Raw genomic sequence first — 137,781 nt, forward strand, 5'->3', positions numbered from 1 at the left:
CAAGACTTTTAGAGCACCCGCAACGATGTGCCGTTGCGGTGCCTATGCCGTTCCGGAGGAACGGTTCCGCGGCGGCACGCGTTGCAGCTGCCGTGTCGTCGCCATTCCGTGCCTATGCCGTGCCGGGTGTCGTTGCCGCGGCACGACAAGTTCCGCCACGCGCCGAGGCGACGTGGCGGGCTCTCAACGCACGCGTGACGCCCACTCGCTGCCCCGCGAGTGGGTTTCGTCACGGTTACGCAATAATTCATTTTTTTAAAAATTCGAATTTTAAAAAAAATTTGCAACGGTATTGTGACCGTTTTTTTATCCGTTTTGTATTTTTTTATTTTTTTAAATTTATTTACTCTATAAATACTCCTATTTCATATTCATTTCACTCACAAATACACATCTATTCCTCTCAAATCCTCTCTATTTCCACCCCAATTTTCATCTCAAATCAACTCTGTTTTTCTTCTCTCAAATTTAATCAAACTAATGGATCCTTTTGAACAAATGCGTCAAATATTGGAACAATCACTTCAAGAAGATCGACGACGGGAGGCGGAAGAAGTCGCGCCGCCCCAACGACGCTCCCGTACGTACATCCATCGTAACCGGGAGGAAGCCGCCGCAAGGTTAGTACGCGACTACATCCAGTGTGTGCTTTTTATTTTTTTAATTTTAAGTTGTAACTTTGTTTTAATGTTGTGTGTTTTTTAATAAAGTGTGTTTGTTTTTTATTAAAGTTTGTTTTTTAATTGAATTGAGTTGGAAATAAAAAAAAATGAAATTGAATGAATAATAATTTAAGGAACGGTTAAGGAACGGTTAATGAACGGAGGGTTGCAGGTTCCGTTCCTTAATTAAGGAATGGAGTAAAAAAGTACATTGGGGCCCGTAAATAGTAGTTTAAGGAACGATTTAGGAACGGTATAGGAACAGCGTCGTGGATGGCCTTATATCTAATATCAATCGTTCTTACATTGTACCAAATACCAATACAATCATATCAAGACAGTTTTTTTTATTGTTTTTGAGAGTAATCAACTAGTCCATTCTTCCCTGCGCAAGCAATGATAGCAAAGGGTTGGTGAACCTGACACAGGATCTCTTGAGTAAGAGCATCTCCAGTAACGGCGTCAAAATCGCGACGCCGATTTTTCGCCGACGCCGGTTCTGACGCCGAACCATTGGAACCGGCGTCGGTGAAATCGGCGTCAAAATCGGCGTGGCCATGCCGATTCGCGCGATGACGCCGGTTCCGACGCTGATCCTCACGGCGCCATTGTGGGTCCCGGATCGGCGTCAAACCGGCGTCAGATTTTATTATTTATTTTTTTTTTCTTTTGAAACCACTATATATACGCGCTTTGAACGTCATTTTCATTCGCATCACTTGTTTTAACGATTACTCTCTACCTTACTTTCTGTACAAGATCAATTTATGTAAATTTATGTAATTTTTTTAAATGTAATTTTTTTAAATGTATTTTTTTTAAATTATTGTACTTTTTGAAATTTTAATAGTATTATTCAATTTAAATGTATTTGTCTCGTAAATTAAATTCCGTATGTTGATACGAGTGTAAATTAAATTATATAATTGTTATTAGTGATGTGGATAAGTAGTGTGAAGGCTATGTGAGGGCTATTTGATGTCCAGTTGATGTGGCAAGCTGATGTGGCAGGAGAATTGTAGTGCTGATGATGTGGCAGTGTGAAGGCTATGTGAGGGCTATTTGACGTCCAGTCTTACTGGAGATGCTCTAATACTACTAGCTTTGATGAAATTTGGGATTAGTTGTGACCATAGAAGCTGCAAAAAGGTTAGCCAGTTCAGCGGCATATTCAACATTCGGAAATTGAAGAGGCAGACATGACTATTTTTTTGGCATTCGGGGCAACATCAGAGGCAAACAAATGGGGCAGACATGAAAATTTTACGTCCGGATAAGAGTAAATTAGTCGCATGGAGGGGCGGTCGATCCCTCCCTGATGGATCCGCGAATTTCTGATGTGAGTAAATGCTGGTAGAGAATAAAAACTACGACACAAAGAATTTACGTGGTTCGACTTACTGAAGTAAATCTACGTCCACGGGAAGAAGGGAGGGCAAGATTGTATTGCTTGATCTGGGATTACAGCTTACAACACAGACTTGCTATATGCTATTTTATCTCTAGAGAGCTTAACCCTTTTCTATCTGATCTAAGTTCTATTTATACATTGAACCAAGGTCGTGGTTTGCAGCCCCACTAACAAGATCGTGGGTGAGCAATAACTGCTCAATAACTGCTTCGTACCACTAAATAGATCGTGGGTATAGCGGAGGTCGTGGAGGCCTTTCATGAGTCCACTAACTCCTAGTTCGGTCGAATGCTGAGACCGAACTGCTGGACTTTACCGATCAGCTCTTGCCGATCTGAGAGGAGAGCTTGACTGGTCGGCTTTTACCGAGCTGTAGGCTGAGTCCGAACTCTTTGGTCGTGCCGAACTCTTTGGTGCCGAACAGATACTCTTTCTTGGGCTCTGGGCTGATGGGCCGTCACTGTTATTGGGCTTGCCATTAGGGTTTAGTTCGTACCCCATCACTACCCCCCCCGAAAAGCGAGGTGAATCACTTCGGCGAGGTGAGTCACTTCGGCATTCTGGATAATGGTAAGGGGGAGGCTGACGTCAGGGGACGTGCCTTGCGCGTGCCTGCATTAAATGCGGCAGTAAAATCCGGCCGTTGAATCCTGAAAAGGTGGGATTCGAAACGGCGCAACGATCTCGAAATCTTTCCCGAATCTGATAAATATGCTCTTTCTTCCTCATTTGAACACCTTTGCTGTTGCGTCTTCTATACTCTCTCTTTTTCGAGAAATTTTCTTCCGCTTTCAAGAGCTTCTTCAGACTTTCTTCATCTTCAAAAAGTAAGAAAAATGTCTTCTTCTTCTTCGGAGTCGGGTAGCGGTAGGAAAGGGGATAAGGGGTCTTCTGGCCGGAAAGAGTCCGGGGAGAAGACCGTAGAGTATTTCCATAGTATTTTGAGTAAGGATACTGTGATATCCCTACCCGAAAAATACTTTTTTCCTGGGGGGAAGGCGGTGGTACCTGACGGTGATCATAGGGCTGACTCCCCGCCGGATGGGTACGCCACCGTGTACGAGGCCTGCTTAGAATGCGGGCTTCGTTTCCCCCTCCCTTCTGCCTTTATAGATTTACTAGATTTTTTTCAGCTTCCTTTAGGCCAAGTGACTCCGAACTCTTGGAGGCACTTGTCGGCCTTCGCTGCCGAACTCCGTAGGTTAGGAAGGGATTTGTCTTTGAAGGCGATCCTTAAATTCTTTCAATTTAAGAGGAAGGGGTCTTGGTTTTACTTGATCCCTTTACAGCCCTTTAGGGCCTTTTGTAAAACGAAGTGGCCGAAGTGGCAAAATCGCTTCTTCTACTATGATAGGACCGCGGCTCCTAGTTTTCCCTGGAGAGGGCCGGAGTCCGTTATCCGTCACCCTCGGCCTGAACCGTTGGACGAGCTCGATGGCGAGCTCAACAAGATTCCCATAGTTAGGAAACAATACACGGAGTCTGAGCTCGTCAAGGGCGACGTCGTGTTCGACATCTCGTCTTCGGACGAAGAGGCCGAGGGTGAGGATTTCTCTTTATCTTTATGCTCTACTGCTTTAACGAAGAAAACCTGACTTTGCTTTCTTGCTTTTTGGCAGTGTACATGCTGAGTAAGGCTAGCCGCAAATCTTCGGAGCCCAAGGAGCCGGAGAGGCCGAAAACCACCAGCTCGGCGTCTGATGCCGAGAGGACTCCGAAAAGGCAAAAAACCTCTTCGGATCCGAAGAAGCCGGAGTCGACTTCGGCAAAGGGGAAGGGGAAGGGGAAGGCCCAGAAGCCCCCGAGAGCGCCAGAGAAAGATGTGGTCTTGGCGCCTCCTTCGGAACATATCTGTGAGCCGTTTTTATGGCCCACGGACTTCGCCGAGGTGAATTCTCTTCTTGATTTTCTGGCCTTGCTTTTTTCCTGTATTTTTTGTGGCCCCTTTGTTGACTTTTTTCTTAATCCATTTTCAGAGGAACGATATGCTCTCCAAGCTCGTCGCCGTCGAACTCTCCAAAGCGTCCAATGACTATGCTGAGATGCAGAGGAAGTTGGCGGCTGCTTGTCATCGGGCCGAACAGGCTGAGGCTAACTTTGAGAAGGCCAGAGCTGCTAGGATTTCGGCCCAGGATGAAGCTCAGTTTGCCAAAAACCAGCTCGTCATCCAGCGGGAGCAGACGAAACGGAGGGATGCTGCTGCCGTGGTTGCCCAAGGGGAGGCTCTCCGTGTTTACACGGAGAAACTCTTTTTGAGCAGCCAGTTCTCGGCCTTTGTCGGTAGTCTGGTAAGGCTAATTACCGATAAGGGCGAGCAGGGGGCCGACGTCGTGCTGCCTCTGTACAGCCGAGAGATAGCAGCTCGGCTTCAGAATCTGCCGCTCCTTGAGGAGCTCGCTTCATCCTCGGTCCTGCTTTCTGCAGACCGAGTCCGGAGTTGTCGAGCTGATCGGGACGAGAACCTGGAGGCTATCTTTGCCTCCGTGGGACCCGTTTCACCCGCTTCGACTTACAACGGAGAGGGTGAGGCCGAGCCGCCGGAGCTGGAGGCCGAAGTCGAGCGGGCCGGGCATCCGGAGAAGGAGGCCGATCAGGAGGCGAGGCCGAGGCTGAGGTAGCTCAGGAGAAAGAAGCTGAACCGGACCAAGGAGCCGGAGACGAAGCTGGTGGAGTATGATTTCGTCTCCCTTCTCTTAGTCTAGTTTCTTCCTTGTAAAATGGCCTTGAAGCCCTCCTAGTGTAAAAAATTTTCCTTGTGAATGAAAAATTCTCTACACTTGTCTTCGTATAGCTTTTCGTACTTGCCTTTATTCCTGTTGTATTTTACTATCTGCTCGGTACAGCTGCCGAACTAATATAGCTGCTTTGTACTCAAGGAGATGGAGATACTTCACTGGAAACGGCTGTACTCTTCGGCTTTAGACGAAGCTGAGAAAAGAGCTATAGCCGATCAGACGAAGAATGACGAGCTTCTGGCTCGTTTAGTGAAGCTGGAGGCCGATAATAAGGACTTAGAGTCCGATAAGAAGGATCTGGAGGCCGAGCTGAATACGACCATTGCTGAGAGGACTGCGTACGAGGATTACATCCGTGTGCGCGGGGGCTTGACCATATTAGATGTTCAGAGTCGAGTTGACGAACTGTGGGAGGAATATCATGTACTCCGGAGGAACAATGCGCTGGAGAGCTCGGCTTGCCAACAAGTTGTGAAATCATTACGGCGCTGGGCTTCTCGGTACGACATTGTTCTTTCTCGGCGCCCCTCCATAGAAAGATTCCTTCGGCATATCGTGCCAACAGATGCTCGCACTCCAGATCAAGCCTCTGGTTCCCTTGTTCAAAATCCTACTTCCAGTCGACAACGAACTCCGGAACAGCCGGAAACGTCAAGACGAGAACGGGCTCAGGAGCAACCGGAATCGTCAAGACAGGGACGGACTGAAATTCGCCGAGGAGTTGTGACTATGAGCGAGCAAGATCAGCAGATGATTATTGCAGAGACTCTTCATCGCCGAGGTGTTAGGACTTCTCGGGCTCGGGGAAGAGGCGTTGGGTCGAGGATAGCATCTCGTCGACCTGCTTATTCTTCATCTGCTCGGAACAACCGAACTCGGCTTCCAGAGGATTTTGCAGATAGGTGGCTTAACTTCAGCAACCCTGGACAGTAGAATAGTCCTTTGTAATAGCGTAACGCCATTTTGTAGGGTAGCGGAGTTGTATGCCGAACAAGATTTGAAAAATGAAATTTTGTTTTCGCTTCTAACACTGTATTTACAGCTTAGCGAAAAAATTTCATCGTACTTGTCCTCGGTCTTATGAAGTAAACTTCTTTGACCGGACTTGGTCCTTGGTCTTATGAAGTAGACTTCTTTGACCGGACTCGTCTTTGGTCTGATGAAATAAACATCTTTGACCGGACTCGTCTTTGGTCTGATGAAATAAACATCTTTGACCGGACTCGTCTTTGGTCTGATGAAATAAACATCTTTGACCGGACTCGTCTTTGGTCTGATGAAATAAACATCTTTGACCGGACTCGTCTTTGGTCTGACGAAATAAACATCTTTGACCGGACTCGTCTTTGGTCTGATGAAATAAACATCTTTGACCGGACTCGTCTTTGGTCTGATGAAATAAACATCTTTGACCGGACTCGTCTTTGGTCTGACGAAATAAACATCTTTGACCGGACTCGTCTTTGGTCTGATGAAATAAACATCTTTGACCGGACTCGTCTTTGTGTTCTAATTTGGCGATTTTTGTCGCCGGGATCGAACTTTCCCTTGTCCTAATTCGGCGAGTTTTATCGCGTGGATCGGACTTTCCCAGTTAACCGAAGTGGTCTTATGCAGTAAACCTCTTTGACTAGACGTGGTCGTCCCCGGTCTTATGAGGTAAACTTCTTTGACCGAACTTGGTCGTCCTAATTCGGCGAGGTTTATCGCGTGGATCGGACTTTCCCTTATTGCAGTTCGTTTCAGACGAAGTGCTTATTTCTTAAGCCGAATTGTGGTCTTGTATCTTCCTGAGAAGCTTGGACTCACAATCGTTGGCTTATTGCAGTTCGTTTCAGACGGACTGCTTGTTAAGCTGAATTGTGGTCTTATATCCTCCTTAGAAGCTTGGACTCACAATAGTCTTTAATAATCGATCTAAAAAGGGGATCAGTCTTTAAAGAACGATATACCTTGGTACCATTTGTAAGAGACGACAAGCACATAGAGACAAAACACAGAGAAAAAATGAAAAAGACGAAAGAAAAAACTTTAAACTTTTTATAAAACGACAAGTAAAAGGTACAAGTAAAAAACAAACAAATAAAAACATGTACCCCTATGACCGAACTAGACACAAGACAGACTGACCGGACCTTGTCTCTTACAAGTGGAACTTCTTGAGGTTGGAGACGTGCCATGTTCGGGGTACTTGTTCTCCTGACATGTGAGTCAATTTATAAGACCCTTTGCCGAGGACTTCTGACACCCGATACGGACCCTCCCATGTGGGCTCGAGTTTGCCCAGCTTTTCTGCTCGGCTTACTTCGTTGTTTCTCAAGACGAGATCTCCCACTTGAAATTGAAGCTTTTTCACCCTTTGGTTATAATACCGGGCTACTTGCTCCTTATACTTGGCTGCTTTTATGCACGCCAATTCTCTTCTTTCTTCGGCGAGATCTAGTTCTGCTCTCAGTCCGTCGTCATTCATTTCTGAGGAGAAATTTAGAGTTCGGGGACTGGGTACGCCGATCTCCACCGGAATCACGGCTTCAGTGCCGTACACCAGACTATACGGAGTTTCACCGTTGGAGGTTTTGGGCGTAGTTCGGTAGGACCATAGGACTTGAGGGAGATTTTCTACCCATTGTCCTTTGGCTTGTTCTAACCGAGCTTTTAACCCTTTCACCAGAATCCGGTTCGTTACTTCCGTTTGTCCGTTTGCTTGGGGATGGGAGACCGAAGTGAACCGCTGTTGAATGTTCAGCTCTTGGCACCAATTCTTGAACGTCTTGTCGGTGAACTGAGTCCCATTATCCGAGATGAGGATGTGGGGTATGCCAAATCGGCACACTATGTTCTTCCAGACGAAGTCCAATGCCTTTGAGCTCGTTATCGTAGCTAATGGTTCAGCCTCCACCCACTTCGTGAAGTAGTCCACGGCAACGATAAGGAATTTCATTTGCCGAGGAGCTTGAGGAAGTGGTCCCACTATGTCTATGCCCCATTGCATGAAAGGCCAAGGGCTTTGCATAGTGTATAGATCGGTCTGCGGCATCCTTGGGACATTTGCATGAATTTGGCACTTCGTACACTTCTTGACGAGCTGCACTGCCTCTTGTACCATGGTTGGCCAATAATATCCCCATCTCAGAACTTTTTTAGCTAAAGCTCTGGCTCCGATGTGGCTACCGCACGATCCTTCATGAACTTCTCTGAGGATGTAGTCCGTCTCTTCTGGTCCTACGCACCGCAATAACGGCTGGAGGTAAGACTTTCTAAAGAGGACTCCTTCATGAAGTTCGTACCGAAGTGCTCGGCATGTGATCTTCCGAGCTTCTCTCTTATCCTCGGGCAATTGTCCTTGATCCAGATACTGCAAGATCGGCGTCATCCAGTTCGGCGAGCTGGATACTGAATGTACCTCGGCTTCATCAATGCTTCGATGCATTAATTCTTCCGCCTTTGAGTTCGGATCTGAGGCCAACTTACTTAAGGTATCTGCTCGGCTATTTTCCGCTCTGGGAATGCGGATTATCCGAAAATAGGAGAAACTTCGGCTGATGCTTTGCGCTTTGTCCAAATACTTCTTCATTCTCTCGTCACGAGCTTCACTTGCACCCAACATGTGATTTACTATGACTTGTGAATCACAATGGACTTTGAGAGATTTGACGAGCAGACTTTGCGCTAACTGGAGTCCGGCCAGGAGGGCTTCGTACTCGGCTTCATTATTAGTAGTGGGGAATAGGAACCGAAGTGAGTAGGTTACCTCGTGTCCGTCGGGAGCGACAAGTAAAATACCAGCTCCACTTCCCATCTTGTTTGAAGCTCCATCTACGAATCCGCTCCAGCAGTCCGGCGGCTCTACTTCGGATTCCAAGGGCTGTGCTAGCTCGGCATTGGCAGAATTCTTCTGTTCGGCAATAACAGGAATTGCTTGATCGAACTTTGCTTCTGCAAGAAAATCTGCCAAGGCTTGTCCCTTGATGGCTTTCCGAGGTAGATATTCAATTGTGTGCTCTCCCAACTCTATAGCCCACTTGGCGATTCTGCCTGATGCTTCTGGTTTGGTCAACACTTGCCGAAGTGGCAGATCAGTTAAGACGCATACCTTGTGAGCATAGAAGTATGGCCGCAGTCTCCTTGCTGCATTTACTAATGCCAGAGCAATCTTTTCCAGAGGTTGATACCTGGTTTCTGGACCTCTTAATGCTCGGCTTGTAAAATAGATGGGAAGCTGCTTTAGGCCTTCTTCTCGTACAAGCACCGCGCTGATGGTTTGATCCGATGCCGCTAAGTATAAGAATATTACTTCGGCTTCGGTTGGAGCAGAGAGAATAGGAAGCTCGGCTAGGTAACTTTTGAGCTCGTCAAAGGCCTTTTTCTGCTCGGCTCCCCACTCGAACTTTGGTGCCTTTTTCAACACCTTGAAGAACGGCAGTTGCTTTTCGGCTGCTTGGGAAAGGAATCGATTCAGTGCGGCTAGACATCCGGTTAGCCTTTGCACGTCATGTATGGACTTCGGCATTGCCATGTTCTGAACGACTTGAACTTTTGAGGGGTTTGCCTTGAGTCCGTCCTTTGAAACCCAACAACCCAGAAACTTTCCCGAATCTACCAAAAAGGTACACTTTTGGGGATTAAGTTTGAGGTTGGCTTTCTTGAGCACGTTGAGAGTGGACTTGAGGTTGTGCTCGTACTCCGAAGTGCTTTTGCTTTTGACGACTATATCGTCAACATACACTTCGACCTCCTTTCCAATCAGGTGCCGAAAAAGCTTGTCTACCATCCTCTGATAAGTGGCTCCGGCATTCTTTAAACCGAATGGCATCTTTTTATAAGCGAAAATGCCGAAATCAGTAATGAAGGCCGTTTTTGAAGCGTCAATCTCATCCATTAAAACTTGATGGTATCCTTTGTACAGATCAAGAAAACAAAAAATTTCAAAGCCTATCAAAGCTTCTACTTTTTTATCTATGTTCGGAAGGGGATAGCAATCTTTGGGACAGTGCTTATTTAGATCGGTGAAATCTATGCACATCCGCCATCCTCCTTCCTTTTTCTTGATCATGACAGGATTGGCCACCCACGAAGGATACTTCACTTCGAATAACACATCCGCCTTCAATAATTGACAGACTTCGTCATGGATGACTTGACTTCGTTCTGCCGCAAAGAGTCTTTGCTTCTGTTTTATCGGCCGGACTGAAGGATCAATATTTAACCGATGAGTGATTACCTCGGGGGGCACTCCGGTCATGTCCAACGGAGACCATGCAAAGACGTCTTTATACTCCTTGAGGAGCTGGATGGTTTTTTCCCGAAGTAGGGGCGTTCCCGCGAAACCGATCTTAACCGTTCTGGATGGATCGTCTTCGTACAGCTGAACTGTCATCGAGTTCGGCTCCGGTATGACTTCGGTCATCGCCTCTGACTCCGGCTGCTGTGATTGCTATGCTTGGTGGTGCCGATCTGACTGCTCGGCACTTCTAAGCGCAATTTGCAGACATTCCTTTGCTCTCTTTTGGTCACCTCGGATGACCGCTATCCCTCCTTTAGTAGGGATCTTGATGGTGAGGTGATAGGTGGAGCAAACGGCCCGAACTGTGTTGAGCCAGTCTCTTCCCAGGATGACGTTGTACGGGGACCGAGCTTTCACCACGAAAAACTCAATCATCGTACTAGAGCTAGTAGGCGCTTTCCCCACCGTGATCGGAAGGCTGATAATACCTTCAGGGCGGGTGTCCTCCTGGGTGAAGCTCTTCAGGGGAAGCGGAGCCGGACTGAGCCGAGCTGGGTCCACTTCTAGTTTGTCGAAGCACTCTTTAAAAAGAATGCTAACCGACGCTCCTGTATCCACAAACACCCTGTGGATCAGTTTGTTTGCCACTCCGGCTTGGATGACAATGGCGTCTTGGTGAGGAGAGATGGCCGGGACGGGATCAGCAGCCGAGAACGTAATCACTTCGTCCTGCTTCAGCCTTTTATGCGTTGGCTCCTCTCGATTGGAGCCTCTGCGTTCTGACTTTAGGGACGACTTGGTCTTCCCGGCAGGAAGCGCATCAATAGTCTGGATTACTCCATCATATTGCGGCTCGTCATCGTCTTCGGGATCCGGCTGCCTTTTCGGATCCTGAGGAGCGCAGTTCGCACCACTCTGCTTTTTATTCTTCTTTGACTGCTTGCTTTGGTATTTTTTCAATGTCCCTGCCCTCACAAGAACATCGATACCTGCAGCCAAGTTTCTGCACTCCTCGGTATCGTGACCGTGGTCTTGATGGTAGGAGCAGTAGTTATCCTGGGGTCGGCGCGCGGCTGATTTCGTCATCCGCTTTGGCTTTTCGAACAGGTCAGAGTGCAGTTCGAAAATTTCCGCTCTCGGCTTGTTCAGCGGTACGAACTGAGCGGGCGGCTTCTCGGGATTGAGACGAGGTCCCAATCTGTCTTGCACCGGAGCCCTTTGAATTCTTTCAAATGGAGTCCGGCGAGGATGCCCCTGATCGCTATGATCGGGCTTCCTTCTGTCTCCTCGGGTCGATGAGCTGTCTAACGACCGTTTGCGACGGTCTGCCTCATCGGCCCGGGAGTACTGGTCCGCAATGTCCCACATTTCCTGAGCTGTCTGCGGACCGCACTCAACGAGCTTCCTGTAGAGAGCTCCGGGCAGGATTCCATTTTGGAATGCCGAGATGACAAGCAGATCGTTGAGATCGTCTACTTGCAGGCATTCCTTGTGGAATCTTGTCATAAAGTCGCTGATTTTTTCGTCGCGACCTTGACGAATGGAAAGCAGCTGAGCCGAAGTGATTCGGGCTTCCGCTTTCTGAAAGAACCTCCTGTGGAAGGCATCCATTAGATCTCGGTAAGATCTGATGCTGCCCTGGGGGAGGCTATCGAACCACCTTCTCGCGTTCCCGATGAGCAGCTCGGGAAACAGCTTGCACATGTGGACCTCGTTGAGACCCTGGTTCGCCATGTTATATTGATAGCGCCCCAAGAAATCGTGAGGGTCCACGAGCCCGTCGTAAGTCATCGACGGAGTTCGGTAGTTCTGTGGTAGGGGAGTTCGGGTGATGTCGTCCGAGAACGGAGTCTTCAGTGCTCCGTACACGGCGAATCCGATATCTCGTCGGTATGGAGGAGATTGAGTTCTCCTGTGATTCCGGTACCGAGGAGGAACTGGGATATGTGGGGGACGGGGATTCTTTCTCCTGGGAGATGCGACACTACTGCGGTAGTGACTTTCTTGTGCGGAGGGAGAAGGAGAATCCGCCGTTTTCGTCTCCGGCTGCTTTTGGCTTTTTCGCAGGAAGGTTAAGAATTCCTCCTGCTTCGCCTCCAAAAACTGCTTGACAGCCTCATTCAAATCGGGCTGCTGGGAAGACTCAGTGGGACGATTTTTGGAGCGGCTTGTTCCTTCGCCATGAGAACTGGTGGTGGATTTATCCCTAGGCTGTTTTCCAGACCTGTGGGATGGATTGGCTTCCTCCTGGTTCTCACGGGCAGGAATACGGGTACTCTGCGATCTGGTATGCATTTTTTGGGTGGAAAAAATGGATCAAAAATTCGCTTTATCACAAATTTTGTTCTCTGCTTCCCACAGACGGCGCCAGTGATGGATCCGCGAATTTCTGATGTGAGTAAATGCTGGTAGAGAATAAAAACTACGACACAAAGAATTTACGTGGTTCGATTTACTGAAGTAAATCTACGTCCACGGGAAGAAGGGAGGGCAAGATTGTATTGCTTGATCTGGGATTACAGCTTACAACACAGACTTGCTATATGCTATTTTATCTCTAGAGAGCTTAACCCTTTTCTATCTGATCTAAGTTCTATTTATACATTGAACCAAGGTCGTGGTTTGCAGCCCCACTAACAAGATCGTGGGTGAGCAATAACTGCTCAATAACTGCTTCGTACCACTAAATAGATCGTGGGTATAGCGGAGGTCGTGGAGGCCTTTCATGAGTCCACTAACTCCTAGTTCGGTCGAATGCTGAGACCGAACTGCTGGACTTTACCGATCAGCTCTTGCCGATCTGAGAGGAGAGCTTGACTGGTCGGCTTTTACCGAGCTGTAGGCTGAGTCCGAACTCTTTGGTCGTGCCGAACTCTTTGGTGCCGAACAGATACTCTTTCTTGGGCTCTGGGCTGATGGGCCGTCACTGTTATTGGGCTTGCCATTAGGGTTTAGTTCGTACCCCATCACTCCCAACCCCCTGGATCCGCTACTGGCCAAGTTGGTACTTAGTTTTTCTAAGGTGTTTGTTACTTCGTCCTTAACCTGATCACTTGATTAGCTTTTGAGACCATTTTGTTTTTTAATTCGTTGCCTTGTTGTGCTTAGTGGTATTTTGAGTGGGTGGTTCTACTATTTGCTTCTACTCAGTTTTTGTTATGTGGTGAGTATTTCGGCTCGAGCCTAGTAAAAGATTTTCACAAAATTAGAAAGTTTGAGTGGCCATTTTGAGAAGATGGAATCAAAAATGAACTTGACTTGTGTTTCCATTTCCTATCTCATCAATGGCTACATCGCCAATTCACCAACCATTTTGTGACAAGTGGAATTTTGAAACATGTACAAATAGGAAGAGTGCAATGATGCAATGTACCTCCATCAGAGTAATGGATGGCTTCCACTAGTTAGGAAATGAGAAACACCTGTCGTCCCCTGCGCAGAAAATGTTGTACAATGGACCACAATGTACCATATGTACCATTTAATACAAATAATACTGTATTAAAATCACATATACTATATCTTCTATATAAGGGCATTTATTGTTACGCTTCACCAGAGTGTTGCATGGTAACAAATTTCTCAATTTCAACTTCCTCCACTAATGGATCAAGCAATCATGATTCTAAAATTAATGCACAATTACTAATGGAGTATAGCAATAGTATACTCCCTCCATCCCAAGTATGCACATTTGGTTGGTAGTATAATTTTTAATGCACAATTATTAAAGCATGAGAGATAGAAAGAAAATGTGATTAAAGTTTTATTAGTGGTGAATATGTCTCGCCTCATTAAAGAATAAAGAGTTTCTAAAATTAAAAAATACATGCTCTTGTGGGACAGAGAGAGTATAATTAATGAGAATAGCTTAATTTTTGACTTCATATTTGATTTCGATCTTAAATAAATTAGTTATATAAATAAATTGTTTTTCAAAATAGTACTCCAATATAATTTAAATTTTTTTTATCATGCTAAAAAAGCAAGAAAATTAAAATATTGATAATACTTCCTCGGTCTCATTATAGTTTAGGTGTGTCTTTTAGGCACATAACATAGATTATATAATGATTAGTTAGGTGTGTCTTTTAGGCAAATAACATAGATTATATAATGATTAGAAAATAAAATAGAATAGATAATAAACAAGAAAAGATAGAATACATCAATATAAAAAGTAAAATAGCAAAGAGAATAAAAGTACTAATAAATATTAAATGTGTTAAGTTTTTGCTATAGAGGGAAGGATTACAATAAAATATCTAAAAAAAAAGAATACGACTCTACTACAGTCAGGGACGGATCTAATGTGCAAGCAGGAGGGGCAAATGCTCTCCCTCAAAATTTCATATCTATGTATAAAATCTATTGTAGAAAAAAATTAATATTAGTTTCTTCTTTAAATGCCCCTCCTCAAACACTTCAAATATCCTCACGTATATTTTTGCCCCTTCAATGATTATTTTCTGGATCCGTCCCCGACTACAGTGGATACTATGTGATAGTTAAATATCAAGCAAAAATCAATAACCTATCTTGATTTTCACTCATCACATTTTTTATCTTCTTCCTCTAATATACGTAGACAAAAACAAATACTTTCGCTTGGGTGATTTCATGCTATTACTAATCCAGCATAAGCACGTTTGTTAGCTGTACTTTTCACTAATTGTGTATTTTGCACATTTTTCTTCATGGGTTTTGCTTATTTGATTTTCTTTGGTGCTGTTGGGATCTACACACACAAGGCTTTCACACACTCAAGAAGATCACACACACACTCACTGTTGTATGAGATCACACAATGCAGAAACACACACACTCACACTTTGAGTATGAAGATGATAATCTTGGAGAGAAACTGGAAAACTCTTTATTGATTAAACTACTAACTACATACATGGTTTATGAGCTATTTAAAGCTCTACAATCAAGTAGCAACTGCTACTAACTAACTACAACAAGAATCAAGAAAACAAGAAGAATAACCGCTACATCTCAGCTAACTAACTGCTACTCCAACGGCTAGTTTCTCTAGGTTGCTTCTTCCTTCTCGGCTCAAGACCGAACTCCCTTCTCGGCTCAAAACCGAACTCCCTTCTCGGCTCAAAACCGAACTCCCTTCTCGGCTAGTTCCAGCTCAAAGCCGAGCTTCCTTCTTCTGTCTTCTTCTTCCAACTGAAATGAGCACTCCATTATTACAATTCTCCACCTGAGGGCTCATCTCAGTTCTTGCACAAACATTGATCAACTTCTTGCAATGATCAAACTTGTCTCTACCTAGAGACTTTGTTAGCATGTCAGCCGGATTGTGCAAGGTGTTAATCTTAATCACCTTCACTCTCCCCTTCTCAATCTCATCCCTAATAAAATGCAACTTTATGTCTATGTGCTTGCTCCTTTCATGAAAAACCGGATGTTTAGCCAAGCACATAGCTGAGCTGCTGTCACAATGAATCACCATTATCTTTTGGTCAAAACCAAAGTCAGAAATCACTCCCTGAATCCAAAAGCTCTCCTGTACAGCTGCAGTGAGAGCTATATACTCTGATTCTGTTGTTGAGAGAGCAACAACACTTTGCAAACCTGATTTCCAGCTGATTACAGTTCCAAACATGGTGAAAAGATAACCTGTTTGGGACTTTCTGTTGTCCAGGTTTGCAGCATAGTCTGCATCACAATAGCCCTGCACAACCTCCTCAGATTCACCTTCCCAGCCATTGAAGACAATTCCCCAGCCACTGGTTGACTTCATGTACCTCAATATCCACTTAAGAGCATTCCAATGCTCCTTCCCCGGGTCAGCCATGTATCTGCTAGTCACTGAGATAGCATGTGCCAGATCTGGTCTGGTACAGATCATAGTATACATAACACTTCCAACCACACTAGCATAAGGAATAGACTCCATCTCCTCAGCCTCTTGCTTAGATTTAGGGGCCTGCTCCTTTGAAAGCTTAAAACTCTGGGACAGAGGAGTTGATGCAGCTTTTGCATTTTCCATTTTGAATCTCTGCAAAACTTTCTCAATATAGTCAGTTTGAAACATCCACAGCTTCTTGCAGCCTCTGTCTCTCTGAATGTGTATGCCTAGGATCTTCCTTGACTCTCCTAGATCCTTCATTTCAAAGCTAGACTTCAAATCCTCCTTGACTTGCTGAATTTCTGTCATAGAAGGTCCTGCAAGTAGCATATCATCCACATAGAGCAATAGATAGGCAATAGGTGTTTTTCCCTTCCTCTTGATGTAGATGCAATCATCAAACTCTGATCTAATGAAGCCAATCTTCTTCATTTGTGCATCAAACTTCTTGTTCCACTGTCTAGGACTTTGCTTAAGACCATACAGACTCTTTTGTAGCAAGCACACCTTGCTTTCTTCACCACTCTTCACATAGCCCTCTGGCTGATCCATGAAGATAGTCTCCTCTAGGTCTCCATTTAGGAAGGCAGTCTTCACATCAAGCTGCTGCAATTCCCAATCTAGTTGATTCACCACAGCCAACAAAATCCTAATAGAAGTGTGCTTAACAACCGGAGCAAACACCTCATTGAAGTCAACTCCTTCTTGCTGTGTAAATCCCCTTGCCACCAGCCTTGCTTTGAACCTGATTCTGTCTTTATCAGTGGTCTCTACCTTCTTTTTAAACAACCACTTGCAACTGATCAGCTTCCTCTCATTTCCATCTGTATTCAGCTTGGATTTGTCCACCAAAATCCAGGTTTTGTTCTTGAGTAAAGACTCTATTTCTTCATTCATGGCCTCTATCCATCTCTCTCTGTCTTTGCTTCTCATGGCCTCTTTATAGGTGAGAGGATCAGCAATATCAATACTCTCAGCAGCACACAGTGCATAATAGACCATATCTGCAAATTTCTCAGGAGGCTTTGCATTTCTCCTTCCCCTATCTCTTGCAATCTGGTACTCTCTGGTAGGATCTGCTGTGGGCTCATCATTTCTTCTACCTTGAGCTGGAGCACCATCACCCTCTGGATCAGGTTCATTTTCTGAGTCAGTGACTCCACCTGCTCCTAGGCCAACTCCCATAGGCTCCACCTTGAAGAAATCACTCTCAACTTCACTGGAGTCACTGGAGTCCAGCTTATCTTTCAAGTAGGGCATCTGATCCTCCAAGAACACCACATCCCTACTCACCACCACCTTCTGCCTACCAGGCTCAATACACCAGAGCCTATACCCCTTAACACCCCTCTGATATCCCAGCAAGATACATTTCAGAGCCCTAGCTTCAAGCTTACTTTGCCTAGCATGAGCATAGGCTGCACACCCAAACACCTTGTATTTTGAGTAGTCACTATGAGCTCCATACCACATGTAATCAGGAGTTTCAGATTTCAGGGCAGTAGATGGGCATTTATTGATGAGATAGGCTGCTGTATACACCGCCTCTCCCCAGAACCTGCTGCTCAAACCAGAACCAAGAAGCAGGCACCTCACCCTCTCTAGGATAGTCCTATTCATCCTCTCCACAACACCATTTTGCTGGGGATTACCAGGAACAGTACGGTGCCTCTTCATACCCTTCTCTTTGCAAAATATATCAAATTCAGCAGACAAGAATTCCAAGCCATTGTCAGTTCTTAAACATTTAACACTCCTTCCTTTCTCTAGCTCCACCTCCTTACACCATATCTTGAACTTAGTGAGTGTTTCAGATTTTTCCTTAAGAATATATACCCACAACTTCCTTGTATAGTCATCAATGATAGCTAGATAATACTTTCCTCCACCAATTGAACACACCGGTGAAGGCCCCCAAAGATCACTATGTATGTAGTCTAAAGGGGCTGTAGAAGAGTGAATACCTGTAGGATAGGGTGCCTTCTTTGCTTTTCCAAGTATACACTGCTCACAGGGGTCCATCTTGTTGAAATCTCCAGAGATCAGGCCCTTCTTGATGAGTTCTTTCAAGCTTCCTTCTGCTGGATGGCCCAGCCTCTTGTGCCATAGCATTAGGGAATCATCTGACACAGCATTGCTTTCTCCATCAACAGCCTTAGCCTTCAAATAATAGAGAATATGCTCTCTGTCAGCCTCCATCATCACTGCATCTCCAGATTTCACAAACAATTTTCCTTGACTCATTAATATAGTGAACCCCCTCTGCTCCAGCATTCCCAATGAGATGAGGTTCCTCTTCACTTCTGGAATATACCTCACCCCAGTCAGGATCTTCACAGAGCCATCTTGTAGGCTTAGCTTCACCTTCCCTATCCCTTTTATCTGACAAGTATGATTATTTCCAAGAACAACCGTACCCGATGCTTCTTGAAGATCATGAAACCAGCTTCTATTGGGGCACATATGGAAGCTGCACCCCGAGTCCATTATCCACCTGTGACTGACCCCACTGTCACTAATATTCATAAGTTGAGCCGGGGGATCAGCACTCTCCACACAATCAGATTGGTTGTGTCCCTCAGAGGCCATCTTTCTCTTCCATGCATGACAATCTTTCTTCAAATGTCCAGGTTTCTTGCACCAATAGCAAGCTCTGGTTTCCTTCTGAGCATCAGAACTTGAGGGTTTAGGGCCCTCAAACTTCTTCTTGAAGTTCTGCTTCTTGAACTTCTTCACATTCAAGGCCTCTGCAGCTTGAACATTGGAGCTTGCAGAGCCTCTGTTGGCTGTCTTCTGGAGTTCTTTGGCCATCAAGGCTGAATAGACTTCTGCATAGGTGATAGGTTTATCTCTTCCATAGATAATTGCATCACTTAACTGGTCATACGAGCTAGGCAAGACATTCAATGTGAGAATGGCCTTATCCTCATCTGAAATCTTGACATCAACAGATCCCAGGTCATCAATGATCTTGTTGAACTCCTCTAGCTGCTCAATGATGGACCTATCTCCAGAAAAACTATAGGCATACAGCCTCTTCTTGAGATACAGCCGGTTAGCCAAGGATTTGGCCAAGTAAACTTCGTCCAACTTGTCCAAGATCTCCACCGCAGTCTTGGCTTCTTGAACATCCCTCAAGACCTTATCTCCAAGGCACAGAATCACTGCAGAATGTGCCTTGAGCTGCATCTCCTCCATCTTTGCCTGAGCTTTATCATCAAGCACTGGAGCCTTTCCTTTCTCCTCTGGTTTTGCAAGAACTGCGGCCAAGCCTTGTTGAATCAAAACCGCCTTCATCTTCATCTTCCACAGGCTATAATCATTCTTGCCTGTGAACTTTTCTGCATCAAGCCTTGCTGCCATCTCTGAAACCGTTTGATCCTCTGCAAATCAGCTTCAATATCCCTTCCCACAGACGGCGCCACTTGTTGTGATTTAGACACACAAGGCTTTCACACACTCAAGAAGATCACACACACACTCACTGTTGTATGAGATCACACAATGCAGAAACACACACACTCACACTTTGAGTATTGAAGATGATAATCTTGGAGAGAAACTGGAAAACTCTTTATTGATTAAACTACTAACTACATACATGGTTTATGAGCTATTTAAAGCTCTACAATCAAGTAGCAACTGCTACTAACTAACTACAACAAGAATCAAGAAAACAAGAAGAATAACCGCTACATCTCAGCTAACTAACTGCTGCTCCAACGGCTAGTTTCTCTAGGTTGCTTCTTCCTTCTCGGCTCAAGACCGAACTCCCTTCTCGGCTCAAAACCGAACTCCCTTCTCGGCTCAAAAACCGAACTCCCTTCTCGGCTAGTTCCAGCTCAAAGCCGAGCTTCCTTCTTCTGCCTTCTTCTTCCAACTGAAATGAGCACTCCATTATTACAGGTGCTTTACCTGCATTTACAGAATTGGACTAACCTCCAAACGTAGTGTTGGTTGGTTCAAATATAGTACAAGGACGCCCAACCAATTTGCGTAGTGTTGATGAAAAATGAAAAGGAGAATAATTGAATCATGTAATGGAATTTATTATATATTGGTTGATGGTCCACAAAGGGTAATGATAATTTATCTAACTCCCACCTAATTATATTTGCCTTTTAAGGATGAAGCATCCTTACTTGTGTGGTCACTCCACATATTTATGTGGGTAAACCTTACTCTTTTAAATGGAAAAGAGGCCTCCATTCTTTATCATTTGCATGAACTAAAAGGGTATAATGGTTAATCAATATCACAGACACAACTATCCCATCCATCTCCATTACACGCCTTACATGTAATACATATCTCGTGAAATCGCTCTATTTAGGTCCACCCATTTTCTCCACGCACAATAAAGGTAGGAATATTTTCCTATTTCGATCCTTGTCTCTGTTTTTTTCCAATCCTTTTCAGAATATATTTAAATATATGCATATTAGCAGCTACATTTCGATGACCAACGCATGAAAAAATGTTTGAGTTGAATTGGGAAGTATCATACTAGTTTACCAAGTGCAACGAACACGATATTTACCTTGAAACTTTCCTCATGTGGTAAATTTCTTGAAACTTTCCTCATGTGGTAGCTAGTAAGAAATCAAGATTTAAACTTACCTAATAATCCACGTAAGTTTTCCCACAGACAGCAGGAAAGATCCACAAGCATATGAGAAAATGGTCTTTGTTACATATTGTATATTTTGCTAAATTTCAGCCCCAACTAAAAACTCAGTTTCTTGAATGTGTATTCGCAAATTAGCATTACCCATACACAAGTTCTTTTACAGCTTGATAAGTCAAAATTTCCAAGTTAAAGTCGAAGTAAGAAGGGCCAAAATCTAGATTTTGTACGTAGACCTCTATAATCCAGACGAAATGTAAATGAAACTCATCCCCAAAACCTACTAAGTAAACTTTTCTTGTCTTTCTTCATCCTGTTCTCCAGTAACGGGAAGTCAATTGAGTTGTAGGCGAGATCCATGATAACTGGATTGCGCAGGACTGCTTGAAAGGCAGGCGGGAAGACTGAGATATATGGGGTTGATTTTGTGGTCGGGTCACCAACAGCTGATTCGTAATTCTCTAGGTTCTCCATAAGCAGCTTTTCAAGCTGAAGCAAACAGAGTTAAACATAAAAAAGAGTCATCTCAAGGTGGTGATAGTTTTAGAAGAAAAAAAACAACCATCCCTAAATTGTACGACAGGTCCACTCAAACATGAGAAAATCCACTTCAGTCTGGACTCGGACGCATCCCAACCCATACTAGAGACCAGCCAAAGAAATTAATCCTTAATTTTGCTCTTAGTTGGTTATTGTAGTAGAATCACAACACAAACATTTTATTAAATAAATTTAGACAAGATGAACCTAGTATATATATATATATATATATATATATATATATATATATATATATATATATATATGCGAATGGAAAGATTCTTGGTCGTGTTGGATCTATCAGGTCCTATTTCCATCCCTAGTTACTTGTGGAATTGTCACAAAATTGCAGATGAAAAACTTAAGCCAAGCTAAAGACCAAGGACCACTTTTTCAGTTTTTGTTTTGTTTATGGATGCAACACTGATCACGATCCAAATATGCAATTGAATATGGAATCTCATTAATTCAGGGTTGCAGGAGATGGTAGTGTTAGGCAAATAACTAGGTGAGCTTATTAAGGGAAGTTATCAAAGAAACCAATATATTATGCTATATTGAAAATTTCTAGTTGCTAAAAGTTTAGTATTAAACTAATTGATTTAACAAATTCGTTCAGCTAAACATAGGCCAAAAAGATAACCTACAAGTCCTCTGGCCAACAAGCTAGCGTAAAGAAGATTATACCAGAATCTCAAAATCATCAACTAGTTTCTAGATTAAAATCCAAGGAAAGTTATGCTACATACCTTCTTATAATTTCCTGTTAATGAGATACTTGAGACCTTTTCAGAGAGATTTTCTGGAGCCTTCTCCTCCTCCATAACTCCTGTTGCATGTTCTATACAAATGTTGGATCGACAATCATTGTAAAGCATCTTCAGTTCCTTGATAGCAACCTGTAATAAATTAAATTGTGCTCAAGTCAGAAATGATGTCCCAAAGTAGGGATTCAAATATGTGTGTCTTACTAGATTCAAGCAAATTGCACTGATCACATTGCAACGAAATGTTCAAACAAATTATGGACTGTAAATGGAAAACTGATATATTATCTAAGTTGGTCATCTTATGATTAAAGAACAGTGTTTCCATTTAACTGTAAGGAGTTTTGGCTACAATGGAAGCATGAGTAAAGGTAACATATTGTCAGCTAGCAGTGAAAAGGAGTATACTGAGTTAGTAGAGAATGCAAGCACCTGATCAGCATTGGCCGAACTCTGAAGCTTCTTAAGAGCATCGTCAGCTAAGGAACGAGCTCTGCAGAACAAAACATATGCTTCTACCCTCTTACCAGCCAAACTATAAGATTTTGCCAAGTAAAAGCACCTACAGGAAAGTGACGAATAGATCAATACCCAGAGGATGCCATTCACAGACAAAGTTGAGGTAAGCATATACAGCAGGTTCGTTAACCAGGGATCTCGAAGATGCTATGCAAAAAGATCTATGTATACTATTTGTACCACATAAGAAACAAGTAAATAAGAAAAGCTAAATCTGGTGAATGAGATATGACTATTATCTCATAAGCCAATAATTACTCAACTACAAATGTGAAATGGTTTCATAAACAACAAATTTCTGAACTGCTAGAGTTGAGGGTGGTATAGTATTAGCATATTACAATTAAGTGGTGTATCATTTTTACTTTATGAGGAGAGGCAGAAAATTTCTAGAATTAAAATTAATTTTCTGGCCACTGAAGTGGAACTAAAGCAGCATGAAACATAAGCCGTTGGGAATATGGACTCCAAAACATTACAAGGGCCAAACCTTTCTGCTCGGAAAACTAAACTTTTCAGTTCACATTCTTCACTGAGAGCCACTTCTTCTGGTTTTCGGTCTCTACCCGAACTAACCAGATCAGAAAGATCAGTAGCATTCTGTTTGAAGAAGCTGGTTAGCTTTATGAAACTTAATGTTAATACTAATATGAAGATAGTGTCAGTCTCTAGGTACTCTCACCTGTAGCAGGAGATCATATAGCCGGACAAGCTCTTCAGGTTTTGTAACCTTTTCATTTTTGTCATCACGAACCTTACTGAGCTTATTCTTTGCAATTTGCACAAGCAACTGATTACGCTCAATTGTTCTCTCTCCTAAGACAGCACCAATAGCTTTATCAAGGCCACTCAGGTCATCCTTAATGCTCTCAGAATTACCTGTGTTAGCCTACAGCAGAAAAATACTGTCAAACTCACCTTATATACCCTAATTTATGTTTCCTTCTCTTTCAGGAAAAAAATGCCTTCTGCCAATATTCCGCCTCCATAATTCATAAAACTGTTTCTCATAGAAAGTACATAGGGTAAACAGAAACTTCATAACTAAAGCCCAACTCACCAAGTCATTCCTTATGCAGCTCCTGGCTTCACTATAAGCAGCAAATATTTTGTCAAATATGGCTAGTTTTTTCTCTGCGGGTACTGAATCTGCTCCTGGACCATTAGTATCTTTCTCCAGTTCCTGGGCTGATCAAATAAAGTCAAGCAAGAGGGTTTGAGATATGGTATGTGCAAGTTTAAGAATTCACGAGTATAATCAAAGAAGCAGTGACAGAACCAGGTAAAATCTAACTGCCATTACTGCTGCACATTCATAACAGAGCTATACAGCAAACGCAAATACATACAAACATGCAACTATAAGCTTCACAAACACAAGGCTAAAACTTGCACTATGAGTATTCACCTTTTAAAAACTGTGACCGCCTAAGTTCAACCACAGCAGGAAATTTTTAAAAAACCTAGGCTGATAAAATGGCTACTAAAAGATGTAAAACACATTGTGAGAGCAGTACTAGGAGAATCCAGTAACTAACTGAGTTATTGAACCCCAGGAAATATGATCATCCATAATTGCACAATATATGAGGGCTCACCATACCAGTCCCCAGATGCATGACTTGATCATGTTTATATAACAGCCAAACACACAACTCACTTTAGCCTTCCTATTCCTATCATGCCATTATGTATCAGGCAGGAAAAGAAAGGATGACGCAATTTGCAATTATAGCACTGACCCAATTTCTACAATATTGCAACTACATCATCATCTTTTAAGCTTTTGCAATACAACATCTACATTTTTTTCAAAAGAAGTCGTTTTCACAGTGCATGCAGTTAAAAAAAGTAAACTGCATTGTTGTAATTAAAACATTTCCAAAGTCGCGTTGTTATAGCAATTTAGGGTAAAGGTTGTGTCATTTGCTGCATTTAACCCAGTGTTGTTAGGGTCGCGGGTCGGTCCGGGGCGATGAGGCTACACCCCGGGTCGCGGGGCGAGGGACCCACGAATCGGGGAGCAAAATTATTTATTATTTATATATTAGTAATAATAATGATTAAAGATAATTCACTATAATATAAATACTTATATTTACATAACAGGAAAAAAATATTTTAAAAGTTCAATTTTGACATGGGATAGAAAAGAATTATTGGAGGAATTATAATCAATTTAAAGTTCAATTTTGACATTGGAATGTGGGTCCTTTTTTATACTATATTAGTTTTATAATAAAATGTGAGTAGGAAAATGTTAGTGAAATGTGAGACCTATTATCATTTATGTAATATTCTAACCGGAACTCTTAAAGTGGGAGACCTAAAAATGGTAAATTGAGATGAATGGAGTATTTTTTTGCATGATTGAACTTAAAAAATTATAAATTCTTTTTCTTATTCTCAATATTTCATAAAATATAAACAAAAAAATATTTTGTTTAGCATAATTAAATTAAAAATAAACAGATTGGAAGAACTAGAAAATTGAAACTAACAATAAAAATCAACAACAAAAAAAGGTGCTACTGGAGTACTAGAAAATAAAATTAATTAGTTTTAATTTTAAATAATATTGAAACTACTCAATATAAGTATGCGTCTTAATTTCTGTCAAAGTAGAGACCGAAAAGTTTACCTACAGGCACGCTTTTAATTTATGTCAGAGTCTGGTACATTTTCCAAGAAAATAACTCAAACAAGTTAAATTAAATAATGATTATAATAAGTATTATTTTTATTGTCATGTATATCTTCTTCTTCCTCAAGACACGGGAAACCATTTCTCTGCAACTTAAGAAATTTAAGTTCCAGCCCTTTTTATCCTCTAGTTTCCCCGACCGCCCCGAAGGCGCTCCAACCGCCCAGAGCGCGCCCCGACGGCGCCCCACGTATCTCGCTCGGCTCACCCATGTTGGGGCGAAGCCGGCCTCGATCATGGCGCCCCGCGCCCCGAGCGCGCCCCAGTCGCGTTTTTGACAACACTGTTTTAACCCGAAAGGGAAATCAAAACATTAAGGTCAAAGGTAACATTTCTTGGACCATAGTAGAGCTAATGTACAGTGCAGTTCAGCTTACTAAGGCATTTGCTCGCTCAAGTCCACTAAGAATTTTACACATTAACAAATCCTAACCAAGTTGGGTGTGAACTTGGGAGGGCAGAACCACACCTAAAACACTATGAGCCAAGGCCTTATAATAAAAGGCATGTACCTTTGAGTATGGCGACCCGAATCTTTGCATTTGATACAGGAAATCTGTGACCAAGCCAATGAAATTCAGTCAACGATGCCGCCTGTTGAGATCGAGCTTCGGCCATGACCGCCTGGTGATGATGGAAAATTAAGATAAATTATCTATAACAATCCATGGAATAGGCAATGTAGTAAGGATAGAAAACTTGATAAGGACAGAACACTCTGCTTTGAGAAGATTGGGGTGTGCTTCACTAGCAGTTATCAAATATATATTGTATGCTACCTCTACTTGATGAAACAGACTCACCTCTAATTTAGCCTTAAAAAGGTCCAGAGCAGGCCCTTCCATTTCTCCTATCTGGACTAGTTCAGAAGTCTTTATATTTGACTCCCCAACTTTGTGCAGACAATATCTTATGCTAGGCTCAAGTTCCTCAACCCGCTCCCGGCATAAAACTTGGTTCTCTAGATCTCCATACTTTCCAAGTTCCTCATAAACGGCCCTGTCAAAACGAAGTACGTTAGCCATCAACAAGTACTGCCTTTTCTGGGAAAGTTCAGATTTTTTAATGAAGCAGTAGAAGATGATCAACTACCAAAAAACATGCCATTAAGTTCACTTATTAGTCAAAAGAAGAGCCATTAATTTAATTTTCTTTATCCAGAAACTCATTAGAGATAAAAATGTACCTGGCACTTTTGAAGCACTTAAGCGCAATGTCCCAGTGTTCATCTTGCTCAAATAACAGGCTCCCTTTCATATAAGAGGCATAAGCCTGGATAATAAAGACCAAATAAAAAGGTTCCCCATAAGAAAATGTCATATTTTTGTAAAACTCTAAGCATCCACTACAGACTTAACTTTGAACGCTGACCGAAAAACAAAATTATTAAGAAATATTGTGAAAGGATCTGTGGTCTACACTGCTTGGAAGAGAACATAACAAGTGATTCCTAAAACTCAGGACATTACCAACTGAAAACATTTCAAGAATTTTTCCAGCCCTTCTTTTCTTAACCCAACTTCTTTTCTAAAAAGAGAAATTTTCGGACAAGAGCTCAAACCTGATATAATAACTATTTGACCAATTTATCTTAAAATGTTCTTGAAACGGCTCGTGGAGCCACAAAAAAATATACTCTATCATATCTCCACAAGCTTTTTCATGTTTACAGAGAGTAATCAAAAGGAGAAAGAACTACTGGCTATATTTGCTACAAGACCGTTTTTCAATATCAACTAATCGAAAAGATGAAACATCTTTAAAGAAAACAGTCTAACTGAAGGCTAACAAGCCAAGAGTCACAGCAGTTGTACAGGATTCGTTAATGTATCATTATAGTAGGAAAAAACAAAAAATCTGAAATTTAGTGGGAAAATATAATAATAGCTTCTGAGTAAAAGATCTGATTCACACCTCAGCTTCCAGAGATGTTCTCGAGTCTCCCTTGATGGCACACAGCTCTTGAAACTGGGTAGCCCATTTTACGGCCTTCCTTAGCCTGCCAATGAGGTAGATCCTCTGACGAGCATTTGGGCCATCTGGTAAAGTTTTTTTTTCCATTGCATGGCTCCATGCTCTTTCAGCAGCATATAGAACCAAATGAAGAAACCTAGAACAAATTCAAAGAGCCTCATAAACTCGGAAGGGATCAGCTAAGGCATTTCTTAAGACATTTACTGTTACACCAATAATAAATTGACATGTATATACTCTTTGAAAAAATGAAAAATAAATTAAATCCTATGCGGCATCTCTTCCTCCTCTCACTCAACTACTCCGCTGAATTCAACATTCATTTCATCTTCCCCTACAACTCCCTATGCATCTTCCTCACAAACTCTTGCCGAATTGAACTTCATTTTGGCATCTTCCCCACAAATCTCTCTAAAACTCCAGCTGAGCCGGCGGCAATGTTATCAAATAGCTGATATGGCGGCGCCATGGCGCTATGGCATGGCGTTCGGTGGTGGAAACGCCATAGCACCATGTCGCTGCCATAGCACCGCCATATCCGACATTTGACAACATTGCGTGTGTACTGCATTTAGGAATAGGGAATTATGCAAGAAACTTGGTGGTTAGAGTGGTATATTATGCTTTATTAATTGTTTAAAGTGTATTAGATGCTATATTTTAAATAATTTTTAATATTTGAATTATATATAAATATATAAGTATTACTTTATTTATTTAATTTTTGACCGCTATATCCGCCATACTAATACGCCCGCCATATCCCTGTGGCGATTTTTAGGCAAACCGCCATAAGCCGCCATACGAGATTGATAACATTGGCCGGCGGTGCACCAGCGGCAAGGAGGCAAGTTGCAGTCCAAGCGTCCAACTTCTCGAGAGCAGACCGAAACTTAGGGGTTATGATATATCGAGGAGGAAGTCGTCGTTGGTGGCAGCGACGAGGGCAAGCCTCTCTGAGGACAACGGACGGACGGACGGAGGATTGCACTGGGATTCCCGGTGTGATGAAGGGTGACAGAAGAAGAATCTGAGCAACCAGTTCAGGCGGCGGTGGGGAGAGCAGCTGTTATTTGGTGGAGATTGAATCAGCGAGACGAATTGTAGGTGATTTGAGAGGTGGTGGTGGACTGGAGAAGGTTATCGGCAGGGAGAAGTAGGGGAAAACGTTAGTTTGGAAGGGGGGTGAGAGAGAGGCAGAGGTGGCGCTTTGGCTTTTTACCGGCGGTAATATGATGTTCAAAAGGTGGAGAGTTGTGGGGAAGATGAAATGAATGTTGAATTCAGCGGAGTGTGTGAGTGAGAGGAGGAAGAGATGACACATAGGATTTAATTTATTTTTCACTTTTTCAAAGAGTATACACATGTCAATTTATTATTGGTGTAGCAGCAAATGTCTTAAGAAATGCCTTAGCTGATCCCTTCCGTCATAAACTAAGAGAATATAGGGAGAAAATTAGTTTTCATTCCATGCTTGAAGATGAAGAAAATGAAGGAGCACAAACTTATCTCTTTCCATGTTTATGCTACGTCCGTCCCTTGTTAAGTGATTCAGATTCTTTTTTGGGACGATCCAAGATAAGAGGTATTTTCCTTTTTTGAGCAACAATCAACACTTTATTTCTCTCTTACTTTATTCTCTACTTCATTCTTTAACCAATTAACTAGCTAAACATTACTTTCACAAATGATGCGTCAAAAAAAGAAACACCTCACTTAACAAGGGATGGGGGGAGTAATTAAAAAACTGCAGCATCTTAGATGCCCATAGGAGGATCAGCGAAGGTTTATGCAGACCCTTAGCTTGTTTATGATCTTAACTTTATAACTATCATCAGTAATTGACTACTACTTTCATGGGCATCCTCTTACATCATGCAAGAAAAGTATCCACCTACTTCAGAATATATTTAAATCTAATGTTGAATGGAAAGCCATGAACAAACACAGCAACTGGCTGAACATCATATTTTCGAAAAGTGCTTTTCTTTTTGGCCAAAAAAAACAAAAAGTATGTATCACAATCAGCTCGTTAAAGAGGATCCACCGGTCTCAAGGGGATTGTCTCATTGAGAAAGGCAATAGGACCTTCATACGTACCTGACTTCAGTCACAGTAGATGACGATATGGCTCTCTTGGTATATTTTCCACGGCCATGGGTGAATTTCAAGGACTTGTACAATCTCCGCAAACGTGCAGTGCAGTACCGCCTGAGAATTCAAAATCAATATATATGATAACATCAATTTCAATACAAAAATGCTCAGAAACCTTCTTCCCAACCAAACAGGAAACCTCGAATAGGTACATTACACAAGTAAACTGAATTTCCAAACAAACACAACTTAGCACTACCTGTAACGAGCGTAATCACCAAATCGCAATCCGTGCTGCATTTGTGCTGATTTCAGTAGCTGCAGCACTGGGAAATTCACAGCCAAAATAAGGAAACTCATCCACACACACATAAACAAAATGAGCCATACAGAAGGAGAGGGAAGCACCATTGATAGAGAATTTAGGGTTACTAATCTGATCCAAGGCGGATGAATTCTGATCGATTTCCATCCCAGCGACGTCGTCTCCCTTCGCCATCAATTAAATTGGAGATTCGGTGGCCGACTGACACCGATTAATGGTTTATGAGAAAAGTAGGGGCAAATGGTGGAATATTCCGGCAGAAGCTGCGGTGCGCCGGTGGTGCGGTAGCAGCAGCGGATTTGGGAAAGGGTTCAGTTTTGTAACGCCGAAGCTGATGACTTGATGTCTCCCTCTACTGTTGACGGGTCGGATCGGGTCGCAATTTGCTTAGATAGAGAATTTATAAATAGGATTATTAAAAACAATTTACACCCTATATTAGCAACAATGAAAATGTGAAGAAAAAAGGGTCATCAACTCAAAATTTCATGAATTTTATTTTGAACATCACTCTTTGCTTTCATCATAACATTTCTTAACCAAATTCAACAGAAAGAGGGCAATCACATTTATTACTACAAGATTTTTCAACAACTGTGGGATTTCATTTTATTTTAAGTGAAAATTGCATTAAAGTACAAATAAATCTTCAATCGAACGTCAAATTTTTTGCTTAAACTTGTTTTTTTTTCCTTTTTTTTGAGAGATAAGTTGCTTTTTTCACCCTCAAATTTTTTTGTTGTTATCACTTATATTGACTGAATTAACTAACTGTTGATCTTGACGTCTTGATACACTGCATGAAAAAAGGCATGTTATTACACAATTTACACTTTCAGTTTAGCAACAAAAGGCCTTATTACAACACAAGAAACTTATCCATGTTTTCTCACGTCAACAACAATAGAGAGATGGAGACAAACAAAGCAACAATTATCACATCTCACCACAAAAAAAGCTGAAACTTCTCAGCCTTATGATGCATCTACATTCACTTCATTCACCTCGTGGAGTACTGGACGATATCTGGGTCCAAGTCGAGGATGAATGTCCGTACTTCCACGGGGGCGAGCTCAACTACCAACTTCACGGGATCTATAGGGGCCCCTCTGGAATCAGAGCGATGTCCTGTGTCAGAGCCTTCTACTTTCCAAGACAGTCTTTTCCTCTCCATTTCTGCTCTTTCTTGGTTGGCAGATAGACTCATTTCCTTGATTTTATTGATCTGAAGGAAAATATAGATCATATCATAAAAAAGAATATTGCAAGTGAGTCATGATGATAAGGGTTATTATCAACTTATGGCATGAACTATGGGGCGTTTTAAAATGCCGTGATCTTCAGAATATGCCAAAAAAAAGGCGTTCGAAAATGTTATTGCCTGAGACATGCGCAGTTCCTTGTTTCATTTTGTGTGTGTGATTTCAAAGGTCAGGCACATTTCAAGGCCATGACTTGATAATAAGTGGTCCAGATAATAACAGCCAATAGTATGGTTTATTTATATATATATATATATATATATATATATATATAGGGTTTTGATCTATGCAAAACCAAATTTAAATACAGAAACGCAAAACAGTGTCATGCCAAGCACATTTTTAGGTCATAGTTAGTTTATTTTTAGGTCATACTAACGAAGTATGACCTAAAATGATCTTAACATGACATTAAACTCAAATCTTATAATATGACATAAAACTGCTTAATTATGACCTTCCGTGTTTTGTGTTAATTATTGACCATTAGATCATCTAATCCTATGGCTGAGATTTGGGCTGCATTTCTGGATTTAAACACATACCTATTTTGATCATCTCCCTATATATATATATATATATATATATGTTGCTTTCACCTTCCGATGTGGAAAAACTCGCTTCAGTTCCACAGTTGCCAAGCTAGATAAGTCCTTGTCCTCTCCAACCTGATACCACACAAGAAATAAAGCAGTATATGAAGTTAGACAAAGTGATGCTATTTTTCCAGAAAACTAGCTGCATTTTGCAGGGAAAAGAATTGGATCATTAGGTGCACTAAAGTGGGAAGTAACTTAGTGCATGATTTATGAACACAGAACCTCGTATAGATGTGCCAAACGGAGGAGAACAGCGCCATCTTGAAGCTCCTGAGGTAACAAAAGAACAGTAATAAGTATTGCATAATACTACTTCATGTTTTGGTATATATAAATATCAAGAATCTTCTGTTCTTTTGATGATTTTACCTGGAGTGTTATAATAGCGACGTTATCAGGTAGGCTGTAAGAAGGATCCATGGCTGAAAAAGTTGGTGTTGGAAAATTTGTCCACTTATCGTCCTGTGTGTATACGAACGCAATATCAAGCACAAAAATGTCGAAGAATCTGTGACAGGGACAGCTTAGCCATGGCTTTTACCTGCTCACTGAAGGCCAGAAGGAAAGGTGAGTATATCTCTTGTCCAAACGATCGACGCCACTTGGATCCCTCTCCGAGTGGATCAAATCTGAGATAGTACTTTCCTTGGACCTGTGTTGAATATTATTGATAAATCTTTAGGCATGAAAAGTGAAAACCACGCACAATCCAATCATCTTCATTTCTTATTGTTCCACTTCTCTTTAGAACATGTTAGATGAATTTTGTTGCACAATGAAGCAGAATAATATTCGATGTATCTGAAGTAACAACTCCACCAACAATTTTACATAAATGGCTGCAAACATCCATCTTCACATAACAGGGGGCATCTTGAACAAGGATATGGTAATCTGTGCAGGCATTTTTTTCACTTACAGTTAAACCCGTGCATGTATCAAGAGCACAAACGGTTTCATTTAGAGCCTCGTCAACACCTCTACCATCATCCTGTAGCAGTCTCCTGCAAAATGATGCCTTATGTTACTATCATAAAATTGCATGCATTTGTTGAAAAAATCATTACTATTTCTACAGAGGAAACTAAGGAATGGTGGGGCAAAAGAAAATTGAGTAACTATAGAAATAAGTCTATATAGGGGGCAGGAGAAGCAGATTAACCTGTGCAGCATTATCTCGACTTCACCATCAATAATACTTGATCCCCCAACCGACCGATCCACCAAAACTGACATCTCTGTGCTATCGTCTTTGATGTAAATTCCAAGATTGATCTGAAAGAAAAATGAAAATATACATAAGATGGCCCAAGGTGAACCAAGATCGGTCTTTAAACTTGCTTTCTGGACTGGTTCAAACTTCTGATGCGGAAATTGTGCATTCAGATTGCTTGGCTGAAATGCAAGTTTTAGCAAGATAGATGTGAAATGAACCTTACGAAATCATGAATATTCCTACCCACATCCAACAAAACTAGGACTTTTACTAGATTGGTTCATATATCTTATATGATTCGATAAATCCTTTCTATGAGCTTAATGGATTTCATATTATCAGGCTTTAATTCATGAATCACAACATAACATGATAAGTGCTAGTTATCATTGTAAGGAAAAATGTAGTGCTGAAAAAAAACTATATAAACAAAGGGGAAAAAGGTGTAGAGTGTGATGGCTTTAATGCAAACATACAGGGTAGTAATTTCCAGCAATTGGTTGGTTGACTTGAAGGTCCCAGTCAGTTCTGTAGTCTCGAATCTGAGCAGAGCCAGAAAAACTTACAATGTCAGCATAAATTTTGACATTAGCTATTAGTAAGAATGTACTTACTTCAGAGGGAATATTACTTAAATCTTCAACAGCAGAAATACATACCCGTTCCAGAAAATCGCGTCCATTAGAGTCTGTATAGAATGCTTTGTTGTTTCCTATCATGGTTTTGAGTTTAGTCACAATCTCTTTTCCCTTTCCATCATCTATGGGTATGGGTCCAACCTAATATCGAGGAAAAGTAATAGGGTCTCTAATATGAGATTTCTATCCTTTTTTTCTATTCCCAGATTGATATATAACAAAGTTAAACAGATTGATAACATAAGAACTTACAGTAAATTCAACCTCAGCATGTTCCTTCTCTTTGTAAACTCTTGTAGTCTATGCATAACAGTCAATCAAAAACATAATTTGAGCTTTGCATAAATATTTTTGAAAGCATCATGACTCTATAATATATAGCTAAAAATTCTTACATAACATGAGGTCCCAATTCTTCATTAAAAGTTTCACGTGTGAGAGGATTGTCATTCACTCTAAAAGTATATATTAATCTGTAAACATACCTGATATACCCATGAACTAAATTTCTGATGAACTTCATCATAAAGTGGGCCTCTAAATACTGTAAGTGGAATCTACAGCATGATGTGAATAATTACAGATTGATTCTGCAAATTCAAACCAGTAAAAGCTGTAGCACTATACGAAATACCAATACCTTTTCTTCAGACTGTATTGTATATGTGCCATTTGGCCGAAAAATATATGCTCCAGAAGCCTTCAGGCAGTAAAGAATGCGACAGATTAACCTCAAGTACTCAACGCAACAACTCTATGAGGGAAGTCTTAACACCACATAAGCATTACCTGAAGTTCATCAGTACTCCCAACATAATAACTATAGGATTGCTCCAGAGACACATTGACCTTCAACAAAAATTGCACAATTTAACATTATTCACGAGAATATATCCAGTAATAGACAACAGTAATGTTTGACCTTTAGTGTATCAGACTCGATGAAAATGACAAATATAAGGCATTGTCTGAATGTCTTACCGAGTTTCTTCCATTAATGTATTTCATAAGCTTGCCATCCTTTCCAGAGTATATAAGCTTCAAATTGCCGTGTCCAACTTCAATCCCACCAGTGTCAAAGGAGTTTGGTACAAATTTTGTCGAAACGGAAGCTAGATTGCAACATGTGAGTATTAGTAATGCACTATATTTCACTGCTTTAAAAATAAGAAATAAGGCTTACATTGACCACTTGAGATCACATAAGTACTGAAACCCAAAGGTGGAACTACTGCTGTGAAAGCAAGCCAATAATTGGCAACGGACGAAGGCGATTCACCTGTATATGCACTTGCATAGAATTTTCTCATGGATAATGAAGCATTAACTATAGGAAGAAGCTGTGACAAAATCAATTTTCCAGTAGAATCTGATACGGAGAGATTCTCGTTGATGACCTGTGCGAAGTTCATCAAGAATGAAAATGAACAAGATCTTATTAAACCATACTAATAAGTTTAGTAAAAAATAAAGCAAACACAAGAGGCTTACGGGAATCCTGACAACAGATGTTCTTTTCCACCCCAGAGGGTTATAAACAAGTACTGCCTGCAGATGGATAACAGCCAGCAAGTTAAATTAGAATATCAGTGAAAAGTAGCCATGTGATTATTATTTTATTTAATCGACACATGATCAAATCAATATAAAACTTACTATTTTTTTCCCAGCAGAAAGATCAACTTCTGTTGCAGGACAATAACTTATATTCAGCAGCGGGCACTGAAAAAACAGTAAATAAATGAATAAACATTTCATGCATATAACTAGTTCCACAAGAAAAATATCATATCCAACTAGTAACAAAAAGTAAAACAGTGACAGAAACATAATAGAAGTCGAAATAAAGACAAAATTCAGTGACTCCATGTTTTTGTAAACAACAAAAGATAAGGTCTGATAGAAAGGAAAGTGCATGAGTTCTTGCCTGGTTGAAGTTTGTGACAGGACTTTTGCATTCTGAAGACAATGGTGATTGTGTTAGACAACCAAGGGAAGTTGCTACGACATCCTTGGACTGCATGGATTCAGAGACAGAAGGTAATGATTTTACTAAAAAGTAAGTGGAGGCAAGCAACTTTACTGATGAAGGATTCATAATATCAGGGGAAAGCCTTACCTCCTCATAACCTATTGAAAGCCGTTTTGCATAGTCATCAGCAACATGCTGCTTTGCAGTACCTGAAACTGCATCATGATGTTGTACTATTGCCAAAGCATCAGCTAAGGAGTCAGTTGTAGGGCCGGATTTATTTCTTCCTCGAAAAAACTCCAACTGTCTTGCTGCCTAATAAGGTATGCAAGGTTGAGATTTCATATAAATCCTTTACAATTTAATCTGACACATATATAGGAGTTTTTGGCATACCAAATAGTAGCCACTCAGCTCTCTAATAAAGCCTTTACTGGTAGGCCTACTCGTAAAATATCCAGTCCAGTAACCATCTATACGGTCAGCATACCTGATACACAGCTTAATTTTGTTACTATAAAACTGAAGTAGAACAATACATAAACCGCATATATTTAATTTTGAGCTCACGGGAAGTAGTCGTCAAGTTTAGGAGGCCATGATTCATCCAGAGCATGTTTCACATCGGTGTATATGGATGGAGACGAATATAAGGCATTGACACGGCCATCCTGCAAGAAGGCTCGGAAAATACATATTATTGAAAACAAAGAAACACAGATCAATTTTATTCATATAGTAATTGTTGGAAATAACAATTCATTAGCAACTTTATACTTCCATAGAAAACAATATCCGGTTGTTCATTAACGATAAAGAAAACTTATGCACTCCCACGTATGTACTAGGTTTTTAGTAGAATCGAAATCTTCATGTATACAAACGATTAAGAGTGCAAAAGGGAAGGTAAGTAAGAAGTTCAAATATGGAGATTTCTGCCAATACTCATCCACCATTGAGAAGCATATTATAGAACATGTTCTATAGATACTAACTTGATTCACATAGTGTATGAGCTTGTCCATATTCCTGAACCATGTATGTGCGTATTGATATTTGAAATCTGTTCCCATAGTCCACATTATATGATTCGAACGAGTAACATTAGCCTGCAAACAAAACCAATTGAAGTTATGAAGTAAACAAAGATGATTTGTGAAGGAATGCACTTATTTGAATAGTTTCAAATCACAATAACTAAAAACAGAAAGGAAACCAACATGGTGCAGATAACAACATGGAAACATGCATCAACAAAAAGGCCATGATATAGATAGTTTGGCGGCCATGAAAGTTAAACCACACCTGAAAATAGGCAGCAGCTACAAAAGCATCAACACGTTCTTGAACATTGTAATCAAATAGCTCAATGTCATCCTTCAGTCATGAAAGTTGGAAAATATCAGTATCAGCATAACCCAAAAATTCAGGCGACACATGGTCCTCAAAAAGTTACCTGTACTATAGGGGAATCGTCATTGACTTCATAATAAAAACCAGTTGGAGGCTCATAATTTCCGGCATAAAAAGCACCTGTAAATATCTGAAATCATCAAAAGAAAATTAGACAGCCAAGTCAAAAAGTTGAGAATTTTTATCGAATTGTTAAATAACATGATGCTGAAATTATTGCAACCTGAGAGGAAGAACCACGAGTTTTGGAACCCTGCCAGATAACCTCAAGCTTCTTCTCAGCACTCCTCTTGGCTCTATCTTGGTAATCAATTCGTGCAAAGTATAGAGCGTCGAATCCCACCTAGAAGCCCAAAAAAAGAAGAATTCAGCTTAGATAAGAAAATACTACTACTACTATATAATGTTATGAATACATTACTTCTGCAATTAAAAATTAAGAGCTGGAGAACATGTAAGTCAGAACTTCAGAAACACGAGTGCATATTCTAAAATATGGTACCTCTGCTCCCAAAAGATAAGCCTGTACAGAAGAATGACCAAACGGGTCAATCTGCCAACCAATTCTAGGAGTGACATTGAAGTCCCGTTTAATGTACCAGTGGCCTAGTGTTGTCTGGTCTATCATATCAATGTAATGAGCTGCAGCCTCATCGTGCATGCACATACCACCATTTCTGCAAATGCGGATTCAAGAGGACATGAGAGATAAAACTATGAACTAAAATTCTTACTCGCTAATGTGATATTTCTAACACCCGAAAACAAAACTATTCGAAAGCAAACAAACAGCGGTTCAACCGACTACCTTCATAAAATTTTATTTTGGTTATAAAATATTCATAAGAATTTATATAAATTAGTATACATGAACTCAAGTTGACCCGAGCTAACTAGCATCTTGACCGTCTCCTTCATTTCATCGCTCTGCTGTCTCCACCACCGCTGAAAAAACGCCTATCACAACATAAAAGCATCTACTATAAGCAATGCTTTCATAAAGTTGTTAACTAAATAAATCGGCTCATACTTCATGAAACTGATACCTGTTCGACATAAATGAATTTCCGGTTTTTATCAGCCAACAGCGCTGGAATCAGTGAATCCAACACATTATGCACACACGCGCCCTACACACGTACAATCTAGAATCAGTTAGTCCATTTCTTCAACTCAACAGATTCCACTAGAACTATTCAGTCGGTAACAATCTACAATGCTCTGACCAAATTAAGTCAACTGAGACCAAGACACTCAAAAACCCCAATTCGTGTATAGAAGAATCAGACTACCTGGATGGAGTTATTCGATCCAACATAGTATTGATCAACAGTCTTCAACCACCCAACATCGTCGTGCGTGTGAGGAACCAAATGCACGTTAATCTTCCCAACGCCTGCCGAGGTGTTGTAAACCATGTACTTCCCCTCCACCACAAAACACACACTCAAGACCATCATCGCTAAAACCCCAAATGCAGCCATGATCGCGGCAGCTGCAATCGGCCAAGGCAGCAGCTAAATGAGTAAATAGAGCAACCCCAGACAATCGGACAAGAAAGACTATTGTCCCATGATCATTGTAAGCCTTGGCAACAACGAAAAAAACGTGGGTTTAAATGAATTGCGGATAAGGCCTGCCGCATTGATATGCCAATGGTAAATAAATTGACTTCAAAATTAGATTTTTGGAGGTGGAGCGTTGGAGTGAAGTGGTGACTGTGAGTGACGACGACTCGTGGAATCTAATCAGCATCTTCTTTATAATAGTACTAAAAATTTAAACTTTGTTGAAATTAATGATGTTGGTCACTTATTAATTATTCCAAATTAAAACATAAAGAGTTCATTCAAAATATTAGAATGTTTAGATTAATTCGTTTTATGTCGATTTTGAAGCCACGTCGGCACATTCTATCCTTTCCCGGGATTACATTATCCCAACTGCCACTCGACCACTGCCTCAAACGACCACAACTACTGCTCAAAATTTTGCTATCAGAGTCTAAAATCCCTCAAAAATGGCGTTTTCTTCCATCCTCTACTCCCCAGTCCACTTCCCCCTCCGAGAGCCTCGCTCCCACCTCCCCCGCAGCCGCCAGCTCTCAGTGAGCGCCGCCCTTCCGCCCGCCGCCGACGTCGCCGCGGTGGCCGACGCCATCGACGGCACCACCATTGCCGTAATCGGGGGCGGGTCCGTCGCGGCTCTGGCAGCTGTGCTCTCCCTGTCCGACCCCGAGAAGCGGCGGCAGATGCAGGCGGAGGAGGTGGGCGGCGGCGACAAGGAGGTGGTGAGGGAGTATTTCAACAACGACGGGTTCCAGCGGTGGCGGAGGATTTACGGAGACGGCGAAGACGTGAACAAGGTGCAGAGGGATATCAGGCTCGGCCACTCCATGACTGTGGAGAATGTGATGAAGATGTTGCTGGATGAAGGGCCGTTGGCTGGCGTTACGGTTTGCGACGCCGGCTGCGGGACGGGCTGCTTGTCCATTCCGCTCGCCAAAGAAGGGGCGGTCGTGGCCGCTAGTGATATCTCGGCCGCTATGGTTGCTGAGGCTGAGAAACAGGTTAGTGGCAGCTGCATTCTTGATTTTAGTCATAACAAATTTTACAATGTTTTAGTTATAGTATCTGTTTCGTGTTCGCTTTTGGTTTATATGAACGAACTGATTCGTGGGAGGGGAATTTTGCATTTTGGTTGATGTTTTGGAGTGTATGGCATTCTTGATATTACATTTTGGTTATATGTTGGATAACTCTCTCTTTATAAGGTCTATGATATGATGGGCTCAATTCTAATATGGTCATATGGTATCAGAACTGGCTTAAGTCGATCAGGGGTTGTTTGGTCCACGAGTAGTAGTTGATGGCCATTACCGGCCTACACGTGATGATTTTCAAGGATTTGGAGCCATGGCCAATTAGTGCTATTTTACAGTGAATACTGAATAGAGTGTGTTTTCATGATTGTATTAAGACCAGATGATGCATATGGTCCCGTTTTAGTTAAATTATCTGCTATCCTAACTCAGCAATCAAGAAATCATGTTGTTACTAGGCCTTTGCAATATTTTCTTGACGGCATAGTGAGAAGTAGATATGTTTGGCTGCATCTCACCTTGATAATCTGCACTTGAATTGCTTATTCATGGACTTTGATGCAGGCCCGAAACGAGCTTTTGGGAGGCAAAGAAGAGCTGCCCACCGGACTGGTCTTGCCAAGATTTGAAGTGAGCGACTTGGAGAGCTTGAATGGGAAGTATGACACTGTTGTCTGTTTAGATGTCTTGATACACTACCCACAAAACAAGGCGGATGCTATGATTGCACATCTTGCCTCTTTGGCTGAGAAGCGGTTGATTCTAAGTTTTGCCCCAAAAACATTCTACTATGATCTGTTGAAGAGGGTGGGGGAGTTGTTTCCCGGACCTTCAAAGGCTACGAGAGCATATCTTCACGCTGAGGCTGATGTCGAGAGTGCGCTGCAAAAAGCTGGGTGGAGGATACGAAAGAGGGGGCTAACCACTACGCAGTTCTACTTTTCCAGAATTGTTGAGGCCATCCCTGCATAGCGCAGAAAGTTCAGGTTAGAGACGCCCTCGACCTATTCTATTATCTCTGGCATCCAAATCGTGTGTAGAGATAGATTGTGCATCTCAATCTTGTAATGTGGTGGGAAAATTTTGCTTGCTAACTTCGAGTTGTGCTTTATGTGTAAAGGGTTGCCGTTTATAACTAACTTGAGTGATGCATATTGTCTGCACTAAGTTCTTGCCTTGTGCATCATTTCAAATGTGTATTTACAGTTTTACTCTATTTGTGCTAATGCTAAATGTTTTCTTCTTCGACTTCTGCTCTCATACTGCATTATCAGATCCATCTAAATTGGTAAGTAGTTTACAGTTTATTTGCAATTTTCTCTAGAGCAGTATTGATCTTGGTAAGTGCTTCGGCTGTTCGTTCATGCTGCTCCTTATTCTGTTCTCTGGCTAACTGGAAACTTGACTTCTGATCTTCGAGTGTGCACTCAGCAGTTCATTGTTTCTCTCTAGAGCTTTGATCAGTATGCCATCGACATCAGTTTTTACACAGTCACTCGATGACCGCTTTCTCTTCTTCGCGCCTTCTTGAAACTCCTCCTCTCTCCTGAAATCCTTGTTCTTGTTTCCTGTACCTTGATTTGTATATGATGGCTTATATCTCGTCTCTGTTGTTAACAATAGGAAAATGTGAGTTCTGTGAAAATTTTGAGTAAATTTCTTGATTAATGCAGCATTGATTTATGGAATGTTTTAGTTTACCTGATATAGGCACTGGGGATGGGATTGTGTATGTTTTGTCATTTGCTTGAACGTTTTCCTTTCCCGGGCTTGTGACGAGCACCTCCTCCTCGACCTCCTCACTGTCCACCATACCATCCTCGTCGTCTAAGCCATCACCATTGACATTGTTCTCATGGGGACTCACTGCGACCAACGCAAGCTGATATGCAGCTCCTACGAAATCCTTCCCGTCCAGCACCTCATACACTTCTCGGACGAAGAAACCAGGAAGCTTCCTCTCCCTCCTAAAATCACTCCTCATATCCCAGAAAGACTCGTCTTCTTCTTGTGGCACACGGGAATCCCATGTCCGTATCTTCTTGAAATCACTGAGGAGATTGCTCCATCTTTTCTGGCATTGGATCGGCCCTCTGCTCACTCCATTTCGTCTGCAGTGACACGCGACGTAGTCCCATTTGGCCTCAACCTGGTCTGATCCGAAAACCGAACCAGATCTTCTGCCATTCTACCCTCTCTCCTCTGCCAGCCTCTTACCTTCTATGAGCACCAGCGTCTCCTGTCGGCTCCACCTAGGATGTCGCGGTGTTTTGTTGCTGTCAGCGGGCGATTGGTGTCCTTGCGCCGCCATTCGAGGGAGTTGGATCTCTTGTGTGCTTAACCAGACAGATCAAATGTGTTTGGGTGTTGTTTTGAAAGTTTCAAGCGTGTCTTTATTCTGTGATGCACTTGTGATTTGAGTGTCCTAAAAAGGGCAACAGTCTTTATTACAGGATCGAATGCACATGCTAACCAAATCGCTCTCTTTCAATTTATAATAAGGGTAATTTATTTATGTGGTGAATACTGTTATCTTTTAAGGCATATTGATCATTTTTGCTTGCAATTATGTCACATTCTTTAAATCTTTTGTTCTGTTGATTGACTATTTTAACGTCACTTTCTCGATTAATATTGATTCTGTCACCTTCCTAATTAATCGCCACATTCATTGACCGGATTTGTTGATTGTGTGAATGTCTCCAATCTTTGGTAATCTTTAGATCACATATCCAACGGTTGACCTAGTTGGTGCATGATACTAACTAAAATCATGCGATAATAAGACACAGTTTCGATTCACTAAACGTTTGTTTGATAAGAATGCGACACGATTTCACAATTATCGATATAGTAATAATAATAACAATAATAATAATAATAATGCTAACTATGTATGTGTAATAAAAATGCACAAATATTATTGCGTGATATAGTAATTAATATACAACGATTATTTAGATGAAAACACTCCGCACACGACAATAAGACTCAATGCTCTCTCGCCGATTTTGTGATTGTTCGCAATACATCAAAAATTGCTTGCTCTGGTATTTCGATACTTAATCTATTTTAAGTAAAAACTTTTAAAATAACACTGGTTTTAATATACAAAATTAGTAAGATAATAGAGATATATGTTAACTTCCTTGGAATTCGAATGTTGAAACTTGAAGATGAATTTTAAGAGAAAGAAATCTTAAATTGAGCTGAATGGAATTGAATTACAAACTGCTACCTGACTATCACTATTTAAAAGAACGAAGAAGACAAAAAACTGCCCAACTAACTTGATCAACTTACTTTGATCTAACGGCTTACATTCAACCTAATCTAACGAACTACAAAACAACGGCCCATATTTAACTAGTCGTTAAATCTTCTTCTTCATCACAAATTTCTTCAAGTACGGAATCTGCATGGAATGACTTGATCAAGCCGCGGGAGTGACTTGATCAGTTTTGCTTGGGTTGACTTGATCAAGTTGCTTGAGTGACTTGATCAAGCTGCTTGAGTGACTTGATCAAGCTGCTGCTCACCATGACTTAATCAATCTACAAATCTCCACCTTCACTCAATCAGCTACACAAGTTTGCAGCATGATCAACCATTTCTGGATCACCCCTAGTTCTGCTGCAAGACCTTTCAACCAGAAACTCTCCTTGATAGCTACTGCAAGCGCCAAATATTCAGCCTCAGTTGTGGACAATGCTACCACATTTTGCTGACTTGATTTCCAACTTATTGTAAAGCCATACATTGTAAACACATAGCCTGACTGTGAACTTCGATTGTCTACATCTCCAGCATAATCTGAGTCACAGAAGCCAAGTAAGGCATCACCATTCGAAGTCTGATTTTCTCCATACAGAATTCCGAACTTTACAGCACCTTTCATGTATTTCAGCAGCCATTTCAGAGTCAACCAATGTTCTCTTCTATGATCAGCCATGAATATGCTTGTAGTGCTAACAGCATATGCAATGTCTGGCCTTGTGCAAACCTTTGCATACATCACACTGCCAATTATATTAGCATAGGGAATTAGTTTCATTTCCCTTCTTTCTTCTTCACTTTGAGGTCTCTGATCTGCTGACAGTCTGAAATGTTGAGTTAGAGGAGTTGCTTGCTCTTTCATGTTATCAATCTTGAATCTCTTCAACATCTTCGGTATATAATCAGATTGACCAAGCCATATAGTTCTCTGCTTTCTGCTTCTCACTATATTCATTCCCATAATCTTTCTGGTAGGTCCAAGATCTTTCATATCAAATCCGGACCTCAGATCCTCCTTCACTTGCTCTACTTCCTTCATGCTTGACCCAGCAATAAGCATATCATTTACATACAATAGTAGATAGGCCACTGGCACTCCACATTTCTTCTTGAAATAAACACAAGAATCAAATTTGGATCTTATAAATCCACAGGCCAGCATGTGAGAGTTGAACTTCTTGTGCCACTGTCTGCTTGTTTGCTTAAGACCATAGATGCTCTTGATCAATTTACACACTTTTCCTTCTGGAGCAGCTAAGCCCTCAGGTTGCACCATATATATGGTCTCTTCTAAATCCCCATTGAGAAAAGTTGTCTTCACATCCATTTGCTCAAGCTCCCAATCATTCTTTGCAACAACTGACAGTAGCATTCTGATGGAGCTATGCTTTACAACATGGGAAAACACCTCGTTGTAATTAGTGCCATATTCTTGGGTAAACCCCCTTGCCACTAGTCTTGCTTAAACCTGATTGAACCATCAGCTTCAATTTTCCTTTTGAAAATCCATTTGCAAGTGACTAGCTTTCTGTCTGCAATTTTATCCACAAGGACCCAAGTCTTGTTCCTTGTGAGAGAGTCCATCTCCTCTTTCATTGTCTGCAGCCACTTCTCTTTATCCTTGCTTTTCATGGCCTCCTTATATGTGAGAGGCTCCTCAAGCTCCAATAAGAGCATAGAACACTGTTTCATATTAAGAAAATCGGCTTGGTAGCTTGCCAACTCTTCTTGTTCTATCTCTGGCCAACTGATAGCCACTGAGATCCTCACTCTCATCATGAGTAATATCAGGATCAACACCAGAAGCTCCAGTTGCTCCAGAAGCTGATTCCCCAGCCTCTGCATCAGAATCACCATCATCTTGAATCTGACCTTGCTTCTCTGCAGGCTCCATCTCAAACTAAGCACCATCACTAGCCATTATCTTTACTCCATCAGCATTAGCATCTCCCTTATTCAGGAAAGGCATGTCCCTCTCCAGAAATATCACATCTCTGCTAATGATCACTTTGTGATTGCCTGGCTCTTTGCACCACATCCTGTACCCCTTGACTCCCTTTTGATATCCCAGCATTACACACATTAATGCCCTGAAATCCAATTTTCCTTGCTTCACATGAGCAAACACTTTACAGCCAAAAATCTTCAGGTTGTCATAACTTGCATTCCTGCCATACCACCTATAATCTGGAGTATCACCATTGATGCTGCTAGATGGGCATTTGTTCATGAGATACACTGCAGTAGAAGCTGCTTCACCCCAGAATTTCTTCCCCAATCCAGAAGAAAACAACATACACCTTACTCTCTCAACAATAGTTATGTTAACTCTCTCAGCCACTCCATTTTGTTGAGGATTCATAGGAACTGTCCAATGCCTTTTGATGCCCCATTGCTTGCAGAATTCATCAAAGGCCTTGGACACATATTCCAGTCCATTATCCGTTCTGAGACATCTTACTTTACACCCCTTTTCAAGCTATACTTCATCACACCATTTCTTGAATTTTGCAAGTGCTTCTGACTTCTCTTTCAAAATGTAAATACACGTTTTTCTTGAGAAATCATCAATCAAGATCATGTAATATCTTCCTCTCCCAATGGTATTCACAGAAGCATGTCTCCATAGGTCACTATGCACATAGTCCAATGGAGATGAAGAAGTATGTTTACTAGTGGGATAGGGCAATTTCTTGGCCTTGCCTCTGATGCAGTCTTGACAAGGATGGACTTCCTCTGACTCATCAGCTGAGATCACCTGCTTCTTGACAAGCTCTTTGATGCGTCCTATTGCAGGATGGCCAAGCCTTTCATCCCACACTTTCAAGTTGGGGAGCTTCACAAGATTCAGCTGATCACCACCTCTCTGAACCTTGATTATTGAAGCATAGAGATAGTATAAGCTTCCTCTCATCTCAACTGTCATAATCACATCATTCCCTTTCTTGACTTGCATTTTTCCTTCCCTGGACAAGAATGAGTAGCCCTTTTGCTCCAATGATCCCAAAGATACCATGTTCCTTTTGACCTCTGGTGTGAACCTAACATCACTGAGAATCTTGATTGACTGATCTTGCATCTTGAGTCTTATTGACCCTATGCCCTTCACACTGCACACTTGATTGTTACCAAGGGTGACAGTGCCAGTTGAATCCAGTAGGCTTTCGAACCAATCATGGTTGGGGCAGATATAGAAGCTGCAACCACTGTCCATTATCCAAGAAGCACCATCAATTGTCTCCATTACATTCATGACCTCCACTGCATCATTTGACTCAACACAGTCAGAGGTGCTTGCACCTTGATTGCCTTGTGTAGCTTGCTTCTTCTTCCAGCCAAAACATTCTTTCATGAGGTGGCCAGGCTTATTACACCAATAGCACACCTTACTCTCTTTTTTATCATTCCAAGACTGCTTAGTTGGTTCAAACTTCTTCTTGAACGGTTTCTTGCCCTTTGATCCTCTGATGTTCAGGCTCTGAGATGCAGAATCCACATGCTTCACTCCAGAGGATTGCAGCTCTTTAGCTCTGAAAGCAGATTGAACTTCCAAGAGTGTGATTGACCCCTCCCTTCGATACATGATGGCATCTCTTAGTTGATCATAGGATTTAGGGAGAGCATTGAGTAGAAGTATTGCCTTATCTTCATCGCCAATTGTTACATCGATGTTTTCAAGATCATCAATCGCTTTGTTGAAGTCTTCAAGCTTCTTCATTACTGCCTTCTCTTCCAAGAACTTATAAGAATAGAGCATCTGCTTCATATATAATCGATTGGCTAGAGACTTTGTAAGATATAAGTTCTCCAATTCCGGCCCCCCGTCTTCTCCTTCGCGACCTCTCTGAGCACTTTATCGCTCAAGCACAGAACCACCACGCTGTGAGCTCTGGCCAGAATATCAGCTCGCTTGATAACCGCCTTCTCATCAAGATCGGTCTCATCTTCCTCTTTCTCTTCACCAAGCGCCGCCGATAGCCCTTGTTGAATGAGCATCGCGCGCATCTTCATCCGCCATAGACCGAAGTCGTTTTTGCCGGTGAACTTCTCTGCTTCCAACCTCGCCGCCATCTTTACCGCGGATTCGATTCCAAAGATCAAGCCGCAATTCGATCCGATTGCTTGCGCTTCCCACAGACGACGCCAATTGTTAACTTCTTTGGAATTCGAATGTTGAAACTTGAAGATGAGTTTTGAGAGAAATAAATCTTGAATTGAGCTGAATTGAATTACAAACTGCTACTTGACTACCACTATTTAAAAGAACGAAGAAGACAAAAAACTGCCCAACTAACTTGATCAACTTACTTTGATGTAACGGCTTACATTCAACCTAATCTAACGGACTACAAAACAACGGCCCAGATTTAACTAGCCGTTAAATCTTCTTCTTCATCACAAATTTCTTCAAGTACGAAATCTGCATGGAATGACTTGATCAAGATGCGGGAGTGACTTGATCAGTTTTGCTTGGGTTGACTTGATCAAGTTGCTTGAGTGACTTGATCAAGCCGCTGCTCACCATGACTTGATCAATCTACAATATAGAAAGAAAAAGTGTGTTAGTGGAAATGAATTACAAAATGAAATATCTTTAATTTGCTAGAAAACAAAATGGTATTTTATAGACTAAAGGCCCATTTTGATCCTTAACATATTGCGATTTTATGATTTTGGTCCAAAATATTATCTTTTGAATTATTCGGTCCCTCACAAATAAAAACGGTCACATTTGGTCTGAATTTGACGGAACTGTTAAAATTTAATGGTCAACGAATCTTAATTCAATTTTGACCGGATTAAGTTAATAATTATGTTCATGGAGCAGGATTCCAGCGCGCAGACGGGCGCGACGCTATTCCTGGCGGCGGCGTTTGAAGGATCGAGGAGTCCTGACCCCGTGAGCTTGAGGAGGCTGCTACCGAGGATCGAGAAGCTGGCGATGAGTGACTGTTTCAAGGCGAAGCCGGCGCTTCTGGCGCTGGTGGGGAGTGTTGTTGCGGTGGAGGGAGTGCTGCGTGTCGGCGTTTGCTCAATTTGTTGGTGGATTTCCTTAGCAGTGATGACTTGGCCGCGAGAAGGACTCGCTCTCTGAGTATAAGGCATCGTGCTTGAAGACTTTTGAGGCCAAGAGATTTGATAAGGTCTCTGATTTTAAGCTGATTAAATTGATTGATTTCAATGACCTAAAATTTGGGTTAATTTGCTGAATCAATTGATTTTTAATAATGACCCAGAATTCAGTTTCTTAGCAATTAGATTTGTGATTGTGTGTGTTGATGAGTATGGATTGATCTGATCAGGTGAAGGCAGCAAGGGAGACGATGAATCAGATGACCTTCTCCACGGCGGCGATCTTCGCCAACGCCTCTGCAGTCGTGAACATAATTATTAACGAGATTATTAACTTAATTATTAAGTTAATCTGATCAAAATTGAATTAAGATTCGTTGACTGTTAAATTTTAACAGTTTCGTCAAATTAATGTGACCCGTTTTTATTTGTGAGAGATCAAATAATTCAAAAGATAATGTTTTGAACCAAAATCATAAAATCGCAATATGTTGACCAAAATAAGCCTGTAGTCTATTTTATATTTCTAGATAGTTAACTATTGCTACTATAAAATAGTATGAATGTTGAGAACGACAAAATGCAATTACATTGGTAAAATTATTTTCCTTTAAATAATAAATTGCGGTACGAATAATTTCTCGTGTAGCCGTGTATCTAAAATATTATCAATGTTGAGATTTTGTAAGTATCACAATTAGAATTATATAACTTCATTTTCCATTGAATCAAACCCGTGATACCTCCAATTATTGTAGTTGGATTTCCATTATAATCATATACTCTTTTACAATTTAAAATATTTGATCACGACTATCCATTGGTTAATGAATTCATGGAATACACATACTCCACATAATAGTACTCCTGTTTTTAGTTATTATATTCCACATAATAGTATTATTGTACATATCGCAATAAAAAACATTAATTTGAAATTTCATGATATTTATAAAATAATGATTTTTTTATTGAAAAAGACGAATATTAATATGTAAACTCGTGAACCAATCGGAGACGAAATTCTGATGGCCTCGTTTGCTAACAGATAATTCATTCTGATTGAGAAGTATGGGGTTTTAGGGTTGTCTACCACTACCAGTAACAGATTTACAAATAACACGAAACAGTGAGAGAGAATGGACCAAGAAGAGATCGATAAAGTGGTTCTCGCCTACCTGGACAAGAGGGGTTTCAAGCAAGCCGGCCTCGTTCTTCAGCAAGAGAAGCAGCAAAGCAGCAGCAATGCATCCTCCACTGCACAGATTGTTCCTGATATTGCTAAACAATTCCTCTCTTTCTCTGAGTACGAACTAAAATCCGCTCATATTTGCCCGCATTCTTCAATTTCCCTTACTCTTTGTTTGGTAGAGGATAGAAATTCAAATGTATTTCTCTGAGCTGGTCTTCAGCTCGAATACTACTACGAGAGTTTAACTGACGATTATTTTAATTAGATTCATCTCCTTTCATAGTATTAATACTAACAACTTGTGAGTGGTGATATTTTTTTTTTTGGAATTTATGAAAGTAAAATTGTAGAAGAGTGGCCAGCCTCGTTTAAGGGTGTTTGGTATTTGACAAGTTTGTGTATATCGTGATTTTCAGAATGGATGGACCTGCTCAGTACCAAGAAGGTTATAGCAAGCTACGGTCATGGGCTTATAGTTCTCTGGATCAGTACCAGGTGATTAGTGCTTCTGTTCTCATGCTTCTTATTGCGTTCTGCACTAGTAATCGTCTGTCAGCCTTGTGAAAAAGAATTCCTTCTGCTGCCTTGTACACATTGCAAGTGTCACTATTGAGCTGCTAATGTACCTTTATTTGCGCTCTGTCCAACTAACATTGCTTCTCTTGGTACTTAAAGGTTTTAAGTTATCTTCCTATGTCTAACAAATAACCTTCCCATCTATGGGTTTATTTTGTGCGATAATGATTCAGTATGTTTTTGAGATTCGTGGTTGGTATTCCTTTTCTAATACTAATACCGAATAAAAAGCATTGACTTGCATGAAATTGAAGAGAGAGTGAAGATGGGAAGGAAGGCATCATAGCTTCAAAGGAGTAAAAATGTGCTTTTAAAGTGTTGTTTAGAATAGGATTAAGAGTTGGGAATGATCCTGAGGCTATTTAAATGACAGGAAGTAGATATCTCAGTGTGAAGATTTTCTCATGTTGAAATTGTATCATCTGCCCTTTTGAAGATTCTCCCTTATATTGGTATGTGGTTGCCTTGTTAATTTTATTGCAGACGGCTTGTATTTTTTTTCCTGCAGGTTGCCATTCCCCTGTTTTGCTGTTATGGCTTAAATTTCCTATTCATGACTTCTGTTGTAATAAAGCTGTTGTTTGACAACAATTTTCAATTCATGCCGTTAATAACCAAAGGGTTGCGGCATGGTTATTCTGAACCCCGTAGTTGGATTAACTTTACTCTGTAACAATGCTTCCTATTGCCATGCAGCATGAGTTGGTTAGAGTTTTGTATCCAGTATTTATCCATGCATTTATGGATCTTGTGGCGAAAGGTCATATTCAAGAAGGTGAGATGCATAAGTTTCTAAAACATTATCAGTGCAACCTCTTGAAATCTTCGCTTGCTTTCCAGCTCAATCTTTTTTTAATAGCTTTCGAGGAGATCATGAAGTTATGCATATACGCGACCTTCAAAAGCTAGAAGGTGTTCTTTCTCCCTCACATCTGAAGGTCCATCACTTTCCTAGAATGATGACTCTAAGTTGATGCATTCAGGCACAACAATCTTAAAAATCTCATCTTATATGTAGGAAATGGAATTTGCACATTCTCTAAGACAGAAAAAAGTGGGCATCAAGATATGCCAAGTAATCTCTCACTATCTGTTTCTCTTGCGAATTCCTTTTAGTTCTACATACTAGAAACTAATGGATGCTCTAGTCATGAGTTATGCATATTCACATAAAAACTGTACTGGGCACATAAAAACATGCTTACCTTTTCCAATTTTCATTTCAGTACTCTTATGACCTACTTCTACAATACTTGCATAAATCTCAATCAATTACAATGCTTGGAATTGTCAACGAACACATCAACTTACAAGGTACAGTTCCCTCTTCTTCCTGGTTATTTATTATTTTCTTGTTGCTTTTAATCTGCTTTGACTTCCCTTTTGTGCATATCTTTTTCACGGGGAATCACAAGCTACAGTTTGGTCTGTCTGCAGTTTCTCCTGGACAACCAAACTCCATTGCTGATGATGCTGAATATGTCACATTTTTCGGAGGTGACCAGGATACTGCTAATTTGTTAAACCAGAAAGAAATTCACTGGGGGGTGAGTCAGCCGTAATCATAGGACTTTGTTTTTAGCAATTTTGCACTTTGTTCCCTTGATTTGAGTATGAAATCACATTATTCACTAAGTGAATGCTATAGATCTTCATGTTTGCGTTGTTTAGAATACTAAGAGAGAGATTTGGCTCGATACAGCTTTCATGTGGACTTATTATGCAAGCGGTGGCATCATTATGCAAGCGGTGTGATGCCATGATAGCTAATTATACTTCTTTATGAATAGACAAACCTCTAATTGTTTTTGGTTTTAGCATGTATTGATGATCATGGAACAAGGACTAGTCTGTTGAGTGTTGATTCCCACTTGATACTAATTTTATTACTCACTTCACTTAATGCTTTTTAATTATTTTAATGCATGTAGTTATAAAATTTTAAGATGCAATCAAACTAGTGGCTTGTTCTCAAGCGCCTGTTTGTAGTTGTAGCTCTTCCTATATGAAGTCGGGTGTGTTCATGCAGGATCTTACTTATCAATAGTTCAAGCTGTTGCTCCGTTGTGTTGGTAGTGTAAGAATGAAAACTTTACCTTTCTCTATATGCTGGACTTTCAGTTATTTCTCCTTTATTGCTTATACTAGAGCATATGTTAGCTAGAAGAGTATTTTCTTATCTTGGCATTCTTATGCTATATAAATGTGATAGTTGCTTGAAGATTCTCTGGAAGAAAGGTTGGAAAAGATTGGTGCTCCTAGTATGGATTCCGAAATGGCAGATGGTGAAGCGAGAGAAGGTGAACTGGAAGAAAATAAGGTTGTTTACTTGTATAGAGATTTTCACAGTTCTCTCTCAAACTGTACTACTGGCGGAAGTAACCTTCTCTTTTCCTTTTTCGTCTAGCTGACCAATATTTTCTACAATTCATTTCCAGAAAAGATCTGATGTCAAGCAAGGCACTACAACAAAAAAGTTGAAAAAGGATAAGGTTGCTGGTGCTACAGCAAAAGCTCATCGTTCAGATAGTGTTACTGCACCATGTGTAAAACCTGAGCTAGCACAGCCAGTAATGTATATCTGAAATGACCTTGTCAAGTTGTGTTTAATGATTAATTCTTAAATGCATTTTCTGTTTCATGGTCGATAGTAGCTTAATCATTCTAGGGAGCATATTAATTTGGACAGTTGCTACTCCTGACCTCTCAATTTGTCTATTTAATGCCAAGTTGCTAAAACAGTGTTTATAATAGTATAAATCTGGAATTCCTTGGTTCTTTGCGATCCATGAGATTATGTTTTATGGATGTATATAATGTTACTTTTGATGCGAGTACTGGTGATCTATTCTGTCTCAACTCAATTAGATTATGAGATTATGCAATGCTCCAGTGACAGGCATGTGAGATAATACTAAAAACATGTTGCAAGTTCAACTTACAAGGTTCTATAGATATCATAATACCTGAAGTTTCTTGTTGGAGACTGTGGTATATATGATCATGTTGCTTATAGAGTTTGTTTTAGTATACCCTACTTAAACAGAACTGATTAGCGACTTCGGCGATTAATCAATTTACCATGTTGAGTTGAAGGGTGGGGGGTGTTAGATGATCAGCTTCCAATGTTGAGTTAAAGGATAAGGAGGATGTTGTGGTAGAAGCACTAGCATGTTTTAAGTGTTGTGATTCAGGGGTTAAGATTAGATGTTTATTGCTACAGTGGTATATATATTTGCTTTTTATTTTCTCTCCCCTTTGGAAAGAAGAGGGAAGGGGCTAGATGATTGACTGGTTTTGTTGGTTTATTGTCTGCCTGGAGTTATTTTGAACTGTTTTATAATCAACTAATTGCTTCCACTATTGAAATGATCGTGAAGTTGTACATATTCCTATCTCTTTCTGTAAATGATTCATGTGATGGAATGATATTAACTTATTTTAAGTGAATCTGCTAGCTAATTTGGGTAAATAATTTGGACTAATCACTAATACTTGTTTTCTGTACATTTAGACCACTAGAGGTGGAACATTCTATTCTTGAAGATTTGAGGAACCGTGTGCAGTTGAGTAGCATGGCATTGCCTTCCATTAGCTTATACACTTTTATCAACACTCACGACAGGTATGCTTTTCATAAAGAAATAACTATTAATTGTCTGGCAGTCTATGCATATCAGAATCACGGTGATAAATGGAACTGTTCTGCAGCTTGAATTGTGCTTCAATATCTCATGATGGGTCAATGGTGGCCGGTGGATTTTCAGACTCATCATTGAAGGTTTCTTATTGTTCTATGTACTCTATTTTCATAATTAATTGTCTTTGCTCATTGATGTGCTAATCAAAGTTCAATGGACAGGTTTGGGACATGGCAAAGCTTGGGCAACAGAATGTAACCTGTAAGTTGATTTTTTTTGTTCTCTCCACCTTTAACTAAGGGTCAATTACACTTTCACACCCAAAGTATGTCTCAGTTTTTAAGAAATGGAACACACTTTAGACTTTGACGTATTAGTACCATCCACTACATGTATCCTGTTTTCAAATCTAGACTGGGTTGAATTTTCCAGTACCGTATACTCGCATTTGCAGTCTGAACTTCATGTGGAATATATTATTATATATAATATGTGGAAGGATCCTTACTAGCTAGATCCAAGTCACTATTTTCTAACTTGTTCAAATTTCTCAAGGGTGTCAAACTGCCAAAGCAACTATCCGGTATTGGAAAAGTTCACTCGCTCTAGATGTGAATGCGGAATACATTTATTGGGTACTACTATGTTAAAGTCGAGAGTATGTTATACTCCCTCCAGCCAATAATAATTTGCTCACTGTTTATGTGCAAGAGGTTTAGTAAAAGTTGGGTGGTGTTGATTTTAAGCGGAGAAGGGGTCCCATTTTTTATTATAGGGGTAAGTGGAGAAGGGTCCCACTTATGTAGTTAAAGGATAAAGGACGTGGCCCATTCTTGGTTTTGTTGTACATAAGTTTAAAAAATAGAGTAAAAATATAAGGGGAGTTTCTAACAAAGGAATGAGCAGACTCCTGTGCGGCGGACTAAAATGGAAAATTGAGCACTCTTGTGGTACAGAGGGAGTACTTTCTTAAATTAGCCAAATTGGGTTGTAAAAATGCTATCAACCCATTAAAATTCTTTTGTGCCTTTATGTTCTACTTTTAATATCTGATGAATTTATCATAGGCAAGATTTTGTTTCAGTGTAGGTCCTCCTGTAGGAGGACTTCCATTCATAAAAAAAGCTATAATTTAGTGATTAGTGGGTCTTATCCCCTGTCAAATTTCAGACTTTTAGTTGCTTAATGCTGATCTTATCCCCCATTCAATCTTTATATGCAGTTTTTGTCATGCATATAAATAAGTTTGATCTGAACAGTCTTGTCATTCGGATTCTAAAGAAACTTTTGGCAAAGATTCTTGATGTTATCTTGAAGTAATGTATGTGATTTTCATGCCTTATTTTACCAAGTGGTTTGTATATAGGAGTCCTTTTTTTTGCGGCCAAAACATAATTTTTGTGTTTATCAATGTAAGTTGATGATGACTCTAGAATGCCAGCTCCCTCGCAGGGTGAAAATGATTTGGCTGCCAATGAGCCTAGCTCAACTGCTGGGGGAAGAAATTACACATTATTCCGAGGTCATGCCGGACCAGTGCATTCTGCCACTTTTAGTCCGTTTGGGGATTTCATTCTGTCTTCTTCATCAGATTCTACAAGTAAGTTATAGTTCACAATTATTCTTTTTTTGCTCCTCTACTGGTTTCCATAAGCAATCAATGGCATGTGATTGCAGTTCGACTATGGAGCTCAAAACTGAATGCAAATCTTGTCTGCTACAAGGGTCATAATTACCCTGTATGGGATGTACAGGTAGGAGTAAAAGCTTATAGCTCCAATTATTATGAGTTTTGGCAACCTGCTCTTCTCCTATTCCTTTAGCCTAGCAGTAAATTTCAAGTCCTCTCCCATGCACTTTGTTGGATAAACAGACAAGAATATTTTCATTTTCTATATAAATTTTGTTATGCATGCCTGGACTAATGTATCTGTGATAATCTCATGCAGTTTAGTCCACTTGGCCAGTATTTTGCTAGTGCTTCACATGATCGCACAGTAAGGATCTGGTCGATGGACAGAATACAGCCTCTAAGGATTATGGCAGGTCATTTATCTGATGTAGATGTAAGTATCTTATTGGGGTGGCTATTGATACTTATTCTACAATATGATCTTCAGTACCTTCTTTGGTTTCCATCTTTCAGTGTGTGCAATGGCATGCAAATTGCAACTATCTTGCTACCGGATCTAGTGACAAAACAGTGCGCCTATGGGATGTCCAGAGTGGCGAGTGTGTTAGAATATTCATAGGTCACAGAAGTATGATCTTAAGTTTGGCAATGTCACCCGATGGTCGCTATATGGCATCTGGCGATGAAGATGGTACAATAATGATGTGGGATCTTGCATCTGGACGCTGCCTTGCCCCATTCGTCGGCCATGGCTCTTGCATTTGGTCACTGGCTTTCAGGTAGAGTGCACTTCTCCTGCATTTTCTACTCAAATCTTTAAGGTCTTGTGTCGACTAGAAGACGACTTTTCAGTCTTTCAACTAGAAGACGGCTTTTCAGTCTTTCAATTGTGAACTACTTTCCTTTCAGCTGTGAAGGTTCGCTTCTAGCTTCCGGTTCTGCTGACTGCACTGTGAAGATATGGGATGTAGCTACAAGCTCAAGAGTGCCAAAATCAGATGAGAAGTAAGTTTAACTAGAAGATATGTACTTTTTTCATCATTATGGCTTCATAATTGGGTCTTCATCCTCAGCGGCGGCAAAAATGGGAACACAAGCAGACCGAGATCGCTGAAAACCTTGCTCACCAAATCTACTCCTGTCTACGCTCTGCAGGTAAACCCATCACTTCACCTTTAATCCTTCACTCCGTTTAACTGAATCAAGTCTATTGCTTTTGGTGACTGCTTGCTTTAACAGTTCTCCAGAAGAAACCTTTTATTTGCTGCCGGCGCTCTCTCAAAGCAGTTGTAGATCAATTATGTGGTGCCTCGAGTTTGGAAGCTAAGCTCTTCAACTTACTATGCTACCTGTGAAACGACTACTCTTTTCCATCTTGCTTTGATGACTTATCTATTTCATTCGTCCAATCTTTTTCTATATGGTGTAGAACTAGTTTTATGAGGTATATTGGTTGTATTCTTATTTCTTAGCTCGTTTTATGATATGTAGCTGTATTTTGTTGCCTGAACCTATATTTTTGGAGGAAGGGCTTTGTCAAATAGAAATATGCTAGTGCCAAATAGTTCAAGCTTCCATAAAATCTAAACTAAGTAAAATTTATGTCAAATCATCTCTCTCTGCCTTTCTTAATTAAATAAGACTTCCTTATTTTTCTTCCTTCATCTTCCTCTCTCTTTCATTTCCTATTTTTGTTCCTTCCTTATTTCTTTTTTTTGTACAATGTAAAATTAAAGTAAGAGGAAAAACTAATAGTAATGTCTAAGATAATTCACAGATTAAAATTGACTAAGTGGGACTATTCAATTTTAATCGAAATGATACTTTGTCTTGTTTATTAATACACAAGGAGCCAAGAAGATAGAAGCAAACACCATGATTAACACAAAAAAGAGTTAACATATAAAATTAAATTATTCCTTTAAATCAAATTGGTTTATAAATTATAATGCACTTACCAACAAAAGCATGTCAAGCTTCATCCAAAGGTAGTTGAAATTGATATTTATCTTCAATATATTTTTGAATAAGAGAGAGAAGATTAGGAACAAAACTCAATATAGCATGGAATTCATAACATTAGATGAGAAAATGAAGCTTACTCCGGGAAAACTCGTTTGAGACGCCGCATACAAAACATGTTGGATAAGTCGTAAGGCGTCGGTGAGGGATTACGAAGATCATCAAAAGCTAACGAAGAGGTTCCTTGCAATCTTGAAATACTAACACAAGCCACAATATTCAATTTAAAGATCAAAAGCTTTTTCATTTCACGAGCTAAAGAACTGAAAAATTCGCACAAACAGAAAAACATAGTGTTAATAGAAGCTACGTTCATGCCACGAGTGAACTCCAACCCAGCGATCACCACACCACCATTTTACCTGTATCGAGAAAGTTTGTAGGACTTTGAGTAAATTAGTATTAGCCAAAAAAGGAAATAGGCACATTCTTTATCGTGTCATTGCCCACTACAACATTTTTCTTCTTTTGCCTAAAATGCTTGACCTTGACCTTGACCTTGATAACTATATACCTCTCCACCAATTTTCATACGTGTATCCATGTCATCGGTTGTAAAAGTATCCACTTTCCATGATATTACATACTTGTATTATTGCAAGTTGCAACATCGTATCAACATTCAAATTACCAAATATTCGATTTCGAGCCACTACCCTCCATTATAGTAGGTACGTCTTTCCTAATAATGTTAATTATTGCCACGAAGTTTGATACAAGAATTAATATGAGATTAATTCTTATTCGAGAAATTATTTGTAGAGAGTAGGATAAAGATGTGAATAAGATAGAAAATCTCTAGTCAAGGCGTTACACATCAAAGATAGAGAGAGAATGGAGTTAATAATTTAATTCTTCATTCTTCTTAATAATATTTAAAAAATTCCAATGTATTTATAATATGTGTGACACAAAAAAGATTTCATATAAACTAAGAAAGAAAATCAAATCACGAGATTAACATCAGAAAACCAAGCAACTGGAGGGAAGCTTGACAACACGACGGACATGGCGAATTAAAAGTAAATCAATTGGAGGATGAGAACTTAATGAAAGCACCAATTTGATAGAAATTAATATAAGATTAATTCCTATTGAGAAATTATTTGAAGAAAGTAGGAGGAAAGATGAGAACCAGATAGAAAATCCCAGGTTGAGGTGCTAGGGAGGCGTTTCACACAAGAGAGAGAATGAGATTAATAATTTAATTCTTCATTCTTCTTAATATTATTAAAAGACTCCACACATATTTATAGTATACTCATTCCGTCCCACAAAACTATGCATTCTTTTCTTTTTAATCCGTTCTATAAGAATATACATTTTTTTTTAATTTTTGAACTATGTTCTCTCTAATGAGGTGAGACTCATTCTCCACTAACAATACTTTATTTACTTTTTCTCTCTTACTCTCTCTTATTTTACCAATTTTGCATTAAAACTCGTACCGAACCCAAATTGCATATTTTTTTGGGTTGGAGGAAGTATGTAATACAAAAAATCTCCTAAAACTAGGGAAGCAAATAAAATTTTAACCATTACGGAAAGTAAATCAATCGTAACAAGTAAACAATAAAACATAAAATAAGCTACATAAATATACGGAGTGATTATCAGTTTCCTTTCAAAATAAAGTAAAAGTCTTAGGTCTCTATACTTATTTTAACTAAAGCAAACACTGCTAATAAAACTTTTCATAGTTTATGATTATTTTCAGGTTAATAGTGTATAAAGTTGGTGAAAGTACAGTGGCAATGCTAAAGTAATCGCAACCGAAAAGTGATGTCTCCTAAAGCATTTGCAATGTCACTAATTTGATCTAATTATTATTTCTCCTCTGATCACGTAAAAATTACTTAGCCGCCGGCCTTAAAAGTAATTGCTTTGCGTCTAAACTAAGACAATATTTAATATTTATGGAATGGTTACAACAAAACTTGGTCGTTCCGGTTCCGGAAAAGTAAAACTCGGAAAGAAATTTCGAGGTTACAGTGTTGAACTTAATTGATGGTGTATGTACAAAAGCAAACAGTTTTTACTCGGCTTTTTTTTTTTACCAATTTTCAGTGTTTTTCTTTCTTGTTTTTGCGATGTGGGCCAAAATTAGTGGTTAACCATTGGTTTCATGTTTCGAAAACATTGGAACCGTAGAATTGATAAGTTGGTTTTGATTGTGCTGCCAAGACCAGTTACGATATACAAAAAAATGGAACACGCGGTCATATTTCAAATCAAACAGACAATTCTAATCTACCATGCATCACTAGTAGTTTGCGATAGGTGGACATTGTGTGATAATGAGAATGTCGCAAGATCCCCGCCTTGACTGTTGGGTCCCCGGTGGTGTACACCCGAACTCCACATTAGTATGATATTGTCCGCTTTGGGCAAAGCCCTCACGGTTTTGCTCTTGGGGTACTCCCCAAAAGGCCCCATACTAATGGAGTTGGGGTAGCCCATTTATATGCTTGCAACTCTTGCCATTCTCCAATATGAGATATGGTTTGCTTCACCACATTCCTCCCCTCAAACCAAGACCACCAGACCAAGACCACATGTCTGTGCCCCAATGTTACAGGTCACCAGGTCACCACAAGTCTTGGTCGAGCTCACACAGAGACATCGGAGAACTTGCAAGCGCAACCCACCAAACCTTGAGCCACACAGGCCCAGCCCCTGAACCAAGGCTCTGATACCACTGTTAACCACATTAGCATAGACACCAGCACATGTAAGAGGCTAAGTAGTACAAACATATAAGCCACGTTTCTTTTTGGCCTTAAAGAGACACAATGATCCTCTGCAAATTTTCATGCACCCCTCCCCCATTTCCCCCCCATACCAGCAGCTTCTAAGGCAGTGCAAGACATCAAATTGTAGCAAAGATCAGGAACATATCTTACATTTTTCAGGCTGAGCACAAAACCATTATCAAACTTTAAACACACAGTGCCAATTCCATGAATCTCACATTTTTTATCATCAGCCATTGACACATAAGTATTACTAACAGGTTTTAGCTCAGATAAAACCTCCTTAAAAGGACTAACATCATATGTACATCCTGAATCACAAAGCCAATCATTTGAAGTAAAAGGGCACATAGGAGAGGCATTAACATACATCAGATCATGCACCATGAAAACACATTCATTATCAATGGCCACATTGACAAGATTTTCAAGCTGGGTGACATTATTGGGGGTTTTCTTCCTTTTAGGCTTAGTGCATTCCTTTTTATAGTGTCCTACTTCCCCATAATTAAAATATTTTCTCAAAGATTTAGGATCCATGCTATTGGACATAGATCTATGCTTTTTCTTTGAATTTGAGTTGAAACCTGATCCATTATTAGAGTCTTTAACCCCTCTAGTTTGAGATCTTCCTCTAACATTTAGAGACCTTTCCCTTAATTTCAATTCTTTAGATTTTAAGGAGCTTACAATTAAATCCAGAGGGGCAGAATCCATGCCATACTTAATGGCAACTTTAACATCACTATAGGAGTCAGGTATGCCATTCATTAGGGCTATACTTGTGTATTCATCTATAGTTTTATCACCAGATCTTTTAATATCTTGCACAAGCTTCTGAAATCTATCAATGTTATCATCTATGTCTTTAGTCAAATCAAGCTTAAATTTAAACAATTTCTCAAGCAGATACATCCTAGAAGACATAGAAGTTTCAGTATAAAGAGTGTTAAGATTTTTCCACATTTCAGAAGCAGATTCAATATGATCAACTTTCCTAATCACAGAATCAGATAGATTTAACACAATAGTGGCTCTAGCCAACTCATTCATCTCATCAATTTTATCTTGAGCAGTATCATCAGGTAAGGAGCCATCCACAACCTTAAACACTTTTTGCTGAATCAGAACACATTTCATTTTCTGTTTCCAGATCATAAAACCATTTTTACCATTGAAAGGGATCAGGCCAACAGGCTGGGCCATTTTTGAAACAAATTTTGCAAGAGCACAGGTAGCAAGACAAACACACAGAGCCTTACACACCTTAGAACAGATAGACATAGACAAAACACACCAGGAACACTTCAAGAAACCAAAACACACAGGAGTTCAGATCCCAAATCCTTGACTGTCATGAGCAATACTTTCCAAGGCTATCCCAGCTCGCAATCACTCACTAGTGGAGGGCGCAGGGGGTCACTTGGCAGTATATGAGCTTGGTGACCAAGTAATGAGAGATCAAGAAACAACACAGAGTAAACAAAATCCAACAGAAGCAAGTTCACAGATAAAGGCACAGAAGTATCCTAAGCCTTTGCCAAAGGCTATCTACCAGCAATAAAAAACCCAAACCTATGATGGCACTACAACATAAATGAAAATATACCAGCGGGTTTCAGCCAATTTACCAGAGTGAATCCCCTCTCGAAGGAGGATTCCACTTGCCCACCTCCTTAAGCGACTTGGCGTGCCGATCTAGTCCCCCCGTGGCTCTGATACCACTGTTGGGTCCCCGGTGGTACACACCCGAACTCCACATTAGTATGATATTGTTCGCTTTGGACAAAGCCCTCACGGTTTTGCTCTTGGGGTACTCCCCAAAAGGCCTAATACTAATGGAGTTGGGGTAACCCATTTATATGATTGCAACTCTTGTCCATTCTCGGATGTGGGATATGATTTGCTTCACCACATTAATCAAATTTTGGTCGGGAAGTTTGTCATTACCTAGGAGGGTCGTTTTCCGTTACGAAATCTGGGAATCTTGTTGTAATATAGTACACTACTGATAGACAAAGATGTAATAAAATTACTTAGAAGGTTATAATATAAATTATTTTGATATATAAAGACTTGGAAATTGGAATTACCGTCGTGCCACATTATTAATTTAGAGTTGCTACTTAATTTAAAGTTATAATAGAAATTACTAGTTATGTAACTACTCTCAAACAATATAGTGTATGTGTAGCAAATAAAAAGTTAGTTCTACAGATAATACAATAAAAAAGTATATATACGAAAGGTTTTGAGTTAAAAGTTAAAAATGATCATTTCCTTTACATCTTAAGTTAACATTATTATATACTATAATTTATACTCCATTTCATGGCTGTATGCGATGACATAGCATGTGATAAATTGAACATCCATCACCTGTACACATGTTTAAGATCATTATCCGATTAATTATCAAAATAATATAAAAAGGTTTACTGGTAAAACCCCGTTGTCGTGTTACAGTTAATTGCACACATACTCATATTTTTCGATGATCCGTTTTGATTGATTTTAGATGGGCAATCCAATTTTAAGCATAAGAGCATCCACAGCGGAGAGCACACTGCTGTCCGTCCGTGCCAGCGGCACGGCATCGCTGTCCGCCGCTGGCACGGCGCTGCTCTTAGCTAAGAGCACGTCCATGCCAGAGAGTCTCTTTTTTTTTTAAATCGAAAATAATACCAAAAAATAAAAATATATATATTTTTGGATTCTAAAAAATATACAGATTTTATTACCATTTTTTATGATTTTTTTAAAATATTTTTTTTAACAAATTTAATCCCAAGATCATCTATAAACACACTCATTCATCATCCATTTGAGCGAAATCCGGCCACAAGTAGTGGGTTTTTTTATTTTTATGAATTTAATTATGTAATTTTTAATTTTTAGGATTTAAATTATGTAATTTTTAATTTTTAAGACTTTAGTTATGAAAATTTTAATTTTTAAGATTTTTATTATGTAGTTTTTAATTTTTTTTTGTAGTTTGTAATATTATTTCAGTTATTTTTAATGCATTTTAATATTGTGGAAATGTTTTTATTTAAATTGAATAATAGAATGGTGGGACCCTTGAGCATGTCCTTGCGGAAGAGCACGGATGTGGGTGTTGTACTCTTGCCTAAGAGCAGGGAGTAAAAGTGGGTCCGAGCCCACATCCGTGCTCGTTGGTAAGAGTACGGATGTGGATGCTCTAATGACGGCTGTTTGCCAGGAAATTAATATTGTTGGTAAATGGTATAATTATAATTCACGGAAATATAATATAAATATAGTACCTCATATTCTTCTTATTCTCATGATTATAAAGTTGATTGTCAAATTTTAATTTCAGACAATTGGTTGTTGGCTGAAGAGGGTAGATGATACCCTTTTAATCTAGTCTTCTTTCGTCCACCTATTTGAATTTGAATAATGTGTTAATGTTTATCAACGTAGTACAATCATAGTATTATTTGTGAGTGTATAAATGTGCACACGAATGTGTATTTTTTTGTTTACTCCATTTATCCGCGATTAAGAGTTCCGTTTTTCCATTCTGGTCCGTCCATGAACATGAGTCTCGATTCATTTTTAATATAAATGATAGTAGATCTCACACTTTATTAACTCATTTCACTCACATTCCTTTTAAAACTAGCAGTACTCCATTTGCTACACAATAAATATTACTCCTATTGGCACATAATATTAATTAGATGAATGAATATGATATTTGGATCTAAAATCTTACGTTAAAACTCATAAAATATTTGCTTACAGATATTCAATATAACAAGAAAATTAATTAAGAATTAAACAGTGTTTAAAATAAGAAAATTTATACTATGATATATAGTATAAATTCTAAATTAGGCTATTGGCCCTTAAAATCATATATTTTGGTCTACTTATTTTTTATAAATTAAAATTTTAATCAGAAAAATTATGAACTTATTTCTTATAAAGAATTTTCCAATGAGATAGAACAAAACTAATTTTTGGAATTTCACTCCAAAGTTTAAATCCATAAATTTTACAATCAAATTTTAAATTTAATAAAATTTCAAAGTTCCAATTAAATACTCAAAAGATAGGATAGGAGTACTATTTTTGGAACGACGTAATTTTGATTTACCGTGTGGACATTCAAACACAGGTGGGCCCCGCCTCACAGCTGCTCTGACTCTTTTCTCTCTCTTTGGTTTCTTTATTTCTGAATATCTTCCACTTAGAATTCACCGCGCTCGCCCTTTATATAATTGGCAACGCCTCAGTAAAATATCTTTACGTAATTTTAGCTGCTAGTATCTTTTTTCTATTTATCTCCCAATAATTAGACGACGCCGGCGATGGGGAATTGCTGTTCCGACGTGGCCGGCGGGCAGACGGCGGTCGGAGGCACCAACTCTACCGTAGCAGCTAACGCTTCTAACGAAGCAGTTGATGCCTTCTTCAAGTCTCGCGGCTACAATGGTCTTTACTCTCAGATCGAGGTCCGTGCCAAATGTTTGCACCCAGGATATGTGTATTCAATCGGTTGTGTGTTCGGCATTTGCTTGCTGAACTGTCTTTTTGACTTTTTTTTGGGTAGAGTTTGCTATTTTTATTTATGTGTGTGTTTGTTTAGGTTTTGATGTTGCATAGGTAATTGGAATTGGATTACTGCAATTGGAAATGTTGGCTAACTTGTTTTCCGCGTTGTGATTTCGTACGGAGACATATAGTTTGGTATTCGCGTATTAGGGAAAATTATTGGGGAGATTGAGTAATTGAACGTGTTTGTAGTTCTACCCTAATACGAGGAATGAAGTATGAATTTGTAAAAATAGCCAAAATGGATGAGAGTTAGATTACAGGATGGGGTTGTATCAGGAACACTGGCATAGCAATTAGTAGCTGAAGGTGGATTTTAGGTGTTGTTGATAACATATGCATAGTGCATACCGTGACTGATCCCAATGTTCCTTGGAGGCACGGGAGAGTTTGCAATGCTCAAGTATCATAGGACATGTTTCTGCAGAAGTTCCTAAGATAAGTAATGCTACAAACTACTAGTACAGGAAATTAGTTAGGGTAGTCCATAATGGAAGTATTCGTTTGGGGGTGAGGGGTTGGCAAGACCAATAGGGAACCTGCTGAGAAATGGTGCTTCAATATGAAATGTTTTTTATAAGGTCCATACCTGGAAATTCATACATTGAAATGTTCGGTAGTATATATTGTATCGGATCCCCATATGCATAAAATTTTGAATCAAATTGGGCCCGGATAGGCATCTGAGCTCTTCTCTAAGGCCGTCTCTCAGAATAAATCTGCATATAGTTTGCATGTGGCTACTATGAATAAAATCTCACTGTCAACACATTAGAAAGTGATCAGGGTTTTAAATAGCCACTCTTGCAGTCTTGCTTGCTGTTAATGTATGTAATATTGTAGTGGGATGTAAACATATATTTTCCTTGCACATACAATCTTCTTGTGTTCCGAGTACAATTAACTCACTACTTTGGATTTTACTTTCTTAAACACACTGTCCCTTAGGTAACCTGGAAACTGGATCAGCTTCATGACTTCTTGCCTTTTCATTTAGCAATTTTGTTAACATGTCCTGTTTTCTGCTGTTGATGCTCCATATGTTGCAACGTATGACTTCTTGTCTGGATCATCTTTATGACTTCTTGCCTTTTCACTTGTATTGCTGTAATATGTTTCATTGGTGATTTATCAAGCTTCTGATCAAACTTAAATATTTTGCAGCTCTCTCTCTCTGCAACAGACTTACGTGATCGGGATGTGCTCTCCAAGGTTTGTTTTTTACTTTATCAGAAAAAAGAACTATCTCAGCTATATTCACTTCTTGGTTTAGAATACCATATCATCTTCTGAATGCTTCTTCTTTTCTTTTCTTGCTGATGTGTTCACGGTCTATGCATGTCTGTTTACCTTTATAAGCTTCAATGTGTTGATTTTGATTTTAGAACTGGCATGTTTTTTTAGCATTGTAACTTAAGGACTCGTTTGGTTTTATAGATGGGAATAAACAAGATAATATGGGATAGAATTTTCGGGCGAGATGTAGATAATGTAAATTTTAAGGCATATAAAGTATTGTTTGGTTATGAGATATTATTCAAGTTTGTGTTCCCACTTTAGTTTGCCCTCCAAAGTGTTCCCCTTCCACTTTTGGTTACTACCCACCACTAACCCTTTATATTATACTCTCACTATATCAACTTATTCAGAACAAACCATGCATGGCCCACAATGCCACAACTCATCTACACACTAAACTAAAATATACAGTACTACAATACAGTGCATTATACCCTATAATAAATGAGGGCCCCCTTTTCCACTCATCCACACACTTACCTAATATTTAGTAAAACCCGTACTGCAAATTTATGGGAACACTTGGGACTGAGGGAGCATTTCCTCATATTTTACATGTTGATGAACATTTTTACACTACACCAGACCTTAACTACTGAGATCGGTCACTGCAATGATATACTACTACTTGTTTATGTTTTATTATTTGTATTATAAAATTACACTCACATAGACATGCAATGTACAAAATTAATTTAAAGGTAAAATTGTAGATATATACAAGGAAAATTCTATCACATCTTGTTACAAAAAAAGCATGAGCTTTTTCTAGACTTCTTTGTTTGTTGTATCCAGTTTCTTTGGATAATGATGTACCTCGTTTTTTTTACACCTGTTATTCTTGAATTTGGTTACTAGAGTTGGTGAGGGGTATGATGCTGGTTGGATAAATTTAATGGATTCACCTTGACACCCTCACCCTCCACTGACTATCATTGTATAATTTTAGAGTGATCCTATGGCGGTTCTGTATATCAAAGGAAGTGATGGTTCGCTACGAGAGCTTGGTCGGACAGAAGTAGTTCTGAATTCATTGTGCCCCAAATGGATTAATAAATTTACTGTTACCTACCAATTCGAAATGGTGCAGAATTTGGTGTGAGTTTTATTGTGAATGTAGTTTTTATACCCAATAATTTTTATGATTTGGTATTATGCATCTCAAGAGCTTCCTCTGCTGCAGGTTACGTGTCTATGATGTTGACACTCAGTTTCATGGCATGGATGTGAAGGTAGACTGAATTCCTTAATTAATTTTTTTCTGTTACAAAGAGTAGAAATTTAACTGAATGTCCGACAATACTTTATTATATTTCATTAACGTCACATCATATTTTGATGTCCTCGCTATGTTATCTTCATTGCCTATTTCATAAGAACAAGGTATACCTGATTGATTTTATTCGGTTTTGTTTTCTTTTCTTGCTATAGGCAATTAAGCTGGAGGAGCAGCAGCTTCTTGGTGAGGCTACTTGCACATTATCTGAGGTATGCTTATTCTTCATCTCTGTTTTCTGCATTTAATAATGTGTGCATGTGTAGAGAAAATAAAATCTACAACTTTGTTACAGTTACACACAGACTCCTTTTCCCATCTCTCCTGTGATTACTCTAGGAACTAATTTTTTAAATTGTATTTAATGGTTGATTGATAATATCTTCCCCATGAAGCCGTATAGCGGTACTTGTGCAGCCCTTTGACTTTTAGGTGGGACAATAGGCAATCCTTGACTCTATTTCTGTAACCTCTATCTGTTTTAGGCTTCTGACCTTTTAATCATTTTCCAATGGATATATAGCATTCGAAAGAGTTTTTTTTTTTGGTTGGGGGGGGGGGGTTATCACTATATTTTCACTCATCTTCCCTCATTTCCTCTATGTAGATTGCCACAAAACTATACAGAACCGTAACTGTAGATCTAGCACGTGAAGAAGTTTCTGCTCCAGGCCATACTCGAAAATGTGGCCAGCTTACAGTTTACTCTGAAGAAAGTGTTGCGTCAAAGACTACAGTAGAGTTGATATTGCGATGTTCAGACTTGGAATCCAAGGATTTGTTCTCAAAAAGTGTAGGAGAGTTCTTTCTCCTGGTTTATCTCATAATCAGAATATCAAATTCTGTATGAAGTCAGAAAAACTCATTAAAATCTTTGTCCCTTTTTTTTCAGGACCCATTTCTTGTAATATCAAAAGCTACAGAGCATGGAATATTAGTTCCAATTTGTAAAACTGAAGTCCTGGAAAATGATCATGAACCAACATGGAAGCCAATTTTCCTGAGCATTCAGCAAGTAGGAAGCAAGGTACGAATGATGGTTCTAGAAAGTTCACTATGTCACTTGAGTAGCATGAAACGTTTCATTCAGATAAATATTTAGTAGATGGAGTTGCTACCCAAGCTTGATACAGAAAATACAGTGCTTTAGATTCTAGATTTGCTTTCAGATGTTAAATTCTGCGTGGATCATTTCTATAAATCTAATCATGAATAATAATGTTGGATTGATATTGTTAGTTCGCCATTTAGATGTTCTTTATTCTTTTTCAGTAATTACTTGGAGATTTCTACCTAACGAGTTTTATCTAATGCAGGACAGCCCACTACTTATTGAATGTTTTGACTTCAACAGCAATGGAAAGCATGCTTTATTGGGGTAAGCAGCTATCTTTATTTAACCAGCTCTGTAATAGTTTTCTAGCTGACCCTGACCCTGAACTATAACTGTTCAGAAAAGTTCAGAAGTCACTGGCAGATTTGGAAAGGCTGCACTCTACTGGCGCTGTAGAAAATTTGTTTATCCCAACGTCAGTTGGGCAAAATCACCAACGCAAGGTAAGAAAAAGACTGTTTAGAAAGAGTATTTTCAGTATATATGTACCTATTTAAAAGTTGCATTTTTCTTCTTGTAGGTTTTAAAGAGTCAGTTGATTGTGGATAAGTATTCAGAGAACATCCAGCACACATTCCTCGATTACTTGGCTGGAGGATATGAGCTGAATTTTATGGTTGCTATTGATTTCACTGGTATACCTTCAGTCTATGCTAAACATGCTTTCCTTTGGATTTGATTGTTGAGTGCATCTTGATATTCAACTTGCATATTTTTAACTTTTCTTTCCTTCTGTTTGGTTGTGTCAATGTATGATTAAAGCCTTAAAGGAGTGGCTTTTACGAACTGAGTTGGTTTCTCTTTGATTGAGTGGTCAGATCATTAGATATCAAATATGCTACTATGATTGTGTAGTTTCCCTTGGTGCTGTGTGCAGATAATATTTTGTTGTGTCATAAGATCTTTATGCAATGAACAGAAAATGTCCTCCTTACCTTACTAGGTCATCCGGTTTCTGCTGCCGCAATATTTTATATAGCAAGAAGTATAGTAGAAGAGAGTCTGCTGTCATAAGCGACTCGTTAATATGTGAAGAGTTCTCTGTTTCTCTTGCACACTTGTGGCTGTCCTAAGTTTGCGTGCAATGTATGGACGTCCATATGTGCAGTACTATAATTTCTTTTATCCTAGTGTTTGATGAGGTTGTTACTAACTCTCAATATCTTTAAATCAGCTTCGAATGGTAATCCACGGTTACCTGATTCCTTGCACTATATCGATCCATCAGGGAGGCCAAATGCATATCAGAGAGTGAGATGCATTCAGTATTACCATTTCAGTTTCTGGGTTTGAAGAATACAAAAGCTAATATACTCTCTCTTAGTTTAGGCAATTTTGGAAGTTGGAGGAGTTCTGCAGTTCTACGATTATGATAAAAAGTTTCCTGCTTGGGGGTTCGGAGCCCGGCCAATTGATGGTCCCGTATCTCACTGCTTTAACTTAAATGGCAGCAGTACCTATTGTGAGGTGAAACTGGGGCTACATACTGATCAAGCATTCTTTTTAAGGTTTCATTTTCATTGTTAAGCATTCCATTTCCTTCCAGGTTGATGGAATCCATGGAATTATGACGGCATATGCAAGCGCTCTTCCTAATGTCTCATTAGCAGGACCAACATTGTTTGGACATGTAGTTATGCAGGCAGCACAGATAGCCAGTGGATCTGTTGCAAGAAATGAAAGAAAGTATTTTGTGCTGTTGATTATCACGGTATGTTAATAACATTGAACTTATACTTTTGGCTGTATGCTCTGTAGTCTAGACTTCTAGCATACCTGATCATATGCTGTATTGAGAACCTGAGTGAAGTTTGCATTTTTGGAATCACTGATATCATAAGTAAATCTGATTGTATCCTCACAGACCTCACCTTTCACCCATACTAATTCTCAGGATGGAGTTATAACAGACCTCCAGGAAACAAAGGATGCATTTGTTATGGCATCTGATCTGCCATTGTCAATACTTATTGTTGGGGTTGGGGGAGCTGATTTTAAAGAAATGGAGGTATATGCCTTTCTTTTTGTACGGTTTGTACTTGATTGGGTTATTCCCTTAACCAATGTAGCGATATCTTCTATTCATTTCCCACACGCTTATTGAATAGTATTTTGTCATTCATTTATCAGATATTGGACGCCGATAAAGGGGAGAGACTCGAAAGTTCATCTGGACGGGTCGCATCACGCGACATTGTCCAGTTTGTTCCTTTCAGAGATGTACAAAGTAAGGAGCAAATTTATTGAATTCCAGTAATATACTGTTCTTATATGACCATATTCAGTAGTCTGAACTGGTCGGGGAATTATTGAAATGCAGATGGAGAAGACTCTGTCGTACAATCACTTCTAGCAGAATTACCGACACAGTTTTTAGCTTATGTGCGAGCTCGAGGTATTGGCCCAACTGCATAATCAAATCTACAACTGTAAATACAAAATTACTCTCTGGATATTTTGTGCCTAGCTTGCTTCCAGAGCAGAGCCTATGACAGTTGCACCGGAATGATCTACGTCCAGTTCCTGGTTAGGTTTTTTTTATCTCACCACGGAGCGTGCCCAACTTTGTCAGGGTTCGTAAATCTGGAAATGGCTAAAAGAAACCATTCTTGTTCATTGTGTAGCATGGAGTTCCATTTTTTAAAATCTGAGAACTGTTCTCACGTAGACATGAATTTTGATACAATCACAACATTTTGCATCGGTTCTTGAAATCTGAAATCTTCGACTCGTCTTTGCAAAGGACACTGTTCCTTTTCGACTTGTCATCGCTGCCTACGATTGGAGTAGAAATCATACTACTTCTTTCACAAGTCGATGCATTAATTATTGATGCATGGTTGTAACTTGTAAGAGGGAGCTGTATGCTCGAGAATTCATTTTGGCGGTGTATGTAAATTCTGACCACAATTTGAGGTTTGATCTACATTTTCATGGATTTGATTTTGCTGTTTTATGCGTTGTATAAAGTACATCAATTCTTTAGAGATTATACTACTGGATTTGATGAAGTTTTTCCAAGTAGTATTGTAATATGCATTGCAATTTCTCATGATTTTGATGGATGATAGTTATTACATGTGACAAGGTACTTTCACAATATTTTGTTTCATCTTATACGGTATCACTAGGTACGGTACTGTAGATCTAGAATGTGAATTGAGTCGCATACATTTTTAAACTTATTTATATATATTGATCATATGAATCATATCCACAACTTATCCTTAATTAAGGGAAAGTTTACTTTGAGTTAATCCACATATTATATAGGATGTGTCAGATAAAAATAATACGGAGTATAGGCCAACCCACTCTTTTACTTTGATGGTTTAGTTAATGTTGCAATTGTCTGATCAATTTCTCATTCGATGATTGTCTCTAAAATCAACTATGGAATTGGATATTAGTCCTTCAAATCATCAATTTTTGTTTGAATTGTGCAAAATAATTTATGACTTAAAAATAAAAAATATCAAATTTTATGAATGGTGTTATTATCCCATCTCAACCAATTTTTTTGCTTCAGCGTGTCTTGTCATGAAATCTACAGTTGCTTGCTGGAATAGTTCTCGAAACTATGTTCTTTTTTTTAATCAAAATTGTTATAACCTAGTCATGTTTACTACTTTTCTCTATCTAAATTTCAAATTTAATTGCATTTCCAAATTTGTGTATAGAGTTAAATTTAATAGACTTATTTGATCGAATTCGTTTCTCCATAAAAAAACATACTTTGCGCAAGCCGACTTCTGATACGCCCAAAACCCCATATATCAGTATCAAACGACTTGTTTGAAGCTGTGTAATCCTGATTTCTGATACGTCAAAGAAAAACGAAGAAAGAAAAAGGGCAATTGAGGGTGATTGGAATAAAATGGATAAACTAAGGGAATTCTTCAAGAAAACTATGTTCTACGCTCGGGTTCTTTCCGGATACGAAGAGCGCAGAATCCGATCTTACAGATTGCAGCTTCAAAAACGTCTCCAGGAGGTTTCGATTTGCTCTGACTTAAATTCATTTTTTTTTATTTCATTATACTTATGCAGTCATCTATTGCTTAATTACATTCCTTGATGAAATGAAATGGGTTTTTAGTAGTAGTATTTTCTCTTGTCATTATTGAAATTGAAATAAACTGCTAGAGTGGAGTTGTTGGATCATTGTCATTAATGCAGCTACTTTGATTTAAAAGAAGAAAAATATTGAATTGGACAAAGTGGAGTATGAAAATGAAGAATTTCTAGGTATGAATGATTGAAGAGTAGGGTATCCAGTTCATGTAATTGTTCGTAATTTGCTTTGATTGAGCTGGCGGTAGGAGCTACTCTTTATAGGCATTGATAATATAGGCTGCAAATATCTGTTGAGATACCACCACTGTATTTAAAAACAAGACTTAATTTTATTTGGTTGTCAAATTTCGTGGGTGAATGTGTAATGCCCTAGCCAGTTGAGTTGGGATCAGAAATTATTCATAATATGATTTGTCTTGCCAAATGACAATTTGCTAGTGATATACAAATTTTAACAACTGTTCATTCTGAAGATAGTTTTCATGTAGTTGGGTCGATATTTGTCATGGACTGTGAGCTACTGAGTTATGTATATGCACATCTAGTTACAAATGAAAAGGTGGGAACAATTAGATTTCATGTGTCATTACATTTACATGCCTATGTATCTTATGTATGTACCAGTTAATGTATCATTAAGTTTGTACCGTTTCTTACTTTGTTATTCTTGTCATTTGACAGGCAGAATTAAGGAAAGCTGCTCTTAATAGGGTACCTGAACAGATTATTTTGTCAGAGGTGCGGAAGATGGTTCAGGAAATGCAGTCTTTGAATAAGAAGTTAGAGGACACGGTACGTTTCTCAACTCTTCAGTTTTGTTGCCTGATTTTACAGTTATAGGGCTATAATGTTATGAAATCTTGAGGATAACATTTTCCTCTACACCAATATTACTCATTCATGGATGTGGATTTTATCTTGAATTGCGGTTCTTAAAATTTGATATCTCATAATTTGGTCCAGATAGGAAGTGAATTTGGGATTCACATTAAAATTACTGTTTGTGAGACTATTTCTGTATCAGTACACTGCACAGACAGTTATGGCACATTTCCAAAACTTTCATGTCAAGATAAAATTGAAATCTATAATAGATAATTTATTCGGGACAAATGGGATAAGGCACATGGTCCTCATTCAATCAGCAGGCCAATTCAAATTTCGTTCTTTGTCCATTCGTTAGATTCAGAAATATTGTTAACCCCCCCCCCCTGTTCTTTATGGTTCTTGTTACTGTCAGTTTAATTCATGGTTGGCAGATGCTGGTGTGAAGCTCTCTGTCACTCTTATTGAAGACTAAGAGATTTATAGGGATTAGCAGAGAACTATCCATGTCAGTGAACAATGTGTCGTGAGTCATGATCTATAGACATTAATAAACCCCAAAGAAAATCTGATTAATTAATCCGTAACCACCGACCTTCCTATAAAGAGCAAATGATTGATATACCATTAGAATCTTGATAGATTTTCATCTTCATCTTTCCAGGGAAGAAATTAGGAAATCTATTGTTTTTGCACATTGGTACTGGAATCAGGCAATTGATAGCTAGCTGGACACTTAATTCTCTCTGCCCTCCTGTATATGCTGTCTAGACAGCTTCGTGGTCTATGTCAAGGGCGAGTTTCAATTTGGTGTTGGTTTATTGGATAGAATAACATCTTGCATCCATTCACACTTGATACTGAAGACAAGTGTTTTCGCACCTTTAGTTCACACTGAACAACACAAGTTATGTTGTTCTCCTCTTTTTCCCCTTGTTTATTCTCTTAATATGTTTTCACTATTCATCTGGAGGCATGATGAAGTTATGTCGTGTATCTATTGCCAGCAATATTTGGTTATCTAGTCCATTTCGTTATATATAAGGTGAAAAATTTGCAGGAGGCAGCCATAGAGGATTACTTCAAGCCAATTGACAAGGAAGCAGAAATGATAATGAAGGTTCAGCTTGAAGGAGAGGAGAAGACAATGAGAGAGATGGTGGCAACCATGCAAAGGCAGGCTCTACTCGAAAAAGCAGAAGCTGAAGCAGATGCACAAGCACAAGCACTTGCAAATTCAAAGAATGCTAAAGCGGACCAAGAAGTTGAGGAGGCGGAACCAGAACCAGTACGCGTTGACAAGAGGTCTGGAATGCGATGAATCCTCAAAACAGTTCTCGCACTTGTTTGAATTACAAGGCATTGCACTCCATTTTCAAAGGCTTAGTTTCGCCATTTCCGTGATGGGACGTGAGTAGGCATTCTGGGCAACAGTACAGCAACACATAATCAGTTGGTATGCTGGGCAAAAATAAAAACACTCTGTTGATTGTTTACTACTAAGTAGCAATGGTCTCTCTGAGCTGCATTTTCTGTATCGTGATTTCGTGTATTATATTTTTATAGTTCATGTTCAAGTGAACATCTGATCTTTCAGGTTAAGGAGGAAACATTCTTTCGATCAATCGAACTATAGTCATATTTTAGTCAATTTCAAAAAATCTTGTTTAGGTTTGGGTAAGGCTATTCCCAACATTACAAATAGCAGGCTTATTATCTGGAAATGTATACCAAAGTGGTCAATAGTGACGAACTAGGTACCAAATTTTTGCAAGAATTTCTTAATTTTGTTTTTGTAGTTGCTATTTTTACAAAGACTGTCATACAGAAGTTTAGAGTGCCTGACGACACACTTCACGAGTGTCTCTTTAGAGCATGATTCATCTAATAGGACACGCCTGCAATCCATCCACACCAAATACAACACTTCCAAACCAAGATAATCAAATCAATAGCTATGAGAACATAGGTCGTCTTCTGAATAGACAGCCTAGCTCGTGCAAAACAGTTACAAGGGTTATTCATTAACCGCACATATATAACGATATAACTAGGGTACGAAGTTGCGTTTACAAACAGCAGTAGGATAGCACATTCCGATCCTCAACTATATATGACATTCAGCCACTTGAAACTTTTTGTACCATATTCCAGGCATCAAACCCCAAAGAATTATATGAGAAACAACGATCTTCTCAGAGAGTGATATAACTACCTATATTTCACAACTCGGTAAAAGATATCTCACGAACCACGAGAAAATGATTTAACTCGGGCTCTGCTGCTGCTTTGGTTTCTCAACACTTTCCAGGCATTCTTTCGCTCTAACCACCTTCGATTGGAGATAGAAACTGCCACTCTGAGTATTCCTCTCAAACAACTTGTCATACCTCTGACAAAATCAAGGGAGATTTTTAATCATTAAATTACTATCACAGTATCACCATATATATGAAAATCCAACTTTCATCTAAAAAGCAAGCGAAAAGAGAGAAGAAATCAGAGAAAGGAGAAAACCTTCACAATCTCTTCCCATGGTGTATTCTCAGTGACACCAAGTATTTGCCTAGCCTCTGCCTCAGTCATCATTTTACTACCTCTCTTGATAGTTTCCACTGCTTCTTGCGCAGCACCAGTCTTTGAGGCGTCTGCATTGCAATACACCATGAGAACATAGTGTCAGATGTAGAGGGGGATCGATTCACTTTTAAATGCCAATGCATAAAGTGCATTAGTTTCAATTCAGTTTCGATTCAATTCATTTCAATTCACGTACAAGCACTAAAGACTTACTCCCCCCCCCCTTAAACACTATTGGCACACATTTCAATAGCTTCAAAACTTTTTATGTAAGTGTGCCAAGTCTCACATCCTTCCACCAAAAAAATAGTCAAATTGGGCACTAACAGGAATAATTAGTCAGAAGAGGGAGCCATTGCTAGAATACATAATTAGAGGATCAACTACTTCACAAAACAGTCTTGTGTCATTCTCCCAAAAGTCAAAAATCGAATAACAACCCAGAGAAAAAACTTACTTGCAAGAGCCTGACGATATGCCTGAGCAAACGCTCTGATCATTATTCCAGAACCCATGACAATCAAGTTAGCAAGAATTCTAGCTGCCTGCAACCACATAAAACTATAAAGTTGCAAATTTGCAATGACAATGACACCACAAATCATGTCATGGATGGCGGAGAGTATGTTTAGAGTATGTGATCCACTATAACATCATTACAATGCCTCAACAGAATAGAATGTTGCAAATAAAATTTCTGGATAATTATAAAGTGTGAGGCTCTAGGAAATTAAACACACAGAACACACAATCGCTGTTAAACCAGAAGTGCAAGACAATCATCAGAAAGAATTTCCTCAGCTATATTCAAGAAACAGTATGTGAAATTGAAGTGGTGAAAACTTAAAAATATTACAATTAATCAATTATGCACACTTCCTAATCCTGGAAAGTTTAGATAGCCACTTTGAGATACTTTTCCATCGTATATTAATATATAAGCTAGAATAAGTCATTCCAACAGTACTACATTGTATAGAACCTATGCTTGCAGCAAATCTATTCCTATTTTAGAGAAAACAAGGTCAGGCCCAGATACATACCATGGCTAGAAGAGCAAAAGACAATCACCAATCGATTAACAAACTCCGAATAACCTGCACCAAAACAAGAATCAATAAGATTCAACAATTTAAATTTTACAGACGTGGATAAAACAAACATGCAAGTTACAAGCAAGACCAAATTCATATCTAAGTACATAATCCATTACTAAAACAAAACAGTAAATCAGCAGATCCAGTACGAATCACCGAATGACAACAGAACTCAACCAATATGCTAATGAGGTGAACCCTGAGGACACGTGAATTTATTTTTTCTCAAAATCAAAATTTTCATCACGCCATCACTTCAAACATGATTTATCTCTAAGCTCCCCAAGAAGTAATCTTTTTTTCCAGAGAACAAGCTATAATCGGATAACCTAAGGCCGCCGTTCATCATAATCGTCATGGGGAAAAGCAAACGGCAAAAAACATAGCAAAATTTTGCACAAAATAGTTTAAATTACCGATGAAAAAACAATAGCCACCATTTCTTCTGACAAAACAAATCGAGACATACGCGTATATCAATAAATTCAATTAATCAAATAAAAAGTTACGGGTCAATCAATCTTTTTGGTGCTTTCACATGAAAACAGTCAAAGGGAAAATATATCAGAAAACCAAATTCGCAAGGACCAATCCCAACAAAAGAGGAAAAAGAAAGAAAAGAAAAAGAAGAGACCTCCAATACGTTCAAGAGAAGATTGAGCAGAATCCGTACCTTAAAATACAAAAAAAAAAAATCAGAGCAGAATAAGAGGAAGTTTTTCTGTGATTAGGATTCGCGAAAGAGTTCGACCTAAATTAAATATGAGGTTCGATTCGTTTCGTTTTATTTCTTGGGAAAGAGTTAATCTCGTGTGAGGGTTGTTGATGAAGAAGGCGGCAGCTGCGTAGTCTATTTTGCTTTTATATGAAAACTTCTTGAAACTTCCAGCCTATATGTTAAATAAAAACACCATTTTTTTTCTGAATAAAAATCACATTTGGTGTGACAGGTATTTTAAGAAATACTTCAACTCCCCATTCTAAATGAAACATATCTATTCTGGTACGACTTTTTGTGTAATATTATTTGTAAGTTAAGTGGAAAAAATAAAATAAGAGAGAGTGATATTTCTATTTTTAGAAATGTGTTATTTAGAGTGAGATATCTAGAAAGGAAAATGATTCACTAAGAATGAGATGAGGGTGAAGAATGCTGAGTTAGAAAAGTTAGACGAATATGAGACACTTTTTATATTAATTTTATAATAGAATGTGAGTGAAATGTGAAACCTTACTATTTATGGTAAAAGTGAAATGTGATTCTTATTATAAAATGGACGGAAATGAAAATGTGACTCTTATTGTTGTATGGGGAGGGTACTCCCCTTGTCCCGCTAAGAATGGAAAATTTTCGGAATATGAGTCTCAATTCGCTGACCTTTCAAAATTTGGAATTAAATTAGTTGATCCTTTAGAATATGTGATTGAGGCATGCCAATTTTTCGGAAGGTTTTTTTTTTCTTTTCTCCTTTATTATCTTCTTATTATTTTCTCCATAAAATACATGAATGACCCAAACTACCCCACATCCGCATTAATATTTGAAAGCTTCAATTCTAATTCTGAAATGCAAGTGAGAAACTCCAATTCTGAAACTTCCGCATAAGAGAAAAAATGGAGATTTGAAAACTAAGTTATTGACTTGTCTTTCTAAAACTCACAATTTTCAAAATATAAACTTCTCAATAGGTTAATTCAAAAATGGAGATTCTCGTCGCTACTTCAACCCCTAATTCAAAATATAAACACATTAGTAAAAGACACCAAAAATGCTAGATGACAAATTCCTCAATTGCTGAAATTATACCATTTCTTCCGTCTATTTCTTGGGGCATCCACAATAGGTTACGGAGTTCTCATAGGCTAGCAATAGGCTGGTCAAAAATTCCTCCTGCCACATCATCAAGAACTTTCCACAATCCAACAATAGGCTAGCCGACGCCCTAGTAAAGCAAATTAATTCACAAATGCGGAATTAAAATTGGACACGAATACACATAAAGTGCAAACATAATTTCATAAAATATAAAAAAAATAAAAATAGTACAAATTAAAAAAAAGGTCTAGTGCAATAAAAAAAAAACGGTGGCTTGCAGATGAGCGATCGGCTAACCACTGAAGTTTGCGGACAACCAATCGTCATCCCCCTTCTCACCCGTCATGCTCGCCTGACACAATAGCGGACGTCCTCGACGGACTTCCTGCTAGCCGATCGCTCGTCCTAGCGAACGTCCGCTATTGTGGATGCTCTCATAACGTTTTTGCTATAAAAACTTTTAAGCTTTTTTAAGTATGGGATTCTTAATTGTGTTTGACATTTGTTGCATATGATGTGAGATGTCATTTCAGTTTATTGTGTTCTTAGGCATGTTCTTTGTATATACTAAATTATGCAATTGGGAGGGGATTCTCTATGACAGCTTGTTGAAGCTCTAAAAGGGAGTGGAAGTTTTAATTGGTTGTCAGATATGCGATCAATGTTTAATTAGGGTTTCAAATTTTATGTAGGGTAGTTTGGGTCATTCATATATACCGCGGAGAAAATAATAACAAAAAGATAAAAAGGTAAAAAAACTCTTATTTTGAAAAATTCGCATGCGATCTATATTATGAAAAATTAGCGAATTTAATCTCAAATTTTGAAAAGCTCAGCGAATTAAGACTCATATTTCGAAATTTCTCCTATGAATGAGACATTACTCATGAATTTAGAAATTGATACTCTATTTTGAGAGTTAGGTGAATATAAAATTTAAAAAAAGCAAATATATTACTCCATATTTTAGTAAAGAAAATTTAAAATTTTTAATTGAGATTTATAATGAGACGGAGAATGTATTTTACTTTTTGATTCTCGAAAACTTATTCTACCATATGCTACAAAAACATAGATGAGGTATGATGAGCTGAGCTATACTCCTCATTTTGACTTTCTTTTTTTTCCACAGTGATTTAGCATTTAGTATTTTAGTTATTAGCTGAATAATCAATGTGATATTTAAAGTCAATAAATTTGACTTTATCAACAATTGAACATTACGTAAATAGGAGCAAAAGAGATCACACGTCCAAATCTCACAACTGGAAAATATCCCCTAACCCTACTCGATAGAATTTCTGATTGAGATAATTTTTTATAGATTCCAATAAATTTGGAGCTATTTATTTCTAGCCCCTCCCCAACTCAATTGCTACATATTCGCTCCCCCAACTTTAGCCTTGCCTATATCTTTATATAACAGTTGAATTTTAATTGGAACTCTTAGACCCTTCTGTAGAATGGAATGACATTCCTACCTCCATTACATTCCTTTACTTGGTAAATATTTTTGTTAGGAATTACCATACCATTTGAAATGACCATTCCATTCCACATGGGAATACACATTCCATCCATTTAGCTAAGGAATGGTCATTCCATTCCATTCCATTTCATATTCATTTCTTCTTATTTTAAATTTTAACAAAATTATATAAATATTATTTTATATTATATTTAAATTTAATATCATCACAATTTTATAATAAAATTAAAATTTTAAAATTTTTAATAATTGAAAAATCCACACACACACTTCACACACTACACACATTCACATATTTCACACATTTCACACACTACACACAATTCACACAATTCACACACTTCACACACTACGCACATTTCACACACTACACACATTTCACACACTACACACATTTCATGTTGGTTTTCTTCTATTACTGTGATACAAAGATACACTAACCGGAGGTAATACAACCCAATGAAGATTGGAGAAATTAAACATAAATAAATTGAAACGTAAAAACAAATCATAAACTATAAGCAGTAGATGTAATTTGTAAGACGAGTCGAGGAGTCCTCTTTCCGCAAGACGAGATACGCCCCGGTAATGCTCTCGGATTAGCGTGTCGTCCCCAAAGATAAAACGGCTTCGTCTTGTTCGTTGCATCACCGCAGACGGAACAAGCTCCGACGAACTGGATGATGGCGAGGGCAGAGCTTCGACGGAATACTATGCAGAGAGAGAGCTATGCAAAATGATATGCAATATATTGTGTAGAGAATGAAATGGATGCATGCCTTTTTATAGGCCAAGTCCACTCATTTGAATTAATGGAGTCAGCACCCGTTATGTGTGTCATGATGGCTTGATTGTAACCGTCGGGGGTTACAAGCCATTACGGACGTTACAAACATCAACAATGGAGCATGAACCTGGACGGATGTATCTAGACACCTCTCACGTAGTTGTTCATTCCAGAAATGTATTTGGACGACTCGATCAATGTGCACGCATTCTGCGAAGCTCTATCCGTGTGCTAATTTACTACATTGTTTTGTCTACGTGTCCAAAATAGATAAATTAATTAATTAATTAATTTCATATCTCCATATATCGTGACATATTTTAATATATTATTTCTCACTCACCGAGAATCGGTTTAGAGAAAGTGAATATATCACAATCATCTACTCGAAGCGTAGATTGATTATAAATTATTTAATTATTTTTAAAATTAAATAATCTGTCACTTGTACGACCCGGTCAATTGCGTTGACCGGACTACGATTCCAACAATCCCCACATGAGTGGAAATAGCAAAATGCAATATGCATGCAGACACAAGCTCAACCATCAAGAGGTATGTACGCATAAGGATATGTAGTTTTTGGCTTTGAACCATCCATAGTCAACACCATCGGATACACAAGCGGACTAGTAGCACGACGCTTTGAACTATTCCTACACGGCGTGCACCGAGACAATGATGTCAACACTTAAACACCTCAACATCATCCGTTCTCACGTTTTGTGTCCACTGCGGCCTTGGACAGTACTTTGAATTCGTAAGTGTGTTATATGAAGCTGTCACACTTAACACTTATATCTCCATATATCGTGACATATTTGAATATATTATTTCTCACTCACCGTGAATTGGTTTAGAGAAAGTGAATATACCACAATCATCTACTCGGAGCGTAGATCTATTATAAATTATTTAATTATTTTTAAAATTAAATAATCCGTCACTTGTACGACCCTGTCAATTGCGTTGACCGGACTACGATTCGAACATTTCACACAGTACACACATTTCACACACTACACGCACTTCACACAGTACACACACTACACACACTACTCACACTTCACACACTACACACACTACACGCACTTCACATGTGTGTAGTGTGTGAAATATGTGTAGTGTATGAATTGTGTGAAATATGTGTAGTGTGTGAAGTGTGTGAAATATGTGAAGTGTGTGAATTATGTGAAGTGTGTGAAATGTGTGTAGCGTGTGAAATATGTGAAATATGTGAAATGTGTGTAGTGTGTGAAGTGTGTGTGTGTGTGATATAATTATTCATATTCCAATTCCAAGCCATCTATTCCATGGTATCGAACGCAACCTTAAATATTTTTTTTGGTAGAATCAACATATTAATTATTCATATATCATTTCATTTCATTCCATTTCTATATTAATTTGTAGTTATCAAACATAGGAATGAAATCAATCAAGGAATAACAATTCCATTCTTTTTGCATTCCTTGTGCTTACCAAGCACAAGAATCGAATGAAATCCCCATTCAATTCCCACCTTCATTCCATTCCTATCTCCATTTCATTCCCTCCTTATTCCATTCCAAGCCCCTTAGTTTTATTATACGAGGAACTTGAATTCATTAGAAGAGACCAGCATGGAAAAGAAATTAAAAAGGTTCTATGGTAGTAGGAGTATTAAATTAGAGAAATCAACAAAGCAAAATGAGTAGCATCTTGTGATTTCTCTATTGACAAATAGGAGATTTAGACTCAAAGTTTATAACACAAAACAAAATTCAATTGACATGATTATGAAATAAAAATACTTGAAGTCCAATAAAAATAATTCAAAAATTGAGTTTATAAAATCATGTTATCGGTGTTGAAGTTACTATGATATTTATGTTTTATAAGAGTAGATTAATTGTTTTAGTTGAGAAAATCACTGCATAATTTTTGTCAAAAAAGCGTATGATAGAAATTCTGAGTGAAGAAAAAATCCAATCAGTAAATTAAGAGTAGAAAGAAGTCGAGGTAAGTTAAGGACTAAAGTAGTAATTTGTAAAACTATAGGGGCTAAATCGCAATTTGACGATACTCGCGACACTCCGGGTGAAGGAGTATATATTTCTGAAATTGGGGGTTCTTCTTGCCTTCAAAGTTCAACCCAAAACCTCCTTCACTCACTCAGAAAATGGACGCTGCGCAGCGGGAGGCATTCCGGCACCTCGTTCTCAACGCGCTCGAACGCCGCCTCTTCTTCATCCCTTCCTTCAAGATCTACCGCGGCGTCGCCGGACTTTACGATTATGGTCCACCTGGTTGCGCCGTCAAGGCCAACGTCCTTGCCTTCTGGCGTCAGGTCCGCGGATTTTCCTTCTCTTATTGCTAGGTTTCCTAGGCCACCGAATTCGGATTTGGAATCTCTTTTTTTTTATAGTTGCTCGAATTGTTTCCTTTTGATTTAGTTATTGGCATGCTTTTATTGTTTCTGTTTTATATGTATAGTAGTATTATATTACTGTGTTATTTATTTCCAATTAGTATTTTATAACTACACTATGCTTCCTTGCCTGCCCTTGATTTTACTTGATTGAACTTGTTTTGATGTTTCAGCACTTTGTTCTGGAAGAGAACATGTTGGAAGTTGATTGCCCGTGTGTTACCCCGGAGGTTGTGCTGAAGGCGTCTGGCCATGTTGACAAGTTCACTGACCTTATGGTCAAAGATGAAAAGACTGGAGCTTGTTACCGGGCAGATCATTTGCTCAAGGATTATTGCAAAGAAAAGCTTGAGAAAGATCCGAAGCTGAGCGAAGAGAAGGCAGCTGAACTGAAGCATGTACTTGCCATGCTGGATGACCTCTCTTCTGAAGAACTTGGTGCAAAGATCAAAGAATATGGTATCACTGCTCCAGATACAAAAAACAGTCTCTCGGACCCCTATCCTTTTAACCTAATGTTTCAGACATCAATTGGGCCATCTGGGGCAAGCACTGGGTGAGAATCCAATATATTTACCTTTTCAAGTATAAAAGTTGTTTAGGTAGTGGAAACAAGATCTCCTGGTTGTTTCCTTTTTTACATCAGTGTTTTTAATGCTCAAGTTGATACAGATACATGCGTCCTGAAACAGCTCAAGGTATTTTTGTGAACTTTAAGGACTTATATTACTACAATGGCAACAAGCTTCCTTTTGCAGCGGCTCAAATTGGTCAAGCTTTTAGGAATGAGGTTTGTACATTTTCTAAATTATTTCAGACAGGCTCTGTAACTTCACGTAAAATGATAAACATGGTATGAGGTCATTGTATATGTATCTGGTAATTGAAGAGTGCAGCCACTGCAGCACATCTCAGAGAGATGTCTGTTAATATGTAATATGTCCCACCTAATCCGACACTTTATACATAGTTTAATGTTGTCTAGCAGTAGCACATATTTGTCTAGTTGGCTGGGTCTGTGTGGCAGGCTGGCAGCATGCTTACCTCCTTTTGGGATTATTGAGTACAAGTTCTTGAATCATTCTAACAATGGATCTACTTTTAAAACAACATCCACTTAAACTGATGCTTAGATATTTTAAGAAACGTCCAGCAGGAAGGACAGAACAGATTATAAGAAGCTTTGGGCTTTTTTGCTCTGTCAAATTTTGTTTTATTGGAGCTCTATTGAGCATGCACATTTTGAAAATCCTAATTACTTATTTTTTTTTATTTTAACCTCTATTTGTGCCAGCATAACTGCAGACACATTAGATCTTTTGTATCTGTGTCACTCACAGCGACATTAATGCTTGACATTTACTCATGGTCTGTAGATTTCTCCACGACAAGGTCTCTTAAGGGTTCGCGAATTTACGCTGGCTGAGATTGAGCACTTCGTGGATCCTGATGACAAGTCGCACCCTAAATTTGCTGAAGTATCCAAGTTGGAATTTTTAATGTTCCCAAGAGAAGACCAGGTGTCTGGACGGCAAGCTAGGAGAATAGTAATTGGTGAAGCAGTTTCTCAGGTCCATGCCACTCATTTTGCTTTTAATTCTCTACTGTGGCGTATAATTTTCTCTTTGCTAACATCAACTTATCATCCTGTATGCTCAGGGTATTGTCAATAATGAAACTCTTGGCTATTTTATTGGAAGAGTGTACTTGTTCCTCACTTTACTTGGAATCGATAAAGACCGCCTACGGTTCCGCCAACATCTGGCAAATGAGATGGCACATTATGCTGCCGATTGTTGGGATGCTGAAATTGAATGCTCATATGGATGGATTGAGTGCGTTGGTATTGCTGATAGATCAGCGTATGATTTACATGCTCACACGGTACGAGTTCATCAAGTTTGCTCATCTACATTGGATTTTTTTAATTTTAAATCCTGTGATATATAAGTGCTCAACCTATGTTTTTGCAGGATAAAAGCAGTGTAGAACTAGTGGCACATGAGAAGTATGCTGAACCTAAAGAAGTGGAGGTCTCTACTCCGTCTTTCCTTAGCTCCTTCCCTAGTTTGTTACATCACTCTGAGCATACCCCATATTACTGAAATCAGGATTCTAGTATGTTGATATAGCATGTAATATATATAAATGCTCTTTTAGAGTCTGAGAGAGATTTATTCTTACACTTTCTGTTACACTCCTAACATGATATCTTGACATTGCCGACCTTTCTCCTTAGTCTCGCCTCTTTGACTGTCTGACCATGTCCTTTATAGTGGTTTTTTCATCCTACTTTCTGACGTCTTTACTTTATTCTGCAGAAACTTGTCATAACACCTATCAAGAAGGACCTGGGTCTTGCTTTCAAGGGAAACCAAAAGATGGTGGTTGAAGCATTACTGGTACGTCCTAAGTAGTTCATTCTTTTTGTTGTCATGCTTTACATTCCCTTTTGAAGTTACTACTAGAAGTCCATATGGTGTAATACTATATTACTCTTGTTTATGAGATTTTGTAAAGATTTTCTCATTTTGCTACTTCTGATTAGTCTATGGAAGAAAAGGAGGCTATGGAGTTGAAAGCAACTTTGGAAGAAAAATTAGAGGCTGAGTTCCGTGTTTGTACTCTTGACAAAGTTGTGACTATAAAGAAAAACATGGTGTCTATCTCCAAAGAAATTAAAAAAGAACACCAGAGGACTTTCACACCGTCTGTGATTGAACCTTCTTTTGGCATTGGGAGGATCATATACTGTCTCTATGAGCACTCTTTTTACACGAGAGCTAGTAAAGATGGGGATGAACTGTTGAATGTCTTCCGTTTCCCTCCATTGGTAGCTCCAATCAAATGTACTGTATTTCCCCTTGTCCAAAACCAACAATACGAGGAAGTTGCCAAAAGCATTGCCAGGTCATTGACTGCCGTTGGGATTTCTTACAAGATTGATATAACAGGTAGCACCTTGGCATATGACATTTACCATAAATCTGTTTATAAGTTAATGATATACCAATCTGTGTGTATGCCCTTTCTCTCTCGTTTTTCATTTCCCTGATTCTTTTCCATCTGTTTCAGCAAATACTTTTGGTAAACCTATAGGTGTAGAACAATTTAGTTTGATGATTTGGCTTACTCTGTGAGTTACTCCCATTATGATCTCAGGCTTCTGGTCTGTACTTGATAGGTACCTTGGGCTTATGTTGGTTCTATCAGTTTGAACCGAATGCTGTTCAAGCTAGCTCAGTTCCCTAGTCCTTTATTAACTTAATTGGTTTTGCGATCTAAAAATTATACACATCTTGGGAGCTTAATCTGACATGTAGTTTCCAGCTATTCATGTAAGCTTTACTGTGCAGGTACCTCGATTGGAAAGAGATATGCAAGGACTGATGAACTCGGAGTTCCTTTTGCCATCACAGTTGATTCTACAACCTCAGTGACAGTGCGTGAAAGAGATAGCAAGCAGCAAATTCGTGTGGATGTGGATAAGGTGGCATCTCTGATGAAAGAGGTAACTGATGGTGTGAGCACATGGCCGGATGTATTGTGGAAATACCCAACTCATTCATCCTGAGCCGAGCCTCAGTTGGCTCACAATACAATACGGAGTTGGTAAAATCATCTTCTCTAAAATTTGAATTTATTTACATCTAGGCTGACTTGTCGTTAAGAATAACTTCTTGATTTCTTGTCAATTTTGTTTTATATACTCATATCCAGATGTTGTACGACCATGTTATGTGTTATTCAACCTGTACTCTTCAAGACATTGTTGCTGGCTTGGCTTGTTTGCTGCAAAGATTTGTACGATCAAAATTTGTTTTTGTTAGTGTTTTTTAGTTGGCATCTCATGAATTAGATGGTTTCCGATTGCATAAAAAGTTTCTGAAGGGTGCTTGAAATAATAGCCTCCGTCCACAATGAGTATATAATAATTTCCTAATCTCACACTATTTTGTATTTCAAATTTTACCAACACTTCATATTTGTACAAGAAAATCATTTTTCCCAGTGTGATGGATCCTTTTATCAACTAAAAACACATTTATCAATTATTTAGTGTTTATATAAATTTTTAGTTTTTAGAATCAGAATGTTTCATGGTTAAAAACATAAAATAATGATTTCGGGTAGACGTTAGATAAAATTTGTTGGAAAAGTTGGAGATCTTTTAATTGCAAAAAATGTTAATGTAATTGTGTCATTTTAGAAGTCATGTAAATTGGGTAAATATAGTGTTACTTTGGTAATAAGCTCTTTTCAAAACATATAACAATCTCACATTCAGGCTTCAATTGGCAGTCAATTATAATCAATATTGAATTACAAATTTAAACAATATATACATATGCTAATTTGATAGAGGTAAATAAATTGATATGGTGCGATCTGACAGACAATGCATATTTTTCTAAGCCACTTCTGATAGCTCTATGTTATCCATTCATGTCTGGTAACAACATAAGTTGGTACTCAATTAGTAAATTAAGGATACTTGTTCAAAACAAAAATGCATCTTAGTACAAAAATGCAGTCTAAATTGTGGCTCTAAGATTAGACGATCTGATGGTCAACAATTAGTCAAAAACACAAAAGGTCATTATTAATCAATTTTATGTCATTTTATAAAATCCGAGTTTGATGTTATTTTTAGGTCATCTTTATTAAAATGATCTAAAAATAAACTAACAATAACTTAAATATGCTCTCAGTATTGTATTACTCCATATTTAGTTTTCCATAGATCACAACCACCTAGTAGTAATAAAACAAAGAACGATTGCAAATACATCTGGTATTCAATTTATGTCTTTGATTTGTGAAGATGAAGACGCTTTGATAATATGGAGACTGATATTCATAGACTATGTACTTCTTCTCCCTCTTTTCTACAAGTATGGAAGCAACAAAAATCAAGACAGATTTATCTATTGTGTTATTTTACAATATAAGGTACCAAAAAAAAAATAAAATAGAAACCACTTTATTAGTCGATTTTCATTTGCTTCTACATTATTTTCAATTTTTGTAGGGAAAAGTTAATTGTATTTGTAATTTTGCACATGCGGAAATATAAATATTAACTGCCGAAAACCGGACTAGTCCTACTTTATATCTCCTTTGGGCCCAAAACAAATTTTCTCCTTGCCAAAAATAAAATTCCCCTAAAATAAAAGTGAAAATATATATGGAACAATATAATTCAACGATATAGCAGAAAAAAATCAGCTTCGACCACTGCAATGCTAGTGCAAAGTGTTGTGAAAATCGTCGTTAATGGAAGTCTTGAAGAGGAGAGCATTTTCTCTGTGGCCGCCATCTCGTCGGAGTGGTGCTGTTTTTTTCACCTACAATGCTTATTCAACCGTGTTTTCAACACAAACCCCCTGTTCTAGAACAGGTTATTTGCTTCCCATTTTACTCAATTTGTAAATTTTTGTGGGGTTTAAGGTTATTGTACCTCTGGGAGATTTTTAGCCATTTTCTTGCTTATGTACACTTTCTAGTGGAGTATGGGAAAAGGAGAGTGTTTTGCTAATCAAGACTCAATTTTTATAGCTTGTCAAATGCAAAATTGGATGTTGATTTATCATGAATTACATGATTAATTAGTCATCCTCTGCGACTTCAGTTGTTATATTTTGAGGTTGATATGTCTGTCTTAGTTTGGTTAGAATTTGAATAATGATTGCATAACTCCGTTTAATCCTATTCTTGTGAAGAACTATCTTTCTTGATGGAAACTGGTGGATTCAGATCTTATTCTTATTATTGTATGCTGAAAATCTGAAATGCCGTGCAAGAATCCCAGAACCGAGAGGCATTCAGGCAAGCTGTTGTTAACACACTAGAGCGCCGTTTGTTTTATATCCCTTCCTACAAAATCTACGGTGGTGTTGCTGGACTTTACGATTATGGCCCACCTGGTTGTGCTGTCAAGGCCAACATCCTTGCCTTTTGGCGCCAGGTCAGCTCACTTCCCATTTTTCCATATACTTTGGTTTGTGTCATAGTCGAAGGATAGGAAGTTTGATATGGTTTGATTTGATGGTTTAAGATTGTTTCAGTTTTCCTTCCATGACCACGTGATTGTCATTTTATGTTGGTTTAGTATGGACTATGGAGATGTTACAACCAATTCCTTTGCAATGTTGATTTGGATTTCACTTCAGTTGAGATAAATAATTTTCTACAGTAGTTATTTTATTGACTAAAAGATGTTAACAGTGTATATGATGACTGCAAGGACCGGCGGTTAAAAATCGAGATATAATTAGATCCTTAAACTTTTTGTATGTTTGTTAGATTACTGGTTGCATTTGTATATTAAGATTTTCTATTTCCATGCTTTATGTCGAAAAGTTCACTGACCTTAAGGTCAAGGATGAAAAGACAGGAGCCTGTCACCGAGCAGATCATTTGCTCTGCAAAGACAAGCTAGAGAAAGACCATGAACTTAGCGCAGAGAAGGCAGCTGAACTCAGACACATTCTCGCTGTTTTGGATGATTTCTCTGCAGAGGAGCTATGTCCGAAGATTAAGGAGTACAGCATTACTGCTCCAGATACTAAGAACTCTCTCTCTCAGATATATTTCTTCAAAAATGAAGCATATTATAATTCCAATCAAAGCTTATGTGAAGTCGAAAATGACCTTTTTCTGGTATTTTTGTCAACAAATGGGTACACAAGCTTCCACGCTGTCATGAATACGTACGATACGTGAACAAAGAATAGTTTCTTGAGTCTTTCCGGGTAATAATCCTATCACACACCGATCAAAACAGTTAGTAGGGATGTCAATGTAACTCGAACTTATCATGGCGATGGTGGTTTTCTCGCACCTGTAAAATGGAGAGAACTGCAATATACCCTCGAACAACGCTGTTGAAGTAGCCAAATCCTTCAAGATCCACAATTATTGTGAACTTCTCCTCTCCATAAGGAATTCTTGCATCAAGAAAATCCAAACTAAATCAGTACATAGAAAATGCTATAGAAATTTCCAAATGTCACAAAAAATGTAGCAGGACTAGATTCCTTTTACCTCGAGCATATCTTATCCAAACCAAACACTGCATAACCTGAAAAAACAATTAAAACATACTAATTCATAAAATGTTGCAAAAACCAGAATATATATGTAAGTATAGTACTAACGTTTGAGTTCTTCATAGGTTCCTTTGCTGGGAAAATGCTTAGCACCGAAAACGAGTGCAACGGGACAGCCTCTCTTATCCGTGCCTTGCATAAACACCTTGTTGTGTGCTATGTGATTGGGAGCCTCAGATGCCGAAATCGAGCCCCTTGGGACGAATTTTCGCCTCCATGCCATGTACTTGATCAGCATCACGGAAGCCTTCTCGATGTCAAGATCACGAGCACGAAGAAATTTTCTCAGTGTCGCTTCATCTACTTCCTGCATAATTCCACTTTTCATTATCTCATGCTGTGTGTGTGTTTGGAGCATGCTGTACTACATACCTTGCAAGCTGGATCATGCTTTGCAGCTAACTCTCTCAATTGATGAACCTTCTTCTTTTCCTCGTCACCATTGCTTTGCATCTCTTCATTTTTCTCCTCTATACAATTGGGAGAGTAAAATGTTTCCACTAGGCATCACATTTCGTTAACTCATTCTACTTATATCTCATCATAACATTAGTAAAAATGAGTCTTACATTTCGCTAATTTTTTAATTCATATGTTTTCACATTTCTTAAAGCACGAGCCATAAAACAAAAGACGCCTTGGAGACGAAAAGAGTTAAACTAAAATTAATTAATTTATTATTTTATAAATAAAAAACTAAATATGAATTATTAGCCAGTGAAGATACAGAAGTTCAATTAATGTTTTATAAGAATATTTAAATTTTATAATATTTCATAAAAGTATGTTAAGGTGCTAGAGATATCAATTTAGCTTGAAATCCATGATAAAATGTATGGAAAAATTAGGATCATAACCAAAATTTACAACATAAAATAAATTAACTAACTCGTAGTATTAGATTTATTCCAAATCGAATGGACTCATTTGATTAGCTTTTGTGAATATAACACAGTTTAAAATTTAAATCCAGATTATGTGGGGATTCAAAGTAAGCAGAAGGGTAAAGACAACAGATTCGTGACCTTGAGCTTGATCTTAATATATATATATATATATATATATATAGATATATATATATATATAGATATATATATATATATATATATATATATATATATATATATATATATATATATATATATATATATATATATGGCCATAAAGGTAGGAAACTTTCCATTTCTTTATAAAAGTTTAGATAATTTTCTATTTTAGTTCATGAAGAAGTTTCATTTGGCAGGTGAAGCCACGACGACAAATTATTGAATCATGCTGCTCAGGGAATTATGTAAATTGACAACTTCAAAACTTAGAAGAGATGGTCATCGAGAAACTAATACTTCCTCAATTCCGCTAATGTCGGTGCATTTCATATGAGCATACAGATTAAGGAATAAAATAAATGAATAATATTTTAAAAACTAAGTTTGATCAAATTCTGATTTGTCCCATGAATTTCAAAATTGGAATATTAAATTACGAAATTTCAATTTTTCTCAATTGTCCAATCCATGTACAAATTGACATCTTTTTGTGATATTAAAAGCGACAATATTTCGATAAAATAAGAAGAGAAAATATAGGTATATAAAAGAAAAAAAACTTATTTTAATAATCACATCGTTTTTAATATCGTTAAAAGGCGATATTTGGTGCATGGATGAGACAATTAGGAAAATTGAAACTTTTGATTTAATGTTCCAATTTCAAAGTTCACGAGACAAACCATAATTTGACCAAATTAGTGATTTAAATGACTCTTGACCCAAAATAAATGGTGTTCACTACTACCTTGCAAGATTATATAATAATTAGACATAGTAACTGAACGACACTTAAATGTTGCCACAATAACCCTAAAAACGGCTAATATTAAGTTCAAGTTTGTGAGACACCAACTGCAAACTTATTTTTTGTTAAATCATCGATCAAACTATTGAATGGAACTTAATGTCTATGAGACATGCAATCCACAAAACTTTTCCATTAAAAGAGTTGGTAAAAATTAGCTTAATTATCCTCATATGATGATTTGTACTTGGTACTCTTTTTATTTCTTGATATAGACATTTTATTTTTACAGATGCAAAAATTTATAGTTATAAATGTACTGCAAGTAACTTCTTAATTCGTGAAAGTTGTGACAAACTTCTTAATTCGTGAAAGTTGTTTCTAAATTGATTACGCTCATCATAGTTATAAATGTTCAACGAAAAAACACATGAATCAAGATTTCAATTTTATTGTAAAGTCAGAAAGAAAAGTGTTTCTTGTAGAGACATCCTAACTATAACAAAAGCTCCCTCCTTTTATCACTCATTAATGGCATTTATAAATTGCTGATTAAATCCCTACTTTCCGTTTCTTGGTGCAGAAAAGGTATCACATTTCAGCTGTTGTTGATTCAGAAATGAGGAATCTGAGATGGGCTTTGATAATGTGTTTCTTTCTTGGATCTTCTTTGAGGGCTGAAACTTTCAAGCTCAAGAAAAGCGAGAGAATCTCTGGTAAGAATCTGTTTTCAGCATCACCAAAAGACGTCGTTTTGTATCGTATCCAAATGACAAAGATTGATGTATGACATATTTAAAAATATGCCAATGTCAGGAAGTGCTGGTGATGTGTTGGAAGATGATCCAGTGGGAAGGCTAAAAGTGTTCGTGTACAAACTCCCTAGCAAATACAACAAGAAGATGGTAGAAAAGGAGGAGAGATGCCTCCACCATATGTTTGCAGCTGAGATATACATGCACCGTTTCCTCTTATCCAGCCCCGTCCGCACTCTCAATCCCCAAGAAGCCGATTGGTTCTACGTCCCCGTCTACACCACCTGCGACCTCACCAGAGACGGTCTCCCCTTGCCCTTCAAGTCTCCCCGCGTCATGAGGAGCGCCATCCAACTCATTTCCACCACCTCGCCTTACTGGAACCGGACCCAAGGCGCCGACCACTTCTTCATCGTGCCCCACGACTTCGGTGCCTGCTTCCATTATCAAGTAAGATAATAGTACCTGCAAACAATATATAAGTGCAACATCTGCTTTATTGGTCCCAAATTGGGTATTATTATACTAATATAGAATTTGAGTGTGCATCGCTGAACCCTTATAGTAACTAACTGTCCTGTCCTGATGATTACAGGAGGACATAGCGGTGGAGAGGGGGATTCTTCCGTTGCTAGAGCGTGCCACGTTGGTTCAGACGTTTGGACAACGGAACCACGTGTGCCAAAGGGAGGGCTCGATCACGATCCCACCCTACGCTCCTCCGCAAAAAATGCAAACCCATGTGATCCCTCCCATCACTCCTCGAGCCATCTTCGTCTACTTCCGTGGTTTGTTTTACGACGTTGGGAACGACCCCCAAGGCGGATACTACGCACGAGGGGCGCGAGCTTCGGTGTGGGAGAACTTCAAAAACAACCCTCTGTTCGACATCTCAACAGAGCACACTCCCACCTACTACGAGGACATGCAGCGAGCCATCTTCTGCCTCTGCCCTCTCGGGTGGGCGCCCTGGAGCCCGCGCCTCGTGGAGGCCGTGGTCTTCGGGTGCATCCCTGTCATCATCGCGGACCACATTGTCCTCCCCTTCGCGGACGCCATCCCGTGGGAGGACATCGGAGTCTTCGTCCACGAGAGAGACGTACCTAAGCTCGACACGATCCTCACCTCAATCCCCATTGATGTGATATTGAGGAAACAGCGGCTGCTCGCCAATCCATCCATGAAACAGGCCATGTTGTTCCCGCAGCCTGCTCAGCCGGGAGATGCTTTCCATCAGATCTTGAATGGACTTGCTCGTAAGCTGCCCCACCGTGACGACGCCTTCTTGAAGCCCGGGGAGCCCTTCTTGAACTGGACCGCGGGCCCCGTCGCCGACCTTAAACCGTGGTAGCTAGCCAATGTTTCCAATCCCATATGCGACTAAAAACTATATGCGAATAGGAGTCTCATTTGAGTTCGGTGCTAGTTTTAAAAATATATAGAAAAGTGAGTTAGACAAATATAATTGAATGTGTCCCACTTTTATATACTAATTAATTTTATAATAGAACGTGAGTGGAAAGATATAGTTGAATGTAATACCTAGGGGTGGCAAAATGGGTAGTGGGTAATGGGTAATTCCCATTTCGACCCGTTACCCGCCGGGTATTGGGTACCCGCTACTCGGCGATAACGGGAAATGGGGTGGGATCGGGTAGTGTGTTATAGAGTTTCGCAGGTAGCGGGTATACCCATTAGTCCCGATGATACCCGATATTATTAGCAATATACAATCATTTAATACTTTATAGAATCTAAGAGTTCTTTTTGAAACATTTTTATATTCCAATGAATATGCAGTTGAAAACTCACCAGAACTAACTATAGAGTTCCCCTCACTTTTATTCCTACTCTATTCAAAGCTTACCATCAAAATTAATACAGGAAATTAGAAAAAACATTGTCAGTTATTAGGGTTTTCAATTTTTTTATTTTAGCTAATTAGTAACAAATATTTTATGTACTGAAAATTTATTCTCTTATAAATTTATTTTCGGATTGAGTACGGGGCGGGTATTGGGACAACAAATTTGACTGAAACCGGGTATGGGTACCCGACTTGTCGGGTACGGGTATCAGTGGGTAACCCGTTTCGCCAACTAATACCTATCTACTATTGATTAAGTTATGATTGATAATTGGAATGGAGGGACAATGATATGGAGTACTAGCTATAATAAATGTATTATAGACTACTGCGTATCTTATATTAAAAATTGTGATGATATTCTCTAAATAGATCTATGATTTATAATAAATGTACATATATGAAATGTGAAAGGTATGAAACATAAAATTTGATATTGACTTATTTCAAAAATTACAAAATTTTACTAATATACTTATTCTTCTATACTTAACTTTTTGTTATGCACATTTATTACTATTATACGGACTCCAATTTTCAATTTAGATAGTATATGATCATAAACATGCACATGCACATGTGCATTGATTTATTACCAAATTAATAGATTTGTTAGTAATTTTTCTATACTTAATTGTGTTATGCCCATATATGATTATTATTTATATAATGAAATATGAAACAGTTTGGAAAAAAAATTAATAAAATTAAAGGAGCTTGTGTGGAACACTGGTAATTACTACTAGTACTATTTAAATGGATTGCCCTACATTCAAGTGTCGTATTTTTTAAATCAATGAGTTTCTCATTACCAGTGCTGAGCTTAGGTGTAAAAAATGTGCGCAATCTCCTCTTCATTTTTGGCCTTTTTACATATTTAATTTTTGTTTATCTTCCAAATGACTACCACACATCCAAATTCTTTGTTCCTATGGCAGAGCCCCAGACAAATTTCAACCACGTCATTTTCGGTCTCATAGGGTCCAAGAAGACATTGCATTATAGGAAAGAGTACATAGAGTCATGGTGGAGGCCTAATGTGACACGTGGAGTTTTGTACATGGACGAGGCTCCAACAGGAGACCTTATGCCTTGGTCCGACGCCTTGCCCCCCTTTAGGGTCTCGGACAATCTAACGAAGTTATAGCAAGAGACCAAGGCACGGCTCCCAAAAACTATCCGCATGGTCCACGGGATCATGGAGGTGGTGCGGGAGATGCGCGATGCGAACATTAGGTGGATCGTGATGGGGGACGACGACTCTATTTTTTTCGTGGAGAATATGATCGACGTTCTTAGAGGATTCGATCATCGGAAGTACTACTATATTGGGGGGCAATCAGAATTTATTTTAAGCTATCCTCTTGCAAAAGCTCTTGCAAGTGATATGGAGAATTGTCTAAGACGATATACTCAATTCTTCACATCTGATACTCATACTATGTATTGTATTGCTGATATTGGTGTCAATCTAACTCCTCTCAAAGGATTTCATCAGGCATTATTATTAATATGTTGTACAATATATTTATAGCACTCTAATATCTTATTTATAGCACTTTAATATCCTTTTGGCAGATCGATTTACGCGGCGACCTCTCTGGATTATTATCCTCACATCCAAAATTTCCACTACTCTCACTACATCATATAGACTTGGTAGAACCAATATTCCCGGGCATGGAGCATCAACAGTCGATACGCCACCTCATGGAGGCAGCTACGGCTGACCAATCCTGTATGCTGCAGCAGACCATTTGCTACAATAGGGAGAGCAATTGGTCCGTGTCCATTTCATGGGGCTACTCTGATAGGCTTTGGATCGCCTATCGGACTAAGAGCACTCGTGACTGTGTTGAATCGAAGAAATTGGAACCCTAGTTTGAGTGCTAGAGTTTGTCGAGAACCAAGAATGAGAAAAAGGGTTTGTTCTTATTTCTCAATGCATAAAATCTAATGGAATTCTAGTATTTATAGAATCCTCAACCCTAGACGGTTCGACCTAACCTAGTTCGTCTCGGGAAAGAACCGACAAGAACACCCGAGGATCAAAATAAAAGACTCAAAGATATCTTGCTTGGTGAGCAAGATATCATCAAAATAAATATTCTGACATTAAAATAAGAAAGGAAATAAACGACATTTTATGGAAGGGGACTATTCATCCACGAAACGGGCTGGCTTCTTTGAGGCTCTCTTCGGCCTTCATTGTTTGATCTCTTGCGTTGGGCCTTGACGTTTCTCCTTTGGTCGGATTGTCTCGGCCCTTGTCTCATCCATCTCGTCATGTATCGTTGAGGCCCTATCAACTCCCTCCCCCAAAGGAGCCACCTTGTCCTCGAGGTGCAAGTGTGAATAATCATGCATCAAGCTAACAACGGGCTCCCAAGAGGGTACCGCCTTCGCGTCGGACGACCAATGCACCAACCACTGGTCTTGGGAGAGGCCATGCACCAGCACTGTTCGAGCAGCAGAAGCCCGAACTGGGAACTCCCGAGGGCGTCCATTCAACAAGTTAGATGGGGGCAGCACATGCAGCGAATCCGCCAACTGCTCGACGAATGGTCGAAGTAATGAAACGTGGAATACATCGTGGATCCGACTATCCGCGGGCGACTGAAGACGATACGCAACCTTCCCAATTCTCTCCAAAACCACAAATGGGCCGTAGTAACGGTGCCCCAGTTTGGCCGAGATTGGGCGCCCTACAGAATGCTGTTGGTGCGGCTGAAGTCGTAGCAGCACCCTGTCCCCAACGCTGAACTCGACATCCTTTTTGTGGCGATTGGCGTTGTTCGCCATTGCCAGTTGGGACCGACGAATGCGGTCTTTCAACAACTGAAGCAACTCCTCTCGCTCCTTCAAGATCTCAACAACCGTGGCATTGTGGGATGGCCGGGAGTATGTATCAAACAGATTCGGGGGCTCACGGCCATATAGAGCCCGATACAGAGTCATACCAATGCTCACGTTTACCGAGCAATTCAGTGCGAGCTCCGCCCACGGAAGCAACTGAGACCAGCGGTGTGGGCATTCAAATGTGTAAGCACAAAGGTATTGCTCCAAAGCCCGATTCGTCACCTCCGACTGTCCATCGGTTTATGGATGATAGGCCGTAGTGAATTGGAGCTTCGTCCCACTCAAGGAGATTAATTCCGTCCAGAAGTCACTGACAAAAATCGCATCCCTATCAGATAAGAGTTTCTTAGGGAATCCATGCAATTTCACAACCGTGTCCACAAATAGCCGCGCCACTCTCGGAGCGTCGAAGCCTGTTTTGAGAGGACCAAAATGTGCGTACTTGGACAAACGATCCACAATGACCATGATTGCAGTGAAACCATGCGATTGCTGAAGGCTGACGATAAAATCCAAAGAAGCAGCCTCCCAAACACAATTCGAAATTGGCAGAGGCTGAATGTGCCCATTCGGTTTGTCACGGATATACTTCGTCGCCTGGCAAGTTAAGCAAGATGCAACAAAATTGCGAATGTCTGAACGCATACCTGGCCAATAAAATGAACTAGCCACACGTGCAAACGTACGCTTGTCACCCGGATGCCCCGCCGTGGGAGCCGAATGGCATTCGGTCAGGATATCCTTGAGTGTCGTCGACCCTCGGCTCAAAAGCAACCGATGCTTAAAGAAAAGTAACCCATCGCGGACTGACACATGAGGTGGACCGTTTCCATCAACCACCGCCTGATGCAGCTCTAATAGGTCGGACAAAGTCGAGTTCTCTAGTCTGATCACCTCCAGAATGGCCGACGTTGGCCGGGCCGAAAGGGCGAGCACCGTTGCCGCATCAACCGTAGACACTCCAGCTGTCGGGATAGGGCGTCAGCCACCTGATTTGATGCCCCAGATTTATACTCGATCGTGAATTTAAAACCCATCAACTTCCGCAGGTAGAACTGTTGGTCGGGTGTCTGCACGACCTGAGAGAGTAGGTCCTTTAAACTTCGTTAGTCGCTCTGAATCACGAATTCCCGACCAATGAGGTATTGCCTCCATTTTTGCACCGCCTCCATGATGGCATATAGTTCCTTATGATAAGTAGATGCCAACCGTCGACGAGGGCCTAATTTCTTGCTAAAGTAGGCGATGGGATGACCATCTTGCAATAAAACTGCGTCAATGCCCAGATCGGAAGCGTCGGTCTCAACCACGAACGGGACAACAAAGTTGGGCAGATGGAGGACCGGGGCTGAACACATGGCTGCGTAGAGGGCCAAAAAACTCATGGTCGTCTCATCGGACCAAGTGAAGGCGTCCTTTTTGAGGAGCTCCGTAAGCGGCACCGCGATCAATGAATAATGCTTGACGAATCTGCGATAATAGCCGGTGAGGCCCAAGAAGCCACGCAGTTGTTGACGTTGGATGGAAGCGGCCAAGCAGACATCGCCTCGAGTTTCGCTGGATCTGCCCTAAGTTCGCCGGTTGAGATTATGTGCCCCAAATAGTCAATTGTCGTACTGCAAAGGAACACTTGGAGCGTTTCACGTAGAACTCATTTACCCCCAATATTTCCAGCACCCGACGGAGGTGGGTGCCGTGCTCCTCCATGGAACTGCTATAAACCAAGATATCGTCGAAGAAGTCGATCATAAATTGTCGCAGGAAAGACTGAAAAATACTGTTCATAGCTGTCTGAAACGTCGATGGTGCATTTGTCAAGCCAAAAGGCATGACAAGAAACTCGAAATGGCCGGTATGAGTGCGGAAAGCCGTTTTGTGTATGTCACTGACGTGCATCCGGATTTGATGGTAACCGGAGCGGAGATCAAGCTTGGAGAAAATCCGAGCAACGTGGAGTTCATCAAATAATTCATCCGCTGTCGGAATTGGGAAGTGATCAGGTGTTGTGGCGGCGTTCAGGGCGCCATAATCCACACAGAAGCGGAAACTGCCATCCTTCTTTCGAACGAAGAGGACCGGGGAAGAGAAGGGGCTGGTGCTATGTTGAATAACCCCCTGTTTGAGCATCTCCACAACCAGACGCTCTATCTTCGTTTTCTGGAAATAAGGATATCGATACGGCCGTACATTCACAGGTTTGGTGGTTGTTGACAAGTGAATCCGATGATCCCACTTCCACGGCGGGAGCAGTTTAGATGGGACCTCAAATACCGACCCAAATTCTTCCAGAAGAGTGTCGATCACTGGGTCTAGTGCAGCAGATGCTGCCTCAGCGGGGGGCGGGGTCTCAGGCGAGTCAACTGGTGGGAGCGGGACCAACTCAAACATATCTGTGTCGTGATCGCTGCTAATTAAAGAAAATAAGTTGTTATATGAGATCTCCTTTGGCAGGGCACCCTCTCCCTTCAAGAAAATCGGACGCTCAGCCTAGTCAAAGCGCATCGTCAAATCCTGAAAATTCTGTGTCACATCACCCAAATCCTGGAGCCATTGGACCCCTAGTATAACATCCAGACCCTCCACTTGCAAGAGGAAGAGGTCAATATGAAACTGGTGTCCCTGCAACATAATAGGAGTTTCCAGTGATGCCAACGTACATTTCAAAGAGGCACCATTGCCTTCAAAAACCCAAAAAGGAGTAATGTTATGGAGAGGGAGACTTAGCTTTTCCGCGACGGCGGGTTTGATGAAGTTGTGCGTGCTTCCGCTGTCGATTAGTATAGAACCTGTCTCGCCGTTGATCCGGCCATGCATCCGAATAGATTATGGTTTAATCTTTGGGTACAAGACGTGAATACTGGACACGGCCCCTGTAATGGCCAAAATCTCTCCGTCGTCGCCAAACTCCAAGTCATCTGTCTCTGTTGGGTCATTGTCCTCGTCACTGCCCATAAAAGAGTAAAATTTCTTACTGCAAACTTGGGCTCTGGTGTAAGGCTCTGGGCAATAATAACATAGGCCCTTTCGTGCTCGCTCAGCTCATTCAGCGGCCGAAATCCAGACTATAGGGAAGTCCGACGGGGGCAGTAATTCCCGTGCCGGTTTCTGTTGGGGTTGGTGGTCACGGTTAGCGGGCGCCGCTGTCCCTGCCCGAGTGGACCAGTTCGGTCGATTGTTCTGCTGACCTGAAAGGCCTGGCAAACTGCTAACTGTTGGGCCATTGCGAACGCATCCTGAAGCGTAGCCGGTCGTCTCGTCAGCAGTTCGTGTTTGAGTGATGGGCGAAGGCTTGCAACGAATAGAGACGTGAGGGTTTCCTCCCCCACATGTTTCACCTTCTGTAGTGTGGCTTCGAACGCAGTTTGATATGCCTCGACTGACGACGTCTGCTTCAGGGAGGCCAGGTGCCCCACATAGTCCTCATATAAGTCGGGGTCGAAACGTTTCCCGACGGCCATCAAAAAGCCCTTCCAGTCCTTAGAAACAACGTTATCCTCCCAATATGTCAGCCATTCCTCCGCCGCATCATCAAATAAGAATGATGTCAAGTATAAACGGTCGTTCAGCGGAGTAAAGCTGTGATTGTAGTGCTTCTGTATCTTTCGGATCCAACTCACCACGTTTTCTCCGTTAAAGCGAGGGGCTCCAGTGGACAGCTTCGGGTGGTTATCTGGATCAAAGTCAATCGGTTTGGTGGTCACAGATGGCGGCAGGGACCACACGCGAGGAGCTGGTGTGCCGACAGCTGGTTCAGGGGGTCGCGGTTGTTGGTTGCTGACCGCGGCGGCGAGTTTGAGCAGCGAGTCATCAAGGTTTTTGTTGACGATGGCTTGGTGGCGAGCAAAGGACTCCTGCTCGTGCTTGCGGGACATCATTTTTTTCTCATATTTGGCAGCACGAATCCGCATATCGAACAACATCTCCCCAATTTCCTGCGTGGTGTACTCATGAGGCTTGTCGTCGGGGTCGGAGTTGTCGCCGACGGAAGGCATGGTGCAGTCGCAGAGGAGGAAGAGTGGTCAATGAAGCACCAGATGATAGGCTTTGGATCGCCTATCGGACTAAGAGCACTCGTGACTGTGTTCAATCGAAGAAATCGGAACCCTAGTTTGAGTGCTAGAGTTTGTCGAGAACCAAGAATGAGAAAAAGGGTTTGTTCTTATTTCTCAATGCATAAAATCTAATGGAATTCTAGTATTTATAGAATCCTCAACCCTAGACGGTTCGACCTAACCTAGTTCGTCTCGGGAAAGAACCGACAAGAAAACCCGAGGATCAAAATAAAAGACTCAAAGATATCTTGCTTGGTGAGCAAGATATCAGCAAAATAAATATTCTGACATTAATATAAGAAAGGAAATAAATGACATTTTATGGAAGGGAACTATTCATCCGCGAAACGGGCTGGCTTCTTCGAGGCTCTCTTTGGCCTTGTTTGATCTCTTGCGTTGGGCCTTGACGTTTCTCCTTTGGTCGGATTGTCTTGGCCCTTGTCTCATCCATCTCGTCATGTATTGTTGAGGCCCTATCAAACTCCGCCCACATATACGAGAAAATCATGCCTCGAAGCGCCCTGCAAAGGCCCCTCGAGACATTCCAGCCATTGAAGACCAGATCCGCACGACCGTATTTTATGTTTGATACGATTGTACCTTCTAATAATTCATGTTATGCCCCCCATGTCTTCTTCTTTGAGAAACTAGACAAGGTCTCAATGGGAATCCTCACCACCTACTCTCGAGCCAAGCCTCGCGGCCTACCGCCTTGCTCTCTAACTTCTCAATATAAACCTGATCTCATCTCCCAAATCACTGTCTTCCCCCCCCCCCCCCCCAAATAAGCGGAAATTGGTAAATGTGAATTTTTTTTATAGACTATACATTTGATAATTCACCTAAATTTCATTTTCATCTTAGTTAAAGAGAGTAGGGGTTTTTTTTGGATTAAAAATGAATTTAAATTTAAAGGTCGTGTCATAAAGGGCTCGAACCTGAGACCTCAGACATTAACTTCTTTATCGTTTGGTCAACTCACACGCATTATTGTTATTATTATATGGTACGGTCTCCGTATAATATAATTATTCTACTCTAATATTTTATTTAATACCCTTGTTGTAGATCGATTTACGCAACGATCTCTCTGGATTCTTATCTTCACATCCAAAATCCCCACTACTCTCACTCCATCATTTACACACGGTTAAACCAATATTCCAGGGCATGGACGGTCACGAGTCAACACGCCATCTCATGGAGGCGGCTACGGCTGACCAGTCCCGTATGCTGCAGCAGACCATCTACTACCACAAGCAGAGCAATTGGTCCCTTTCCAATTCATGGGGCTACTCCGCCCACATATACGAGCAAATCATGCCTCGAAGCCACCTGCAAAAGCCCCTTGAGACATTCCCTCACGCCCCTTTTATACGAGATTACCTTCTAATGATTCATGTCATGCCCCCCATGTTTTCTTCTTTGACAAACTAGACAAGGTCTCATTGGGAATCCTCACTACATACTCCCGAGACAAGCCGCGTGGCCTACCACCTTGCTCTCTAGCTTCTCAATATAAACCTGATCTCATCTCCCATATCATTGTCCTTTCCCCGCCAACTAAGCGGAAAGAGGTAACTGTGATTTTTTAATACACCATACATTTGATAATTCACCTTACTTTCATTTTCATCTTTTATTATGTTTTTACCTACTGTTTTATAGAGTAGTATTTTTTTTTCTTGTTAGATGGATCGATGCGAATGTTGTGATGTTGTTGGTGTGGGTAGGCACTGGCACATCTGTGGAGGTCAAGCTGAGGGAATGCAGGGTGAATGAAGTCATTGCTTAAGCTAACTGTATTATAGCCCCTAATATTAGTGCACCTTTAATTTATTATGAGAATTCAATCTATAAGATTACACCGTGGGGGGAGTTTTATTAGATTTGTTATATGCTATATGAGCAGTGTACTTACAACCACTAATCAATTTTCACTTCTTCGAATGCAATGAAACTTCAAAACTGTAAAATAAGGTTAGAAGCAACCCAGTTAATAGTTAACTACAAACACTATCCCGTTGGCATTTAGCATAGACGAGAGAATTCGGAAGTGGATGAATAACAACACCAAAAATGTGTTGCAAAGCTATTACACTTGTATCTTAGCTAGCTGGTTGCTCTATGATCCTCGAGCAAACCTAGAGTGAAGATTAACAAGTGTCAATAAATCATATTTCTTCCCTCCATTTTAAACCAATATATTGCGAAAAACTGCAAATCGGAAAATGCATCGCCCAAACAAAGTCAAACTAGAACAAACTAGGCAAAACAATGCCATAAACTCTGCCCATGAAGGAATCAAGCCTAACAAAAAGTTCCTAATTATAAACTTGCATTTATGATAAATATACGGTCTCATCTATCCATATTAATGTTTATATTCGTCCGCAACCATAACATGTATTAGTCCAAGGAGCGCCTATTAACTAATTGCAATTTACTTCAAAGTTAACAACTAAGAATTGAATACTGATAAATACTCCCTTCGTTCCTTGTTAATAGAGACATTTCTTTTCGGCACGGAGTTTAAGAATAGTGTGCTAAGTGGATGGTGAAAAAAGTAAGAGAAAGTAAAATAAAAGAGATGTAGAGACAATAAAGTAAAAAAGGAGAATTACTTTTTGCCAAAAATAGAAATTACTCAATTAACTTGAAATTTTTCAAAATAGAAAAATGACTCTATTAACATAGTAAGGAGGGAGTACCTAGCATATACTGATACACATAACTGCCACTTTTATGCGTCATTATATATTAGTATATCAACAATTAAATGCCTATGTATCACTTGCAATGGACAAATCCTTTACTTTCAATCACCTATATAATTTTGTCCATTTCAACCCTCTAGACTTTTCCCATTTGGCTGGGTTACTCTTTTTAAAAAAAAATATATTGACCCATCATGTTTAGTTTCGTATACAAATACAACTATAATACTCTATAATAGTATTATACTCTTCTCTCTCTTTTATTTCACTTATTTTAAACGTTGTTTGTATCCATATTCTGGAACATGCCACAAAAGTCTTGTGATTTGCGCCAATATCATGTTACTATAATATGCTTGTACTAACTAGATTATATGTGTATGTCCATTAATTAATAACCTAATCGTAGAAAAGAGCATTGTTTTACTACTTTTTTACTATACAAATCCAAACACTAGCTCTTCTTGATTCTCCCACCACCAAAAATGGCTGCAAACCTTGCAATAATCATGGTAACAATCCTATTCCTAGTCATTCATCATCAAACCACTCCCACCACGGCTGCTACAAATGTCGTGAAAACCGAGGTTTTCCGATCGCCAGAGATGGTGATGGAGCCCGGATTAGTCTCGAACAAGGACTACTTCAACGTCGAATTCCCACGTGGACACATCGGACTGAAGAGCTTCAACGCGGAGTTAGTCGATGAGAGAGGAAATCTGTTGCCTCTCCATGAAGTTTATCTCCATCACTGGGTTCTCAACCGATACTTTGCTCGGGAAAACCGTAGTGGCGCTGATGATCTGAGCATCGTGAGAAACAGTGGGATTTGTGGGAATAGATTGACGCAGTATTTTGGTGTGGGAGCAGAAACGCGGAGAACATCAACTTATATTCCTCACCCCTACGCAATTCAAGTCGGAGATCCGGCCACTATCCCGGAAGGTATACTCTCTTCGTCAATAGATTCTTTTCGGATGACATGAATTTTAATGTGAAATTGATAATATTGGATCCAACTTATTAGTAGTTCAATGTGTAATGAAAATATTTCTAAAAATAGAAAGTAAACTAATTTTGTGGAACATACTAAAATGACAAAAAAAAGCAATTTTTTTTTGGAGAGAGAGTGAGTATGAAAATAGATAAATTAACTTAATTTTCTAGTATAAAAATTTAAAGATTAATAAATATATATGTACCATTTGTACAGGGTATGAGGAAGGGTGGGTGCTGAATGTGCACGCCATTGACACGCGTGGTGCAGATGATAAAATGGGATGCACGGAGTGCAGGTGTAATCTCTACGGTTTTTCTGAAGCCGGAGGTGGATTACACTGCTGTCCTGATGATGGTAGATGCAGACTCAAACAAGGATTTCGTGGCGAAAACAAAACTATTTATTTGAGGTATACTGTGAAATATGTGGATTGGGATTCGTCTTCAATTGTACCCGTTGATATTTACATTCTCGACGTCACTGATGTTTGGACAAAGGCTGATCAATCCAAAGGAATCAGAGCTACTCACTATTGTAAGGTAACTGATGTTCAAATTCAAAAACTTAATTTGTGTTAGAATGGTATTCTAATTAGATTGATGAGTTGTTGTGTAGGTTGAATATGGAGTTGAATCTTGTGGTGTTGGAGTTGAGAAAGATGGCTGCGTTGATACCAAAAGTGTGACTTTTAGTTTTCCGGTTGGTGGAGAAGTGGTGTATGGGGTTGGGCACCAACATGCCGGGGGTGTTGGCACCACACTATATGACCAGGTAACTTTTTCTATTTCTCCGACGTCGGATGGTTTGAACCCAACAAATGCATACTGATTAGTCCATTTGACATGTGTATTTGAAACAGGGAGGAAGAACCATATGCTCATCGAAGCCAATATACGGGGAAGGAAATGAAGCTGGAAACGAGGCTGGTTTTATCGTGGGGATGTCCACGTGTTACCCGACACCGGCTGCACCAGTCAAGATTTTGGCAGGAGAGACACTCACTCTTGTATCAAACTATAGTAGCGTTGAAAGCCATACAGGAGTCATGGCCTTGTTTTACCTCTTACTTGCTCACTCTCAACCAAAGCCTCTTCCAACTCTGGTCAGTTTTTCCCAACACCAAAAATAATTACTACTACTATTAATTCCATAGATGTATCATTTATTTTTGAATTTGGGTTACAACTTACAGGCGTCTAAATTTATGATGGTTCCCGAATTCGTTTGGCCGATTGTCCTTTTGGGAGTTGTTGTTATTGTTGTCGTTGTCGCGTGGAAGGGTATAATTGGAAACTCAGAAGGTTATGAAACTATACCATGAGCTTGCGATTAATATCTAAGTTGCCTCATTATTTTTGTGGACCTAATGTATAGTTATGCTAAATTTCCATAAATCGATATATCAAGCATGGGCTAGCTTCTCTTGTAATAAATAAATTATAGATGTTCTAGCTCGTGTATAGGGGGGTACACACTACACATACTTGTGAGGTCTATTTTCTGCAAAAAGATGATAATGTTCCCGTAGTCTATTTTCGAAAAAAATAAATATTATCATATGAGTTATAACAACCCTTAGTATCTGATATATCTGTAGTGTCGTAACAGTCGTATACTCGTATGCACATACTCATCGAATAAAATTGTCTTCATGAATTTCAATGTACTCCTTTTGTTCCCTATCAATAGAAACTTAATTATTTGGAGAAAAAACATATTTTAATGTGAAATTAGTAAAATAAAAGAGAGCAAAGTAGTTGATATAGTGTTCTTGAATATAATGGATTTCACATTATTAATAATGTATTGCCTGATGAAAAATTTTGAAAATTAAAAATGAATTAATCTTGGTAGGTGAGCCTCGTAGTAAATGAGTATATATTCTGGGACCTATTGAAGTACTAGTACTATTATTTAGAGTTCTTGTGGCTACATTGCTCAAGTTACAAGATTCAATATAGTTCTAAATGACACTCCATTGATTTTATAGTTCAACTATGCCATTAATTATGCGACTTAGGACAAGCAAATTATACAATTGAGTTATTGAGTTGATCTGATAAAGATCTAAATTCAAACTCAAATATGATCGGCTAAGAAAATCCCCAATCTAAATTTAAACAACTTACTACTATCTACTACTAATTTGCTTATATTGTGATTTAGAATAGAGGGGTTTTTTTGTTCTTTATGATAACTTTCATTACTTTTTGTTATTGTTTCCATTTTGATCTATTTTTATAATGTACTGTTAGCACTTAGCATATTGAAAATTTTTAAGCAAGAGGTGTGCTATCATTAGGCTTTGGCACGAGCATTTAAATAATAAGCTTAATTTTTCAGTCATTTATGAAAGCAGCATCGTTTTGGTCTTGGTTTCAGATGGTCGTTGTAGTATAGTGGAAACTAAGTAATGTCACGTATGTCACCTGGTTCAGTTCCCGGTAATGGCGATTTTTTTTTGTTTTTTTCATACATAACCTTCAACTTTGGCTCAGATATAAATCTGAATGGGAAAATAATGGTAATTATCTTTTTAACCTAAATAAACATATTAATTCATCTATGTAACTATGTTCACGTTTGACAAAATATTCAACCATTTTCATTTACTGACCATAAAAATCCTATATTTTCTTTTTATGACCGAATTGAGTGTGACTAGAGGCCACATTTTGTTGTTTATTTTAGTGTAATTGGATTAACTTGATTGATCAATATTGTTATAATGAGACATCATACAAGTTTGAAAAGTGCGGAGTGCACGCTTTTTTGAATTCATTATGATTAGACAGGGGTTCGGGGGCAACGCCCCCGAGTAGCGGGGTCCAAGGGGCGGGAGCCCTTGGCTGGGGTCGAAGGACTAATTCATCCGGAAATATAATTTCTGATAGTCGAAGGACTAATTTGCAATTTTCGAAACCCTTTGGAAAACGAGTTAAAATGGGTTACGAAACGAAGAGACACAACGTTTCATGAAAAGACTCGACGTTTCGTTTCAGGCCTCTTCTTGATCATTTTCGGTTCAAAGTGAGGATCGCAGAATTAACATACAAAACTTCTAAACCTGAATTGTATCCGATCAAATATTGGTAGAACAACCAAATTGATTTGATCTGAAAGTGTTTCACGCCTTTCAGGATATCCTATTGTTCACATTTGAGTAAATATCCCTAATACATTTGTATATGGTAAAATTGCTTTTGAATGCAAAACGAACATAATATTTTAGTGAGGGAACATTTTTTTGTCCGGGAACTTTGCGAATGTATCAATTCTGGTCTGTAACATTTGAAAATACTATATTTTAAGGTCCATTAATTTCGATATAATATTGTTTGAGCTACTTTTTTTTACAATTTCATGGAGTACTTTTTTGGCGAAAATACCCATCTTTTTTCTTTATTAAAATATTTAATTTATCTCTTTAAATTTTTTTTCCCTTTCTTCCTTTTTTTCTCTATTCTTCCCCATTTTCCCTTCTCAAAGGGCAAAAAAAATTTAAGAGATAAATTAAATATTTTTACTATGAATAATTTTCAAATACCCTCAAATGTTAAAAAGTTCCTTAAATGTCAAAAAGTTAGAGGGAACATTTTTTATGGTCCACGAACTTTATCAAACTATCATTTTAGGTCTGTGAACTTTCAAAATATCATTTGAGGTCCGTCAACTACGAGTTAATATCAGTTGAAGTAATTTTTTTTACTATTTTCATGTTTTTTTGGGCAAAAATACTCTCCATGACATGAAGGCAATTTCAAAACTTTGGATAGTTTGACAAAGTTCGCAGATCATGGATCTTTGGATAATTGGATTTGTGCCACAATTCAATATTTCACTAATTAAATTAGAAATCGATTTAATTCAAATCCAAACTTAAATAGAATTATTTGCTGCTATAGATATAATTTGATTGGTCGTCCAAACCGAAATTACAAGTATTCTGTGACTCTGATTTAATTAAATTATTTTACGCGTTAAAGATATAAATATCCATTAATTGAGGATATTATAATACCGGGCTCTTCCAGAATATGTTTCATTACAATAACGAAATATCCTCACAATTTGATAAGTCAAAGTAGTTTTCACTTAAAATGTTTAGAGCTAGCTTGATACATGACAACACAATTGGGTAATTTTTTTAGTAGGGTTTCTTTGTTCTATAATTTATATTTGACTAATTTCCATGAGATATTGACATACATGAGACAACTTGTTACGAGGAAACGGTTTTGTTTAGACTTCCATCAAAATCAGTCCGAAATATTTGGGTTGAAGTATAAAAAAATCTAACTATTTAGGTACAAATAATTAACACTAATAAGGAAGGGGGAGTGATCAATTGCGAACTCATCATTTAATTGTTAACTACAACTAATTTAAGACTATATAATTTTAGAAATATTGTAGTCTACAATTTGCTATATGCAAATTTATTTTTATTTTTTAATATTAAAAAGATGGGTTTTTTCTTCTTTTGTTCTAAACTACATTTAACATTCCTTAAGTGTACTGGACTTTTTTTTTATTCCGCATTTGGGAGAGACGCATGACCCTCATGTGTCTCCTTTTAATGAAACGCATGACGGAGATGCGTCTTTTATAGAGACGCATGAGGGACATGAGTCGTTAAATTTTTAATTTTTTTTCTTTATTTTTTTTGAAAGACGCATAAGCGTCATGCGTCACAGGCAAAGACGCATAAGGGTCATGCGTCTTTCATTTTTTAATTTTTAATTTTAAATTTTTTATTTTTTATTTTTATTTTTAATAGTGCCTTTAAGTTAAATATGAAATGAAAGATAGCTGACAAATTTAATTTGAGGTGTGCATATCCGTCTAATAAAAAAAGAAAAAAACCCATTTGTTGGAGGAAGGATAGCTGACAAAATTCACACCCGTTCCGCCCGATCAATTAATTTGATGTCAAAGCAACCAAAGACCACCTTAAAGAAAGGAATTATACGAAGAGTAGAGTGCGTCAATGAAGGTTGCTATACAAATAAAAATAAAATAAAATAGCTGACAAAATTCACACCCGTTCCGCCCGATCAATTAATTTGATGTCAAAGCAACCGAAGACCACCTTAAAGAAAGGAATTATACGAAGAGTAGAGTGCGTCAATGAAGGTTGCTATACAAATAAAAAAAAATAAATAAATAAAATAAAAAATAAAAAATAATAAAAAATAAAAAATAAATAAAAAAATGAAAGACGCATGACCCTTATGCGTCTTTGCCTGTGACGCATGACGCTTATGCGTCTTTCAAAAAAAATAATGAAAAAAATTAAAAATTTAACGACGCGTGTCCCTCATGCGTCTCTATAAAAGACGCATCTCCGTCATGCGTTTCATTAAAAGGAGACGCATGAGGGTCATGCGTCTCTCCCAAAGGCGGAATAAAAAAAAAGTCCAGTACACTTGAGGAATGTTAAGTGTATTCTAGAACAAAAGAAGAAAAAACCCTTAAAAAGATAATAGCAACTATCAAATTTAGGGTTTAGAAACACAATGTCAATACAGTGTATGAAATACATCAACACAAAGACATGACAATGTCAATTTCATATTGCCATTGTACAAGGATTGTATTGACATATTATGTGACGTGTATTGATATAAAGTTGTTAACGAAATTTATGAAAATTTTTGATTTTTTTTCAAATTTTGACATCAGAACATATGCAAGTGAGATCTCGTTATAATCTTTATGAAATTATCTTTAATTTGATATATGTTCGAAAAAATAATTTAAATTGAGAAAGTTATATGCGTTTTAAAGTTATGGGATATTTTTCAAAAGTTAGTTAAGACTAATTTGTTGTAAATTGATCTTAATACCATTATTCACATTTTTTGTTGATCGTATTGACATTCCGGGAAGTATTGAGTTAGCAATATAACACTCCCCAATAGGGAAGAATGGTGTTCGAGGACAAAACATTTCGTTTTTACATCTAATACATTTATATTAATAAACATAAAAATCTAATAAAAATAGTGGAAATTTTCTAAATGAAAACGAATTGCTGTTATTGTAATATTACTATGCACCACGTCACAGAGGCGTTTCTTGCTTGATAATGCTTAGTATTGGTTGGAGGCTAAGAAAAGAAAAATCTAAGCTAAATTCCATTGTAATTTCCTCTCCATTTTCTTGATTTGCATGAGAAATACCCCCAAACTTTCTATTGGTTGCATCGTTCATTCCCTAGCTTTTAACCTATTCTTTTGTGGGATTTTATTAAAATAACACACCTTAATAGTACTATATATAGACCACACAAATCACAATCAAGTTCCACTTCTTCCTTTACCAACGTAATTACGATTCAAAGCACTATTTTTTCGTGGGCTCAACTTAGGAAGATTGTCTTTCTCTAAGCTCTCTCCCTTAACGGCTCCGCTTGCACTCAAGGTTAGTCCCCTCGAGTTTCGAGATTAGGAGCCGTTGGGTTGAGAGCTGAGAAATCGCCAATCTTCTAACAAAAACCCCGCTTGAATGTATATGGATTGCTATATATTTATAGAGCTAGGTTTTTATAGATTACTTGAATCCTTAATTATGTATTTCTGCATTGAGCATTTCATTATCGTCTCCATGGTTTATTTTCCTTCTTCAACTCCATACATAATTTGGTTCTCATCAAAATGGTTGAGGGAAGATTATTTGTTTAGTTCACTAACGAGTAAGGGTAAATTAAGTGCCTTTGCCTAGTCTAGTCTAGGTCTTGCGATCCTAAAATAAAATTGAATGTATCTGAGTGAAAATTTGGCATCACTTTTAATTATTTATAGGTAAGTTTGGTACGAAATTAAATTACGTGTAACACTTGACAAAATCAAATGGGCCGTTTTGATGTATTTTAATTTCTTGTGGTGAAACTCCTAAGTTTGTAGGAATAAATTAAATGGTAGCATGAGTTAATTTATTCTATGCTTTTAGTATATGCTCATGATATTTCTTAGTTCAAAAATTGAATTTCGAAGAATGAGAATATCATGTTAAGTTATTCACTTGAAGGAAGACTTATATATATATATATATTGTAGTATATTGTTTTGAGTTATATTCAAGAAATATCACATTGACATCAATTATGCATATATTGATGTAAATCACTGGAGTAAAAAAAACTCTATTTCACAAGAATTTTTTAGGGGAATAATATGTTGGAATCATATGCCTGGTCAAATGACTTTGACCAATAATATTTCTAACGAGACATTTAATTTTGTAAAATTAAATGATATAGCGTCAATCTACGTTTGGAGTTGATGACCGTGATATATTCATTTTCTCAAACCCGATTCCCGGTGAGTGGGAAATAATGGATTAAAGTTGTGCAAAATTGCAAACTATTTAATTAAGCTATGAGAGAAGTCATGAGATTAATTAAGAGATTTAATTATCCCACATTGAAAGTAACAAGCTTATTAAACAAGTATTTAATAAGAAGGATTATTACATGTAATAATTCTAGTGGACTAAGATGGGTTGTAGAGCTCACACGAGCACATGCGCGCGCCGCCGCCCGCCCCGCCTCCAACCCGTGTCCTTGGATCTTGGCAATTGGTTTTTGGGCTTGGTCGTGGGGCTCGGTGCTTAGGTTCGACCCGAGGCTGGTCTAGTTCTTTTTAACGTGATGAAGTCCACGTCGTGAACGAACTTAGACGCGCAGCGTGTCCCGGTACGTCCGTCCATGATCAATAATCATCCTCTCCAGCTCCGTAACAGTTTGTAACGCCTTGTAACGCTCGACAGTTACTGACTCATAATGATGACAACCATCATGGCTGTTGACCGCAGTGGACTGTGACTCATAATGATGACAACCATCATGGCTGTTGACCCATGCAGTGGACTGAACCTATAAACAGGCTAGCCATTCCATGCATTCTACACACAATTTCAAAGCATTTTACATCATAAGCTCTCTCCCTCTCTGCATTGTCTTTCTGTCGAAGCTTTGCCCTCTCCTCCATGCAGTTCGCCGGAGCTCTGCTGATAGCGGTGCTGCTTCACCAGAGACGTAGCCGTTTTATCTTTGGAGACGAAACGTCAATCCGAGAGCACTATCGGGGCGTATCTCGTCTTGCAGAAAGAAGATTTCTCAACTCGGCTAATACTGTTCACGGTTTACTGTTCCATTTTTCGTTGTAATTTCGTTTCAGTTTTTCCATTTTGTATTCCTTCTTTTGAATTGTATTACGCTCGGTTATTTCTTATAATCCAGAAACCAACGTAAAATAGATCCATGAAATTGGCCACCTTAAATTCAATAGCGTACCATTGATGTTACAAATTAATTATCATCCATTTGGCCTACACCGTGGAAAAGTGATTACGTGGATTTTGAATTTTTGAATTTTTTAAATTAGTCAAATTAAAATAATGTCATTTTGACCCTTATATAATATTCAGTTGTAATAGCAGTTTCAATTTTTATTTTTGAATTAAAAAAATCAAAATTCGTATGTTTGTATGTAAAAATACAGTTCAAATAAAAATATACTATTAAAAGTTCATTTATTCAATTGCTTGACTTAAAATAAGGGCTAGTTAGTTCTTAGTCGGCCAAACCAGGGCCTACACTTTTCTATTTTTAATAGATTTGATGTTACCTGCATAAGGGAAAGGGGGTGATCAATTGCTAACTCATAATTTAATTGCTAACTATGACTAAGTTAAGATTATAGGATTTTGGAAATATTGTGGTCTACAATTTATCATGTGTAATTTCGTTTTTTATTTTTTAATATTAAAAAGATAATAACCGCTATCAAATTTAGGGTTTAGAAATACAATGTAAATACAATGTATGAAATATATCAACACAAAGACATGACAATGTCAATACAATTTCATATTGACATTGTACAAGCATTGTATTGACATATTATGTGTCTTGTATTTTGACATCGGAACATATGTATGTGAGATCTCGTTAGAATCCTTATGAAATTATCTTTAATTTGATATATGTTAGTGCGAAAAAATAATTTAAATCGAGAAAATTATATTCCTTTTAAAGTTAATATTTTTCAAAAGTTAGTTACAACTAATTTATTGTAAATTGACCTTAATACCCTTATTTACGTTTTTTTATCGTATTGACATTTCGGGGTTGATGATCTAGACCCTTGATTTGAATATCTAATGGCTATTATTTAATTATAGTTAGCAATTGAGTATTGAGTTAACAATATAACACTCTCCTAAAAGATAATAAGAACATGTAGGGGAGTGCTATATTGCTAACTCAATACTCAATTGTTAACTACAATTAAATAATAACCATTAGATATTCAAATCAAGGGACTAGATCATCAGCCCCAGAATGTCAATACGATAACAAAAAAACGTCAACAAGGGTATTAAGGTCAATTTGTATATAACTTTTGAAAAATATCTCATAACTTTAAAACGCATATAACTTTTTCGATTTAAATTATTTTTTCACACAACATATATCAAATTAAAGATAATTTCATAAGGATTCCAACGAGATCTCACTAGAATATGTTCCGATGTCAAAATTTGAAAAAAAAATAAAAATTTTCATAAATTTTGTTAACAGTTTTATATCAATATACGTCACATAATATTTCAATACAAATGCATGTACAATGCAAATATGAAATTGTATTGACATTGCCGTATTTTTGTGTTGATGTATTTCATACATTGTATTGACATTTTATTTCTAAACCCTAAATTTGATAGTTGTTATTATCTTTTTAATAATTAAAAATAAAAATGAAATTACACATCACAAATTGTAGAACATAAGATTTCTAAAATGATATGATCTTAAATTAGTTATAGTTAACGATTAAATGATGAACTCCCTCTCTGTTTTTATATTAAAACAAAAAGTTTGACGTAAATCAACGCCCCACGCTACTACATTAGGATTATGTAGCATTTTTAATAGTACAAAAATATCATATTTATTTCAGCATTAGGTTTTCAATTCCACGTATAGAACACACTGTATCGAAAACATTCTTTTTAAGGAAACCATCCACATATATTGATGCATAATGAAAATATATATGCTCATATTATTTTGGAAAGCTGCCCCATTTCGTATAAAACTAACCTCCAAAACTACTCATATCATGTTATATAGAAGGTGTTATTAATGTTGATTTAAACTTATTAACGTCACAATCACAACAAAATCATCAGAAATTACTATATTTATTGATTTATTGCAAACATTACTACTAAATTACTTAATATGCATTCTACACTTTATAACTTTTTGTTATGCACATCCATTAATATTACATGCTTAATTTTAGTTGTAGATGTATTATCTGAAACATGCACATGTGCATTTGATTTATTCCCAAATTTAGAGATTTGATTGTAATTTATTGTATACTTTATACACATATGAGATTATTATTATTATTATTATTATTATTTGTACGGTGAAATTATTCCTAATCTGAAACAATTGTCTCAAAAATGTAAAAATATGAATTATATTAAAGGTCCCAGTTTTGAGCTTTACCGTATCTCTTGACTGTGGTTTCTAACAAATAAATCTAGGCAATCGAATAGCACCTCGAACTCTACCATCCATCATTCGAGCCTCATCCACCATTTTTGTCATGTTAACAATCCGTGTTATAAAACTTTATGAGTTCCACCTATTCCTTTTAAAGGTAAAATCACATCTCTTTTTTCAAATGTGCCAAAATCCAAGCCCAAAAATTAAACTCCATCTAAGACCATTTCCCATCAGCTCAAACATATTACAAAACATCCAAGGTTCAATGAATATAAAAAACCTCTCCTCCCCACCTTATCTTAAAATGCCATTCCATGTACTCATGGCATTCGCACAATCCCCAACATGCTTTCATACCAAAAGCAGTGTTGACCAAGCGCAAGTCGTGAAATCCTAGACCGCCGTCATTTTTAGGTCATCTACGTCCCTGTCTCAATATCATCTCATCTCTTAACTATTCATGGACCCAATTATACTTTTTACCCATTCTCTTAACTAAGAGGCAGCACTTGCAACCCTCCATCTCTTGACCATCTCATCCCTTAACTATTTATTCAATTTCATTTTTTATTTTTATTTCCAACAAATTTAATTAATATTTCATTGAAATATTAAATTAATACTAATAATTCATAAAATCATTAATAATCATGAAAATTACAACATCCGAAAATATAAAAAACACATAATTGAAATCATAATATTACAATTTATTGAAATCCGCATAATCATGGAAAGTGATGCGGTGATCGTCTAACGGTTGCTTCCTCCTCCTCCTCCCTACGTTGATCTGCTTCTAGCGATTCTTCCATCATTTGACGCATTTGCTCAAATGGATCCATGAATGGATTAAATTTGGGAGAAGAATAATATTTTGAGATGAAGAATGTATAGTGTTTGAGTGAGAATAGAGAGTTTTTTATGGTGGATAATTTGTGGGAATGATTTTATATTTATAGAAGTGATTATGGGCTTAAAAAAATAGAAAAAAAATAAAATATTGGAAAAACGGCTATAAACGGCTAGTATTTTTGGGGGATTTTTTTTAAAATTTTCAATTTTTTTCAGATTTTTTTTAAAAAAAATATTTTTTCAACGAATATAAACAACGCATACTCGCGGGCCGGCGAGTGAGCGTCACAGCCGCACGGGAGCTCGCCAACATGCTCTCGGCGGAGGGATACGGGACGAGACGAAGTGGATGCATCGCTGGCTCGATGTTGTCTCGTCTCGCCGAGACGAGACCGAGCTGGCAACGAGCCAGCGCTGCGGATACCCTTAGAACTTTTGATTTTGCTCCAAGCCACTTACTCAGTCGTTTCTTTTCTAAGGTGCTTCCGCACACGAACCCTCTAACAACCTTAACATACTCACATGCAATTTGGACGTCTCCATCGCATAGAGTGGCATGATATTTAAAGCTGATTGAGCAAGTATCACACGACCAGCAAAGGAAAGTTTGCCCGCATTCCAACTAGGGCTGACAATTTTTGACACGACACGATAACACGACACGAACCGGCACGAAAATAATGGGTTTGGGTCAGAGCTTATTGGATTCGTGTCCTTATCGGGTCGACCCGTTAAGGACACGAAAATTTCGTGTCGTGTTCGTGTCGTGTTTGTGTCGGGTTCGTGTTATCCGTTAACAATACGTGTCCGTGTCGTGTTCGTGTCGTGTTCGTGTTATCCGTTAACAAATAATATTTTAATATTATTAATTCTTATTATTTTTATTTTTAATAGGTTTAACCGTTATCAGGTCGTGTTGTTATCGAGTCGTTATCGTGTCATCTCATGTACGTGTTGTTATCGTGTCGTGTTGACCCGAATTGGTTCGTGTCGTTAATGGGTTCGTGTCGTGTTCGTGTCGTGTTCGTGTCTGAGGGTTTCGTGTCGTGTTCGTGTTCATGTTTGAGGTTTTCTTAACGGGTCGTGTTCGTGTTTGTTGTTATCGTGTTCGTGTCGTTATCGTGTCGACACGATAACGACCCGACACGCACGATTTGCCACCCCTAATTCCAACCTTCTATCTTCATCTTCAGTTTATCCAAAATATAAGCATAAGAAGATTTACTCACCCTTTGATGTAATGGGATCCCAACATAGTGGCCTAAATTATTTACCTCACACACCTAACACGTCTTTTATACGTTGTCTATTTTATCCAAGAACATTCCTAGAGAACAAACATGTGGTCTTGCCAACATTGATTTTCATCCTAGGACTAGCACAAAAATTCTCGAACGTATTTGATGGGGTACGTACTAAACAAGCCCAATAGCAGTGACGGCCCATCAGCCCAAAGCCCAAGGAAGAGTATCAGTTCGGCATTACCAAAGAGTTCGGCCCTGGCCTACAGCTCGGTAAAAGCCGACCAATCAGTTCGGCATTACCAAAGAGTTCGGCCCCAGCCTACAGCTCGGTAAAAGCCGACCAATCAAGCTCTACTCTCAGATCGGCAAAAGCTGCTCGGCAATAGTTCAGCAGTTCGGTCTCAGTATTCGACCGAACTGAGAGATAGTGGACTCATGCAGAACCTCCACGACCTCCACTACACGATCTATTTAGTGGTGGACCCATGCAGGATCTCATGACCTCCACGACATCCACGATCTAATTAGTGATGATGTAAGCCACGACCTAATTAGTGATGATGTAAGCCACGACCTAGCTAGTGGTGATGCAAGCCACGATCTTAGTTCAATGTATAAATAGAACTTAGATCAGATAGGAGAAGGAGAGAGCTCTCTAGACACAAAATATCATATAGCAAGTCTGTATTTGTAAGCTGGTAAACCAGATCAAGCAATACAATCTTGCCCTCCTTTCTTCCCGTGGACGTAGATTTACCTCAGTAAATCGAACCACGTAATTCCTTGTGTCGTGATCTATATTCATTACCTGCATTTACTACCATCAAAAATTCGCCCAACCATCACTGGCGCCGTCTGTGGGAAACAGAGAACCAAATCTGTGATAAAAGCGAGTTTTTGATCCTCTTCCACCAAAAAAAAATGCATACCAGATCACATAATACCCGTGTTTCCGTCCGTGATAACCATGAGGAAGCTAGTCCAGCCCGCAGGTCTAGAAAACAGCCTCGGGAGAAATCTACTTCCAGTTCTCACGGAGAAGGAACAAGCCGCTCAAAGACTCATCGCACCGAGTCTTCCCAGCAGCCCGATTTGAACGAGGCTGTCAAGTTGTTTTTGGCTGAGAAGCAGGAAGAGTTCTTAATTTTCCTGCAAAAGGGCCAAAAGCCGGAGACGAAAACGGTGGATTCTCCCTCCTCATCCAGACATGAAAGTCACTACCGCAGTAGTGCCGTGTCTTCCAGGAAGAAGAATCCTCAACCCCGACATGTTCCTATTCCTCCTCGGTACCGGAATCACAGGAGAACTCCATCTCCTCCATACCGAAGAGATGTCGGGTTCGCCATGTACGGAGCATTGAAGACTCCGTTCTCGGACGATATCACCCGAACTCCCTTGCCACAGAACTACCGAACTCCGTCGATGACTTATGACGGGTTAGTGAATCCTCATGACTTCCTGGGACGCTATCAGTATAACATGGTGAACCAGGGTCTCAATGAGGTCCACATGTGCAAGCTGTTTCCCGAGCTGCTTATCGGGAACGCAAGAAGGTGGTTCGATAGCCTCCCCCAAGGCAGCATTAGATCTTACCGAGATCTAATGGATGCTTTCCACAGGAGGTTCTTTCAGAAAGCGGAAGCCCGAATCACTTCGGCTCAGCTGCTTTCTACACGTCAAGGTCGCGACGAAAAGATCAGCGACTTTATGACGAGGTTCCACAAGGAATGCCTACAAGTAGATTATCTCAATGATCTACTTGTCATTTCGGCATTCCAAAATGGAATCCTGCCCGGAGCTCTCTACAGAAAGCTCGTGGAATGCAGTCCGCAAACAGCTCAAGAGATGTGGGACATTGCGGACCAGTTTTCTCGTGCCAATGAGGCAGACCGTCGAAAACGGTCTTTAGACAGCTCATCTAGAGAAGATAAAAAGAAGCCCGATCATAGCGATCAGAGGCTTCCTCGCCGAACTCCTTCCCCACTAAAGGAGGGATAGCGGTCATCCGAGGTGATCAAAAAAGAGCAAGTGTTTGCAGATTGCGCTTAAAAGTGCCGAGCAATCAGCTCGGCACCATCAAGCATAGCAATCACAGCAGCCGGAGTCAGAGGCAGGCGAAATGACCGAAGTCACACCGGAGCCGAACTCGATGGTGTACGGCACTGAAGCCGTGATTCCGGTTGAGAACGGCGTACCCAGTCCCCGAACTCTAAATTTCTCCTCAGAAATGAATGATGACGGACTAAGAGCCGAACTAGATCTGGCCGAAGAAAGAAGAGAATTGGCCTGCATAAAAGCAGCCAAGTACAAGGAGCAAGTAGCCCGGTATTATAACCAAAGGGTGAAAAAGCTGCAATTTCAAGTGGGAGATCTCGTCTTGAGAAACAACGAAGTAAGCCGAGCAGAAAAGCTGGGCAAACTCGAACCCACATGGGAAGGTCCATATCGGGTGTCAGAAGTCCTCGGCAAAGGGTCTTACAAATTGACTCACGTGTCAGGAGAACAAGTACCCCGAACATGGCACGTTTCCAACCTTAAGAAGTTCCATTTGTAAGAGACAAGTCCGGTCAGTCAGTCTTGTGTCTAGTTCGGTCCTAGGGGTATGTGCTTTCTTTGTTTTTTACTTGTTTTTCATGCTTGTCTATGTGCGTTTTGCTTGGCTATGTGCGTTTTGTTTGTCTATGTGCGTTTTGTCTGTCTATGTGCGTGTCGTCTCTTACAAATGTTACTGAGGTATCTTGTTCTTCGAAGGCTGATCCCCTTTTTAGAACATATATAAGCCAACGATTGTGAGTCCAAGCTTCTAAGGAGGATACAAGACCACAATTCAGCTTAAGAAACAAGCAGTTCGTCTGAAACGAACTGCAACAAAGGGAAAGTCCGATCCACGCGATAAAACTCGCCGAATTAGGACAAGGGAAAGTCCGATCCACGCGATAAAACTCGCCGAATTAGGACACAAGCTTAGTCCGGTCAAAGAAATTTACTTCATAAGACCAAAGACGAGTCCGGTCAAAGAAGTTTACTTCATAAGACCAAAGACGAGTCCGGTCAAAGAAGTTTATTTCATAAGACCGAGGACTAAGTCCGGTCAAAGAAGTTTACTTCATAAGATCTAAGACGAGTCCGGTCAAAGAAGCTTACTTCATAAGACCGAGGACGAGTCCGGTCAAAGAAGTTTACTTCATAAGACCGAGGACGAGCACGATGAAATTTTTTTTTCGCTGAGCTGCAAATACGCAGTGATAGAAGCGAAATGAAGATTTCATTTATTAAAACTTGTTCGGCATACAATTCTGCTGCCCTACGAGAAGGCGTTACGCCATTACAAAGGACTATTCTACTGTCCCTGGTTGCTAAAGTTGAGCCATCTATTCACAAAATCCTCGTGAAGCCGAGTTCGGGCGTTCTCGGCAGCTGAAGAATAAGCAGGTCGACGAGATGCTCTAATCGACCTACCGCCTCTTCCCTGAGCCCGGGAAGCTCTAGCACCTCGGCGGCGAAGAGTCTCTTCACGAAGCATTTGTTGATCTTGCTCACTCACAATCACAGCTCCTCTACGAACTTCAGTCCGTCCTTGTCTTGACGTTTCCGGTTGCTCCTGAGTCCGTTCTCGTCTTGACGTTTCCGGCTGTTCCTGAGTTCGTTGCTGACTTGGAGTAGGGTTTTGAGCAAGTGAATCAGGGGTTTGAGCTGGAGTGTGACCATCTGTTGGCGGGAAATGCCTAAGGAATCTCTCGATTGAGGGACCCCGGGAAAGAATGATGTCGTACCGAGAAGCCCAGCGCCGCAATGATTTCACGACTTGTTGGCAAGCCGAGCTCTCCAGCGCATTGTTCCTCCGGAGTACATGATATTCCTCCCACAGTTCGTCAACTCGTTCCTGAACTTCAGAGATGGTCATTCCCCCGCGCCTGCAGATGAAATCCTCATACGCAGTCCTCTCAGCGACGGCAGTGTTCAGCTCGGCCTCCAGATCTTTCTTTTCGGACTCTAAGTCCTTATTGTCGGCCTCCAGCTTCACTAAACAAGCCAAGAGTTCGTCATTCTTCATCTGGTCAGCTATGGCTTTTTTCTCAGCTTCGTCTAAAGCAGAAGAGTACAGCCGCTTCCAGTAAAGTACCTCCAGCTCCTTAAGAGTTAAGAATACAAAGCAGCTATGTCAGTTCGGCATTTCAGTTTACTGAGCAGGTAGTAAACCACAACAGGAGTAAAAGAGAGTACGAAAAGCTATACGAAGACACAAGTGCAGAAAGAAGAATTTTTTCATTCATAAGAAAAAATTTTTTACACAAGGAGGGCTTCAAAGCCATTTTTACAACAAGGAAGAAACTAAACTAAGAGAAGGGAGACGAAATCATACTCCGCCAGCTTCGTCTCCGGCTCCTCGGTGAGGTTCAGCTTCCTTCTCCTTGTCTGCCTCAGCTTCAGCCTCGGCCTCCCTGCTCCTCCCAGCCTGCTCGGTGCCCCCATCACCGATCAGCAGCACCTCTTGCTCGGCCTGCCTGTCTCCGGTCTGCTGATCAAGCTGTTCGGTCTCACCCTCTCCGTGGAAAATTGGAGCGGGTGAAACTGGCCCTAAGGAGGCAAAGATAGCCTCCATATTCTCGTCCCGGTCAGCTCGGCAACTACGAACTCGGTCAGCAGAAAGCAGGACCGAGGACGAAGCAAGCTCCTCAAGGAGCGGCAGACTCTGGAGACGAGCTGCTATCTCTCGGCCGTACAGCGGCAGAACGACTTCGGGCCCCTGCTCGGCTTTATCGGTCATCAGTTTCAGCAGATCACCGACAAAGGCCGAAAATTGATTGCTCAGAAAGAGTTTCTCCGCGAAAGCACGGAGAACCTCCCCTTGGGCAACCACGGCGGCAGCATCCCTCCGTTTCGTCTGCTCTCGCTGGATGACGAGCTGGTTTTTGGCAAACTGGGCTTCATCCTGGGCCGAGATCCTAGCAGCTCTGGCCTTCTCAAAGTCGGCCTTAGCCTGTTCGGCCTGGTGACGAGCTGCCGCCAACTTCCTCTGCATCTCAGCATAATCGTTGGACGCTTTGGAGAGTTCAACGGCGACGAGCTTGGAGAGCATATCGTTCCTCTGAAAATGGAAAAAGGAAAGAGTCAACAGGGGCCACCAAAAAAAAAACATAGGAAAGAAGCAAAGCCAAAGAATCAAGAAGAGAAGTTACCTCGGCAAAGTCCGTTGGCCATGCAAAAGGCTCACAGACATGCTCCGATGGGGGCGCCAGGACGATGTCTCTCTCCGGCGCTCTTGGGGGCTTCTGGGTCTTCCCCTTCCTCTTTGCCGAAGTGGACTCCGGCTCTTTTGGATCCGAAGAAGAGGTCTTCTGCCTCTTCGGATTCTTCTCGGCGTCAGGCGCCGAGCTGGTAGCCTTCTGTTTCTCCGGCTCCTTAAGCTCGGAGGATTTGCGGCTAATCTTGTTTAGCATGTTCACTGCCAAAAAGCAAGAAAGCAAGATTAGTTTTCGCCACAAAAGCAGTAAGGCACAAAAAAGAATTCCTCACCCTCGGTCTCTTCGTCCGAAGACGAGGAGTCGAACACGAAGTCGCCCTTGACGAGCTCAGACTCCAGGTACTGCTTCCTAATCATAGGAATCTTATTGAGCTCGCCCTCGAGCTCGTCCAACGGTTCTAACCGAGGATGAGGAATCACGGACTTCGGCCCTCTCCAGGGAAAGCCCGGAGCCGCTGTCCTATTATAAAAAAAGAAGCGATGTTGCCACTTCGGCCACTTGGTTTTGCAGAAGGCCCTAAAAGGCTGTAAAGGGATCAAGTAAAACCAAGATCCTTTTCTTTTAAACTGGAAAAAATTAAGGATTGCCCTCAGAGACAGATCCTTATCTAGCCTACGCAGTTCGGCAGCAAAGGCCGATAAGTGCCTCCAAGAATTCGGAGTCACCTGACCTAAAGGGAGTTGGAAAAAATCAAGCAGCTCTACAAAGGCAGGGGGAAGAGGGAAACGAAGACCGCATTCCAAGCTGGCTTCATAAACGGTGGCGTAACCCTCCGGCGGCGAGTCAGCCCTATGAAGGTCGTCGGGAATCGCAACCTTCCCCCCAGGAAAAAAATATTTTTCGTGTAAGGATATCACAGTGTCCTTACTCAAGATGCTGTGAAAATACTCTACGGTCTTCTCCCCGGATTCTTTCCGGCTAGAAGACCCCTTACCCCCTTTCCTACCGCTACCTGACTCAGAAGAAGAAGAAGAAGACATGGTTCTTACTCTTTGAAAGTCTAAAGAAATTCTGAAGAAATTCTTGAAAGCGGAAGGAAATTTTTACGCAAAAGAGAGATTGCAGAAGAAGCAATAGCAAAAGTGTTCAACTGATGAAGAAAGGACGTATTTATCAGATTCGGAGAAGATTTCAAAATCATCGCACCGTTTCGAATCCCACCTTTTCAGGATTCAACGGCCGGATTTTACTGTCGCATTTAATGCAGTCACGCGCAAGGCACGTCCCCTAACGTCAGCTTTCCCCGTACCTTTATCCAGAATGCCGAAGTGACTCGCTTCGCCGAAGTGATTCACTTCGCTTTTCGGGGGGGGTAGTGATGGGGTACGTACTAAACAAGCCCAATAGCAGTGACGGCCCATCAGCCCAAAGCCCAAGGAAGAGTATCAGTTCGGCATTACCAAAGAGTTCGGCCCTGGCCTACAGCTCGGTAAAAGCCGACCAATCAGTTCAGCATTACCAAAGAGTTCGGCCCCAGCCTACAGCTCGGTAAAAGCCGACCAATCAAGCTCTACTCTCAGATCGGCAAAAGCTGCTCGGCAATAGTTCAGCAGTTCGGTCTCAGTATTCGACCGAACTGAGAGATAGTGGACTCATGCAGAACCTCCACGACCTCCACTACACGATCTATTTAGTGGTGGACCCATGCAGGATCTCATGACCTCCACGACATCCACGATCTAATTAGTGATGATGTAAGCCACGACCTAATTAGTGATGATGTAAGCCACGACCTAGCTAGTGGTGATGCAAGCCACGATCTTAGTTCAATGTATAAATAGAACTTAGATCAGATAGGAGAAGGAGAGAGCTCTCTAGACACAAAATATCATATAGCAAGTCTGTATTTGTAAGCTGGTAAACCAGATCAAGCAATACAATCTTGCCCTCCTTTCTTCCCGTGGACGTAGATTTACCTCAGTAAATCGAACCACATAATTCCTTGTGTCGTGATCTATATTCATTACCTGCATTTACTACCATCAAAAATTCGCCCAACCATCAGTATTCAAAAAAAGCTTCAACAATCCTAATATCCACATTTTTAGAAAGCAAGAGATCATATGCGAAAATTATAGATTGAGTCTATGCTCATTCTTAACAAAATCATCAAAAACATGATAATATGATACTAATTAAAATTCACATTGAGGTACTATGAAATGTTGTAGCAAATATGCAAAGAAAATACATTTACACAAATTTTAGTATCATAATTCCATTGCCATAAAACTTTCACGTTAATTTTGTATGCATATAAATCTAAATGCGTATTTTAGTGGGAAAATTGAAATGGCAAATAACAGTCAAGGTAAACGGGTCAACCCGCAAGCCGGCCCATCGACTCGCATCAGCCATGACTTCCAATACGGATCTTAAGCTTGGAGCTCGTCACTTCCCTCCACGCGGCGTTCTCTTATTGGTGCAGTTCTCGTGGCGTTTGATATCATTGGTGGATGCCACCCGACCTCATTTGCTCTGCCAGATCTATAACACTAATAAACCTCCCTTTGACACGCTCTTCAAATACTGAATAACTAATCCTAGTTTCACTCTCTCCCACTCAGATCTATATATCTCTGATTGCAGCACAACTTCTTTTTGTTCTGCTAATTTCGTTCGATTCTTACCGGAGTTGAGAGTTATAAATGGAGTATCCGAATCGGAAGATTTGGATAGTGAAGTGTTTGTTACTCTTTTCCGCCGCCTGCTTCATTTCTCTGCTCAACGCTTCCGATGATGTGGTATGGAGTCGTTTAGTGCTTATGACGCTCTTTCCGTTCACCTATTTTTTTGTTTCAGATCTGTTATGGATGATTGAGTTCGTGCATATGCTGTGTGGTTGGTATTTGCAGATTTTCTACGAGTCGTTTGACGAGGATTTTGAGGGGAGGTGGATCGCGTCTGAGAATCCGGATTACACAGGTTTTTTGTTTATTCAGTCCCCGATGAGTTTGCTTTTGATAGGAGTATTTTTTTTCAGTTACTGATAGGCTAGTACTGTTTTGATTCATTATTTGTTTTTCTTGCTCTAAATATACGGATTGGTAACGGTATCTATTCTTGCAGTCATGATTATACATGTGTAAATTCAATACATTTTAGCTTCTATATTGATATTCTGAAATGGTTATTTCACTACACGGCTGACTCTAGTAAGTGAGCGTAATTTTCCAGGTCTATGTGCTGGATTTGGAAATTGATTTAAACCGAATTGTCGCCAACCTGATCTTTCTCGTCTAAACCTACACGTGTACTAAATTTTTGTTAGTTATGGTGTTGCGATCATTTTTAGCCTGAATTTTGCGGAACAGTATCACTAATTCCAGTGAAAATATAGCATTTTATTATCGAAATGGTTACTCTGCCACTACAGCATATATCTATTTATAGCAAGAAGCTTACTATTTTTTCTCATTTATTATTATTATTTCAGGTGTGTGGAAACATGTGAAGAGCGAGGGACATGATGATCATGGGCTTCTTGTAGGGGAGAAAGCCAAGAAGCATGCCATTGTGAAGCCACTTGATGACCCTGTTGTCCTCAAGGATAAAACTGTTGTTCTTCAGTTTGAAGTTCGCCTCCAGAATGGCCTTGAGTGTGGTGGTGCTTATATAAAGTACCTCCGTCCACAAGATGCAGGATGGGTTCCGAAGGGATTTGATAATGAATCTCCGTACACGATAATGTTTGGCCCAGATAGATGTGGAGCCACAAACAAGGTTCACTTCATCCTGAAGCACAAAAACCCCAAGAGTGGCAACTTTGTTGAGCATCATCTCAAGTTCCCACCATCAGTACCTTCTGACAAGCTGACCCATGTTTACACTGCCATCTTGACACCCGATAATGAGGTCAGGATCTTGGTTGATGGGGAAGAGAAGAAGAAGGGAAACTTCCTCTCAAGTGATGACTTTGATCCTCCTCTGATCCCTTCCAAGACTATCCCTGATCCGGATGATAAGAAGCCTGAGGATTGGGACGAGAGAGCAAAGATCACCGACCCAGTGGCCACCAAACCAGAAGATTGGGATGAGGATGCTCCATTGGAAATTGAGGATGAAGAGGCTGAGAAGCCTGAAGGTTGGTTGGATGATGAGCCAGAGGAGGTTGATGATCCTGAGGCAGCCAAACCAGAGGATTGGGATGATGAAGAAGATGGTGAATGGGAGGCGCCCAAAGTTGATAACCCCAAGTGTGCTGAAGCTCCTGGATGCGGTGAGTGGAAGAGACCAATGAAGAGGAACCCTGCTTACAAAGGAAAATGGCACGCCCCACTCATTGACAACCCCAACTACAAGGGTATCTGGAAGCCACAGGAGATTGATAACCCTGAGTACTTTGAGCTCGAAAAGCCCAACTTTGAGCCCATTGCTGCTATTGGTATTGAGATCTGGACAATGCAAGATGGTATTCTGTTTGACAACATTTTGATCTCTTCCAGTGAGAAAGAGGCAGAGACATACCGTGAGACAACATGGAAGCCAAAATTCAGTGTCGAGAAGGAGAAGCAAAAGGAGGAGGAATCTACCGAGTCTGATGGTCTTAAGGGCTTCCAGGTAATTAAATATATATACATACATGTATATGTGAGAAGTTCTCACAAATTTATATTTCTATAATCTGACACCTGCTGCTTTGTGTGATCAGAAAGTGGTATTTGATTACCTATACAAGATTGCTGACCTTCCGTTCTTGGGCGAGCACAAAGTTAAGGTCTTGGTGAGTGATCTATGCCAGTGGAAAGAGATAAGTTTGTTAGTTTATTTATAAACTTAACCTTATACTTGCGGGTTTTATTTGCAGGACTTACTTGAGAAGGCTGAGAAACAAGCAAATCTCACAATTGGTATCCTTGCCTCCGTTATTGTTGTTATTCTCTCTATTTTGTTGAAGCTCATCTTTGGAGGAAAGAAGCCTGTGAGTGTTCATAAATATTCTCTCGGGAAAAAAATTTAAATTTCTCCTTCTCTGTATATTTTAGACTTATTATTTCTGATGTTTGGAAAATTCAGGCTAACGTGGTAGCAGAAACAAAGAAAACTGATGTCGCTGAGAGTTCAGATGATCAGGGAAGCTCTGAGACAAAAGATGAGAAGAATGATGATGGCGCTGCTGCTCCTCGCCGCAGGACTCAAAGGCGTGATGACTGAGGAAGGCCGAAGGGGGAACACGAGGTAGAGTCACAAAGATGCTCTGGCAGCAATGTTTGAGCACTTAGTAGTGTAGGTTTTTTGGAACTTGGTTTAACAATGTTCAAAATTTTCATTTGCTGTTTTTTCTGTCGATTTAGGTTTTGTATTTGTATTACTGGACCATTGATTGAGATATGGTAATCATCCTCTCTCTCTATACACTGAGATATTGAATAGTCGTGGCTTTGGAAATTTGTAGTTTCCTAGTTTGCTTTTAGCTTTTTTTAATCTTATCCCTGTTTTGATACCAGTTTTCTTTACTGTGATTGCTATGCAAAAAACCAAGTGCTCAATTTTAGAAAGTTTATGCGATCTTTACTGTGATTGATACCAGTTTTCTTTACTGTGATTGTTAATGCGATCTTTCCAGTTTATTACGGTGTATTTCCTGAAAAAGTAATAGAGTTGAAAATGAGCGAACAAGGCCCAATTTACGGTGGTCTTGTGGATTTAGGATCAATTTTAGAAAGTTTAAGAAACACAGGACAGGCAAATAAAGTAAAAGTGCTGCATCAATTGATGGGCGAAGTTTCAGTAAAATTGATATTCATATCTAGCATGCAATGCCAGCATCCTGTTCCATGTCCAGTAGTGGTATTTCTGGCTCTGGAACTGTTGGTGCCAAACAAGAAATTCTTGCCAGGTTTTTATAGATATAGGGCCAATTAATAATGTTAATAATGGCACTTTGAAATGAAGGTAGAAATTTAATGACGCGTAATGAAACTACTTTGTAATAGCTTCACAGCAACAAAACTTGTCAACTGACGAAATTGAAGCTTAAGCTAGGCAAGGTTACTGAAACTCATGAATATTTTACAACAGTAATCAATAGCCAATTTGTTTTTTTGATACACCGTAACAAGAATCATCTAATGCAGTAAAAAAAGATTAAAGCACAAATCCTTCATCCCTCCATCAAATTATCCACTTGAGTTGGACATGAATTTTATAAATTGATTGGGTATGTCGTTGGTGGAATAAAAGTTTCACTTAATGTGTAGATCATTTTTATTTATTTTTTGAAGCAAATGTAAAGAATCAATTTTAGACTTTAGTGTTTATTGGTGGATTCAGTTAACAGTATTGACAATATTGATATATGGGGTGATATTGGGGATTCTAATTAAATGAGTTGAGTATAATTATTATAGATGGAATGGGTAAGAGGAGCAACAGTTTTATATTGATAAGAATCTTACAAGATGATACACCAGCAGCTATAAATATTTGAATGGCTGAGCATTGAAAATAAACAAACACTATCCTCATAGTCATGAAGAGTCTTAGCTTGCTTTATTAAGGGTGTCTATAACTGAATAATAATAAAGAAAACAAAATTGTTCGCTCAGCTACCAAAAACAAGTGATGAAATTCGGTAAGTTACAAGTAAAAGTTTGAAGCCTTTCACCATTTTGTATGTTCCTCCTCTGAGCCTGTAGTCTCTTTCCATGTTCAGGCCGCACTGTGGCTCGACACATACCAACTTCTCACCGCTTTCCAGCAGCTTTCCTTAGTGGAGGTGCTTCGTCATCATCAGAAGCAATGTCTCCATACTCCCACATCCCTAGTCTCTTCTCCCGGGCTTCCGTCTGGAATTTTTCCAGTTCGTCCATCGCCTGTTGCATATCCTTAGGCTCCCATCTACGCCTTTTCTCCAACCGACCCAGTCCCTCCTGAAACCATATTTACATGTTACGATTGTGACACAATGATCTGTTTTCCAAATATTAGATGTCAATGCAGATGATAAGAGATAGTATAATCTAATATCATACCTGTAGCATAACTGCATTGATGCTCGTCTCAGCCTCGCTATCAATCAGAGTTACCAAAAAGACAGTGCCCGTGCCCTGTCCTTTCACTTTTCCACCTGACGTGTCCTTCTCTTCTATGATGGCTCTAAATTCTTTAGGAGTGCTCAATAGGTGTTCGCTCAAACGGATAGCTGCTTCTTGACCATAGTCATCTGCCAAGCCTGGAACCTTGACGAATGCCAGGCTGCATAGCTGAGCAAGGCCTGGTGCAGCAGACACCGAAGCATCAAGAGGACGCAACTGGCTGTAGGGGACGATTTCTTGGTTCCCGTAATCAATGTAAAACACCTCAAACTTGTCATTTGCAGATTGCACAGCACCACGTGGAGCATTAACAATCTTCAAAATCAAAGCAGATTGAGTTAGAAACATGTATGAACCACAATTCTGATATTTAAGAAATATCGACAGTAAAATCGAAATACTTTCTTCATGTACAAACACTGAAACATTAACTAATTATAAAACCATAACAGAACCCTGAGAAGTGAAGCATCTTTTGTCTAAGACACATAATCGAAGACAGGGCCAGTTATATTCATGAAGGTCATACAGAATAACAGAGTCAAGATGAAGAAACATCACTGGAACGTAATCAATTATTGACTATATTCAAGAAAAGTTAAGAGAAAAGTAATGCAATGCCCCTCACCATTGCACGATTCCAAGATTTATCAGCACTAAACTGAGCCAGAACAATATCTCCCTTTTTAGGATTAAAGGCACCAATTACAGGAGCTTCTTGAAGGCTTAATGAAGAAAGCTGTTTCTGTATGGCAGCCACTTTCTGATCAGCAACTGACTGAATGTAAAATTGACCACCTTCCAAGACTTCCGTGACCATAACCTGAAAAACAGCATATGATTAGCCATATTGCCTCTGAGATGACTACCAGTGAGAGAACATGTATGAAACTCATACCTTAAACTCCTCTTTTTGTCTTCTTTCAACAGATGTACCGTTGGTAACTTCCTCTCCCTCAACATAATTCTCCCATATCTGCAATAGAAACTATTAGCAAAAGAGTACCAAAAAGAGGAACCATGGAGGAAATTGTATATTCACCTTCAACTTCTTCTGCTTTGCTGATTGCTCGGCTTGAACCAGGAGATGAGCTTCTGGGATCCTATCGAGGCCGAAGGAAGTTTGAAGTTTAGCCAAACCCGCCTCTAAAAGTGGTATTGCCACATTGGTTCTAGACTCCCACATGGTTCCCAAAAAGGTTCCAGTTCTATCAACAGTTTCGACTTCAATCTTCATGCAGGTAGATCAACATAACAGTGAGACACAACGCACATATAGCAGAGAATGCAAAGCCTAAAAGAAAATAATTACCTCAACATCCCTCTGCATTATTTTCCGCCTCATAAATGCAATGGCTTCTTCCGAATAAGGCTCACCACGGCCAGGGCATCTGACACCAGACAACGACAATGCAATACTGCATGTTGCCTTAGGGATATCTATTTTGTATCGGTGTCCACTGAGAACATATTCGACAACAGCAGACATCCTTCTATTGCGTTGCAAAAATGGTAGGAAGTCTTTCGCTTTCTTTGCATTAGCCTACAGATGTCAATTCCACAAATAATAAAGTTACCCATGTACTTAAACAAAGTTATTCTAAATAGAACACTATATTTACTCAATATGGTGTAGAACTAACCGTTAGCAAATCTGTCATATGCCTGGTGGGAGGATCTTTAGCAGAATGCATTCCTTTCTTCCCAGAAATAGCACGTGATTCAGCAGATAAGAGGGCATCATAATAATTTGACCTCTCCTCAAAATCTCGATGCCTAACAGTAGTGGCAAAACCACGAGCAACTAAAAGCTCAGCAATATTAACCCCATTTGTTTGGTTAGCAGCAGCAGCAGCATCATCCCCATCCTTAGACGGATTAGCAAGAAAGACAGTTCCAAAATCCATTACCCTCGTATCTCCAGACCCAGCCGGAGCAGCACCTCCATCTGTCAGGCCAACCTTCCTGGAATATTCCATAGAAACATTCACCTGAAGAGGTAGAGAAGATGTCAAAATTACAGCACTTCATTATAGGAAGTACAAAAGAAAGATCAAGAACCAACCATAACCATACCTGACGACCAATTAGGCGTGTCCTCAGGAATTCCTTAGCATCACGAGCATATGGATCGGGTTTTTGATCTCTACGAGGATTTCCCATTTTAGGGCCCCGTATACTTGAGAGATTGACTCGCCGCTCTGCAGCAGGATCTCCAAATGGCAAGGAATCATCAGCAACAACAATACAGTCTGCACTTGAAACTTCAATCACCTGCACAAAATAAGTTGTCAGCAAATAATCAATTAATTTAGAAAAGTTGAAAACCACTAAAAGTAAAATCCAGGGCACGACTTACTTTTCCTGTGAAGTTCTGGTCATGAATGGCCTTGGAGTTGGTTGCTGGGGGGACATAATTTGTCCAGATTCTTAACCTCGACTTCTTTGCTTGAAGTTCTGCATTCTTCAACCTCCGTCTGGCCTCATCTTCCAGCAGGCTTGCACTCCAGTCGACATATTTTGCTAAACCCTGGGGAAATAAAATATAGATGAACATCATAAAATCCTGGTAAAAGCCAAAGACACTAAAGAATGGCATGTTCATGAGAGAGAGAGAGAGAGAGAGAGAGAGAGCAGCGTATAACATAGACATCAAGTATATTAGGAAATAATAAGACGGCAACTACAAATGCATTTTGAAACCAAAAAACATAAAAAGGTAATTTGTCAACCATCTTTAACACAGTCCGGATACAAAAAAAAACAAGGGTACCTCAGATACCACCACATTGCTTTCATTTTATCAAGAAATCTTAGATAAAAAATTCAAAATGTCCAGAAAAAAACATAAGCTAACAATGGATGACAATGAAACATATATGGGAGAATACTGTCAATTCATAGAGAAGAATCTTATCCAAGGTATAAGCTATCACATAATATGGAGCTAAGGGTGAAAAACATAATTGACTCCATAATAACATTATGAAATGACTTACATGTTCAATAAGCTCCAAAGACAAATCCTTTGCTGATTCACCATCAGGATAGTATACTGAACCGGTAAGATTGCTAAATTTGTCAACACCCTCCAATACAATCCTTACCTGTATCGCGGAAAATGATAGATACATTAACAGACTTAAACAATAAAAGTATTTTCTTTGAAAAGAGAGAAAAGGGAATTAAGAAAGAGGAAGTCTTTGTGTTTTAAGCAGTCTCACATCTCTGTGCAACACACGGATTTCTGTGAAATGCTTGGCTTCTTTCCCAAAGGGATCTGCAGGAACTTCATTTGCTGATGCAGATGATGCAGCAAGCCTCTGTGCAGATGTTAAAGGAGCACGACCTTCATTTGTTGAATCTCCATTTTGTTCAGTAGGCACTACCTCAGTAGCAATGGCAGATTCTGCTGCAGCTCTTCTGCCAGCAGAAGGAGCCTAGTAGAAAAATCAATATTGATGTAAAATTTGACGGAAAGGAAAAGAAAATCATCAAGAAAGTACTGTCAATCATTATATATACCTGAATCCCAGCAACAAACACTTGGACATATTGAAAGTCTGGAAGCAAATAAACACGGAGTGTGCTTCCATCACGACACTGGTCGACAATAGCCTCCAAAGGACTGCCCTTCTTAGCAGCCAATAGAGCCATAGCATCAAAATTACCAGGGTCGCTAACTGCTGAAGGAGGCAGGTCCCTAATGGCTGCCTCTGCAGCACCTGGGGTCTGAATGGAGCGATAACAAGACATAAATCATCATTACAAAATTCTGAACCATATAATCTCTAAACAGATAATAAAAACACTTAAAAATTCAAACAATAAAATAAAAAGATAAAAAATATATATACAAACCGTGTTCCAACGACCAAGACCTTGCTGCTTGGCCTGCTCTTCAAGGCGCAGCAGATCTGCCAAGTAAGGACTGGCTTCTCCTTTCTGTTGACCTTGATCCCTAACCTGTGTAATGGAAAATATGTATATGAGATACAGCATGAATCAGCGCACACAGTAACAATGAAAATGGTCTAACAACAATGTAAAACCTTTGCCCAGCCTCCAGCAACCACGAGCAAAGCCACATTCTTATCCCCAAGGAAAACAGAGCCAAACTCCCGATTAATGGATGGTACAGTGTAATCCACTCTGAAAGTGACCTCCTGTAATGCAAAAGACACAAATTGTTAAACCTAAATTTCAAAAATACAATAATTCACATTCAAAAATACAATAAAATCCACCTTTCCAATGCAAAGCTTCCTCAAGAATTCTCTACTCTGCCATGCAAATGGCTCATCAAGTCCACCTCTTCGGGGAGCCTATAAGAGAAACAAAGTAATACAAGGACTTCAGTAAGCATATTCTCAATCTGGTAACCCCAGACACTATTTGAAGGAGGTAGCCATCAACCAAATTCAATATTTCAGACGCTTCCAAAAATTAGATTCAGGAAATACAAGTACATTAACACAATCATGGAGTACATTCATTAATAAAAGTAGGGGGGTTATATTATAACACAAACGACTAGAGTCCATAAAGCTTGGATAAATTCCTCAAGAAGAATTATCTGAAGGCATGCTCATGAATCTGAGAAGCTTACTGAATAATTGCATACACATAAACAAAACATACCAACTTAGGAGCCATTAATGAAGACAAAGTGATTGTCTTCTCTGGGGGAATCTCAGCCTTCGTGTTCCCCATTATCGCCAAGCAGTCACCAGATGAAACAGCTTTTACTGTTCCCCTCAACCATCCTGTGGCTCCAGCTGCCGATGCCATTTCAACAGCTAAATCTGCATAACAAGAGGTTAAAGGCGGTGACTTAGAAAAGGTAAAAGCAACAGCAACAAGATCAACAAAACTAAGCTCCGTTCTCCTTCTGAATCAGTTTTTGTGCACGGTTACCCGATTGAACTAATAAAAATGCAAGCTTAAATAACAGTACTGCCTGAAAAAAAACTAAGCAATCAAACTCGCACACTGCAAAACCAGTAATTGTACTACTGAAAAAACATAAAAAGTAAGGATAAAAGATCATTACTTTATTTGCAAAACTGATTCAAATAATAGGTTGGAGAAAGACTTATATATCTTGATGAACCATAAGGAGGAGGAGGAGGAGGAGAAATTTCTATAGTTTAAATCATAAACAATGTGCCAAAAAGGATTAATTTTTCATTAAAAACAGAAATATTTAGAATCGATGCAAATTAAATAGCCTAAATTAACAGATCCATGCTTCTGCAATTTCACAACATTCTATAAATCCCCATCCAAACCTTATATGAATCTAATTCACAAATACAGTAGTCAACCATAACACACAAATGACTCTTATCGGCGCAAACTCCAAGATTTAACAAAAGAACAAATGCAAGTAATTAATTACTGTCTAGCAACTTCCACATGCCGAATCACGCACATCAAATAGCTACACGAGCAAATTCTATCTGAAAAATCTCAACAAACACATGCAAACACACATACGATAGAGATCTACAGCTCAAACCCAGCGATCATCACGATCTCACACAAAAACACTCAAAACAAATCCAGAAACAGTCAATTCACTGTACACAAACGAGTTCATTAATCATCAGAGCTCCAGATCAATAAGATCTGGAAAAAAAAATGTCACCTACAAAACCACCTCAAAAAGCCACCGATAAATCCTAGGCTGGAGGAGGTTGAAGAGCGAGAGTAGCGAAAGCGATCCGATTTCCAATTCGATTACGATGAATTCATCAAATCTAACCAATTATTTCCATAAACTGAAACGGAGTTCTGTTAACTTTTTTCTGATTCAGTTTCTTTACTCAATTTGGAGCGGAATTTGAGAGAATGTGTTCAAGAGAGAGACGACGGCGGAGCATGGAAAGCATATACATCTATGTCGATCTAAAGTTTGGTCTTTTATAGCAATGTGCAGCAGGCCTCACTTAAATCACCTCAATTTTTTCTAAAATTACTGAATGTGCCACGGATGGCCTGCCGTTTTGCTTTATCTCCTAAATCCAAATCTATACATTTATTTCCAAATTCATATTTTTTGCATTTTATTATTGGAAAAATAGCGACAGAAAAATTATGAGTTGCAGTGACGAGAGTGGAACGCCACGTGGAGGTTGAGGCCAATGAGAGAGCGACGTGTGGGGTTATTTCTGCCACGTCGGAACTGGGCTTTTCTGGGTTTAGTTGCTGTTTGAGGAAAAGTTCGTTTTCTACCCAAATTTTGGACAGTAAAACAAGTTAGTATTTTTAATTGTGTGTTTTAAATTTTTAATGCTGTTATAACTGTTAGGGAATATATTGGTGGATTTTGGACTCTTCCATTTAATTGGCATTTATATTGAGATGAATAACATTATTCTAAATTGGGCAATAAATCTTCTCCATGTATTGTGCAATACCTATATTGTCAAATTCATAATATGTGGAATAAATAATTGCTACCACCCAATTAGTGCGATTACAAAATTTTGTTTATTTTATAAAAAAATATTAGCAGCTAGTGTTGCTTTGATGGTAACTCATTTTCAATATTTGTGCGAATTTAAAATTTGTGGGATATTTTGTTAACGTTTGATAGTTTCGGTATTTAGTACTCCGTTGTAAATTAGTTCAAGTATTTGGCTGTAATTATGTGCAATTATGTTATTTATTAGAATGATTTATAGTATCAATTTTCCTCACGTTTTGCTTTTTATACACTGAATAATTATTTGAACATGGGGATTTTATATATTATCGTTTTCTCCGCTCTTAGAGCATCATTAACACGAGCGGGCCGGACCGCACCTGGGTCCTGGCCCGCGGCCCACGCGTTAAACGAGCACATTTTCTGGCCGGGGACCGTCCCGGTGACGCAGTCGCGTCCCGGGGCTGTTCCCGGGGTCCGGCCTGGCCGGCGATGGAGCTTCCGGGGCCGTGACCCGTTGTGTCCCGGCCCGGCGTTGGAGGGGGTTCGGGCCGGTCGTGGCCCCAATTTCTGGATTTTACTCATTTGGAAGAGGAAGAAGAGGTAGAGGGAGATGGGCGACGTGTTGACCATTTTGATTTTCAATTTTTTTAAAAAAAATCACTTTTTTAATGTTCTAATTTTTAAATTTTTTAGTTTATACTCCCTTCGTCCAGCAATTGGAGTCCCATTTCTCCATGGCACGGGTTTTAAGAAAGTTGTTGGAGTGTGTAATAAATGGTGTGTGATAGTGAAATTTGGGACCCACCTCAAGTGTGTTAAATTTTTGTCTTCCTTGCACAATTCAATTCAATTCAATTTCTGCCAAAAATCAAAATTTGCTGCCAATCAAATATGCTTCCAACAATTCAAGGCAATTCAATTGCATTTTTGTTTCAATTGCATTAATAACAATGACATTTCAATTCACTACTGGAGTTTCAATTTGCTGCCACAAACACAATTTAAAACTGAATTTAAAATTTACACTCAACATAATCAAAATCCCTTCGAATTTCAACTCATCAAATTGAACCCAGAACTTTCAAAAATGACTCATCAATTTTATCTGTAAATTGAACCCATAACTTCTTCAATTTCAACTCCAAAACCAACAAACCAAACAAAAAAATCCAAAAGTGGAACCAAAAAAATCGAATCTGTAAATCCCGGCGAGAGTTGAGAGAGAGAAGCGGAGGTCCTCGTAGGCGGCGGACACGTCGCCGCTGATGTCGTCGGTGGCGGCGGTGAAACGGATCGACAACGGCGTGTCCTCGATCTGGACGTCGGCGTCGGAGTGGAAGGGGAACTCTAACACATTGGGGTGGGTGTAATTGAGAGAGTGGCGAGAAAAATTGGGGTTGGGGTGAGTGTAATTGAGAGAGCGGCAACGGCGATTGGGAGAGGAGGGCGGCGATTGGGAAGGAGGAGGGCGGTGACCGAAAGTGAGGTGAGAGAATGAGGGTGAGAGAGTGAAATTAAATTTGGGTGGGGGTGTCTTTTTATGGCAATTGTGTAAATTAGTGAGAAGGGGAAGAGTAATTAAATTGTCCAAATATGGTAAGTAGAA

The 137,781-nt window shown here is 39.3% G+C and overlaps 15 protein-coding genes, 1 long non-coding RNA gene and 1 pseudogene across 31 annotated transcripts; 10 read left to right on the plus strand and 7 right to left on the minus strand.

Moving 5' to 3' along the window:
* Positions 1-20,522: 20,522 nt before the first annotated feature.
* Positions 20,523-29,839, minus strand: LOC121748559 (signal recognition particle subunit SRP68-like). The gene is made up of 13 exons (XM_042142992.1): positions 29,535-29,839; positions 29,386-29,452; positions 29,130-29,240; positions 26,970-27,165; positions 26,242-26,327; positions 25,859-26,054; positions 25,568-25,679; positions 23,412-23,539; positions 23,034-23,240; positions 22,842-22,951; positions 22,265-22,394; positions 21,815-21,964; positions 20,523-21,014 (listed from the first exon to the last, which is right to left on the minus strand). The coding sequence occupies exons 1-13, from the start codon at positions 29,623-29,625 to the stop codon at positions 20,793-20,795; spliced, it is 1,806 nt and encodes a 601-aa protein (XP_041998926.1). The 5' UTR covers positions 29,626-29,839; the 3' UTR covers positions 20,523-20,792.
* A 404-nt stretch (positions 29,840-30,243) lies between these two features.
* On the minus strand, positions 30,244-38,287 carry LOC121748558 (probable alpha-mannosidase At5g13980). Of its 2 annotated transcripts, none has more exons than XM_042142989.1 (29): positions 37,844-38,287; positions 37,598-37,681; positions 37,420-37,508; positions 37,054-37,228; positions 36,775-36,894; positions 36,595-36,681; positions 36,444-36,515; positions 36,134-36,247; positions 35,709-35,809; positions 35,535-35,628; positions 35,286-35,453; positions 35,094-35,183; positions 34,823-34,888; positions 34,658-34,714; positions 34,350-34,563; positions 34,148-34,278; positions 33,956-34,015; positions 33,807-33,866; positions 33,652-33,723; positions 33,419-33,466; positions 33,188-33,307; positions 33,005-33,070; positions 32,475-32,587; positions 32,232-32,316; positions 31,854-31,964; positions 31,682-31,774; positions 31,535-31,582; positions 31,313-31,381; positions 30,244-30,676 (listed from the first exon to the last, which is right to left on the minus strand). In XM_042142989.1, the coding sequence occupies exons 1-29, from the start codon at positions 38,033-38,035 to the stop codon at positions 30,452-30,454; spliced, it is 3,024 nt and encodes a 1,007-aa protein (XP_041998923.1). In that variant the 5' UTR covers positions 38,036-38,287; the 3' UTR covers positions 30,244-30,451. The 2 variants fall into 2 exon arrangements, with proteins under 2 accessions (XP_041998923.1, XP_041998925.1); XM_042142991.1 differs by having other exon boundaries at positions 30,642-30,676; positions 31,259-31,381.
* A 169-nt stretch (positions 38,288-38,456) lies between these two features.
* LOC121746714 (magnesium protoporphyrin IX methyltransferase, chloroplastic-like) lies at positions 38,457-47,957 on the plus strand. 5 transcript variants are annotated; one of them, XR_006039065.1, is made up of 4 exons: positions 38,457-39,120; positions 39,718-40,139; positions 47,258-47,573; positions 47,733-47,957. XR_006039065.1 is itself a non-coding variant. In XM_042140632.1 (3 exons), the coding sequence occupies exons 1-2, from the start codon at positions 38,572-38,574 to the stop codon at positions 40,123-40,125; spliced, it is 957 nt and encodes a 318-aa protein (XP_041996566.1). In that variant the 5' UTR covers positions 38,457-38,571; the 3' UTR covers positions 40,126-40,139; positions 40,850-41,677. The 5 variants fall into 5 exon arrangements, 4 of the variants coding, with proteins under 4 accessions (XP_041996566.1, XP_041996567.1, XP_041996568.1 ...); XM_042140632.1 differs by lacking the exons at positions 47,258-47,573; positions 47,733-47,957 and adding an exon at positions 40,850-41,677; XM_042140633.1 differs by lacking the exons at positions 47,258-47,573; positions 47,733-47,957 and adding an exon at positions 40,864-41,677.
* Positions 40,451-41,464, minus strand: LOC121746716 (annotated as a pseudogene).
* A 545-nt stretch (positions 47,958-48,502) lies between the features above and the next one.
* Positions 48,503-56,106, plus strand: LOC121748254 (transcription initiation factor TFIID subunit 5-like). Of its 5 annotated transcripts, none has more exons than XM_042142496.1 (20): positions 48,747-48,808; positions 49,111-49,189; positions 49,644-49,722; positions 49,967-50,045; positions 50,111-50,208; positions 50,289-50,345; positions 50,497-50,584; positions 50,708-50,817; positions 51,483-51,590; positions 51,709-51,845; positions 52,785-52,895; positions 52,982-53,051; positions 53,133-53,172; positions 54,353-54,511; positions 54,589-54,665; positions 54,861-54,977; positions 55,058-55,323; positions 55,454-55,549; positions 55,618-55,699; positions 55,784-56,106. In XM_042142496.1, exons 4-20 carry the CDS (start codon positions 50,012-50,014, stop codon positions 55,835-55,837), a joined length of 1,704 nt encoding a protein of 567 aa, XP_041998430.1. In that variant the 5' UTR covers positions 48,747-48,808; positions 49,111-49,189; positions 49,644-49,722; positions 49,967-50,011; the 3' UTR covers positions 55,838-56,106. The 5 variants fall into 5 exon arrangements, with proteins under 5 accessions (XP_041998428.1, XP_041998429.1, XP_041998427.1 ...); XM_042142497.1 differs by having other exon boundaries at positions 50,130-50,208; XM_042142494.1 differs by lacking the exon at positions 49,644-49,722 and having other exon boundaries at positions 48,503-48,808; positions 55,621-55,699.
* A 299-nt stretch (positions 56,107-56,405) lies between these two features.
* Positions 56,406-56,983, minus strand: LOC121748255. Its single transcript, XR_006039420.1, has 2 exons — positions 56,647-56,983; positions 56,406-56,553 (listed from the first exon to the last, which is right to left on the minus strand). It is a non-coding gene; the product is annotated as an uncharacterized LOC121748255 (long non-coding RNA).
* Positions 56,984-63,554: 6,571 nt separating this feature from the next.
* LOC121748568 (protein BONZAI 1-like) lies at positions 63,555-70,671 on the plus strand. Its single transcript, XM_042143008.1, has 16 exons — positions 63,555-63,803; positions 65,068-65,115; positions 66,152-66,300; positions 66,386-66,434; positions 66,634-66,690; positions 67,086-67,271; positions 67,371-67,505; positions 67,795-67,856; positions 67,933-68,035; positions 68,113-68,227; positions 68,767-68,843; positions 68,922-69,059; positions 69,139-69,303; positions 69,487-69,600; positions 69,723-69,819; positions 69,913-70,671. The coding sequence occupies exons 1-16, from the start codon at positions 63,660-63,662 to the stop codon at positions 70,005-70,007; spliced, it is 1,734 nt and encodes a 577-aa protein (XP_041998942.1). The 5' UTR covers positions 63,555-63,659; the 3' UTR covers positions 70,008-70,671.
* A 542-nt stretch (positions 70,672-71,213) lies between these two features.
* On the plus strand, positions 71,214-74,119 carry LOC121749739. Its single transcript, XM_042144359.1, has 3 exons — positions 71,214-71,586; positions 72,351-72,461; positions 73,555-74,119. The coding sequence occupies exons 1-3, from the start codon at positions 71,470-71,472 to the stop codon at positions 73,813-73,815; spliced, it is 489 nt and encodes a 162-aa protein (XP_042000293.1). The 5' UTR covers positions 71,214-71,469; the 3' UTR covers positions 73,816-74,119.
* Positions 74,120-74,421: 302 nt separating this feature from the next.
* On the minus strand, positions 74,422-77,035 carry LOC121749740 (mitochondrial import inner membrane translocase subunit PAM16 like 1-like). Of its 3 annotated transcripts, XM_042144361.1 has the most exons (6): positions 76,923-77,035; positions 76,806-76,844; positions 76,118-76,171; positions 75,532-75,619; positions 75,012-75,142; positions 74,422-74,886 (listed from the first exon to the last, which is right to left on the minus strand). In XM_042144361.1, exons 3-6 carry the CDS (start codon positions 76,118-76,120, stop codon positions 74,761-74,763), a joined length of 348 nt encoding a protein of 115 aa, XP_042000295.1. In that variant the 5' UTR covers positions 76,121-76,171; positions 76,806-76,844; positions 76,923-77,035; the 3' UTR covers positions 74,422-74,760. The 3 variants fall into 3 exon arrangements, with proteins under 3 accessions (XP_042000295.1, XP_042000294.1, XP_042000296.1); XM_042144360.1 differs by lacking the exon at positions 76,806-76,844 and having other exon boundaries at positions 76,845-77,025; XM_042144362.1 differs by lacking the exon at positions 76,806-76,844 and having other exon boundaries at positions 76,923-76,996.
* Positions 77,036-82,393: 5,358 nt separating this feature from the next.
* LOC121749703 (glycine--tRNA ligase, mitochondrial 1-like) lies at positions 82,394-86,502 on the plus strand. The gene is made up of 9 exons (XM_042144296.1): positions 82,394-82,592; positions 82,847-83,229; positions 83,346-83,463; positions 84,050-84,244; positions 84,333-84,557; positions 84,647-84,706; positions 84,995-85,075; positions 85,222-85,627; positions 86,030-86,502. Exons 1-9 carry the CDS (start codon positions 82,425-82,427, stop codon positions 86,245-86,247), a joined length of 1,854 nt encoding a protein of 617 aa, XP_042000230.1. The 5' UTR covers positions 82,394-82,424; the 3' UTR covers positions 86,248-86,502.
* A 1,245-nt stretch (positions 86,503-87,747) lies between these two features.
* LOC121747379 (glycine--tRNA ligase, mitochondrial 1-like) lies at positions 87,748-89,323 on the plus strand. Of its 3 annotated transcripts, none has more exons than XM_042141413.1 (3): positions 87,748-88,074; positions 88,478-88,641; positions 88,902-89,323. In XM_042141413.1, exons 1-3 carry the CDS (start codon positions 87,951-87,953, stop codon positions 88,908-88,910), a joined length of 297 nt encoding a protein of 98 aa, XP_041997347.1. In that variant the 5' UTR covers positions 87,748-87,950; the 3' UTR covers positions 88,911-89,323. The 3 variants fall into 3 exon arrangements, 2 of the variants coding, with proteins under 2 accessions (XP_041997347.1, XP_041997346.1); XM_042141412.1 differs by having other exon boundaries at positions 89,071-89,323; XR_006039196.1 differs by having other exon boundaries at positions 88,486-89,323.
* Positions 89,300-90,210, minus strand: LOC121747380 (phosphatidylinositol transfer protein 3-like). Its single transcript, XM_042141414.1, has 4 exons — positions 89,834-90,210; positions 89,721-89,757; positions 89,518-89,623; positions 89,300-89,437 (listed from the first exon to the last, which is right to left on the minus strand). Exons 1-4 carry the CDS (start codon positions 90,141-90,143, stop codon positions 89,300-89,302), a joined length of 591 nt encoding a protein of 196 aa, XP_041997348.1. The 5' UTR covers positions 90,144-90,210.
* A 1,959-nt stretch (positions 90,211-92,169) lies between these two features.
* LOC121747498 (probable beta-1,4-xylosyltransferase IRX10L) lies at positions 92,170-93,685 on the plus strand. Its single transcript, XM_042141544.1, has 3 exons — positions 92,170-92,295; positions 92,396-92,784; positions 92,930-93,685. The coding sequence occupies exons 1-3, from the start codon at positions 92,199-92,201 to the stop codon at positions 93,683-93,685; spliced, it is 1,242 nt and encodes a 413-aa protein (XP_041997478.1). The 5' UTR covers positions 92,170-92,198.
* Positions 93,686-95,384: 1,699 nt separating this feature from the next.
* LOC121749169 lies at positions 95,385-96,082 on the plus strand. Its single transcript, XM_042143761.1, has 2 exons — positions 95,385-95,699; positions 95,780-96,082. Exons 1-2 carry the CDS (start codon positions 95,385-95,387, stop codon positions 96,080-96,082), a joined length of 618 nt encoding a protein of 205 aa, XP_041999695.1.
* An 8,173-nt stretch (positions 96,083-104,255) lies between these two features.
* LOC121747671 lies at positions 104,256-106,387 on the plus strand. Its single transcript, XM_042141752.1, has 5 exons — positions 104,256-104,774; positions 105,043-105,368; positions 105,445-105,600; positions 105,689-105,931; positions 106,022-106,387. Exons 1-5 carry the CDS (start codon positions 104,315-104,317, stop codon positions 106,148-106,150), a joined length of 1,314 nt encoding a protein of 437 aa, XP_041997686.1. The 5' UTR covers positions 104,256-104,314; the 3' UTR covers positions 106,151-106,387.
* An 18,803-nt stretch (positions 106,388-125,190) lies between these two features.
* Positions 125,191-128,093, plus strand: LOC121748945 (calnexin homolog). The gene is made up of 6 exons (XM_042143533.1): positions 125,191-125,449; positions 125,561-125,630; positions 126,142-127,265; positions 127,357-127,428; positions 127,513-127,626; positions 127,722-128,093. Exons 1-6 carry the CDS (start codon positions 125,354-125,356, stop codon positions 127,857-127,859), a joined length of 1,614 nt encoding a protein of 537 aa, XP_041999467.1. The 5' UTR covers positions 125,191-125,353; the 3' UTR covers positions 127,860-128,093.
* A 1,079-nt stretch (positions 128,094-129,172) lies between these two features.
* Positions 129,173-135,642, minus strand: LOC121748225 (ribonuclease TUDOR 2-like). Of its 3 annotated transcripts, none has more exons than XM_042142456.1 (17): positions 135,405-135,642; positions 134,384-134,547; positions 133,990-134,067; positions 133,795-133,908; positions 133,604-133,708; positions 133,268-133,474; positions 132,967-133,182; positions 132,742-132,849; positions 132,102-132,272; positions 131,819-132,016; positions 131,386-131,733; positions 131,055-131,285; positions 130,785-130,973; positions 130,641-130,718; positions 130,371-130,565; positions 129,680-130,057; positions 129,173-129,577 (listed from the first exon to the last, which is right to left on the minus strand). In XM_042142456.1, the coding sequence occupies exons 2-17, from the start codon at positions 134,531-134,533 to the stop codon at positions 129,392-129,394; spliced, it is 2,952 nt and encodes a 983-aa protein (XP_041998390.1). In that variant the 5' UTR covers positions 134,534-134,547; positions 135,405-135,642; the 3' UTR covers positions 129,173-129,391. The 3 variants fall into 3 exon arrangements, with proteins under 3 accessions (XP_041998390.1, XP_041998391.1, XP_041998389.1); XM_042142457.1 differs by having other exon boundaries at positions 135,397-135,642; XM_042142455.1 differs by having other exon boundaries at positions 135,393-135,642.
* Between the last annotated feature and the right edge of the window lie 2,139 nt (positions 135,643-137,781).

Source organism: Salvia splendens, chromosome 9 (genome assembly GCF_004379255.2).
Source record: "Salvia splendens isolate huo1 chromosome 9, SspV2, whole genome shotgun sequence".
Classification (NCBI taxonomy): Eukaryota; Viridiplantae; Streptophyta; class Magnoliopsida; order Lamiales; family Lamiaceae; genus Salvia; species Salvia splendens.

What these genes read in the sequence shown, in the direction of transcription:
- LOC121748559 (XM_042142992.1), bottom strand. Translation starts at nt 29,625, where the DNA reads ATGGCGAAGGGAGACGACGTCGCTGGGATGGAAATCGATCAGAATTCA. An exon ending in CCCTAAATTCTCTATCAATG is followed by an intron (nt 29,453 to 29,534) that starts GTGCTTCCCTCT and finishes TGAATTTCCCAG; the next exon opens with TGCTGCAGCTACTGAAATCA. An exon ending in TCGGGTCGCCATACTCAAAG is followed by an intron (nt 23,540 to 25,567) that starts GTACATGCCTTT and finishes TTATTTGATCAG; the next exon opens with CCCAGGAACTGGAGAAAGAT.
- LOC121748558 (XM_042142989.1), bottom strand. Translation starts at nt 38,035, where the DNA reads ATGGCTGCATTTGGGGTTTTAGCGATGATGGTCTTGAGTGTGTGTTTT. An exon ending in GATCGAATAACTCCATCCAG is followed by an intron (nt 37,682 to 37,843) that starts GTAGTCTGATTC and finishes GTACGTGTGTAG; the next exon opens with GGCGCGTGTGTGCATAATGT. An exon ending in TCGCTATTATAACACTCCAG is followed by an intron (nt 31,583 to 31,681) that starts GTAAAATCATCA and finishes TTGTTACCTCAG; the next exon opens with GAGCTTCAAGATGGCGCTGT.
- LOC121746714 (XM_042140632.1), top strand. Translation starts at nt 38,572, where the DNA reads ATGGCGTTTTCTTCCATCCTCTACTCCCCAGTCCACTTCCCCCTCCGA. An exon ending in TTGCTGAGGCTGAGAAACAG is followed by an intron (nt 39,121 to 39,717) that starts GTTAGTGGCAGC and finishes ACTTTGATGCAG; the next exon opens with GCCCGAAACGAGCTTTTGGG.
- LOC121748254 (XM_042142493.1), top strand. Translation starts at nt 48,642, where the DNA reads ATGGACCAAGAAGAGATCGATAAAGTGGTTCTCGCCTACCTGGACAAG. An exon ending in TGGGCAACAGAATGTAACCT is followed by an intron (nt 53,173 to 54,352) that starts GTAAGTTGATTT and finishes CTAGAATGCCAG; the next exon opens with CTCCCTCGCAGGGTGAAAAT. An exon ending in GTGCCAAAATCAGATGAGAA is followed by an intron (nt 55,550 to 55,617) that starts GTAAGTTTAACT and finishes CTTCATCCTCAG; the next exon opens with CGGCGGCAAAAATGGGAACA.
- LOC121748568 (XM_042143008.1), top strand. Translation starts at nt 63,660, where the DNA reads ATGGGGAATTGCTGTTCCGACGTGGCCGGCGGGCAGACGGCGGTCGGA. An exon ending in GAAATGGTGCAGAATTTGGT is followed by an intron (nt 66,301 to 66,385) that starts GTGAGTTTTATT and finishes CCTCTGCTGCAG; the next exon opens with GTTACGTGTCTATGATGTTG. An exon ending in TCCTTTCAGAGATGTACAAA is followed by an intron (nt 69,820 to 69,912) that starts GTAAGGAGCAAA and finishes ATTGAAATGCAG; the next exon opens with ATGGAGAAGACTCTGTCGTA.
- LOC121749739 (XM_042144359.1), top strand. Translation starts at nt 71,470, where the DNA reads ATGGATAAACTAAGGGAATTCTTCAAGAAAACTATGTTCTACGCTCGG. An exon ending in TTCAAAAACGTCTCCAGGAG is followed by an intron (nt 71,587 to 72,350) that starts GTTTCGATTTGC and finishes GTCATTTGACAG; the next exon opens with GCAGAATTAAGGAAAGCTGC. An exon ending in ATAAGAAGTTAGAGGACACG is followed by an intron (nt 72,462 to 73,554) that starts GTACGTTTCTCA and finishes AAAAATTTGCAG; the next exon opens with GAGGCAGCCATAGAGGATTA.
- LOC121749740 (XM_042144361.1), bottom strand. An exon ending in ATATCGTCAGGCTCTTGCAA is followed by an intron (nt 75,143 to 75,531) that starts GTAAGTTTTTTC and finishes ATTGCAATGCAG; the next exon opens with ACGCCTCAAAGACTGGTGCT. An exon ending in CATGGGAAGAGATTGTGAAG is followed by an intron (nt 74,887 to 75,011) that starts GTTTTCTCCTTT and finishes TGATTTTGTCAG; the next exon opens with AGGTATGACAAGTTGTTTGA.
- LOC121749703 (XM_042144296.1), top strand. Translation starts at nt 82,425, where the DNA reads ATGGACGCTGCGCAGCGGGAGGCATTCCGGCACCTCGTTCTCAACGCG. An exon ending in TTGGTGAAGCAGTTTCTCAG is followed by an intron (nt 84,245 to 84,332) that starts GTCCATGCCACT and finishes CTGTATGCTCAG; the next exon opens with GGTATTGTCAATAATGAAAC. An exon ending in TGGTGGTTGAAGCATTACTG is followed by an intron (nt 85,076 to 85,221) that starts GTACGTCCTAAG and finishes ACTTCTGATTAG; the next exon opens with TCTATGGAAGAAAAGGAGGC.
- LOC121747379 (XM_042141412.1), top strand. Translation starts at nt 87,951, where the DNA reads ATGGAAGTCTTGAAGAGGAGAGCATTTTCTCTGTGGCCGCCATCTCGT. An exon ending in AACCCCCTGTTCTAGAACAG is followed by an intron (nt 88,075 to 88,477) that starts GTTATTTGCTTC and finishes ATGCCGTGCAAG; the next exon opens with AATCCCAGAACCGAGAGGCA. An exon ending in TCCTTGCCTTTTGGCGCCAG is followed by an intron (nt 88,642 to 89,070) that starts GTCAGCTCACTT and finishes ATGAAAAGACAG; the next exon opens with GAGCCTGTCACCGAGCAGAT.
- LOC121747380 (XM_042141414.1), bottom strand. Translation starts at nt 90,143, where the DNA reads ATGCTCCAAACACACACACAGCATGAGATAATGAAAAGTGGAATTATG. An exon ending in TTGGATAAGATATGCTCGAG is followed by an intron (nt 89,624 to 89,720) that starts GTAAAAGGAATC and finishes TCTTGATGCAAG; the next exon opens with AATTCCTTATGGAGAGGAGA. An exon ending in CAGTTCTCTCCATTTTACAG is followed by an intron (nt 89,438 to 89,517) that starts GTGCGAGAAAAC and finishes GGTGTGTGATAG; the next exon opens with GATTATTACCCGGAAAGACT.
- LOC121747498 (XM_042141544.1), top strand. Translation starts at nt 92,199, where the DNA reads ATGAGGAATCTGAGATGGGCTTTGATAATGTGTTTCTTTCTTGGATCT. An exon ending in GAAAAGCGAGAGAATCTCTG is followed by an intron (nt 92,296 to 92,395) that starts GTAAGAATCTGT and finishes TGCCAATGTCAG; the next exon opens with GAAGTGCTGGTGATGTGTTG. An exon ending in GTGCCTGCTTCCATTATCAA is followed by an intron (nt 92,785 to 92,929) that starts GTAAGATAATAG and finishes TGATGATTACAG; the next exon opens with GAGGACATAGCGGTGGAGAG.
- LOC121749169 (XM_042143761.1), top strand. Translation starts at nt 95,385, where the DNA reads ATGGTCCACGGGATCATGGAGGTGGTGCGGGAGATGCGCGATGCGAAC. An exon ending in CTCTCAAAGGATTTCATCAG is followed by an intron (nt 95,700 to 95,779) that starts GCATTATTATTA and finishes TCCTTTTGGCAG; the next exon opens with ATCGATTTACGCGGCGACCT.
- LOC121747671 (XM_042141752.1), top strand. Translation starts at nt 104,315, where the DNA reads ATGGCTGCAAACCTTGCAATAATCATGGTAACAATCCTATTCCTAGTC. An exon ending in GAGCTACTCACTATTGTAAG is followed by an intron (nt 105,369 to 105,444) that starts GTAACTGATGTT and finishes GTTGTTGTGTAG; the next exon opens with GTTGAATATGGAGTTGAATC. An exon ending in CAAAGCCTCTTCCAACTCTG is followed by an intron (nt 105,932 to 106,021) that starts GTCAGTTTTTCC and finishes TACAACTTACAG; the next exon opens with GCGTCTAAATTTATGATGGT.
- LOC121748945 (XM_042143533.1), top strand. Translation starts at nt 125,354, where the DNA reads ATGGAGTATCCGAATCGGAAGATTTGGATAGTGAAGTGTTTGTTACTC. An exon ending in TGAGAATCCGGATTACACAG is followed by an intron (nt 125,631 to 126,141) that starts GTTTTTTGTTTA and finishes TTATTATTTCAG; the next exon opens with GTGTGTGGAAACATGTGAAG. An exon ending in AGCACAAAGTTAAGGTCTTG is followed by an intron (nt 127,429 to 127,512) that starts GTGAGTGATCTA and finishes TTTTATTTGCAG; the next exon opens with GACTTACTTGAGAAGGCTGA.
- LOC121748225 (XM_042142456.1), bottom strand. Translation starts at nt 134,533, where the DNA reads ATGGCATCGGCAGCTGGAGCCACAGGATGGTTGAGGGGAACAGTAAAA. An exon ending in GGAAGCTTTGCATTGGAAAG is followed by an intron (nt 133,909 to 133,989) that starts GTGGATTTTATT and finishes TTTGCATTACAG; the next exon opens with GAGGTCACTTTCAGAGTGGA. An exon ending in TAATGCAGAGGGATGTTGAG is followed by an intron (nt 130,974 to 131,054) that starts GTAATTATTTTC and finishes ACCTGCATGAAG; the next exon opens with ATTGAAGTCGAAACTGTTGA.